General features: G+C 41.4%; 3 protein-coding genes and 1 long non-coding RNA gene across 8 annotated transcripts; 2 read left to right on the top strand and 2 right to left on the bottom strand.

Moving 5' to 3' along the window:
* Positions 1-33,938: 33,938 nt before the first annotated feature.
* On the bottom strand, positions 33,939-43,557 carry LOC141409643 (uncharacterized). Of its 2 annotated transcripts, XR_012430820.1 has the most exons (6): positions 38,781-39,932; positions 38,245-38,339; positions 37,968-38,103; positions 36,953-37,029; positions 35,323-35,438; positions 33,939-34,674 (listed from the first exon to the last, which is right to left on the bottom strand). It is a non-coding gene; the product is annotated as an uncharacterized lncRNA (long non-coding RNA). The 2 variants fall into 2 exon arrangements; XR_012430821.1 differs by lacking the exons at positions 37,968-38,103; positions 38,245-38,339; positions 38,781-39,932 and adding an exon at positions 43,420-43,557 and having other exon boundaries at positions 36,953-37,025.
* A 1,461-nt stretch (positions 43,558-45,018) lies between these two features.
* RARRES1 (retinoic acid receptor responder 1) lies at positions 45,019-81,749 on the top strand. 4 transcript variants are annotated; one of them, XM_074031319.1, is made up of 7 exons: positions 45,019-45,336; positions 63,936-63,998; positions 66,865-67,048; positions 72,908-73,044; positions 75,726-75,748; positions 80,680-80,742; positions 80,824-81,749. In XM_074031319.1, exons 1-7 carry the CDS (start codon positions 45,061-45,063, stop codon positions 80,828-80,830), a joined length of 753 nt encoding a protein of 250 aa, XP_073887420.1. In that variant the 5' UTR covers positions 45,019-45,060; the 3' UTR covers positions 80,831-81,749. The 4 variants fall into 4 exon arrangements, with proteins under 4 accessions (XP_073887420.1, XP_045242648.1, XP_005546287.2 ...); XM_045386713.3 differs by having other exon boundaries at positions 66,853-67,048; XM_005546230.5 differs by lacking the exon at positions 75,726-75,748.
* Positions 81,750-86,595: 4,846 nt separating this feature from the next.
* GFM1 (G elongation factor mitochondrial 1) lies at positions 86,596-130,695 on the bottom strand. The gene is made up of 18 exons (XM_005546227.4): positions 130,508-130,695; positions 129,454-129,606; positions 128,947-129,079; positions 128,296-128,500; positions 126,105-126,221; positions 123,356-123,506; positions 122,140-122,297; positions 120,988-121,072; positions 116,894-117,031; positions 114,996-115,097; positions 113,283-113,339; positions 110,516-110,653; positions 109,587-109,669; positions 96,720-96,882; positions 93,901-94,045; positions 88,820-88,980; positions 87,967-88,020; positions 86,596-87,831 (listed from the first exon to the last, which is right to left on the bottom strand). The coding sequence occupies exons 1-18, from the start codon at positions 130,586-130,588 to the stop codon at positions 87,700-87,702; spliced, it is 2,256 nt and encodes a 751-aa protein (XP_005546284.3). The 5' UTR covers positions 130,589-130,695; the 3' UTR covers positions 86,596-87,699.
* On the top strand, positions 103,334-109,559 carry LXN (latexin). The gene is made up of 6 exons (XM_005546226.5): positions 103,334-103,638; positions 104,967-105,029; positions 106,348-106,525; positions 106,829-106,965; positions 108,897-108,959; positions 109,227-109,559. Exons 1-6 carry the CDS (start codon positions 103,510-103,512, stop codon positions 109,323-109,325), a joined length of 669 nt encoding a protein of 222 aa, XP_005546283.1. The 5' UTR covers positions 103,334-103,509; the 3' UTR covers positions 109,326-109,559.
* Positions 130,696-131,333: the final 638 nt, after the last annotated feature.

Genomic DNA, 131,333 nt, shown 5'->3' with positions numbered 1-131,333 from the left:
ACCAGCCTGGCCAACATGGTGAAACCCCATCTCTACTAAAATTACAAAATATGAACTGGGCTTGGTGGTGCATGCCTATAATCCCAGCTTCTCAGGAGACTGAAGCAGGAGAATCACTTGAATCTGGGAGGCGGAGTTTGCAGTGAGCCAAGGTCATGCCACTGCACTCCAGCCTGGGCAACAAAGAGACACTCTGTCTCAAAAATAAATAAATAAATTCCACTGAGGGAAGTCATTGATAGAATTCAAGATAAGTCTGAAGAGTGAAACACTACTAATTCTGAACTCATTATCACAAAGCTCCAGACTTGTATGAGTCCTGATTGGCGTGAAGTTATCTCAGGGACTCAAACAGGGGCAGCAGTTTGATGGTTAGCTTTGTCTGGCCCGCTAGATCTCTTGCTCAGTAAGACCTCTAGAAAACATCTCCGGCACTTCATTTAAAGCATTATGGGTATATTATATCCTTAAGTAAGAAACAGTGCAGCCCATCTGCATTTTTCTAAATGAATTCCAATCAGGGTCCGCAGGACACCAGGGCCCTGTCCCAGATTTGGGATCCACCAGCTCCTGTTTTTGTCAAAAAATAAACATAATCTGGCAGCTGCATCTTAGAACCTGGCAGCTCAGGAGTCCTCATCAGACACTTAGAACAGCAAAGTGCTCCAGGATTACCGTCCAAAGGGTCATAAATATGTAGAGAATTTTAAAATGCTGGTTTCCTCCCCAGCAAGGAGCACATCACTCAGTTCTGCTGTGTCATCAGTAATATCTACCCCAAGAGCTACTATTTCAGGAGGACCATTTATCTCTCTCCATCCTGTCTGCATAGCAGGCCAGTGCCTGCCCCCACAATACTCACTGCCCACTCTCAAAATCTCAGGCCATAATCTCTGCATTAGAATCACTTTCTCTAGAAACAGATCACTCTGCTACATTTGCCCAGCTCTAACCTTCAATTTCAAGTTTGCTTCAGAACCCACAACCCAGCAATACACAGTGATTGTCTTTTCTTCTTCTATTGCAAGCTTTGTTGTCTAATTTGTACCACAGGAAGAAAATACACAGGACAAGTTTGGTTAGTCTGAGATTTCCCGATTATCTCTATGAGTGCTGTGGGTGGCTGAGGGACCCTGGAATGTCATGGGACTTTAGCTTACTGTAATTTACCAGTTGTGAAATGTATCAGTTCCTTATCAGGCCCCACTTCCAGTCTGTAACACAGCCCCAGCCTGTAATGCTCCAACTTAGTTGGCCAAAAGAACTTTACATATTTTATCAGATTCTTCCCCCTCACACCCACCCCGCCAAATATCTCAAGGGAACCCAGGCTGTTACACGATCCACACTCCCTCCTGACAGCCACAACTCCCTCTCCAGCCTCCAGTCCTGCCCTGCAGCCTTCCCACCCTTCCCCAGGCCCCTCTCCCCAGCCCTGGCCTCCTTCCACTTCCTGTGTTCCTCTTGTGCAACTTTTCTCAGACCCAAACACAAACCCACCAGAGTTGTGTGGGAAGATCCCACGGCCCTTCCTAATGCCACCCTGAAGGGTACTGGGATGCATGGGGGTGGTTGTGGCCTATGGCCCCAGGCATGCCCCTGCCTCTTGTCCCTCATGTCACTTCTTTCCCAGGTGAAAATGGTCCTTTTCTGCCTTCAGTCCCCAAATCTACCTGTACAAATTTGCCAGATACGGCAGGCTCTCCATGAAGGTTTTGGGATAACACAGAGGAGCAGAGCCTAGCCACCAAACAGAACAACCTTGAGATAGAATAGGGTCTGAAGGCAGGGAACCTAAGGCTGTTTCACATTGACTTCATAGAGCTAAATTAAAAGGAAAACCCTAACTTTCCATGCCTAAGTAACAAAAGGACCAGAGGCTACTCGCTTTGCAAACCCCCACCTTTTCTGCAGGGCAGATGGGAAACTGAAAGTGCCTCTGATTGGTGCCAAGCAACCAATCAGATGTTTGCATAGAAGTGTAACTTCATAACTTCACTTCAGCCTCTGACTGGTTGCTGTTCACAGCCAATCAGACTGATTGCGAGCCAAGTCTTCCTTTGCTTGAAAGTGCAACTTTGTAACTCCACTTTAGCCTGTGATGCTAAAGTGAATCTTAGGAGTTTGCATAGGAGTGTGACCTTTGTAACCACTTCAGCCTCTGAGTGGAAATCAACCAGACGGATTGGGGCCACCACTTCATTTAAATGGGGTAAACACCAGGTAGCCAGTGGGAAACCTCTAGGAGGTATTTGGACCCGAGAAGATTCTGTATCAGGGCCCTTGTGTCCCTATGCTCGGGCCCGCCCCCACACTGTGGAGCGTATTTTCATTTTCAATAAATCTCTGCTTTTGTTGCCTCATTCTTCCCTTGCTTTGTTTGTGTGTTTTGCCCAGTTCTTTGTTCAAGATGCCAAGAACCTGGACATCCTTCACCAATAGCAACCTGAAATTGAAAACAGCTAATCATTGTTCTTAAAAGGTCCTTGTCCATCCAAGCCCTGGGGGTTTTCTACTGGCAGTCCTGACCTCAGACTCATCCCACCACCAGTCCCTGGGTCCTCCCCTTCCTTCTGCTCTTATCTCCACTGCTTCTCCTTTCCCAGGCTCTTCATCCCTCTCCAGAGCTACCCTGACATTTCAGTTTCATCTTATTTTATAGTACTGTGTGTTTCAGCAATCTGAGTGTTACTGTCTCCCACTCATCCTCACCTTTTGGAGAAAGAACCAAAAACAAAAACAAAAAAGTCAATATAGGCCTTTCAAGATACTCCAAAAACTTAAGAAAAAAATGTTAAGGCTATATTACAAGACCCCAGAAAAACAATACTCAGAAGACAAAAGCAGTAATTTTTAGTTTAAACAGTACTTTTATCTTGCAGTAAGTACATCAGGGGAGAGTAAGACTTCCTCCTGGAAAAGTATACCATTTGGTTCTTGTCACACAGTTGTGCTCCTTAACTCATTTCACACAAAATTTCCAGCACCATGTTTGAGGAACCCTGATTACTCCTCACTCATGCAGTTTCAGAGCCATAGGAGAGATGCACATGGTTGGGCAGAAGTGGAAGTTGTTATGAGCACAGAGTATTTCTGAGAAATGAATGCATTGATGTTGGGATTTGAAATCTGATTTATCTCTTTGATGATTACAGGAGGAAATTTTATTATAAAGAATAATATTTGCTGGCATATGCATGGATGCCTGAACTCAGATGATAGAAACTAGAGGATTTTGAGCATCGTGGGAAAAAAAAACTGTACAATTAATTTAAAGATTTCTTACATGACCTAGAAAATGAAAAGGGGAAGCAAACACACTGGAAAAAGAGAAGGTGGAGGAGGATCACATTACTCCTTAGAAGAACTTTCAACCAAAACACATAACTGGGTAACAAACACCAGTTAATTTTCTTTGACTGAATTTTTTTTCACTTCATTTTCTTTGAAGTGAAAAAAAGTAATTTTTAAATACAGGAAATAACATTTTATGACTCAGTATTCTCTTCAAAGAATCTGGGTCAGCAGCTCATTTCAAATTTTCAGTGCCTAGAGGATGATAATACTTAGTGCTGCTTGCTGGTGATTTACAACACTTTCATGGCTTAAGACCAAGAATATACACATTAAAAATCATGCTCTGCCTGAATCCAACAAGCAGATGCCCCACCTTCTTTTAAGGAAGAACATGACAATAATGAACGGATAATAGAGTACAAACAAATAATGTTAATATTGAGTAACAAAGCATCGTTTCTATTAAAACTGGCCTTCAGCCACTCCCTTGTGAGGTGGAAAGAAATCTTTTTACTTTCCCGTAGTTCTACTACTTACGGGAAAGCAAGTTGACTTTGCCCAGAATTGATGCAAAGAGCATGACACGGAGTTCAAGCCATGGTACTGCTGCTCAGGAGAGTGGAAAAGAGAAAAGTTATTGGCACAATAGCAACCAAGTGTTCAATCGAAATGTTCTGCTTCTCGAGCTCCCAGGTAACTCAGCTTCACCTTCTCTCCTTGTACAGATCAACTCCATTTAGGTAGTATGTGAGTACATAGCATGAGAGGCCAAAAACCCACAGCTATATAAGCAAAATTATCTCCCCCCACTGCCAATTCATAAAAATAACACCTGCCAGATGGGAACAGAATGCCGAAAAGTTACCTTGAAAAGATCGGTGATTTTCAAGCCAAGAAAACTTGAATGTATGAAACCCCCTAGAAAGAATGTGTCCCAGGGAGTAATTGGCCCATCGCAGAAGCATGGAAAAGAGGAAAAGGAAGACAGCAGGGGACCGTGTTCATAAGAAAGAGACACAGGATGCTTTTCAAGAAACTTGGGTGTGAAAGCAAAACAGGCAATATTTAGAAAGAAACTTTTGGTCAATGGGTGGAAATGGGTTAAAATAGGAGTTGTTTGCACATAATTATATTCTAAGGGGAAGGAAGCAATAGAAAGAGAGAGCAGTTGAAAATGTAAGGAAGAGAGGGAAGAACCGATGTGGGTGAGGGTGCATGTTTAGAACACAAGCTGGGAAGAGTCGGCTGCGGCAGTCACACTGCTAATAAAAGACAGGGACCCGGTGCAAACTGTGGTCTTGCCACTTTCTATCTGAGGGACCTTGTCACCCTGATGGTGAAAAACAAGCATCTAACAGAAGAGAGGGAAGACAAGAACTGGGAGGCTGTGATAAGGGAGCTGCATATATCAGCAGTGCAGCAAGTATGGCTGTTGACATGGTTCTTGGTGAGCCCAAGGGAGCTGGCTGCTGGAAAAGCATAGAGGAGAACATTTTCAGCCTCAGAAATACCACTAGCCTCTGATGGGAGAGATAGGTGTTCTCAGGGCCTAATGAGTGCTGGATCATTCATTCATTCATTCATTCAGTGAACATGACTGAGGCCTCTCACTTTGTTAGACATTTTGGAAGACAGGGGTCAAAATTATAGTTCCTACTCGCAATGAGCTCACAGCCCTATACTAGAGATGGACAAAGAACCAGTATGTGACAGTTCAGACTAATAAGCACAACAAGAGAGGGACATATAGGACACTGGGGGACCCCTAAAGGGAGCACGTTGTGCAGAGGTAGAAGGATGGGAATGAATGAGGGGTGGCGGGTGACAGGAAGAGAGAGAAGCACTGCGTGATTCTCTGCAGAGTGTTCACAGGAGGTGCGAGGCTTGCTGTGCGGAAACCAATGGGGGCAGGTGAGAAATGCTGACCCCGAGGGATGAGCAGGCTCATGTCAGGGGGCTACAACCATCCCTGCTCTTCACTCTGGCCTGCACCCCAGACTCCAAGTCTTAAACAAAGTTGTCTCCCCAGTGGCCTGGCCTGCCCCCTGAATGCTCCCAAACCAGTATCTTCTTGCCCTAGTCAAAAATGACCCCTTCCCTTCAGCTAGCCATTAGAATTGAAATGAATTCCCTCCACTATGTGAAAGTCTGATTATCCTACTGTTCCCAAGGCACCAGGCTTTTAGTGGGATGCTTTCTGCTGTAGTAGACTGTATCTTCCAAAAATGGCCACAAAATGTTTGTTTCCACATGCTCATCCAGAAACTTTCTACTCCCTCATTAAGAGATAGAATCTATCTCCCTTACCCTTGAAATTGGGCTACCTTTGCGACTTCTTTAACAAAAAGAGTTGCTTGGAACCCCCACCCACAGCCCTTACCTCTCCCCATCCATGAGCACAACCCTCTGGGGCTATGCTGTCTCCCATTGCCTCCCTGACTTGGGACTTTGGCTCTGGAGTACACTCCCTCCCCCAAGGACATAAAAAATCCCCACTGCACTCTTTAGTTCCTGGGCTCCAGCCACTGCCCTCTCCCCAGATTTCTCTGTTTTCTGCCATCTCTGTGGGATCCGCATAATCTGCCTCCAGCGGTTTCTGGGAGTGAACCCAGCTATCTTGCTGAAGGTAGGGTAGGAGTGGATGCAACAATGGGCTGATTGTTATTAATAAGTGTGGCAAGATATTATCTTGAGATAATAATCTGTGGGTTTTTCTTTGCTCACTTCCTTGTACAGTGACCAAACAGCCTCCCACAAGAGTACAGTTGGTAAAGAGGGATTGAAAAGAGCCAAAAATGTCAACATTCATATTTGTGACTCTAAAACGGCATCTGAGAATCAAAAAAGCGAGGCTTGGGGCACAAAGCACAGAGACATGTGGACCAGGGATAGGGATGGACAGCCCCATCCCGTGCCTCCAGGGAGACCAGAGGAAGGTGTGCTGGGCTGAGGGAGGGGAGGAGCACATGGTGAGGAGCAAGTCCACACTGGAAGTCTGGGGAGCACCTGGAGCCTTCCCCCATCATCCCCAGGAGCCCCTCAGCTGGCTGCATATTCCCAGAGATGTTTGCCGAGCCCTGACTCTATATCCACACTCCCCTGAATGGACACACCCTCCCCACTCGTGTCAAAGAACTCTCATGAGCCCTGCAGATCTGTTAGGAACACTTTCAGCTCTAAGCAACAAAAGATATGATTAACAGTACCTTAAACACTACAGGTGTCTTTTCACATAACAAGAAGGCTACAAGTGGGTAGTTTGTTGGTAAAAATGCAGTTTATACAGGACCTAGTTCATGAGCTTAGGATTCAACTAGTTCTGGAATCATCCCAAGGAATCTATAAGTCTGAAAACTTCCTAGGTGATTCTAATTTGCAGTCAGATATGGAAGCCACTTCTCCCAAGTTTACTAAGGCTGCTATACTCTCCCCTCTTCTGAGTTTTCGGAGTCCATTAGCTTTCAGAGGAGTCAACAGTGCTACCAGTGAACACCTGACTAATTTATTCACTCAAATGGTCAGCACACCGTAATCGCTCACCTTTTACCCGGCAGCATCAGCTCAGTGAGGGTTGTGAACTGAATCTAGAGACATGAGAATTCAGCAACATTTCCAAACTGGGTAGAATTTCCACAGACTATTTCAAGTGCTTTTTTTCCCCCCTTTCAAGAAAGACGGGGTAACCAGCCAAGTAAACATGGTTGTTTTTGATCTGTTCTGTGTTGCTAAAACAGAATTCCTAAGACTGGGTAATTTATAAACAATGATTTATTTGGCTCTCATTCTGGAGGCTGGTGCTGGAATCTGGTGAGGGCCTTCTGGGTATGCCATTTTCTTGTGGAAGGGAAAGAGAGAGTAAACAGGGTCAAACTCATCCTTTTATCAGGAATCCAACCCCACAATAACTAACCCACTCCCGAAATAATGGCACTAAGACTGTCCTGATGACTTCATCACCTCTTAAAGGTGCCACCTCTCAACACTGCTGCATTGAGGATTAAGTTTCCAACACATGAAACTTGAGGGACACATTTAACCCATAACAATAGTGGGTTGAACATCGTCTTTTGCCTATATTCCCACCCCCAAAATTCACTACAGTATCGAGATTTTGTTAAAGGCAAAAAACAAACAAATAAACAAACCATCTCAAGGACAAAGCTAAAAGAGAAAGGAACAAGTGTGGAGAGAGAGAGGTAAACACGATGTCAGAAACTGGAAAGTAGGTGGTAAATGATGAGTAACTTAGAGACCAGGCACAGGTTGCAGTGAGGAGGCAGGAGGATAACAGACTGGCCCCAGAGCCCCTGGTAGGCATAGAATTGGAGGCCCAGGGACCTTAACCTTGTTGGTTAAAAGGATATACTAAATACAGCTTGATCCTTTGATCACTTCTCCACTCCATCAGACAAGCGCCTCTCTCATCCAACAGAAGATATACCAGAGAAGGGGATGAGGGGCCAGTCAGCATGCTGAATGGTGAAAACAGCCAGCAGCCTTTCGCCACTGCATCTGAGAATCTTGGTGACTCACCTTAGACACATGGGGCGGCACGCTAGAAATTTCTTCTCTAGAGAGAAACTGAGCTCCTCAAAGAAAAGACTTATAAACAATGACTACTGGGGATTATAATCAAATATACATATTCAGAGAAAGCCAAGACAGCACAAAAAGCAGAATAAACTTTCAGGAAAACCATAATTAATATCTTCAGAGAGAGAATGTAACTGCATCTATGAAAAAGAACAAACTATTCATACAACAAAAATGAGCTTTCAGTTCTAAAAAAATATAAAAACAGGAAAAAAAAATCCAATAGAATCCAAACATACTTTACTGGGAAGGTACTGAATATATTCCACAAAATGAAGGAGCAAATTAGGAAAAAGGCATACAAAGGATTCGAGAGAGAGGGATCCAACTAAGTAGAACTGAACGACGCATCAGAGCAGGATGCCAGTGGGCTCCAGAGGGGATGTGTTAAAAATAAAAAATCAGTTGATTACCTGATGTGTTTGAACTATTAAGAGGAGATTAACACTCCTGGCAATGAGTTGGAGGAGAATTAGGGACAGAAAAATATCAAAACAAGAAAATTTCGAACTCCAGGGAGAAAAAGAAGTTGTATAACCAAGGAAGTATTATCAGTGTACACTGTGTGCCTTACTGGGGAAAACATTTATAATAATCATAACAGTGTTAATTTTGGGTAGTTACTTAATTTTAAAAAATACAATATAATTACATTGGAAGAATAGGGGAACAAAAGTGCTCAATCTTCATCTTTCATAGGAGGAAGTCAAAGTTTCTGCCTAATCTGCAAAATCAATACAAAAGCATATTATTTAGATACCTGGGGAAACATGCAGAACTTTCAACTAGCCGTGCCAGTTGAAAATGGGACTGGTTTCTCTGATGAGAATGGTTGGGTGGGAAATGGTAATCTGTCAGACCACAGGGAATTTTTCTAGTCAACAAACTCCAGACGTTGTGATTCTTTTCCTCCTGGTTCACTGGGTTCAGCCAAAGTCCTCCCTAGAGGATTGCCAAGTGTAAGCTGTGAGGAAACACACAATGAATTTCATTTGAACTTTGTTTCATCTTTTCTTTTTCTAAGCCAAAAATGTCATAACAAATAGAAAGGAGACAGAGTAGATGCAGATATGTGGGGGTGTTAGTGCAGAGGGTCTATCCCTTGAGCCTTTCTAACCAACACGAAGAACTGCAAGTGGCTTCTCTACTGACCCAATGGACTGGGCATTTCCCACACGTTCGAATGAATGAAAGAGTGAACAAACGAACAATAGTAAAGCCCATTATTCTTCATGCGCTGTGAGTGCCTAACACACATTAGGAACTACTCTGCTTGGCTCCAGCACTTCTATCTGATTCACTCAGCATTTTAATGACCTCTGTGTTGTTATATACGAAGCAGGCACCACTGATGTGCAAGGTATACTCCCCATCTTCAAAGGTATTACAATCCATTTGGGGAGGCAAAATGTGAATAAAGGAAAATTTAAACCAGTGACCACAGACAGCCAAATTGTGGGTGCAGAGGAAGGAGCCATTGTGGGCCTGGAACCCACCCCCAGAATGTGGGCCTGGTGTGGAATGGACAAGGTTTCCCAAAAATCGCTGCAAATCCTAGAGTATTTCCCACATATGTGTTCATGCTGAGGATGGGAATATGGGAAGAGAGTGTGACACCAAGTGACACTTGTTAACAAAAGTCAACAAAGAGCAAATGTGGTTGGCTTCCCGCAAGCATTCTCACGTTTCTCTTGGTGCTTTAACTCTAAGGCAGAGAAATAGTCATTCTCTTTCCTTCTCTGCCAGGAGGGCAGTGGGAGGGGTACTGGCCAGCTGCCTGTCCCTCTCACTCAGAGTGACTACAGAAGTCAATTGATTCCCTACTTCCCCTACTCCCACCCCCACCACCAACCTTGGGTACTTCTTCCCATTGGAACAATGATTAAACCATTGTCCATCAGTAACTGAGAAACTGTTCCCTGATCTGGACCCCTTTTTTTTGGTGTTTTCTAGTGCTGGAATTCTGTGTCTCCTCTCCTGTATCCTCAGGAAACCACCAGGTTCAATGTGGGCCCCATTAGTCAATATCAGAGCAGCCCCTTCCTAGTTGCAGGAGGAGTATCCTAATGGAGGAGAACTCTTGGTCTCACTCTGCAATTGCTCAGACTTCCAAGTGTAGAGCCTTCACTAAAGGCATTTCTTTAGCTCTGGCTACTTTGCTTTTATTTACTCATAAAAATATCAGGAGGTGCAATACACTTTCAGTTTTATAAATATTCCTTTTTAGCAAAATGTATACTCTTTGCACTTCAACCTCTCTGACTTTGGGAAATAAGATGACTATAAGAGGAGCACAGTCTTTAAAAGGCTCCTGCACTCTGTGGGACGGTTACTTCCAGAGACATGGCTGCTTGTGTGCATTTTGGAGTGCTCAGCTCTAACTACATGCATCTAGAACAGATGCACACAGGAGACCCTCAAAAAATATTTTTAAAAGAATAAGAAATTAGGCCGGGTGCAGTGGCTTATGCCTGTAATCCCAACACTTCGAGAGGCTAAGGTGGGAAGATCACGAGGTCAGGAGTTCAAAACCAGCCTGGTCAACATGGTGAAACAGTTTGGCTCCAGCACTTCTATCTGATACTACTAAAAATACAAAAATTAGCTGGGCATGGTGGGCACGCACCTGTAGTCCCAGCTACTCGGGAGACTGAGGCAGAAGAATCACTTGAACCCAGGAGGTGGAGGTTGCAGTGAGCAGAGATCACACCACTGCACTCCAGCCTGGGTGACAGGGCAAGACTCCGTCTCTAAATAAATAAATAAATAAATAAATAAAACCTTGCACCTGAGAGCTGTAAGCTTATCCTACCACAATATGAGAGAGTGTTGGCAATTTCTATTTGGTAGTCTGTTCACATGGGCTTGTCCATCCTGTGAACTTACATAGACTCCACCAATTTGTTTGAGGCTGCCCTGGGAACGTATGCTGATTAACCAAGTGGCTCTATGTTCAGGTATAGGGAGAAAGGCCTCTCTTCTTGCTCTTTCCAAATGAACTACTTCTTGAGATCAGCACCAGGAGGACAGGGCTCCAGCTGTCATTTTCCATGAACCACGCAGGCCCTCTAGCATGGATTTGGCATGTAGGAAAATCTCCATGAGTGCAGAAAGTAGCTGAAGAAGTCACAGGAAGAAGATCCCCAGAAGCCCTGGCCCAAATATGCTCCATTTAAGGATTCTGTTATGGAGGCTTAACATCAACTATGTGTCAGTGGTAGACAAGACAGACAAAGCTCTGCTTTCAAGGAACCTACAGTCACGTGGAAGAGCTGGAAATTGCAGGGTCCTATGGAGGCACAGAGAGGAACATGTGGCCCAGACGGCCACAGAGAAAGTAACCACTAAATGCTGACACCTAAAAGATGGGTAGCAATCATTAAGCCAAAGCAGGTGGGCAAGGAGAGGGTTCTCAGCTGGGAAGCAGCAGGTGTCAAGGCCCGTAGATGAGAGATGCTGTGATGTATTTGGGGTAAACCTAGAACAGAGAATGCAAGGGGAGGAAGCAGCCAAAGATAAGGGGAGGTAAAAGATGCCAGGGGAAGATCACATAGGGATCATGTTAGAAGGTTTGCCTTTATCCTGGGAGAAATTGGGAGTCACTGAAGTAATTTAAGCAGGGAAGGGACATGATCAGATTTGCATTTTAGAAATATCCAATAGTGATTTGAACCAGGGGAGTGGCAGTGGAGATGATGAGAAGCAGCAGAATTTAAGAATCATTTAGGAGGCAGAATTTATAGATCATGGAAACTGAATGAGATGGATGAGAGAGAGGGGGAAGTCAAGACCAAGCTGCAGGTTTCTAGCACAAGCAAGTGGGAGAATGGAGGTGACATTCCTGAGCTAGAGCTCGTAGAAGAAAAGCAGGTTTGAAGAAAGCGGGAAGACAACGATTTTATTTGAATTGGTTGAATCTGAGTCACCTGTAAGACATCCAAGTGTAGATAGATGTCCATCACATGGTTGTACATTTGGGTCTGAATCTCAGCAGAGAATCTGGGATTTGGAAGGCATCAGCATAGAGATGGCTGTGAAAGCCATGAAAGTCAGTGAGTGGGCAGGGGGGTGTAAACTGGTTAGTTGATGGATTAATTGGTTGGTTTAAAGGCAATACAGATAGTTAATACTAGCTCTCCAGCTGAAGAATCAGAGTACATTTCAAGAAGATCAGTTTAACATTCCAAGGCTAGAGCTTAACCAAGACCACACTAACTCTGTTTAAGGGCCTAGAGCTGCACTACCCAATACGGCAGCCACTAGCTGCATGTGCTTTCTTAAATTTAAATGAATTTAAATTTAATTTAAAACTCACTTCCTCAGTCATACTTGCCACCTTTCCCGTGCTCGATAGCCACATGTGGCTACTGACTGCCATATTTGGCAGCATAGATATTACAGAACATTTCCATCATCACAGATAGGTCCATTGGACAGTGTTGCCCTAGAGTTATTTGTATTGTCAAAATTAAGGGCTGATGCAAACACCACAAGCACGGTGCAGCTTAAATTAGCAGAGGAGGGCAGCAAGATGATGCATGTCCTTCCCAAGCCACTCATCACCCCAAGAAAAATATGCTTAAACCAGGCATCCCTGCATGCAGCCCGTCTTGTGCTCCAGGAGAAGAAACCCCTGCAGCTCTACCTTTTGCTATAGACTTTGAGACTGAGAGGAGGCGGCAAAACCTAACCAAGGATGTGACTGGAGGCTTTTGTGGGAAGGAAGCCTCTTAGTGGAGATGAATCTCCGGCCAGCTGATCAAAGGTCCCCCTTCCAGGGTTCTAGAGGAAGCGAGCCATGGAAATTCCTTAGGCAGGGTAGAAGCCCTGTGCCCAGTGACTTGTTGCCAGGAACCCAGAGAGATTCATGTCATCCAGGGGACAGTGCTACCAGGGTCTCCTCAATGATAAAGCACATTCTATGCTTCTTTTCTAAATTAAGCTTTAAAACTTTATTGACAATGTTATATTAATGATATAAAAATTTAGACTCACAGGACATTGGAAGTCATCTGGTTTTCTCCTGACACAGCTGGGAGAGATGACCCTTCCTCTGCTGGTCCTCCAGTGACCTCCCCTGTGGAGGATTTATAATTTAGATAGATAGATGTGTGTGCGTGCATGCGCGTGTGCGTGCGTGTGTGTGAGAGAGAGAGAATCTCTATTGGTTGTTTCTCTGAATACCACTGAATAACGCACACAGGTAATATCCAGCTCAACCACGTTCTATTTCATAGCAACATGACAATCCAAACCCATGCTGATGGATATTTGCGCTGTTTGTTACAATGCCACAGTGAACGTTCTCAGCCATGTCTCAGTGTGTGCAAATGCACTTCTAAAATGCATTCATAGAAGTGGAGCTGCTGGATCAAAGGGCATGGACATTTAAATTTCATTAGATGTTGCTAATTTGCTTTCCAAAAAGTTGCACCAATTTACATGCTACTAACCAGGAATAAGAATGCCTGTTTTTCCATTTAAGAAGTGGTTGGTTGGTTGCTTAGTTTGCTGGTTGAAGATGGGCAACACTTAAGCATGATGAAACGAAAGAAAGGGGCAGGAGAACTAGAGAAAGAGAAGGTTATAGAAAGGGAGAAGCTAGAGGAGAAAGAGCACAGAGTGCAGGTGTAGGGATTCACCCTGGAGAGGAGGAGGGACACTCCTTCCATCACAACAAAAAGAGGAGAATGGGGTGGAGCTAGTAAGTTTGTAAGTTTGGTGGCAGGAAGAGGCTTTTATTTTTTCTGAAAGGTAAAAGGAATGAGTGGTTGCTTAAAGTGACGGTGAAGGAATTAGATTGGGAGGTTGGCGAAGAATAAATATTAAGGTAACCACCATGAAGAATAGGAGGGAAAGTTGACTGGTAAAACAAAGAATTATTTCCAAGGAGTATTTAAGTTCAATCGTTTATTTTTAGCCAAAACAAAAGTTTTCAACAACACTTCCACTCAGTTTCCATCAATCCATCCCTCCCTCCTAACAGAACACAATGGAGGAGCCACTTGCAGGCAGGCCTCCATCTGAGAATCCCTCAAGACCAGGAAGGTAGGTGGGGACCTTCCCAAGGATGGAAGTTAAGCCCCCACTGCAGAGTTCTTTGTGTACCAGAGGCATCCAGGTTCCCCCAACTCTATAACCAAGGGCCTCTCTCCACTTGGTTACAGAGGCACCTATGGTGTGGGTTCAGGATGTCCTCAAAACATCTCCCCCGTCACTCCTGAAAACTCACCTCAGAGAACTAAGAGTTGGTCCTTGCTTCTTGTTGAGCTGCACAACAGATGTCCACTGTGGCCTATATTCCTTAGTAAGGACTAAGATCTCTTAGTCCAGTCCTATTGTCCAGCCCCCTCCCCAACAGTTCATCCCATACTAACTCTGAACGTGCTGCTGCACTCCAACCTGGGCTACAGAGTGAGACCTTGTCTAAAAAAATAAAATAAAATAAAAAATAAGACACCCATCAATGACCCCCTGGGACAGTGGAGCAGGCAGCAAGTGGAAGGACCTTGTAGACAGGTTGCTTACGTGCTGCCAAGGGCAGGTCAGAAGGAGGGAGCCCAACATGCTGCCTTCGCCTTGAAGATCCTTGTTTCACTATTTGGCCCTGCCAACACATAGACATTAGATACCCACATGTTTTTTTCAAATGAACAAACCTAAAATTGTATTTATTTACTTTCCAATGAATTTGAATCCTCCAGTGGTACTGCATCACATGGATTCTGTGCCCAATGGCCTTAGCGGGAGGGTTACTTTGGAACTTGGCACAAACCACGCTGTTCTTTCCTTGGGCACAAGTTACCTTTCCCCAGATGACTCTGGTTTTGTTTGATTTGCGGCCAGGGCCACTGTGTTGTTCTTTGCACATATAAGTACATCTCTTTCCCAAATAAAATTCAATTTCATCTCGGGCATAAACACCTTCAATTTCAAGAACAGTTGTGTGCTCCCTCTGGTTCAGAGATGCCGCTTCTAGCAAAAGTGGCCTCAGGGCACAGCCTTGCAGACATGTTTGCTGTTTCAGAAGCCCTGTTCTCATGGGCCTCCCCAGGCTCCAAGAGGCAGAAATAATGAATTTGATATCTTTTGATAAAATAAGTATCTCTCTTTCATTAGAGAAGAACAAAGTACTCTCTTACACAATGTATCCCAAAATAAACTGTTTTAATTGCTGAATCTAAGATGTAGTGATACATGTAGTCCTAAGTCTTACTCCATTTCCTTAAAACTAGCTTGAATTTCCAGAAGGTTGGTGCCCTACTATTCGTGATGAAAAATTAACACTACATACACACAAAAAATAGCTCCACTAATAATTCCACCAGAGAAAAATTACTTCACTTCTCACTACTGAGGTTCTGAAAGACAGCATATCTGTTTACCTGGACATCTTCCTAAATTTCATAATTAATCCTCAAATGATGTATGTAAAAGTTCTGCAGGTCAGTAGGAGGAAACAGAATTGAATTTTATAAAGTATTAAGATTGCTCAAGATATGGCCTAAGGCCATACTCCCTTGGGCTCTGGAGGATCATGTTCTCAGGCAAAGTAGAGTTAGGGTTGGAGAGAACTCAAAAAGGATATGAGGGGTGTAGCAGGATGTGGTCATTGTGATTTCAGAGGCCTCATCCCCCTTGAGTCAGTAATAATTACAATACTAACCACTCATGGGGTACTTTTGAAACCTTAGAAGCCCCTCAAAGCCCCACCATGGGTCCAGTGCACTGGGTTGCTAAGAAAGGTCATTTTTATAAATATCATGTAACCTGATGTGCTCTAAAGTGGTAGACGGCATGGGGGAGAAGGAGCTCCATCCTGAGTGAGTGCTAAGTGTTGCAGTCATACCCTCCTCACTGAGGGTACTCTGCATCCACTCTGCCTGTCCACACTTGACAGCAGGGCAGTCAGTGAGCCTCTGAAGACACAGTCTGAACAAGTCACACCTCTACCTGAACATTTTAATGGCCCCACACCACGCTTAGAACAAAGGCCGAATGCCTAATACTGTCTTTGGAACTTGGTATCTGTCTTAGTCCATTTGAGCCACAGTAACAAAGTATATTAGACTGCATAACCATCAAAGAAAAAAAAAACTATTGGTCACAGTTCTCGAAGCTGAGAAGTCCAAGATCAAGGCACTGGCAGATTTGGTGTCTGGTGAGGGCCACTTCCCCATATGCAGGAGTCTTTTCACTGTAAGCTCACATGGCAGAAGAGAAAAATGAGCTCCCTGGGTGCCTTTTATAAGGCACGAATTCCATTCATGCAAGCTTCTCTTAATACTCATTGCATTTGGATTCGATTTCAACATATGACTCCGGCAGGGGAACATTCCCATCAGAGGGGTATCTGACTCCTGCCCACTTGCCCACTTCACCTTCCCCGTCCTGTTCCTGCCACTCTGGCCTTCTATGAGCTCCTCAAGCATTGCAGATGGGCACCTTCCCACCTCAGAGCTCTGCACACGCTGTTCCCTCAACCCAGGGCGCTCTCCCTTCCCGACCTCCTTACCTTGCCGAAATTTTAGGAAGCTCTTTTATCTTGACTGGATTGCTTAATGTTAGTCTAATGTTTAAATTGTCCAGTTGAGATAACAGGGTCCCCTTTAGTGCCATGAGTCTATGATTATTCTCTTTTTCTGGAGGCCAGAGATGCAAAAGCTAAAGTAATCAAATTACTGTTAAGTTATAGAGAATAAAATTCAAGGGTAAACCTTTATTGTGTTAGGGGTAGAAAATTTGCATGTTAATTATACCCTGTACTGGTGGGGAATCAAGCCAAATGTTACATTTACAAAGGATGGTACAGCACTATGCCATTTATTCATGTGTCAAGTGTATTTTGAGAACCTGTGATGTACCTGTGCCAGGTATTAGGAAATAGCATAGTGAGCAAAACAGACGTGGGCCTTGCCCTTATGGAGATCACAGCTCAGTGGGAGAGGAAGACGTTAATCAAATAATCATACACATAACTGCACAACTGCCTATTGTGATAAATTCTCAAGGGAAAGGTTCTGAGAGAAGTAAACTAATCTGGGTGGGAAGCTTACTGAGAAACAGGCCGTTAAGCTGAGACCTAAAGCAGGAGTGTGAAACAAGGCAAGGGGACCAGCCAGTGCCACCAATGACTTGCAGGAAGCCCAAAGCCTACCTTCCTACCAACACACAGAGCCCACCCAACACGGCCACAGCCAAACACAGCTGTGCTCTCCTTCTCTCCTCACATAGACAGAAACAAGTGTGCATCCACACCCGACGCTGGCAAGTAGACATAGCCCAAAAGAAGGAGAAACCCCACATGGATTACACTTCTCTTGTTACCACAATCAACACAAAATTAAACACAGCAGTACATCTACTCTCTTATTATGACTTCCTTTTTTATTGAACTTTATTTTAGTTGTTCTGTTATAAATATTATGAACTTTTTACAAGTTCAAGTCTTTCAATGAACTATAATTATCGTTTTCAGGGCCACGTTCACATTTCCAAAGGCAAGCGGAAGCTCTCTAGGTCAATGCCTATGTCCTTTCACCACAGCTCATAAACCACTTGAAATCATTATTTTGCTTCAGATCAATCCTGATATTTTCTCCAACTAAGACAGGAAATCAGCTTCCCTGCAAGAAGCCCTGGCTCCTTATAGAGACCAAATTCTGAGCAGAGGGGGGGCGCACAAGAGAGTGAGCAATGGCCAAGCACCCCCACTACTCTCCTGCATCAGTAGCGGTGCTAGAGTGAAGGTGTGTCTTTGAGGATTTGCATTCTCAATAACGCTCTGATTTAACAGACCAAGTTGTTGTAACCTACTTTTCTGATAGGACGAGATTTCATTGACCATAACGTTTTTACTTTTTTGCTCTTTCTTTCCTCAGGGAAACTGAGTCTGAGAGAGCCTGTATGACATGTCCAGGATGCCATCAGCAAGCAGTGGGATGCCATTTCAAACCTGGTCTAATCACAAAGCTCATGTTCTCTCTATTACAAAGCATTTTGTGAAACAGAAGCTACAGTTCTGGTCATTCATTCACTTATCCCATAAATCAATCTTCCTTTACAGCTTAGGACTCACCTTCTTCCCTTCTCCATCCTGTCTCATGGTCATAAGATGATCTAAGTGGGTCTTGCCCTTCCTGAACATGCTGCCAAATTTCTTTTAATTTTTAAATATTTGAATAGAGATAGGGTCTCACTATGTTGGCCAGGCTGGTCTCAAACTCCTGGACTCAAGCAATCCTCCTGTCTCTGCCTCCCAAAGCATTGGGATTATAAGCATGAGCCACCATGCCCAGCCCACACTGCCAATGATGAGAAGAAAATGTTCCTAGAATGGCATTCAAGGAAGGTTTTCAACAAAGAGCACTTTTATAAATTATTTTTATGCATTAAAGAATTATTCTCTCAGGCAATCACACTGGCTCACACTTCAAGGTCAAGATCAGGATGAGGAGTAGAGGATAATAATAACGGATATCACCTGGGCAGTGTACACCAGCAGAGCAACAGTAAATGAGGATCCAAACCCTGGCAAGCTCTGAATATCAGAATAAATGATCTGCTCCTTCCTCGCAGAACTGGCCTGTGGATCAAACAAGAGCCCTATAGCTCTTAGCCCAGCACCTGGCACAGATCAAATACTTGGAAAATGCCCACCATCATTGGAAGCATTACTTCTTTCTGAACCACCCAGCTTCTTGAGCACCATGTGTACAGTATTATGATTGGAGCTGGAGTTAGTACAAACAAACATTCCTGCCTGTCAAACAGCAAAAATAATGGTTTCAAAAACCACTTTTCTTGAGAGAAACTATTTGTTGTTTTGAGTTAGAGGAAGATGAGCTGGCCTAGTGAGGAGACAGCCAGCATGGAGGAATGGACCACCTTGGGCCTCCTTTGTGGAAAGCTCCTACCCCTCCTCTCTCAATGCCTAAGAAAAATAAACGAGTCAAAAAGCAACCGCCCTCAGAACTACAGTGGATGAAAGTACATTTAATGGATATCTTTACCAAGAATTAAGTGAAATGGTTTAAGCATTTAGGATAACTTGACTTTATCAAAAGTCAAAGGAGATCTTGTTTTTAGTACATTTTTAAAAAAGACTTTACCTCACCCCAATCCTAATTCCCCCCAATACCACACAGTTTACTTACTTTGGTTTCTTCATTCAGAGTGATTATACTCCCAAATTGGGGCCTACAAAAGCCTTTGGAGGCCTTCCATCTTTAAGATGGAAGATTAAATAAAATTCCAATCAGCTCAGTAGAGTGTGGTAATGTTGTAGTGGAGAAAATTAAAAGTCCCTGTCCCACATACTATAAAAATCTTCTTCTTTGAAAAAAAGCAGAAGGAAAACACTAGCCAAAGCTGATCTCAGTTTCTGTAGACAATGGCACAAATTGATGATAAACAAGTCCATTCAGTTCCCATTTTCTCAAATACAGAATAAGTTTGCTGAGACAGCTCTGAATAACCTAATTAATGATTGCAGATAATTTGATAGAATTTTTTAAATATAATTTAAAAATATATATAACCAATGTCTATCAAGTTCAAAAGCAGTGTTTGAAATAGGCACTAGTTCACACATTACAGTGAAAATCTAAGTTATAGTGTGCAAATATATCTGTTTGCATATATAAGAAACCTACACATATAGTTGTATGTATATGTAATTATAATTGGTACCTCTGTATCATCAATCCAAGTGTTCATATAGGGATTAGCCTCTCAAATTTCTAATAAATGCAACACAAGTTTTGGAACTCCCTGTGAAGCCCCCTCTATGAAAAGGAGGCTAGAAAAATTATACACATAAATATACATTTTCCCTCAACACCATGGATGTCAAGGGAGTTTGTAATCTGCCTGCTGCTAAGGATAAAAAAGAGTAAGTTTTTCACATAAAATCAAACCCCCAAACCTATTCCACTTAAGGAAATGGTATTCACATTTACATTTTCCGCAGATTACAGGAATCCTTACTCAGAAAATTAAACTGAGAGCTAGGCAGGGACCCAGAAAGCCCTGTGATCTAACGAAAGGCAACCAGCTTGTAAGAACACTGTAAACAAAGTGAGACCTCAAAAATGTAAAATAATGGAATCATGCACCTCACATTAGAGACATATTTTTGTCACATTTGAAGCATTTTTGAAAAAACTGAACATTCATAAAGCTTGAACACTGAATGAACATCAAAAGGAATCTCAGTAAATAAAAACTCAGTATCATTCAGATCAAGTTCCCAAGCCATAATAAAACACAATTAAAAATCCAAAACAAATAAAAAATGAACCAACAGATTTGGAAAATAAGAAATACTTTTCTAAATATTTCATGAGTTAAAGAATAAATCATTTTAAAAATAACAAAATACTATATTTAGAAATGGATACCAAAGAAAACTCTACATATCATATGGAATGCGGATAATGCAGAACCTAGAGGAAATAATTCAGATATATTTGAAAAAAAGAAAAATTTAAAAACTAATGATCTAACAGTTCAAGAAGTCATATAACTAATAAATAAAATGGAAAGAACAAATATAAGAACTGAAATGAATGAAATAAAAAACAAAGGTAACTAAATAGATTTAACAGACAGACACAGTAGCTCACGCCTGTAATCCCAGCACTTTAGGAGGCAAAGACCAGCCTGGGCAACACGGCAAAACCCCATCTTTACCAAAAATACAAAAGTTAGCTGGGCATGGTGGCAATGTGCCTGTAGTCCCAGCTACTCAGGAGGCTGAGAGGCTGGAGGATTGCTTGAGCCTGGGAGGTCAAGGCTGCAGTGAGCCATGATCATGCCACTGTACTCCAGCCTGAGTGAGAGTGACATCCAGTCTCAAAAAAAAAAAGGAAGCTATATAACTAATAAACAAAACAAAGTAGAAGTAAGGAGCTAATAAATGCAGGAACAGAAATGAATGAAATAAGAAAACAAAGATAATTAAATAGATTTAATAAAACCAAATGCTGACTCTTGAAAAGACTTATAAAATAAATAAAATCTTCACAAACCTGGCAAATAATAAATAAGAAAAGGCACATATCAACAATACTAAAAAATAAAAATTCAATATAAATACTGGCATAGAGAATTTTAGAACCTCATGAAAGAATACTATGAATAACAATATTATAATAAAAATGTATATGAAGTACATAATTTTCTAGAGAAATATTTTTAAAACTCAAGATGAATAAAATACCTGAAAAGATCTGTAAGCATTTAGAGACAATAATTTAAAAATTTAATCAATTTTTTAAAAAATCAACAACTGGGGGCAAAGGGGTGAGAGGAGTTTATAGAATAACACTTCAGCATCACAAATTTTGAAAAAGAAAATAATGCATACATTGGGATGAACGATGGGCTTGCACTACCAAATGTTAACCCACATTATAACTATATTAAATCCACATAATTATTATAAATGACTAAAATGCATGGTTCCATAATGAAAATAGACTATTCTATTCAGCTGAATAAAAGGTACAAGAAAAATCAACAACAAAAACAACAATCTTTCAAAATGATATACCCATGTTAGAAACAGTTTGGCAGCTTCTTACAAAACTAAAAATATTCTTATCATATGATTCAGCAATTGTGCTTCTTGGTGTTCACCCAAATGAGTTGAAAACTTACAGCCACACGAAAACCCATATATGAATGTTCATAGCAGCTTTATTTATCATAATTGCCAAAACTTGGAAGCAACCAAGATGACCTTCAGTAGGTCAACGAATAAAGAAATTGTGGCATATCCAGACGATGAAATGTTACTCAGTGCTAAAAAGACATGAGCTACCAAGCCATGAAAAGACATGGAGAAAACAAAATTCATATTACTCAATGAAAAGAAGTCAATCTTAAAAGAGACTACATACTATATGATTCCAACTATGCAACATTCTGGAAAAGGCATAACTATGGAGGCAGTAAAAGGATCAGTGGCTGCCAGGGATTGGTAGGAAGGGATGAAAGATGTTAAAGAATACATCATTTTCAACAGCACAAAGACTTTTTGGGACAGGGTAACTATTATGTATGATACTACAATGGTGAATATATGTCATTACACATTTGTCCAAACCCATAGAATATACAACACCAAGGGGGAACTCTAATGTAAACTATGTACTTTTGTTGATAATGATGTGCCAATGTGGGCTCATCAGTTGTAATAAGTGTACCACTCTGGGGCAGGATGTTGATAGTGGGAGAGGCTGAGGAAATATGAGAACTTTCTGTACCTTCTGCTTAGTTTTGCTATGAACCTAAAACTGATCTAAAAAATAAAGTCTATTTAAGAGGGAAAAAAAGAGCTACAATCTTTGAAGACGTTACAACTGTTTTACTAATCTTTTGAAGAAAGATAGCAAAGATCTTAAATAAAACATCAGCAATCTAAAACTGGCAGTGTACTACGTTTTTAAATTTATGATTTATTCCCAGAATGAAACAATGGCTTAACTTCAGAATATCTGTCAATGTAGAAGCTAGCCTAACATGTTAAAAAAGAAAAAATATATAATTATTTCAACAGATCTAGAAAACGCACTTAACAACTTTAAAGCCCATTCGTAATTGGAAAATAAACTCGTAGCAAAGTAGGAAGAGAAGCTAAAGCTCATGAGTTCATCAACGATGTTCTCTAAAAGATTACAAAAACATTTAATGATGACACATTAGAAGAATTACCTTACAATTGGCCAGGCACAGTGGCTCACGCCTGTAATCCTAGCACTTTGCGAGGCCAAGGCAGGTGGATCACCTGAGGTCAGGAGTTCGAGACCAGGCTGACCAACATGGAGAAACCCTGTCTCTACTAAAAATAGAAAATTAGCCGGGCATGGTGGCTCATGCCTGTAATCCCAGCTACTCGGGAGGCTGAGGCAGGAAAATCACTTGAACCTGGAAGGCGAAGGTTGTGGTGAGCCGAGATCGAGTCATTGCACTCCAGCCTGGGCAACAAGAGCGAAACTCTATCTCAAAAAAATAAATAAATAAATAAAAATAAAAGAATTACCTTATAATCAAGAAAAATTTAAGGATTTTCAATATCATCCCTTCTATTTAACTCAAGGTTTTAGCCAGGAAAATAAGGCCAAGAATAAATATAGAATGTAAAAGGTTTGGAAAGGAAGAAACAATCTTGCCATTAATTGCAAATGCCATTAATTTTTACAATGCTTTCTGTTGTTGGGTAACAACCACAAATTTAGCAGTTAAAAAAACCCACATTTATTATGGCACAGTTCTGTAGGTCAGAAGTCAGTACCACTACACAGGGTATCAGCAGGCTGAAATCAAGGTTGGGCTGAAATCAAGGCAGGGGGGCCTACTTCTGCTCTCAGCTGGAGCTCATGATCCTCTTCTAAACTCATGTGGTTGGCAGAATTCAGTTCCCTGGGATGATAGCACTGAAGCTTCCATTTTCTGATGGTTGTTGCTTGGGGCCTGCTCTCAGCCCCCAGAAGCCGCCTGCAGTCCCTTCCCACTTGGCCTACACTGTGACAGCTTACTTATTCAAAGCCATCGGAGAATCTCTCCCTTCAGTCACCTAGAACTATCTTAAATGGTACAGCATAATAATGGGAGTGACTATCCCATCATATTCACAGGTTCTACTGACACTCAAGGGAAAGGAATTATATGGGGTATGTACCTCAAGAGGTGAAAATCTTGGGGGCCTTAGAATTTTGACTACCTTAGTACAGAAAATCCAGGAGAGTGTTAAAAACTATTGTAAGATGATAGTTTGGCCAGGTGCAATGGCTCATGCCTGTAATCCCAGCACTTTGGAAAGCCGAGGTGGGAGGACTGCCTTACCTCAAGAGTTTGAGATCAGCCTGAGCAATATAGTGAGACCCTCATCTCTACAAAAAAATAAAAAATTAGCGGGGTGTGGTGGCTCGTGCCCATAGTCCCAGCTACTTGGGAGGCTGAGGTGGGAGGATTGCTTGAGCCTGGGAGGTCAAGGCTACAGTGAGCTGTGATCAGGCCACTGCACTCCAGCCTGTGTGACAGAATGAAGCCTTGTAGACTCCAAAGCTGGAGTACAGTGGTGCAATCACAGCTGCCTGCAGACTCAACCCCCGGGCTTAAGTGATCCTCCCACCTCAGCCTCCCGAGTAGCTGGGACTACAGGCATAAGCCACCATGCCCAGCTAATTTTCTTTTCCTTTTTTGTAGAAATAAGGTGGCACTTATGTTGCCTAAGCTGTTCTCAAAGTCCTGGCCTCAAATGCTCTGCCAGCCTCAGTCTTCCAAAGTGCTGGGATTACAGGTGTAAGCCAATGCACCCCACCCAGATATTTTTTTCATGAAACTTTTCAAGTACATCCTCAAATTAATGCAAGGAATAAACAGAAAAGAAGAGCTAAGAAAAAAAAATTGAAGAAGAAAGAGGACGAGGAGCAGCAGGGAGAGCCAGAGACTCACTCTTCCAGATAATATGACTTACTATGAAAGCTAGAGATATTAAAAGGACATCATAGCATGGAATGGTCCAGACAGACAGACCAAAGAACACATCTAGGTGCAGTTCCTCACACACATGAAAACTCCATTATTTATTTATCATACTTGCCTCTGATCGCTCAATTTAAATATACCAGCCATTTTCTCCTGGGACACTGACAGGTACACCTGGTACAAATTCTACTTTTAATGTTGTTTACCCCTTTAGAAAAGTTACTTCACCTGTTTTACTTCAATTAGTTGATCTATAAATGGTACAGCTGTGGGGATTAATTTTGATGATCTATACAAGCTCCTCAGCACAGCTGCCAGCATGGTGAGCAATAGTAAATGGTTGCTATTATTGTCATGGTGGTTTTTGTTATTGCTGTTACTACTACTATTTCTTCATTGCTATGCAGGGGTCTGAGTAGCACCTTACCATAGTTAGGCAAAATGCCGTATTAGTTAGGGTTCTCCAGAGAAACAGGCCAAGAGGATATATAGAGAAATTATTTGCAAGCCTGGGCTGCACTAATTACATTCCACAGACACTTGCAGATGTGTCCACAGAAGTCAGGGATGCTCTTACAAATGCAGGTCTCCACAAACAGCAGCCAACACAAACCACCAGGTAGAGGCCAGCCAGTATCCACTCCTCCACCTATGAGCACCCCTGCTGGCTGCAGGCCTCATGAGACAATTCTACCAGTCAGGAATGATGACATTGGTTGTTATACACCTAATGACTCTCATGTTCCAGCAGAATGTCCCCCCTTTTAAGTTCAATTTTACATATTTTTTTTAAGATACTACAAGTTGCAACACAGAATAAACATTTTAATTGGTATGACACTGAACTATTCAAAGAAAATTATGCAATAGAAAATGTAAGAAAACAATGTAGTAAACACTTAGTTACCTGTAACATAGACGGAGATGGAAAATGATAAACTGTATTTATTTTCAAACCATGTATATCAGTCTTATTTTATTTTCATAGGGTATTTGTTTCTAATCACCTTTGGTTATATTTGCCTGGTGTCTAAGACGTGTTAAGAATGGTACAGTCTTAGGCCATATGAAGGGCGAGGGGGAAACTGACTGGAAGGAGGCACTGAAGCATTTCTGGGGTGACGGGTGGGATGTGTATCTTGACTGGGGTGCTGATGGCATGGATTATACAATTGCTTAAACTCATGGAACTGCATGTTTAAGATCTGGGCATTTCTCTGTAGGTATTAATTCAATTTTTTAAAAAGGTCACAGGTACAGGGACAAAAGTTAAAACACAAATTCTAAGAGGTTATAGTTGAAGGTACATCCTACGACTCTATTTCTTTATGTGATGGAATAAAATCTTGAAATATTTAGCAAATTGATCCGAACTCCCCAGGAGTTTACTAAAAATGGTGAAAGGAAGTGACTTAGAGACCTCTGAGTGGCAAAGAGAAGCCAATTGAGAATTAGTCCTTTGCTGGGAGTAAACCACCCACATAATTATAGGGTCAATGCCTCAATTACCTGTGCTTATTCAGAGTGGTATTGACCTGGTGGCATCATAGTCTTTCTGGAATATGCTTCAGCCACCAAGAGATTTTGATTTTTCATCAGCATGTGTCCAAAGCCTCTGGGGTTACCCCTAAGGATCAAAAGTCAAAATCCAATTAGATCTATTCCCTGGTAGCTGAACAAGAAAATAGAGATTATCAACTGACAGCTTGATGTGAATCTCAATGGATGTCTCAGGTGATGTGCCCCAGGGATCTGTGCCAAACATTTGTACTGACAATTTGGAGGAGGGCACAGAAGGTGTGTTTATCAAATAAGCAGAGGCCACAACACCTGGGTGAGATGGCCCAATAAATGTGGGCCACGGGCTCACATTTCACATCACCTGAAAAGGGACATTGGCTAGGCCCAAGCCAATGAATTAAACTAAATTTAAAATAAATTGCCATTAGCTCAAAAGACCAACTGCCATGTACAGGGTGGAGGTGGGAAACCTGACCTGACAGAAGCTTACGGAGAACGCCCTGTGGTTTTAATTGGTCACACATGCATTATAAGCCAGTGTTGTGGACCAGTTGGTTAAAAGTTGAATGCTTTGATGGACAGATCCACAGTCTCAACACGGAGGATCTCCTTCAGCTCAAGATGCAGCATGTTCAGAGTGGCGGTGATGAACTGGAGCATGAGCCCAGAGGGGTACCAGGATGGTGGGATATAGATACCTTGTCTACCATAAACAATTTAGGAAATGGCATTATTCAGCCTGAAAGAGAGTAGACAGTGGTGACCAACCATTCCAGTTTTCCTGGGACTGAGGGAGTTTCCAGACCCAGAACTTTTAGTTTTAAATCCAGGATACTGTCTGGCAGACCAGGAGAAGCTGGCCACCGTAGGTCAAGATGAGAATGAGTAAGAGGTGCCAGGACACATTTGGACCAGGACACAGACTCTGATTTCCAAAGGTTGGAGGGGCTTATTTTCAGTCACACTACACAGGACCAGGGCAACTGTAGAAGTGACCCAGAGGCAGAGCTGGATGCAAGATAAGGCTGGCTTTGAGGCTCCCAAGGAGCTGTCGTGGATGAGTGAGCAGCACGCGCCAGGTCTGCCTGCGAAGGAGTTCATGACTCCCTGAGTACGAAGACCCCTTAAACACACACATACACCAGAAAATGCATCATGGTCATAACCTCTACGTTCAGGGATGCTTTTAAAGGAATCCATATTCTATCAATCACAACAGTGTCTTCGTACATTTGAAAGTGCTTGAACACATTATGTGGGAGACATGGAATTTATTCTTTCTGTACGGAATGCTCAGGCCTCAGTTCCCTTGCAAGCACTCTGAGCCCGCTACCCACCCAGTTCACCTTTTGAGTTTTCAGCCTCAGGGGAAATGGTGAGGCTGAACGGTGCCCCAAGATTCCTTTCAACTCTGTGATTCTATCATTTATCAATACTACACATATTTTTCTTTATAATGTATGTTGTTTTCCTCTGGTACTTGTTTCCAGTGCTGAAGTGTTCTAGAAACTGACATCAATCAAAATGATAAAGATACAATGTGAAGAGCACACGTATTTGCTACTCTGAAAAATCAAAACTCTAAGAAGAGGCGCCATGCCTGTTCTCATTCTGATAAGGAAAGCAAAGGAGGAGAACACAGGGAATAGTAGGCAGAGGAGCCTCATCCTGCAGGAGTCACCAGACAGAAGAGGGTGGGCACAGCAGGGGAAGAGGGGCTTCAACCCCAGCCCAGCCCTGGAGGAGCAGCTGTGTTTGCAGGGAAGGGATCAGGGAGGTTGGTGGAGATACAAGCCATGAGAGCCAGGGCCTTGAAAGTGGACAGGTGCCTAAGGCCTGACTCTAGACACCAAAGACAGGCCTGGGAATCAGAGCTAGAGAGGTTAAGAGTCCTGATGAGGGCCAGGGAGGTTGGACAGGCCTGGGTGTGAATCCAAGCTCTACCCTCCCTGGCTGCGTGACTTGGGCATGTTACTAAAACCCTCTGAACCTTAGATTCCTCATCTGTAAAATGTCACGCCGAAGGCTTGGCATTGTGCCTGATCTGGAGTCAGTACTCAGGAAATGTTTGTTCGCGTGGCTGCTAGTCTGCTGATTCTCATCACCGTCATCAGTGGTGGGACACTCACATGTCACTTCCCAGTCACTTCTCTTCTTTCTCAGACTCCATGCTGATGGAGGCAGAGCCCTTGCAAGTAACAGAAAAATCTAACAAACAGGCAGAGTCTAGTAGGGGTTTGTTTTTCTCACATCAGAGGAAGTCTGGAGTTCAGCAGCTGCTGGGGTTGCCACTGGAGAGGCAGGCTCCTGCTCTCCTCCTGCTCCAACTTGCTCAGCATGGAGCCTGCCTTGTAGCACCATGGCTGCTGCACCTCCAAGCCTAGCATCTGCATTCCAGGAAGGAAGAAGGGGAAGGGTGAAGGGCAGAGGACAATAAGAGCACCCCAGCTGAGCCACACCTCCTTTTAAAGGTTTTCTCAGAAGCCCCACACAGAACTCTTGCATGCATGAACCAGTAGCAGGTCACACAGCTGCCCCTGGATACTGTGTCACTGGCACAGTATTTAGCTGGGCACATCACCACCCTACATGACCCTTGGATCTGGTCAGTAAGTATCTTAGTCCATCTGGGCTGCTATAACAGAATACCATAGACTTGAGTGGCTTATACAACAGAAATTTATCACTCATGGTTCTGGTGGCTGGAAGTCCAAGATCAAGGTGCCCACAGATTCAGGTTCTGGTGAGGACCCACTTCATGGTTCACAATGCCTTTTTGCTGTGTCCTCACATGATGCAAAAGATGACGTGTCACTCTCGGGCCTCTTTCATACAGCCACTGGTCACCTCTCAAAGGCCCTACCTTGAGTGTCAGGAGTTTGAGACCAGCCTGACCAACATGGTGAAACCCCGTCTCTACTAAAAATACAAAAGTTAGCCAGGCGCGGTGGCATACGCCTGTAATCCCAGCTACTTGGGAGGTTGAAGCAAGAGAATCACTTGAACCCAGGAGCGGAGTTTGCAGTGAGCTGAGATCGCGCTGGTGCACTCCAGCCTGGGTGACAGAGTGAGACTCCCTCTCAAAGAAAAAAAAAAAAATATGATCTAGGCTGGTGGTTCTGAGACTTGAGCATGAATCAGCATCCCCAGGAGGGTTTGTTGAGACAGACGACTGAGCCTCTCCCCCAGAGATTCTCATTCCGTAGTTCTGGGATAGATCTAAGATTCTGCATTTCTGACATGTACCCAGGTTGTGCTGATGCTGCCAGTCAGACCAGACTGCAAGAAGCGCTGGTTTAGGAAGTTGCAGGTGAGGTGATGGAAAAACTGTCTTTCTGTGTTTCCTCATCTCTGGGGCTTGAGGTCCTGGAAGGCAACCAGGCTAATGTGGGTACATCACCTTGAGTGTTAGGACTGAAACATGTTAATTGGGGAGGAACACAAAACTCAGACCATCACAGTAAGGAAGAAATGGAGAACAGATACTGCAGAAGCAGAGAGCAGAGTCTGCCTCGGCCTCCTTCTCTGGACACATCCACTTGTCACTTCTCCAGTTTTCACTGTTACTTGGGGGACTAAAAATCCATCAGTCCTAACAGCATGGTCTGAGTGTGCAGTCTCAAATAGGAGGCTAAGGCCATCAGGAAGAGAGGTGAGTGTGGGCCACGAGGCTGAGCCTTGGCAAGGAGCTCTGGGACTCCCAAAGCAAAAGTGGTTACAGTTAGCACTGGGCCCCAGAAATTTGTGTGTATGAAAAGCAGCACAGTTGGAAACAGAAAATGACTGGGTGTTTTTTCTCAAGATTTTGGTGCAATTGGCATAACTGTTAAAAAGAATGTTGTACCAGCCCCTCTGTTCTAAAAACAGAAACAAAATGACTGAAGAATGGTTCAAGAGGAAGCAGGCCTTACACAGAGTGGGTAATACTACATGGTTTGTGTAAGGATTAAGAAATACAAAAGAGCTGGTCCTGGTTACACAGTGCCTCATTCACCATTCTGACAATTCCGACTCCCTGTCTCCCAGTGACTGGAAGGTATCAGTGATGTACCCACATTAGCCTGGTTGCCTTCCAGGACCTCAAGCCCCAGAGATGAGGAAACACAGAAAGACGGTTTTTCCATCACCTCACCTGCAACTTCCTAAACCAGCGCTTCTTGCAGTCTGGTCTGACTGGCAGCATCAGCACAACCTGGGTACATGTCAGAAATGCGGAATCTTAGATCTATCCCAGAACTACGGAATGAGAATCTCTGGGGGAGAGGCTCAGTCGTCTGTCTCAACAAACCCTCCTGGGGATGCTGATTCATGCTCAAGTCTCAGAACCACCAGGCTAGATCATATCTTTTTTTTTTTTTTTCTTTGAGAGGGAGTCTCACTCTGTCACCCAGGCTGGAGTGCACCAGCGCGATCTCAGCTCACTGCAACCTCCGCTCCTGGTTCAAGTGATTCTCTTGCCTCAACCTCCCAAGTAGCTGGGATTACAGGCGTATGCCACCACGCCTGGCTAACTTTTGTATTTTTAGTAGAGACGGGGTTTCACCATGTTGGTCAGGCTGGTCTCAAACTCCTGACCTTAGGTGATCTGCCTACCTCAGCCTCCCAAAGCACTGGGATTATAGGCGTGAACCACCGTGCCCAGCCAATCATGTCTAATAGCAGGAAAATACTCAGTAAAAGTAACAGGTCAATGGTTTTCTAACACATATCACAGGAGAAATATTAAAACCACTAGGCCGGGTGCGGTGGCTCAAGCCTGTAATCCCAGCACTTTGGGAGGCCGAGACGGGCGGATCACGAGGTCAGGAGTTCGAGACCATCCTGGCTAACACGGTGAAACCCCGTCTCTACTAAAAAATACAAAAAACTAGCCGGGCGAGGTGGTGGGCGCCTGTAGTCCCGGCTACTCGGGAAGCTGAGGCAGGAGAATGGCGTAAAAACCCAGGAGGCGGAGCTTGCAGTGAGCTGAGATCCGGCCACAGCACTCCACCCTGGGCGACATAGCGAGACTCCGTCTCAAAAAAATAAATAAATAAAAAATAAAACCACTAAAAAGTTCAGTCAGTCTTCTGGATTCTGTAGTATCTTAATGTGTTTAAAGAGAGTTTAGGGTATGAGGTATATTAGGAAAACCTTCTATAGGTCTGCAATTAAATCTACAATTTTTAAACTCTAATCACAGCATCTTAGAGCTGTCATGAATGTTATAGCAAGAAATAATTTATTTGCACAAATAAATTTTGTGGCCTGGCGTGCTGGCTCATGCGTGGAATCCCAGCACTTTGGGAGGCTAAGGCAGGTGGACTGCTTGAGCCAGGAGTTCAAGATCAGCCTGGGCAACATGGCAAAACCCCATCTTTACTAAAAACACAAAAATTAGCCAGGCATGGTGGCACATGCCTGTAGTCCCAGCTACTCAGAAGGCTGATGGGGGGATCACCCGAGCCCAGGAGGTGGAGGTTGCAGTGAGCCAAGATCACGCCACTGCACTCCAGTCTGGGTGACACAGCAAGACCCTACAAAAAAAAAAAAATCTTAAGAGTTTTTGGTACCAAGTATACGGATAGGGAAAATATGTATCAAAAAGTTTTGCTAATTACTAATTGCTATTAACAATTACCATTTTTATAGCCCCGGTTCTAATGCTAATATGATATCTGTTATGGGCTCCATTGTGTCCCCCCAAAGTTCATACATATGTTGAAGCCCTAACCCCCAGCACCTCAGAATATTACAGCATTTGGAAACAGACTCTTTAATGAGGTAATTTGTTAAAGTAAGGTCATTGGAGTGGGCTGTAGTCCAACATGACTGGTGCCCTTATAAGGAGACAAGGACACAGGAGGCACACACAGAGGGAAGATGATGTGAAGACACACAGAGAAAGGGAAGCCAAGGGGAGAGGTCTCAGAAGAAACCAACCCTGCCTACACCATGACACTGGACTTCTAGCCTCCAGAATTGGGAGAAAATAAATGCTGTCTGATTTGCCCAGTCTGTGGTATTCAGTTATGGCAGCTCAGCAAACTAATACAATATACGAAAGACTCTGCTCGTGATGAGTTTGGGTGTCGCCCAGCAGTCACTGCTGTGGTAAGCATTTGTGCTGTTCCACATACCTCCAGCTCTCCACCTCCTGGAGAAGATGATGATATTGTACTTTCCCACCCCCTGAAGAAGTTAAGCACCACCTATGACATGCTTTTGTCAATAAAAGGTGAGCAGAAGTAACATATATCACTCCTGAACAGAAACTCTAAGGGCCTAAGCATAATTCACCCTGTTCTCTTTTTCCTCAGTTGTAGCAACAAGAAATGCTCCAGAAGCAGCTGCTCCACCAGCCTGCCCTGTGGAATAAGAACACTGACAATGCTATGGTAAAACCCCCAGCCAAGCCATAATGGACTTGTGATGAGAGCAACAAATAAACCTTTTTCATCTTAGGCCCTGAGATGTAGGCATCGTTTGTTATTGCAGCATATCCTAGACTACCCTGACTACCACATTAGTTTACTTACAATTCAAAATAGGAGTCATCTCATTTACCAAATTCCAGACATTCATTTGTTTCATTTAGCTCAGAACAATAAGCATATCAATTAAACTCTGATCTTTGGTGGTTTGGATTTTTTTTAACTTAAAATATCTGGTAATAAGGCCATGCATGATACATGCATGATGGTAAGAAGGCATAAGCCTTCTTTCAGAAGGTGGGAAGATGCTACTGAGATTAGCCCAAAGAAAGGACAGCTTAGCAAGGTTCTCTGCACCAGGTAGGCACAGGAAAAAGAGAATAAAACTACAGTGTTTCAAACTGGCAGTTCCCTCTGATTACCATGTAATTCTTCCTACACCCAGCACTTTACACAGAAGAGACTGAGCCAGTTTGAGCGGTTGAGCTGGGACTAGACCCCATGCCTTCTGACTCCCAGACAAGAGCTCTTTGCCCTGTACTATCCTTCTTAGTTCTTTAAGAATCAAAAAACGGAATTTCATTTTAGCCAACAATAGTATCTCCTTATCCTAAAGCCTCATCATAATTCTGATATTTACCACCGAAGAGAAAAACATGTTTACACTAGTATTTGTTTCAAAAAAAAAAATCCAACCAACTCACCCTGCGCACAGTAGGCTCTTTTCAAGGCTAGGTGTGCTGGGACTTTAGAGAAGCCTCTAAGAGCAAATGCCCATTGCTGGGCTTCAAGGTTTTCCTCCATTTTCCTTTACTGCCAAGTAGCCACTGGCATGATTCCAGCCAGCTTCGCTGCTGTTCTGTTTGGTCTTCCCTACAATTCATTCACTCAGCCCACACCATCTGCCTAGACTAGTCTGCCCCTTGCTGTTCTCGCAACTTGCTGACTCTTCTGAATGCCCACAGATCCAGCTTTTCTGCTTCTGGACTTGAAGATCCACCTACCGCACATTACATTCCAAGGAACTAGGGGCAGGATGGCTGAATAGAAGCCTGCACCAATCATCCTCCCTGCAGGAGCACCAAATTTTAACAACTAACCACACACACAAATCAGCACTGTCATAAGAACATTCCAAGGAATCAACCAACCTCTGTCTGTATGTATTCATGTATTCTAAGTCGTCTGGGTGATTGTGCTGTCTATTTATTAGTCAGGTGATTTATTTCTCAGTACTTCTGTTTGCTCTCACTAGTATACATATGCCCTGCTGTGCACCCTGTAGAAATAATGGTGAAGAGGGGAAAATAGAATGAGGGCTTTCTAACACACTGTCCTGTTATCTAGGCTGCCACATGTGGGCAGATGCCTTCCTCTGTGGTATGAAGAGTTGGTTGTGGTTTGCCTTGATAACATACTCTCTGCAAATTTGACTGACGAACGCCAGTGTCATAAACAGAATTGCATAAATCAATCACTCCAGAAAGTTCATGGCATACAAATATTAACAAGTATTATGAATTTTCTTTGAAGAACATAAGATTCTATTATTGCTGGAAAAAAAAGTTAAAATCATTTATGTCACTCTGTAATGAATATAGCATCTTCTCAAACAGGAAATAAGGTTTATGATTTCAAGCTTTATTTAAATACCCTTTGCTTGGAAAACTAAAACAGTCCCAATTTGTAATTTATTTTACATCTCAGTTTATAGATCACTTAGAAGAGTGTTAATTCATTCTTGGAATGGCAAATGTCCTGTCTTAAGTGACTGATGGAAAAACAAAATACCATGCCAAATTCATCAGAAAATGTATAATTGAGCTATAAATACATTGTGTTCTTAACTAGCATGACATGCCAAAACTGAGGGCTTACTTTGGAAAATTGCAAAATCCAACACATGGGGTACTGACCATTTTTACTTCATTACATTTGAAAACCCATCTGTTGGCAATTATGTGTCAACATGCGCTTCTCAAATCCATGTAATCTAAATTACTTTTAATTTTAAATGTGAACACATGGCAGGTTTTAAAAGAATTGTTTCATGCTACCGGTAAGGGGAGCACAGAAATGTGTAACAGTTCTATTAATCAGCTCAAGCTTAGTAATATTTCTACATCAAAAGTAGTAGAGCAAATAGGCTGTCTCCATTGTGTACTTTGGCTAACAACCAGTATTGAGATCACCAAATAATTTAAATATAGGAAACTTGATGCTTTCCATCTTCTTTAGAAGCCACCAATCTGGTTAGCCCAAATGCCACACACAAATGGTCCTAAGTTCCTGGCTGTTGAGTTTCTCCAGGACTACAGAGTCAGCCTCACAGGGGCCTGAAGTCCAACCAGGCTCCCTGAGATGTGAAGAGAAATGCCCATGTCAGAAACAAGACTTTATCACATTCTTCCATAGCCCCTACGTAAACCAGAATAAAGTGAAGCTTTCATTAATGGTGACAGAGACAGCCAGCTGTTCTTCTCTAAGAAATGATCTTTGAGGCCAGGCATGATGGCTCACGCCTGTAATCCCAACACTTTGGGAGGCCGAGGCAGGCAGGTGGATTACCTGAGGTCAGGAGTTTGAGACCAGCCCGGCCAACATAGTGAAACCCCATCTCTACTGAAAATACAAAAAATTAGCTGGGTGTAGTGGTGGGCACCTAGAATCCCAGCTACTCAGGAGGCTGAAGCAGGAGAATTGCTTGAACCCGGGAGGTGAGCCAAGATCACACCACTGCACTCTAGCCCGGGCAACTTTAGATGGAGTGCGAGACTCCATCTAAAGAAAAAAAAAAAGAAAAGGAAATGATCTTTGAATATAGTTCTAAATATCGAGTGACTTCTTCAGTATTCTTCTCTTGAAGTGAAATATCTCAACTTACCTAATCACAAAGCCACATTTCCTGGCCCTTAATTCACTTTGCCGCCGTAATCTAAACCCTTAAGTAAATTAGAGTCTCCCCAGTTGTGGAATGCACAAGCAGTACTTGGGTGGGCCATACCTGAGCTTGAATCTCTTCCCTGCTCCCTTGTTACTGACACAACCTCAGCAAGTTACTTAACTTCTCTCTGGCACCCAGTTTAGTCCTCAAACTCGTGGAGATTAAACAAGATTATTCTGTAAGAGAAAGCACATAGCATCATGTCTGAAACACAGCTCCCCAAAATATTCTCTTCCCAAACGAAGTGCCATAGGGAAAAGTCGGTTGTCTACAACTGTGCTGTATGATATAGTTATCATCAGACACCATGTAAATATATGTGGCTATGTATATTTAAATCAACTTAAATTAAATACAATTAAAAATTCTGTTCTTACACTGCACTGGCCATAATTCAAGCACTTGGTAGCCACACGTAGCCAGTGCAGATACGGATCATTGTCATCAGAAAGCTCTCTTGGACAGGGCTGATTACCTTATCCCCTTGGGTATAAGGGGATGTCAGTCCATGTCAGTCTCTACCTAAACTATGTCATGTGAAATCTTTCCTTGGTGACAGGAATAAATGCAACCACTGTTTTCTGTGGCATCTCTTTTAGAAAGAACCTCATCTCCAGTTCCGCATCCCCAAAGAATTCAGTCTCACTAGATTCAAGCTGGAAAGGCTTCTTCTTTAACCTCATGGATTCAGAAAACTCTAGTTAGCTGTTCCATTGCAGCCCAGATGCAGATTCTAGGGTTCTCTGCACTGCGGCCTTTGCCTTCCTGCTGAGAGTCTGATGGGATGTGGGCATAATGCTGAAGGCTCCAAGTCCTGGGTCTTGCTCCTAAAGCAAAATACCATCGCTGGGGACTCAACACAGCCACATAAACCTCAGGTAGCTTACAGGCACAATATTTAGGACATTGTGAATTCCCCATATGAGTCCCAAGCACCTTCACAGGAGAGACCAGTAAGCCAAATGCCCTAGGAACGCAGCTCGCTCCATTGATCAGGGGCTCTGTTCTTTCTGTGGATAGCTAAGTGCCTTCCTACAAGGGCTTCAGGACAGGCATTATGGGCCCAGGAACACAGCACGGTAAATGTGTAGGTTTACAGGGCTTCACCTAAACAAAAGCTGAGTTCCCCTCAGAGCATGCAAGATGCAGGCCCAAGGAACCAGGAGAGCTCCCTTTTCTCCACCAGCATTCTGGTTCCAAAGCTCTAAGAATCATCTTGGCCACACTCTAGCTTTGGTTAATCAGATTTCAATAGTTAAGGCTGGATTTCCATATTCTTCTTGCCAACCTCACCCACCCTTACCTCTGCAAGGGGAAGACCAAAAATGATTACAGATTCTTATTTTCTTAACTGCAAATAGTTCTAATGAAAGATTAGGTTACAGGGGCTACAAGTAATAGCTGAGATTTTATTTAGTGGCCTAGTAGGTTTCAGTCCCTGCCATCCCTTCTCATCCTTTGTGAAATGAAATCCACAGGTGACTGCATATTTTTCGAGATTGTATCTAATTTTTAAGTTAATGGCAATAATAATAATAATAATAATAGCAGTCACTTACATAGCCATTACTTTGTGCCAGGCATTGTCCTAAATGCTTTATGTATACACAGATAGTGAGTTGTTTGCACCTCACAAACAACTCAATGAGGTAGGAAGTACCACAAAACATAGAGAGATGAAATAACTCACCTCGGATCACACAGGTCAAGCTGGGCTACAAACTGGGCAGCCTGGCTCCAAGTCCACTCTCTGAGCCACTGTGCTACCTACAAATGATAACAGAAAATAACCCAAAGACTTAACAGTTAGAGAAAGCCCCTCTGACCCCAAGCATCCTCTCTCTTCCCCTAACCATTGTTAGTCATTTCTGATTTGTCCTTCCAGAGACGGTCTGTGTGCACACCTTTCTAAATGCATATCTAGAAGGAAGAAGCTTCTGGTATCACCTTGGGCAGTCACACTCATGCACAAACAGGAGATGTTTTTATCTTTTCTAATAACTGATATCAACTTTGCTTTCCAAGCGCCTGTGTGAGTGCTTACACTGGTGAGTGCAGGGGCAAGGAGAGAGGAGAAAACAGTCTCAACTAAGGGTACCTTTGCAAAATACTCCATCCACCCCACTGACTCTGCTGTCTTCTCTGATGTGACTCTTAGCCACGATGTAGGTTAAAGCCTCTATCTCAGGGATTCCTTCTCCTTCCCCAGGGTCTTTTTTCCTCTCTCCCCCCGACCCTGCTCTGCCTCACAGCCTTAGAGAGGGCAGCAGGGCTTGTGGAGCTGAGAGATGATGCTCAAATGGGAACAGACAGTTGTCTAGCCTGGGAGCAGTCACTTCTGACCCGGGGCCAAGGCTTGGTCTGGCCCCTGTGGCTGACAAGGCACTACTGCCATGGCTGGGAGTTGCTGGTGAAGGGAAATGTCCCTTCTCCAGCTAGGTCATCCCAAAATTGGTGGACTCTGAAGATATGGTAGTCCCAATGCAGGTAGCAGCTGTGGTGTTCCCAGATTGTGTCTGGCTTCCACCACACCCGGCACAGTCTCCCCACTGCCTCCCACCTCCCACCCCAACTGCGAGGCAGCCTTAGATCTCTGTGTTTCCTGCCAATACTAGCTGCCTCAGCAATCCATTAGGAATTTTCAACCAGTTACAAAACCACACTCGTGCTGGCTTTAACCATGAAACAGACTTACTGGTTCTTACAATAAAAAGTCTAGAGACAGGGCAGGCTTCAAATGGGTCACAGTCCAGTGGGTCAGTAACACCCCCAAGGGCCTGGTTTCTTTCCGAGCTTCATCTCTGCCTTCCACTGAGTCGACACCATCCTGAGCCCTCTTTCCTGAGGAGGCAAGATGGCACCACCAGCTTCTGGGGCACAGGCTTCCTCTCACACGCACGGCAGAGAACGGGAGTGCACACGCTCTCAGAAGAGCAAGACAACTTCCCTCCGAGACTCCACCAACCGCTTCTCCTGACTTACTTGCCCAAATAGGGTCCTGAGTCTATCCCTGAGCCCACCACAGTGACACTGTCTCTCTCCAGTCAGATCGCCAGAACGGGGTGTGTTCAGCAGCACTGGAGAGAGGTGAGCAAAGGCGAAAATCAGAGCAGCATTAGCAGGAAGCGGGGACAGCTGCTGGGAGGCCCCCCGCACACCTGTGTCCACATGCCCTCACCTGTTCTTGATGTATTCTCAGGGCTTGGCTAAGAAAACCTGGGGCCTGAGGTGCATGGGAACTGGTTCCTGGGCCTTCTTACATTCCACAAGCTGGGGTGGCCAAAGGTAGCCAGGATGGCAGTGCCACCATACCCTTCTTCCTCCACAGCCAACCACCCAGTCTCCTCATGCCCAGTCCTCTCATTTGCCAGAAAGACACATCCCAGGCCCTCTGGGAGGGCTTTGCTATAGACTGAATTGCATCCCCCCCAGTTCATTTGTTGAAGCCCTAACCTCCAATGTGATGATATTTGGAGGTGGGGCCTTTGGGAGGCGATCAGGGTTAGATGAAGTCTAACCATAATTCCTAATCCCATGATGGGATTAGCATCCTTGTAAGAAGACACATGGAGGCTTGCTGCTTCCCTCTCTGCTGTGTGAGTACACCGTTCCAGGCCACGTCAGGAAGAGGGGCCTCAGCAGGAAGTGAATCAGCCGGCATCTTGATCTTGGACGTCCCAGCTTCCGATTCATAAGAAAACACATTTCTGTTGTTTAAGCCACCTAGTCTGAGGTATTTTGTTATGGCAGCCCGAGTTGGTTAAGACAAGGAAAATAAACAGCCAATGCCTCTCAGAGCCGTTTCTCTCTGCTCTCTGGCCTCTTTATGTAGTCAAGAGGATAGGAGGGGTGCAAGTACAGCTGTTCAGGGGCTGCTGGATACCTCTACCTAGCATAGGGCACAGGAGCCAGTGCTGCAATATGCTCAGTCAGAACTTAGGTATCTTGGCTCAAGACCTGATCCCTATTTAAATAACAATACTTCCGAGATGAGCCATGCAGTGAGCCATGATAGCCACTGACACTACAGTATGCATCTGCTCAGCAGCTCCTTCCCTGGAAGTTTCAATGTGAGGAAACATGACTAGGTCCAAGGCAAGAAAGAGTGTGGCAAGGCAAGACTCAGAGAAAGGGAGACAAGCTGGAACTACACAACAAGCAAAGCAGGCTTGCTCTGGCTACGCGGAACCACAGAACTGGAAAGCTCCTGTGGTGGTCTTCCCTACCAGAGGAGAAACTGATTGAAGTGCACTCGGAAACTGCACCTCATTTATTTACTTATTTAGAACAGGTAACATACATTATACACACATGAAAAAAGCAACCACCACAAAAGACAGCCTATGGTGAAGAGTTTCTCTCTCAACCCCTATTGGCAATTCTTGTAAACCTCCACAGAGACTGTTTTTGCATATTTCCACATCTATGTATGTTATTTTTTTCTTTTTAAACAAATAGCAGCATACTACTTGCCCTACTCTACACCTTGCTGTTAACATTATACCTTAGAGATGGTTCAGTATCACACACACCTCAATATACCTCTTCTTCATGACTGTACAATATTCCATTCTATGGAGGTACCATAATTATTCAACCATGAAACACAGGTGTTTTTCCAGCCCTTAGCTCTTCATTACTTAAAAAAAAAAAAAAAAAAAAAAAATCTGTATTGGCGCCTATTGTGTGCCAGTCACTGTTCTAGGGAAGATAGAGAAGAAAATGAGACATTCAGTGTCACTGCCATGGAGGAGTTTACAATCCATATGTGGAAATGAACATCCTTGCACATACTTCTTCATTTACATGTGTGAATGTGTTGTTAGTATAAACTCTCAAGGTGGAATTGCTGGGTCAAAGCCATGTGCATTTCTAATTTCAATAGATATTGCAAATAGTCCACCAAACAGGTCATGTCAATTTCCCCTCTCACAGTCTGTACTATCTTTTCATATGATTAAAAGTCATTATAGCTTTATATACCACTAGGTTTCTTAAACACAAAGTAAGTTCTCTAAAATGCTCATGATAAACTGAGCAATGACTAAGGAACTAGGGAACATGATATATCAGGACACCCTTGTGGGGACACATCTGCTTCTGTGCAGAGGCTACCGCAGACCCGCTGGCTGATACTTTCCTCCCCTCCCATGTGGCACAGTCTCCCAGCGGCCCCAGGCTGGGGGTGGGATATGATGACAGGTCTTTTGGAGAACGTGGTGAACAGTTAGCAACATCACTCCCGACACAGTACGTGGCAAGGAAGAACAATCTGTGAACACACAAAATCTGTCTATGAATTGTGAAAAAACAGGGATACCCATGACAGACCAAGGCCTGATTTCCCTCGTATTGAAAGAGCTTCTACAAATCAACCAGTAATCCAACAACCCCACAGGTAAGTGGGCAAAGAACATGGACAGTTCTTGCAAAGGAAATACTCTGTGTTCCAGAAAATCCCTGTTTATAAAATAAATACTATAATTAAATGTCTACATGTGTTCCTGATCAGCATCAATTTGCCCCCATTGTAACTGTTGTCACTATTTAAAATACCTAACCTCGGAAGAGCACCCAGAGCTCACACAGCAGCACTTGGTCTCCTTGTCTTTTCTGTCTTCCCTCTTGCTTATGACTTTCCATGATTCTCACTATCTCATAGGCAGGAACTGCACACATGCTGCACAGGCTGCCTGTTGGACACTATCAGCCATTCCCACCCTTCTCCTCCTCGCCTCAGTGACAGAGGTGGCTACTTCCTTCCCACTAGGCATTATCCCTGCAGGGACCCCACTGGGGCTCTGCAGAGATTCCTGGATCCCTTTCTCTGAGTCTGCCCCTTCCACTTGGCATACTTTTGCTTCTGACCTGAGGCTCCTGCAGCTCTTCTGGGAGGGCTGTTCTTGTACTACTGCCCTTTTATGTCCACCTACAGAAAGACTGAAGTACCTGAGTTATCAACAAGGATGGCTCTTAGCCAGTGGCTGACAGGCATAGAAGAATGGAAGCCCAGATACCCTGCCTGGGGCAGGGACATCTCAGAGGCATCGTTTACAGTTGAGAGCTCCCCTTCAGGTCAGGCTGAACCTACCTGTCATATAAGTCATATAACTATCTGACATCCTTGCATGGCTATCCTTCTTCTAGCTCCTTACTGAATTCTTCTAGGAGCATTTCTTCTGCGAACAATCTTTGTTTCCGGGCCTGCTTCTAGGATACCCAACGTAAGACACAATCTTCTTCCTTAGTAACAAAATCCTGAGTTTTATTTTGGCATAGGGCCACCGTGAATAAAAACTACATTTCCCAGCTTCCTTTGCAACCAGGTTCTTGCCAATAAGATACAGGGCACAAGTGCCCTGTGAGACTTCTAGGAAATCCATAAAGGGAGCCCTGCTGATGGCTAGTGACCATCTTGGACCCTGAGGGCAAGGAGTACACCCTTAGGATGTGGGAGCAGAGATCTGGAAAAGGTCTGGACCTCTAACAACCTCATGGATCTGCCAATACCAACCACAGATTGTCTACTACCCCACTTTTACCCTACAACTTCCTTTATGTGAGAGATAAGTTCCTCTCCTGTTTAAGCCAATGTCATTCGGGTGTTTGTTCCATACAGTTAAATTTAATCCTAGTTTACAGACCAGACCATTGACTCTGAAAAATGACAGATACTGTTTGCCAGCCTCCCTTGCAGCTAGGCTTTGCCAGTGTAACCCAGATCTGGCAGATTTGGTATAAAGGAAGGTCTCAGGGGAAGAAAGGTGTAGGCAGGAGGTTCTGGAAAAGATATTTCTTACTGATGCAAAAAACAAACAGGTGCATAATGTCCAGCTCTCTTTCCACTCTTTCTACTCTGGCAATCTATTCCCTGCTACCTGCTTTTGGCTGCAGCATGTGAAGATGTGCTGTCTGGAGCTGTGGCAGCCATTCTATAACCATGAAACTACAAGTCCATGGACAAAAAGCCAGCCAGCTGAGGATGGCTGTGCAGAAGGATGGAGAGAGCCTGGGTCTTTCAGAAACTCACTGAGATCTCCCACTCCAGACCAATAAATAGTCCACATTGTTTATCGGGTTTTCCATTACATACAGTTAAAAGCAACCTAACATACTCATGGGGGACAAAGCACTGAAGTAAAATGAGGAAAATTTAATCTTTATAAAACCTGGAGGTGATCATTCTCAAGTCTGCTACTATAACCTCTTGGAGGGTGTTATAGTTTGGGTGTTTTTGTACCCTCCAAAATTCATGATGAAACTCAATTCCCAATGCAAGAGTGTTGGGAGGTGGGGCCTAGAGTGAGGTGTTTAGGTCATAAGAGTGGGTTCTCTCCTGCTCTTCCAGCATGTGAGGATACAGTGTTCCTCCCCTTCAGAGGATGAAGCATGCAAAGCCCCACTTTGGAAGGGGAGACAGAGCTGAGCCCTCACCAGACCCCAAATCTGGTGGTGCCTGGATCTTGGACTTCCAACCTCCAGAAATGTGAGAAATAGATATCTGTTCCTTATAAATTACCCAGTCTCAGGTATTCTATTATCATAGCACAAAACAAACTATGGGGAGATGACTGGGTTCTGGGAGGTGATTACCTGTGCCAGGCTGCCTCTGAGGGCAAGAAACAGCAACTCCAGCTTCAAAGAAGTGAAATAATAAGAAATAGGCTCCAGGATCAGCTGATTCCTGTGTCCAACAATGCCATCAGGAACCCAGGGCCCTCCCCTCTCTCTGCTCTGCCACTCTTGAAATGGGCTTCATTCTCAGGCAGCCAGCAAGACGGGGGCATGCTTCTGGGCAGCACAGCCAGACCTAACTGGAGCCTATCAAGGGCCTGCACTCTCCCTCTTGGCTTCTCCCTCCAGCTGGACTTTCTTGCTTTTCTTCAAACATGCCAGGTAGACTCCTGCCCCAGCCTCTGCATTTGTGTTCCCTCTGCCTACAGTGCTTTTGCATACATGTCCACCTGGCTCCCTCACCTCCTTCACGTCCTCACCCAAGTATCACCTCCCCAGAGAGGCCTGCCCTGACCACACCTTTTATGATTAACCACCTCCCAACTCCCCACTTCTTTTTCTGGCTTAATTTTTCTCCCTGGCATGTAACTGCGTCCAACATAGGGCACATTCCCTCGGCCTCATTGACTGTCTGGGCCCCACTTGCCTAGAAGGTGTGCTCCAGGAAGGCAGAGATGTTTAAGATTGTTCACCCTCATTTCCCCAGGGTCTGGCAGAGTAGGTGTTTTACAATTATCTGCAGAAGGAAGGAAAGACAGACAAGGGACAGACAACAGCCAGAGGAAGAAGTGCAGTGAGACAGGATCTTGCCAGAGATGGCACCACGTCCATCAAGTCACAGGCTTTGCTCACCATGCAGAACTGGCACATGCCCAGTCTCAACCACCCACTGGCAAGAAGGGATTTCCTTTAGTCCCACAACAGCACTGGGGTCCAGGTTTGGAGCAGGGGTAGACCGCTGAACAAAATGCAGGATGGAGAAATGGATGTTGGGAGTGCCTAGCAGTACCAGTTCTCCTCTCTGAGCCCTACTTCTCCAGGGCTTTTTCTCTTGTCTGTGGTTTAAAAACAATGGCTATCTCAGCCCTTCACTGCCAACTGTCTAAAAAGAGTTGCCGCCAGGCATGGTGGCTCACGCCTGTAATCCCAGCACTTTGGGAGGCCCAGGCGTGGGGATCACGAGGTCAGGAGTTTGAGACCAGCCTGACCAACATGGTGAAACCCCGTCTTTACTAAATATACAAAAATTAGCCGGGCATGGTGGCGGGCGCCCGTAATCCCAGCTACTCGGGAGGCTGAGGTAGGAGAATTGCTTGAACCTGGGAGGCGGAGGTTGCAGTGAGCCAAGATCGCGCCACTGCACTCCAGCCTGGGCGACAGAGCAAGACTCGGTCTCAAAAAAAAAAAAAAAAGAGTTGCCAACACTTGCTGCCTCCATTCCCGGAAGCCCCATGCATGCCTCACCCCGCTGGAATCCGACCTCCACCCCCGGCCTTTAAATCTGTCTCGCACCGGGGTTATCAATGTATCAATGACCTACTTGCTTCTGAGACCAATGGGACTCTCAGGCCTTATCTTACCCTGCCTTGCTGCCCACTCCTCCCTCCTCAGCGCCTCTCCTCCTGGGCAGGACCTGCAGGTGCTCAGGCCCGTCCCCAGCCACTGGCTCCGTAGTCCCGGGCTCCCTGCTGGTGTCCACCTTCAGCCTCCTCTCCAGCCCCAGCCCTCTGGCGACTTCTCCCACTTCCACAGTGGCTATGCCATGAGGAGCCCCATCAATGCCCGCTGCGACCTGCCCCTTTCTGCGCTGGTCCCCTTTCACCTGCTGGGAAATCACAGCCCTAAGGCTTGGAGAACCCAAGCAGTTTCCCTTAAAACCCCAGGGTTGCGAAACCGCAGGGGAAACGCCGAATCCCTGAGCTGGGCTAGGGGCGCGGCGCGAGGTAGCATGGGCAGGCCGCGATCCCTCGAGGGAGGCGTCCCCACTGTCCCTGCAACCCCGTCCCTCTCCCCTCGTGGCCTGGGCCAGAAACACCCGGCCCCGCGCCGCGGAGGCGACGTCGCATCCTGGCACCAAGCCGCGGCAATTGCGGAGGGGCAGAGAGAGCCCAAAGGCTGCAGGAACCGTGGAAAGGGAGTGGCCCCACCGGGACCCGAGCTCGCTCCAGATATTCGCCCCGGGGGCGGAGGGGAGGGGCCCACCACGGCCTTATTTCCGCGAGCGCCGGCACCGCCCGCTCCGAGCCCGGGTCTGTCGGGTGCCGCGCCAACTTTCCCGCGTCCATGCAGCCCCGCCGGCAACCGCCGCCCGCTCCCCGGTCTGGGCCCGGGAACCCGCGCCCCACCGCCCCGCTGCTCGCGCTGCTACTGTTGCTAGCCCCAGTGGTGGCGCCCGCGGGGTCCAGTGGCGCCGAGAACCCTGCACAGCCTCAGGATGCGGGAGTCCCGCGCAGGCTCTTGCAGCAGGCGGCGCGCGCGGCGCTTCACTTCTTCAACTTCCGGGCCGGCTCGCCCAGCGCGCTGCGAGTGCTGGCCGAGGTGCAGGAGGGCCGCGCGTGGGTGAGTGCGGAGCGACGCGCCGGGGCACGCGCCTGACTGTCCGCGCACGGCGCTGGACGGTGACACCTGGGTGCGCGCGCCTGCCCGTCCAACGGCTGATCTGCCGGGGAAGGTGCGGTGCGCACGACGCCAGGGGAGATCCCAGCTGGGCGGCGCCCCGGAAGTGTCCCAGGGCGTGGAAGGGGCCCTTCGGTGCACAGCGTCCGCAGAAATCTGGCTCGCTTCTCCCAGCATTTATGAGGCCATAGGTTTTTCATAGGGCAGCGCTCTTGATTGCTTCTATACCTGGGAGAGTGATGCTTTAGGAAATTGAGGAACAGGCTGAAAGGGCAAAATTTAATTTTGTATGGAGGTACCCAGAGTTGGTTGCTATGGGGGCGCTTATTGTGCACGCGCCCTGCTAGTGACTGCTGCCAAAGTTTTGGGCGGGATTTCCAAAATCTAAGCCAGTAGCCATACCATACCGCGGATGGCTGTCTCTTGTTAATTGCAGGCCACCACGCTAGGGCTTCAGGGTAATGTGGTTGGAATGTACACGTAGGCCTGGGCAGAAACCTGCTAATGCTAGCCTCTGCTTTGATCTAATAGAAGTGAGTTAATCAGGGGTCAGTGTTCTATATGAACCGAATGAATGAGAACTTTGCAACCCTTTGGTTGGTTGCTGATTTCAAGGCATTGACTGTAGGTATTGTCTTGTGTGTGTGCAGCTACTTTGCGTTCTTCATCATATAGATTACAAAAGTTACAGAACTACGTTAAGTCTGTCCCAAAAGCAAAGTTGCTCCTTCTACAACCCCCAGATATTCCACAAGGCCTGCAGACACACGGCCTCAAAGAATCTGGAACTGAGTATCGCGTGTACTTAATAAATAGGTGGAGTTTTAAAGCATAGCAGCAGGATTTTCATTTAACAGTGCCAAACACCATTGGAAAGTTCTTCAAGAAGCTCAGCCTCGGTTCTTCAAAACTTATTCCTGCACCCAGCACGCCTATATTTATTGAATGATTAAATCAAATTGTTCCTAGAAAAAGGCAAGCTGGCCAGGCGCGGTGGCTCACGCCTGTAATCCCAGCACTTTGGGAGGCCGAGGCGGATGGATCACCTGAGGTCGGGAGTTCGAGACCAGCCTGACCAACATGGAGAAACCCTGTCTCTACTAAAAATACAAAATTAGCTGGGTGTGGTGGTGCATGCCTGTAATCCCAGCTACTTGGGAGGCTGAGGCAGGGGAATCGCTTCAACCTGGGAGGTGGAGGTTGTGGTGAGCCGAGATTGTGCCATTGCACTCCAGCCTGGGTAACAAGAACAAAACTCCTTCTCAAAATAAAATAAATAAAATAAAATAATAAAGAAAAAGGCAACCTGGCGGGGCATGGTAGCTCATGCCTGTACTCCCAGCACTTTGGGAGGCCAAGGTGGGCAAATCGCTTGAACTCAGGAGTTGTAGACCAGTCTGGGTAACATGGCAAAACACTGTCTCTGCCAAAAATAAAAAAATTTCAAAATTTTTAAAAAATTAGCCGATGTGGTGGCGTGGGCCTGTGGTCCCAGCTACTCAGGAGACTGGGATGGGAGGATCGCTTGAGCCCAGGACCTCAGGACCTGGAGGTTGCAGTGAGCAGAGAATGCACCACTGCCCTCCAGCCTAGGCAACAGAGTGAGACCCTATGGGGAAAAAAAGAGAGAGAGAGAGAAAGAAAAAGAGAGAGGAAGGAAGGAGGGAGGGAGGGAAGGAAGAAAGGAAGGAAGGAAGGAAGGGAGGGAGGGAGGGAGGGAGGGAGGGAGGGAGGGAGGGACGGGCGGGCAACTTATTCTTGTCACTTTTTAAATTTTTTTATTTTTATTTTTATTTTTTTTGAGACAGAGTCTCGCTCTGTTGCCCCGAGCTGGAGCGCAGTGGCACGATCTCGGCTCACTGGTTCAACCGATTCTCCTGCCTCAGCCTCCTGAGTAGCTGAGACTACAGGCACTTGCCACCATGCCCGGCTAATTTTTCTATTTTTACTAGAAACGGGGTTTCACCATGTTGGTCAGGCTGTTCTCGAACTCCTGACCTCGTGATCTGCCCGCCTGGGCCTCCCAAAGTGCTGGGATTACAGGCATGAACCACTGCGCCCGGCCATCTTGTCATCTGTCTTAACAATCCTTGCTGAGATACAAAAAAGTTCAGTTTTCTTTGTCCAACAGAGCAGTGAGATAATGGAGCTTGAGAACTTTCTATCAAGGTAGGAGAGTAGCCAATGCCCAGAGCAGAGCAGTGAGATAATGGAGCTTGAGAACTTTCTATGAAGGTAGGAGAGTAGCCAATGCCCAGAGCCTAAAAAAGGGGCCTCTGAGGATTTGCTCCCTGGTTACCAGGGCAGGATTCCCTATAGAAAACCAAGCTCACTCCGATTTCTAATGTACACCAGTTTTCAATCCCAGATATTTCTTTTTCCCCTTCCAAACCCATTTTAAAAAGGAATAATAGGCCGAGCGCGGTGGCTCACGCCTGTAATCTCAGACTTTGGGAGGCTGAGGTGAGCAGATTACAAGGTCAGGAGTTCAGAAACAGCCTGGCCAAGATGGTGAAACCCCTTCTCTACTAAAAATACAAAAAAAAAAAAAAAAAATTAGCCGGGCATGGTGGCAGGCGCCTGTAATCCCAGCTACTCAGGAGGTTGAGATAGAGAATGCTTGAACCCCGGAGGCAGAGGTTGCAGTGAGCCAAGATGGCGCCACTGCACTCCAGCCTGGGCGACAGAGCGAGACTCCAACTCAAAAAAATAAATAAATAAATAAAAATAACTTGCATTATCATGCACTTAGTCACCCCTTGAAAATAAAATAAGATACTTGACATCCTTCATAAAATAATCAAACTAGCTCTCAAAACCTGAGTGAATAAAGTAAAAATTCTCAGCCCCTGCATTGCTCCAATGAGGACGCAAGGGCTGGGAATTTTATATAAATTATATAAATCTTAAAGAGGTCTTAAACATCATTTAGTCCAGTGGCTTTGGGGAAGGTTATTTAAGTCTTTTCTGCCTATTTCCCTGTTTGGAATGGAAATGATTCATGTTCTGCCAACGATGTCAGGTGGTCTGAAGAGTCATATAAGATGATATGAGTGCCAATTAGAAAGTATAAAAACATGAGTTCGGGGTAGTCTGTTCATCCATTAGCTATGTATTGAATGCTTACTCTGTGCCAGGAACTGGGCTAGTTAGTGAGGCCTGATTCACATTTAACATAGGGTCATTAGGAAGGCCTCTTTGAGATTCCTTCAGTTTTGAAGCACTCGGCTGCCTGAGTGAAGAGTGCAGACACACCTACATGGAACTTTCAGTGTAGTCATAAGAAATTCCTGCCTCCATTATAAGAGCAGTCATAGCATTGGGGAGAAATAAAACATGGGCCAGGTGCGGTGGCTCACGCCTGTAATTCAGCACTTTGGGAGATTGAGGCAAGCAGATCACTTGAGGTCAGGAGTTTGAGACCAGCCTGGCCAACATGGTGAAACCCCATCTCTACTAAAAATACAAAAATTAGCCATGCATGGTGGTGCGTGTCTATAATCCCAGCTACGCAGGAGGCTGAGGCATGAGAATCGCTTGAACCTGGGAGGCAGAGGTTGCAGTGAGCAAAGATCATGCCACTGCACTCCAGCCTGGGTGACAGAGCGAGAATCTGTCTCAAAAAGAAAAAAAGTGAACCACGACTGATCTCCAAACTCAGGTTTGCACTCTACCCAACCAGAGCATTGTTGGACTGAGTATTCAGCTGCTGCACAATGTCTATCATCCATCCAGAACTGACCCTGAGGGGCGAGCAGGTAGCCAGGTAGGGGAGAGAAGTGTAGCTCATGGGTATCCCTCCCCATTCTAGGGGTCACTGCATTCCTTTGTAAGATGAGAGGCTGAGATGAAGTCAGGGTTTTTCAAACTAAGAGCTCACTAGGGTTATAAAGTCAATTTAGTGTGGGATCCGTTTTTTGTTTTTTAAACGAAATGGTATAGACTACAAACGATTAGAATGCATTGCAAAAGCAAGGGTAAGTAGTGTCTCCAAATGTGTTTCAGATATATATGTATGACCTAGGTCATAATGAAAAACGCAGTTCTTGCTGTGGGTTGCAGCTTTAAAAAGTTTTGAAAGCCTTTAGACTAAATGATGTTTAAGACCTCTTCTCGCTCTGAAATTCTTTGATTCCGTGAGCTGTTGGCACGTCATCTTTCATTTTAAAAACACTGTTGCCCTCTGGTGGTGAAATGCAGCAATAGCTACGGTAGTAAATTCAAGGAAGAACTAAATGCTAGCTGGAGTCGGGTGGAGTGGAGTGGAGTAAGTGTTTCGTTTTGTTGCTAATTGTAGGCGAAATCACAGACCACGATTTGTGTTCCCTCACTGACCCCACCTGATGCCTCTCTTACCTGGCCTTACACTACCTTTCCATAACCAGAGGCTTTTACTTTTCTAATATTACATGGCATAGGCTCAGGACCCACAGTTGGAGTGGTGGGAGATTTTGGATTGTGCTGAGCGATCTTATGCTTCCCAGGGATGCCTGGATCATCCCCACAATGTTTGCCCTGCTCCTGACTATTCGAGGCTGTCCCTTACTTGGAGACAAGTCTCCTCTTGCCACTCAGCAAGTTCTGGGACCACTGGCTCTGCATGCAGCATTTGGTGAGAGGTCGGCCTTTTACTAACATTTTGAGAGACTAGCCGAAATCTTCAAGTGCACACACTCCATAAGAAAGTCAACCCATTCTGGAATCCACTGCTGTTTAGGAGTTGGCCACTTAAACAAAATACCCTCTGACCAGGTCAAGACCAGTTGTTGGAAACATACTTTAAACAGTTGATCGAAGCGTATGGGGAGAGGGGAGTTATGCCCATACCTTAATTGCTTCGATTTAAAATAAAATCTGAAAGTGTACATTTATCATCTATCTTTTGATATAGGGCCAAGGCCATTTAATTGGAGCTCCTTGCAGTCTGCATTAGTCATTTCTTCCATTCTTATAAAGGAATATCTGAGGTTGGGTAATTTATAAAGAAAAGAGCTTTGATTGGCTCATGGTTTTGCAGGCTCCACAGGAAGTGTGGTGCTGGCATCTGCTTCTGGTGAGGCCTCAAGGAGCTTACAATCATGGCGGAGGGCAACAGGGAGCCAGCATGTCACATAGCAAGAACGGGAGCAAGAGAGCAAGCGGGGAGCTGCCACATACTTGAACAACCAGATCTCAGAGCAAGCATTCACGTATCACCAGGGGATGGTGTTAAACCCTTCATAAGGGACCCACCTCCATAATCCAGTCACCTCCCACCAGGGCCCCCTCATCTACAAATTGGGAAGCACATTTCAACATGAGATTTGAAGAGGACAGACATCCAAACCATATCACAGTCTTTCTAGCAAGAAAACACACCCATGAGGAATCGTTTGTGGTTTGCATTTTTGTTATAGTGGAATGAGCGTGCAAAGAATACGCTGAACAATCCTCTGCTTTTGCTTTTTCTTGCCTAATCTCAGCTTATTGACACCAATTCAACAGCTAAATTTCTAAAGCATTTAACTTGACTTCATGGACATGACGTCTTTGTTTGTACCCGCTCTTCACCAGTTTACATAATATTTACTTATGTAATTAGGTACTAAGTACATCTAATATATGCAAGTTTGGGAGCAAAGCAGCTGGCTTTGGGTAAGCGTCAGGCTGGGCCCATACAGGCCACTAGGCAGGAGCCCATGCTCTGGGGTTCAGGCCACCGTGGGTCTGACAGCAAGCATGGAGCCCTGTCCTCTAGGCCACAAGGCAGTTAGGAGAGCACTTACTCTACTAAGAAAAACTTTATTCCTTTGTGACTTCTCAATCTATAAAGCACGTTACTACAACATAATTTATCTAAGTACTGCTCTTGAGGTCTCTCTCTCTCCATTAATGTCAATAATTCAGAGGTGATCATTCAGAAGACTAGGAAAGCAAGACATTAAATAGTCCATAGAAACAAAAACTGGAGAACTAAAAAGGCTGCAATGAACATAGAGGGAGAAGATAAGTAATAAAATACTCAAGTGAACTAGTCTTAATTTTCCTGTAAGGAAAGCTCCCAAGGGCTTTTATAGGCATTAGGAAAGAATGGCAGGGAGGGGGATATTTGCAAGATTATGCTCGGATCTCTTCAGTGCCCTCACACTGCCCTAAGGATGAAACAGAACAATTCTGAAAGCACAGGACAGGCAGGAATCTCTCCTTCCAGGCAATGTTCATGCTGAAATGGCACAGATGTGCCTACAGTCTCCACCCCACCACCCACCACAGCACTCACCCGGTCCGCAGACTCTGATTGCAGAGTCTGGGTCTAGCATGGGGTGGGAAAGGCCACTTGGGCCTGGGGTTAAAGCTTTGACTTTGACCTCCTTGGCACTTTGCCCCAATCTCCTAAGCTAACTGCACCCGGATGAGCTAGCCAGTAGGAATGTTGTTTTACCCTTTTTTATAATAAATTGTTTTTAAACCACAATTTTTTTTAACAGCCCACAACATTTTCCACTTGGCTTTCCACATGTGGAGTCATAGCCAAGGATGCATGTAATCACAGAGCATTAGTAATGTCCCACATCAGGACTGGCGGTGGTGGGTCATGATTGTTAACTGCCGGAAGTCTGGCTTGGCTGCAGACTCATCCTTTAAGGACCTAGGTTGTTCTGCTGGAGACTGCATGTAAATAATCCGCGCACAACGACTGACATTATGAGGTGTGGAAGGTTACACATAGACACACACACTTGCCCAAATCCAGCCTGACCCTTGATCTCACTTGCTGTTAAGCAGTATATCACCCCAGAGATGTATGACATTTATGCGACCTCAGCATTTATTTGCCTTTTTGGATGGTGCCTCAGTTGAAGAATGTTTCACAGAGACGGTCCCACAGTGGTTGGAGACAGTAGCCATAACAAGTCCACTCTGGCTGACTTGCCATGGTTGTTCAGGATGTCTCTAGCCAGAAAAGTCAAATTACGAAAGGAAATCTTGGCCGGGCATGTTGGCTCACGCCTATATTCCCAGCACTTTGGGAAGCCGAGGTTGGAGGACTGCTTGAGCCCAAGAGTTCAAGACCAGCCTGCCGTGATGAGACCCCATCTCTACAAAGAATAAATTAACTGCGTGTGGTGGCACATACTTGTAGTCTCAGCTACTTGGAAGGTTGAGATGGGAGGATCACCTGACCTCAGGAAAGTTGAGGCTGCAGTGAGCCCTGATTGCACCACTGCCTTCCAGGCTGGGCTAACAGAGTGAGACCCTGTCTGAAAAAAAAGAAAGGGAGTCTTGTACCATGGCCGTGTATGGGATGTATGCGATCCATGGTCATCCCAAGGGCACATGCCCACACAGAACGTGACATTAAGGATCACAGTAATTCTGTATCATTATTGTGTCCTACTGCTGCTATAACAAATGACCTCAGATTTAGTGAGTTAAAACAACACAAACTTACTCACTTATGGTTCTGGAGGGTAGAAGCGTGAAATGGGTCTCCCTGGGCTCAAATTAAGGTGTCTGCAGGGCTTTGTGCCTGCTGGAGGCTCTAGGGGAGAATCCATTTCCGGCTTCTAGAGACCACCTGTGCTCCTTGGCTCATGACTGCATCCTCCATCAAAGCAAGCAGCATAGAATCTTCTGATTATGGCACTACTGTCTGCTTCTCACAGGACCTTGTGATTACGTTATGCCCACAGGAATAATCCAGGATAATCCCCCCATCTCAAGATCCTTAATCACATTGGCAAAATCCTTTTTGCCATGTAAAATAACATATTCACAGATGCCAGGGATTAGGAAGTGGACATCTTTGGGCATGGGGTGTGTGTGGGGGACATTACTCAGCCTACCACAGCCAGTGTCCAGGCTGGCTGTGAGCTCCTGCAAGTATTTACCACTCTGCCCGACATATGCCGGTACCCAGAAAATGCAGCTCTTGCTCCCACCTGCTGTCTTGCTGGCCTCTGCAGCCTTGCTAATCTCACATGTGAACCCACCTGCCCTCTCCTGTCGATCTCAGTACTCGACCATAGGCAGCTTTGTCAAAGCTTTTGAACAGCCAATTTTCTTTCCACTGTGCCCATGTGCTTGCCTATCCCAAATGAGATGGTCGGCTTCTACAGGGCGCAAGGTCTCTATCTCTTCATGGTACTAGCACACAGCCTGCTAGAGACAAATATTAGATATTTGTTAAATTAAATGAAGGTAGCTGGAAGGATGCTGAAATCATTGAGGCACCTGGAACAGGGAGACAGGCCAGGACCTAGCCCATTCCCATTGCTTCAGGCAGGAGAAAAGGAGACCTGAAGCCTCATGTCCCGCTCTCAACCAGCCTTTTCTGATTATCCCCCGCTGAGGCCAGAGGGGATCTGGAGGGGGCAGCTGCCTCTGGCCACTTCCTCTCACTTCCTACCCCAAATCAAGAATGTGGGACCCAGGGTTGGCTGAGAGAGAGGACACACAGTATTCTGGCTGTCCTCTCCACTGCTACTTAGCCTGAGAAAGCAAAGCATTCGCACGCAAAGGGCTCCTTGGGCCCCAATGCCTGGGCCTGATCGGAAGGTAACTGACTTCTGTTCCATAAACTGTATTTGCTTTATCTGGCCTTGCTCGAGAGAAGGAAAATGCAATAAGATGATTCCAGGGTATAATACAATATATTGATGCCGTCTCCGTCTGGAACATAAGATAGCACAGCAATTTCTATTCACAAATGAGTTGTTTACTTGTCTCCAAGCAAGCCTGACTCATAAAAGTAACCTTATAAAATGAAGAAGTTTGCTTTTACTGGAATAGTCTGACATTTATGTTTTCTTACCAAATGTGAATGCTGGAGGCAACATTTAGGAGCTGTTAGACCAGTGAGTCCCAAGATGCATGGAGGGAGACTGGAATTACCTGTGAGCTCGTCCCCACCTACCTGCACTGCCAGCCTGAGAACAGGAAATTTAACCTTGTCACAGTCGGCACTAACGCAACAGGAAGGACCAGCACTTAGCAACCAATGACAGACACCACAGAGAGGAAGATAAATGGGAAGTGTTTTCTGTAGAGGAGCTTTGGGCAGAATCATGTCTGTGGAGACTCCTCCATGTGGTGGTGCACAGCAAGGTTTCTCCACGATACCATCCCTGCTCTTTTATTTGCTCCACGTTTTTGTGGTGTTTTGAGAGAGTTTAAAGGGGATGTTAGATCTTTTTTTTTTTTTTTTTTTTTTTTTTTTTGAGACGCAGTCTCCCTCTGTCACCCAGGCTGGAGCCCAGTGGCGCGATCTCTGCTCACTGCAAGCTCCGCCTCCTGGGTTCACGCCATTCTCCTGCCTCAGCCTCCCAAGTAGCTAGGACTACAGGCGTCCGCCACCACACCCAGCTAATTTTTTGTATTTTTAGTAGAGACAGGGTTTCACCATATTGGCCAGGACAGTCTCGATCTCCCGACCTCGTGATCCACCCGCCTCAGCCTCCCAAAGTGCTGGGATTACAGGCATGAACCACTGTGCCCGGCCAGGATGTTTGATGTTTTACATGTGCTCTTAGAACACATAAATACCTATTCTCTATCCCTCATCAAGTTCCTCGGGTTCATTTCTAACACACCTAATATTTCAATGACTTTACCCAATCTTTCAAATACTGGAAAATATTTAAATATTTTAATATTTCAAATTGACTTTATGCAATTTTGGTGATTTTATGCAATCTTCAAAAAAAGTGGGTAGTGCCTAATGTAAAGATAGTACAGACACCTACTGGAAGAAAAATCTTTGATCCATTAACATGAAAACAAAGCTTTGTTGTTTACTATAAACAGCTTTCACGAAAACAGGACGTGACATTGTAGAGTTGTATTAGAATGAGCAGTTTTAACTTCTTGGTGCATATATAAATGTCATTATAAAATAAAGTAGTTATCCATGTAACAGGAAGTAAGGAAGGAATTTTCTTTAAAAATTATTTTAGTCCAAAGTGCCTTCTTCAAGTGTTCCTTCTGGATACTCTTTTTTTTTTTTTTTTTTTTTTTTTGAGTTTCGTTCTTGTTGCCCAGGCTGGAGTGCAATGACACGATCTCAGCTCACTGCAACCTCCACCTCCTGGATTCAAGCGATTCTCCTGCCTTAGCCTCCCGAGTAGCTGGAATTACAGGTGTGCGCCACCACGCCCAGCTAATTTTGTATTTTTAGTAGAGACGAGGTTTCTCCTTGTTGGTCAGGCTGGTCTTGAACTCCCGACCTCAGGTGATCCGCCCACCTTGGCCTCCCAGAGTGCTGGGATTACAGGCATGAGCCACCACGCCCAGCCCAAGTGTTCCTTCTTGAAGAACAGCACATACTGTGTCACCATGGAGTTTATCAGTTGCACCTGCTGAAGCAGAGGGTAGACCTGCCGCCTGCACTCTCTGAGGTATCATAACCTGATTCACCAGAAACTCCAGGCTCCTGAAGTCAGCACACTTCAAAAGAACACTCCTCCATTTCATCTGGTCCTGATGAGACTCTCAGGCATTCAGAGAGAATTGATGGTCCCGCCATCAATCTCCTATTTAGTGGTCAGCTGTATCCTAGTGATTGTCATCTGATCTACATGTCACTTCCTACCTGCACCCCTCAGACCTTCAGTGGTTCCGCTCAGCAGCTAAAGAGTTCTCGAAGTGTGGTCCCTGGACCAACAGGATCAGCATCATGTGGAACTTGTTAAAATGCAACTTCTCAGGCCCCACCCCACACCTCCTGAATCAAAACTCTGGGTGTGGACCCAGCATGCTGGGTCTTAGCAAGTCCTGTAGGGGATTAGCGTGGCACACTCAGGTTTGAGACTCACCGCTTTAGAATGAAGTCCCTATAAGAGACCATCTCTAATCTGGCCTGCACCCACCATTGTAACCTCAGCCCCAAGTCTACCCTGACTTAATGTGCTGACTGCCCTAGGCTGGGCTGCTCGCTTCCATGCCCTGGCACACAAGCTACCTTTCCAGAGCACCCTCTCCCTCTCTCTTGGCTTTTCTAATCCTAGTCTTTCCTGGAGATGTCCCCACCTGCACTGGGTCATGCTTTCATTTATACCTTGTCTGAAAGGGTCTGCATCCAGGGGCTCCTTCTAAAGTCTCAGATCACCTTTACTTCCATCTGTTATGGGTTGAGGTGTGTCTTCTAAAAAGAAATGTTATATCCAAAAAGTTCTAACCCTCAGTGACTAGGAATGTGACCTTAGTTGTAAACAGAGTCTTTGAAGATGTAATCAAGTTAAGATGAAGTCATACTGGATTAGAATGGGCCCTAAATCCAATGGCTGGTGTCCTTATATAATATTAAGGCCATGTGGATATGCAAACAGACTCAGGGGAAGACCATCATTTAAAGATAAAGGCAGCCTGGAGGATCCCTTGAGCCCAGGAGTTTGAGGCTGCAGTGAGCTATGATTGCACCACTGCACTCCAGCCTGGGTGAACAGAGCAAGACCCACCTCAAAAACAAACAAACAAACAATAATAGAGACAGAGATTGGAGTGACTCAGTTGCAAAACAAAGAACCAAGATTGAAAGCCACCATCTGAAACTAGAAAGAGGCAAGGAGGGATTCTATCCAGAGTCTCAGAGGAAGCATCGCCCTGCTGACACCTTGAGATTGGCCTTCTTGCCTCCAGAACTGTATGAGAATAAATATCCATAGTTTTAAGCCACCTAGTTTGTGGTACTTTGTTATAGCAGCCCTAGCACACTAATACACACACCATGCCTGGCAGTCTCCCTTCCAGAGGAAGGTTTGGAGTGGTTCCTGTCCACAGGGACCTTGGTTACAAGCACAGTCCAAGAGCATCCCAGTGTGCTTGCACTCTCTCTCTTTCTTACACACACATTCCAGCAGCCAGCTTTTATTCTTCCTTTTCTTAGAGAGGTTGCTGGGCTCTGTTTTTCTGGGCAGTTCTGTGTAGTATTCAGGAAGAACAGGGGCTCTGCAGGCCAGTTTTCCTGCTTCCTGTGTTGTGACTTTGGCCAATTCCTTAACTTTGGTCAAGTGGCTCCATTTCTTCATCTTTAAAATGGTGATGACAATCATACCTACTAAAGGGCTTTAGTGAATAATAAGTTAGTACACGGGTACCATGTTGGGTCAGGTGAGGCACATAGTAAGAGTATAACAATCACTTTTATCATGATTCCCTCTGATGGTGGCAGGATGCTTCATATGTAAGCACTGAATGAATGCTTAATATTGATTTGCTAAGGATTTGAGGAACATTTACCAAAAAATAAATAAAATCTAGGGTGATGAGTTCAGGTCTTTGAAGGCATTCCATTGTACTCTCTCTCAAATACGTCTTTGAAAGTGGCCTTTTTCCCTCCAAACTGATTGTAAATCAAACCAAACTCAAAGTGTTGATCAGTCCCTGAAGAGTACATGGTGGAGGCCGGGCACAGTGGCTCACACCTGTAATCCCAGCACTTTGGGAGGCAGAGGCGGGTGGATCATGAGGTCAGGAGATCGAGACCATCCTTGCTAACACGGTGAAACCCCGTCTCTACTAAAAATACAAAAAATTAGCCAGGCGTGGTGGCGGGCGCCTGTAGTCCCAGCTACTTGGGAGGCAGAGGCAGGAGAACGGTGTGAACCCAGGAGGCGGAGCTTGCAGTGAGCTGAGATCGCGCCACTGCACTCCAGCCTGGGTGACAGAGACTCCGTCTCAAAAAAAACAAACAAACAAACAAAAAAGAGTACATGGTGGTATGGCATACCAGGAACAGGAGGTGGAAGGTATATGGGGAGGGGGATGGGACTGCCACTTCTCACTGACCAGTGGGGCCAAAAATCACCTGTTAAATAAACATACAAAAAGTAATGGCCAGGTGCAGTGGCTCACACCTGTAATCCCAGCACTTTGGGAGGCCGAGGCAGATGGATCACCTGAGGTTAGGAGTTTGAGACCAGCCTGGCCAACATGGTAAAACCCTGTATCTGCTAAAAATAGAAAGATTAGCCGGGTATGGTGGTATGGTGGCAAACGCCTGTAATCCCAGCTTCTTGGGAGGCTGAGGCAAGACAACTGCTTGAACCTGGGAGGTGGAGGTTGCAGTGAGCCAAGACTGCACCATTGCACTCCAGCCTGGGTGAGAGAGTGAGACTCTGTCTCAAAATTAATTAATTAATAAATTAATTAAAATAAAATAAAAATAAAAAAGATTAGAGCATAAACCATGTTATTATTGGCCCATGATTATGAAGAATTTAGTTCCAGGCTGTAGTATACAAGACCCCTTTTATACATATTTTTTAAAAAACCTTCAGTGAAGAGCTACTAATTGAGTCCTTCAGGTTATACAGTCATATGGTCATTTGCTTGCTTTTTCTTATTAAATAGCCCTTTTCTGAAAAATATTGGAACAATATGCTCTGCCTTTGGCTGTGTTTAAAGAGAGGGATTCAAGTTTCCTGATCTGTTTCACAGATGGACAGTTCTGGCAGTATGTGGGGGAAAGGAATGAAATCACCGTAATCTACATTACAGGAATCCTCCTTTCCTCAGGAAAGCTAGAATTGTTGGTCACCTTTGCCTCATGTCAGATTTGGCTGTTTCAAAAATGTCTACTTACTTTTCTCATGGCTTTGAATTGAATGGATTAGCTTTACACCATCTGGCTGTAACAACCTGTTGTGTAAGTCCCAGAGGGAGCATCCCTGGGCAAGACCAGAGGTCTTTATGAGGTGGGTGCCTCCAAAGCCTCACCTCCCCACATGATGCCTCAGTGAACATCCTTGTATGAGTCAGTTTCTTCACAGACCTCCATCACAATTTCTCTGGGATACTTGCCCAGAGTGGTATGTCTAGGTCATAGGGCATTCACACATAAACTTGATTTGACCACATATGCCAGATTGCATAGGCCAGACTGCAGTCGTAAAGCCCAGACCCCACCCAGCAATGGGCCCTGTCCACTTTCTGAGTGCCAGTCTACTAATGGTACTGAACTAACTCATTGCTTATTTAATTTACATTTCTGTGTTCCTGTAATTACTAATGAGTTTGAGTAGGCCTTCAGAGCTTTGTTAGCGTACTTAATACATGTAGGGTGCTTAGAACAGTAGCAGGCAACTGGCCCAATTATTGGGCTACTTGCATTATTCTGTACACACAAGCATCTTTTAAATGACACAATGTTAAAAATGTTTTAAGGCCGCGCGCAGTGGCTCACGCCTGTAATCCCAGCACTTTGGGAGGCTGAGGCAGGCAGATCACGAGGTTAGGAGATCAAGACCATCCTGGCTAACACAGTGAAACTCCGTCTCTACTGAAAATACAAAAAGTCAGCCAGGCATGGTGGCATGTGCCTGTAGTCCCAGCTACTTGGGAGACTGAGGCAGCAGAATCTCTTGAACCCAGGAGGCAGAGGTTGCAGTGAGCTGAGATGACACAACTGTGCTCCAACCTGGGTGACAGAGCGAGACTCTGTCTCAAAAAAAAAAAAAAAAAAAAATTGTCTTAATGTAAAATGTTGTATTCTAGTGATGATTTCTGATCTTGAATTACCTGCTTATTTTTTACTTTCTGATAGGACTTGGGGTTTGATGGTTGATGACTACTCTCACACGGCTGGTGTGAGGGTGGCCTGCTGCAGCCTGGCTGGGGGGCAACCTCGTATACTTGGTCCACCATATGCTTCTCTCCATTTCCACTGTCCTCACCTCTCCCCCGCCCCCTCAGCCAGCCTCCTGCTCTCTCTGCATTCATTCTGCACAACTCCTCACTCCAGCATCATTCTCCACACTCCAGCTAGAGGGATCTTTTCAAAATCCCTCCTTCTCGTCCCTAGCTTTCCATTTCTCTCAGGACAAAATCCTCTCTGTGGCCTGCAGGTGTGGCTCTTGCCACCCAGTCAGCCGCTTACGTCCCAGCTCCAGCTCCAGTCTTTCTGCCCTGAAGCCCCATGGCTGCTTCTCAGACCCTTGCCAGCTCTCCTCCCCCAACCAAGACCAATTCCTTCTTCATCTTTGGAGTTCAGCTCAAATGTCGCTTCCCTGATCTCTAGACTAGATTAATTCTCCAGCTATCCTTTCATAGCTCTTAAGTCAGCCACAATCAAATAATCACTCCTACAATGCTCTACTTAAGGCCCTCTCCGATAGGCTGCCCTGAGAGCAGCTGCTGCTGTTTTGCTCTTGTTCCTGCACCCAGCACAGTACTTGGAATAAGGTAGAAGCTGAAATCATGGAGTGATGTTGAACAAGGACCCGTTTATCACAGAACATTTTAAATCAAGGAGAGCCAAAGTCCAACACAATCCTAAAACCACTGGAGAGCAAGTGCGAGACACCGCATCCAGAGGAAGGTGGCCCTGGCTCCCACCCACCTCACACACAGGCCTGTGGCTGTGCGTGGCTCATCTCACCAGAGCAAAGCAGCACGGGGCGCTTGTGACTCAGAGGAAAGGAGAAGAGAGAGGCCTCTGTGAGAGATAAAAGCACTGTGTCTTGATACATGATAAGTACAACCAAAAATATAAAAATTTTATTTTGGATGAAATGTGGACACTTTTAAGAGGCCTTGTTCACTGGGTGCAGTGAGTCACGCCTATAATCCTAGCACTTTGGGAGGCCGAGGCAGGCGGATTGCCTGAGGTGAGGAGTTCGAGACCAGCCTGGGCAACACGGTGAAAACCCGTCTCTACTAAAATACCAAAAATTAGCCGGGTGTGGCAGTGTGCACCTGTAGTCCCAGCTACTCAGCAGGCTGAGGCAGGAGAATTGCTTGAACCCAGGAGGCGGAGGTTGCAGCGAGCCGAGATCATGCCACTTGTACTCCAGCCTGAGTGACAGAGCGAGACTCTGCCTCCACAAAAAAAAATAATAATAAAATAAAATAAATAAAAAAGTGCCTCCTTAAAACAAAATAAAGAAATCAAATCAGCAAAGAAAATAACTCTTTAAAAGCACAGACTCCACACAAGCTCAAAGCCCTTCTCACTTTGCCTCCATGTGTTTCCAGAACACTGTTGCGTCAAATCATACCTTAAGTCCTGTATTTAAAATATGCTCAATTATATCAAGAATAAGGAAGACCTGAGTGAATCTTTTTGCATAGCATATAACCATTCCCCAATGTATCACTGATGTGGAAGCTGATGTTCCTCAGGATTCTTATTCTACACATCTTCCCTGGGGGGTTGCATCAAATTCCATGGCTTTCACCACCACCTCTGCTGATCCTACTTCTATAACCCTCAGCATTTTCCGAGACATCTCAAATGTCCCCCTGTGCCAGAGATTGAACCCACCCAACTCAGCTTCCTCCTCATCTCGTGAATGGCCTCCGTGCCCACCCCTGCCCACCTCACAGCTAGAAACCTGAGGGCGTCGCTGACTCCTCTGCAGGAAGCTGTACCCCTACTCAACAGGACAGGCAGACTCCCAGGTGCTGCGGTGCACGTAGCAGGGGCAGGGCTGGTGCACTGACCCATTCAAGGCTTAGAACCCACTGGCAAGCAGAAGTGTTGCCTTCTGAGTGTTAGTTGTTTGCAGGTGCCCATGTGGCTGGGAGCGTGAGAGGCAGCAAGCCTCAGCCTTGTGTTCCTCCCACATTGGCAGGTACTAAAGATGCTGAACTTGAGGAATCTTTGAGATGGAGGGCATGGGAGCCTTGTCTACAGTCTTTCACTACTCATTGGGTGTTTCCGGAGCAACCTTGATGGGAGAACATGTTATATAACGTCCCCTATCCTTCAACTTGGGTCAGTCTCTTGTGTTTAGCCCAGTTCTTCTGCTCTCTCATGCCTGTTTATTTTAGTAATAATAAAAATAGTGAACAGACATTGAATTTTACCCTGACCCAGGCACTGTCCTAAGCTCTGTTTATGCCGTATCCTACTGTTCACAACACCCTGTGTACTGTGGATATGTTTAATGTTGCTCTTCCAGACTTTGGGATCAAGTTCCAAGTCATCTTCAACAAAGTGTGGCTTTCCATGCCCTTGCACCCACCTCCCCAGACACCTTTTCTCCAGCTTCACTGTCCCCCTGGAATTCCAGCTCCTACATCCCACTCCCACACCTTTGTCTGGCTAACACTGGCTCCTCAAAGAGTTAGCTTAGGCCTCACCCACTCTAGAAAGCCTCCTAAACTTAGCACCCTCACACAGGCTGTGCTCAGCCGCACTGATCAGCTACACTACAAACCTGTTTCCAAGATAGAAGTAGGTTTCTGGGAAGGCGGGGCTGGATGTCATATTTCCTTATATCTCCCCAAGGCCTGGCATAGTAGTTGGTGAACAGTGAAATGAGTGAATAGACAGACTCGTGTGTGTGCATTGTGTAAACCAAAATCAGTGCTTCAGCTTACAACCGAACTCATTTGAAGACTGACAAGAAGCCCTCAGCAAACTGCTCTGTGTGCAGTGCTCTCAGGAATTCCCTCCCTTCCCCAGCAACATCTATACATGTACAAGTTTAAATATTCCCTACATAAATAATTGCCAAGGAATCCTTTCCTTCCCTTCTCCAGTTTCCCAGCATTTTTTAAGAATCTATAATAGGAATGGATGCTATCCGGTCTATTTAAAATAAAATAATGTTGTTTGGTTATTGCATTGCTACGCTAAGATTCAAAGGAAACTAGTGTTTCCAGAGTCTAACCTTAATCAATGCTATTGAAGTAACTTCAGCTCTATACAACAGCAAGTTCCCTTTCCTCTCTAGGAAATATTTCTTTTACTGATTTATCATTTTGCTCTCTTAAAAAAAAGATGGCAAATAATATAAACTTCTTCTAAACAGTTTAAATTGCCATAATGACATAGATATGCATATTCCAAAATATGCATTGGAATCAATTCAACAGTTTTAAAAGGCTACACATTAACATTTCAGAAGTTTAAAACTATGCTTGCCTGTAAAAACTGCAAAGGGAAGAAAGAGTATAGCATTGAAAGACTTCTTCAGTGTTGGTGATTCATCCTGTCGCAGACTGAAGTTCCACCTCACGCCTGCGCTTGTGGGTCCCCTCTGCCTGTACCGGGCATCCGCCACCTAGATCTGGCATGGCTGCTTCCTTCCTGTCCTGCCGGTCTCCTCTTTGAGATCACCTCATGCCAAGCACCTTCCTACACCACTGCTCTCTTTCTTCACTCATCAGCCCCTGAAAGCATCTAAATTATTTGTTATGTGTTTGTTGCCAGCATCCCCCATTGGGCTGTGGGTGGCAGAAGAGCAAGTCCTCGTCCGTCCTGCTCGCTCATGTGGCACCAGGACGGGGCATGGAGCAGGCACTGAGGAGTTGGGGATGAAGGAATTCCCTCCAGCTCCCTGCACACACCTGTTCATTTCTCACAAAGCCACTCCAGTCGGAACGCAACCGTTTCCCTTTCTCAACCTCCCTCTTTGTGAATAGGCGTCAAACAAGCAAGCAGAGTGGCACAATCAGAATAAAATTTGAGATCTTTCTTCCAAGCAATCACCAATTTTATTCAGGTATAAATGCTACAGCTACCATTTGCGTGCCATGTTATCCTAAGAGTGTGATTCCTGGATATGAAGATGTTTAAGGAGCTTCTACTAGACTAAGATTCAGCTTCTGTGTTCCAGATTAATCCAAAAGAGGGATGTAAAGTTGACGTGGTCTTCAGCACAGAGCGCTACAAACCAGAGGTAAGCTGCCACAATTGGCAAAGTATCCTATTAGCAACTGCTATAAATATGGCTTTGTAAAACAGTGAGAATCTTAATATATAGTGATCAGGAGGTTTGGTTTTGTTTCTTCCTGATTTGGTTCTGTTTCTTCCTGATTTGGTTGCTATTTGTCATCAAGAACTAAAGAACAGAACTAGGCAAGAGCTCAATGTTTAACTACTTCAACTTCATGGTCTTACGCAGAGTTGCATTTAAAACAATCCATATAAGCCATCACCTTCCTCTTCCTTGGGACCCCTGGAAGAGAATTTCATGCTCCCTCTGGTATCCCTCCTAGCTCCTCAGAGTCCTGAGAATGACTCACTCTCAAATGCCAACTTATTCTCTTCCTGTCAGATGGTGACATTTCTTGCCAGCATAGCGTGAGACCAACCCCCTGAGCTAACATACACAGAGGCACTCTGTAAAACACCAGCACGTGCTCCAGCCGTTATTAGCCTCACTACAGCTTTGGCCAAGCAGACCATGCTTTGCCAAGTTTCCTTTTCCCTGTTTTCAGAAGACAGTAAAGAGAAAACTCATAAATTAGAGCCAGATGAGTTTCCTTGTGCTGGGTCAAGCTGAAAGGCGGCAATCAGAGCATGGGCGGAGAGGAGACCAGCCCAAATGGCTCTTTGTCTTGTGCTGAGAAGCAGCCTGGAGCAGGCAGCATCCAGGATTAAAGTGTTCCAGGGTGGCAGAGTTTCGGGAGTGAAGGCATGACTCCCCAACCCCATGCTTCTGGAAGAATGCTCACCAGTACCCAAGTTCCAACATGACAGCAGTATGTTCTGACTTTATTAACCTACGAATTAAAATTTCCTTAAAGCATACGAAAGATGTCTTTGATTGTTAGTGTTGCAAACTGAAAGTGTTAACGCTAGAGAGAATACAATTACTAGATTATTTTCACCAACAATATGCTTCCCTGGATTTGATCCTATAGATGCATTAAGAGCACAGCCAGCTAATTGAAACGTTTCATTTCAGGGGGTGAAGGGCAGCTCTTTTATCCTCCGGCAACGGCTTTGATTCCATGGAGATGTTTTGAGAGGGAAATGGAAAGGAAAATGAAAGGGGGCAGTACCTGGTTCCTTTTCTCTTCTCTGGAAATGGCTTCGACAACAGAGGAGGCCATGTACTAGCCTCCTTCTGCCCCTTCCTGAATGCTTCCTTCACTGTTTTCCTATGTTGCACCAATAATTAACATCTTAAAGCAGTGCTGAAATTCCCTCTCACTCAAAACCAGCACTCGCAGGAGGAAAAGTTGCCCACTGGAAAGTGTTTCTCAGTTTTTTGAAGTAGTTTTAGAAATACGCTTATTAAGCAGATCCAATTTTTTAATTTTTAATTTTTATTTATTCTTTTTGAGACAGGGTCTTGCTCGGTCTCCCCGGCTGGAGTGAAGTGGCACGATCATGGCTCACGGCAACCTTGACTTCTGGGCTCAAGTGCAGATAGAATTTTCATTACAATTTGTTTCCTCATGGACTTTTTTCTTTTTCTTTTTGGTGGTTGTTTTCACTGGGACTTCACCCAGTTTAAACAATCACAAAAGTAAAAAGAAGATTATTGCCTCAACTACACAACCAGCCAACGAGAGTTGGATTTGAGGAGGGCCAAGACTAGTGGCCCATGAACTTCCTCAAATTCTAGGCACAGTGTTGATATGTGCTTTTTTCAGGGAATAGGTTCCCTGGCTTTTATTATCTGATTGAGGAAACTGGGGAATTCCTTAAAAGGGGGAAGAACCACTATGCGAGAAATGAGTCATACATCTGATGTCTAGTTGAAGCTCCAGATGTTTCTGGATTGTAAAATAAGTGAGGGAGAGCCCAGAATATCCAGAACATCTACATTTAAACATGAATGCAAGGCTGGGGGCAGTGGCTCATGCCTGTAATCCCAGCACTTTGGGAGGCCAAGCGGGGAGGATCACAAGGACAGGAGTTCGAGACCAGTCTGGCCAACATAGTGAAACCCCGTCTCTATTAAAAATACAAACGATTAGCCGGGCATGGTGGTGGGCACCTGTAATCCCAGCTACTCAGGAGGCTGAGGCAGAATCACGTGAACCCAGGAGGCAGAGGTTGCAGTAAGCCGAGATCGCGCCATTGCACTCCCATCCAGGTGGGACTCCATCTCAAAAAAAAAAAAAAAAAAAAAACATGAGTGCAAATAAACATTACTCAGGTAGTTGAATGAATCCCATGTGGATGATCGGTGCCCCCATTTCTTCTGGATTAGATCTTGGCATTGAGAGATGAAGTTAGTACAGAGAGCCTGGGTTTCAGTGTTAGACAGAGGTGAGGTAAAGCCCTGGCTTATTAGCTGTGAGACATGGAGTAGGTTCCTTCTGAAACTTCAGTATCTTAATCTTCCAAAGTGGAATAAGAGGACCTAATTCATAAGGCAGCACGAAGACGTTGTTGTTATTTTTGTAAATAGGAGCCAGCTTCATCTAGATCGTTAGTAACTTTGAGGTCCACCTAAGCATTATGTTGGTCCACATTAGACAGTAAAGTGGCCACTACCCTAGAGGTTTCAGCCAAGCAGCACTCAATGGATGTCGATGATATTTCTTTGGAAATATGCCCCGCATCATTTGATAAAGTCACAATCAGAAGACAAGAGTTTAAATGATAGCAAAGAGAAGGACTGTTGTATTCAGCTGTGAGTACAAAAACCACTTTCTATAAAGTAAAACTCACTACCATCTATTGATGCCAGAGCCTGCCCGCTTTGTACAATGAACTCTTCTCAATCTTGTGTGTGCTTGTGTGTATTGGGGTGAGTGGGAGGTGATAAGAAACTATCCTGTTTAATTCCAAAGTCTTTACTTCAGGAAGGTGAGGGACGTTTGGGGAAATGTTCTGCTCGAGTGGTTTTCAAGAATCAGAAACCCAGACCAGCCATCAATGTAACTTGTACACGGCTCATCGAGAAAAAGAAAAGACAACAGGAGGATTACCTGCTTTACAAGCAAATGAAGCAACTGAAAAACCCCTTGGAGATAGTCAGCATACCTGGTATGAATCGGCATTTGGAATTTCTATATTCAGGAATGTATGTAATAACTAAATCTTTAATAGATCATTTAAGTTTTTATCCCTAAAGTGGCACTTTCATTCAACTGAAGATTGTGGTATCCCTCATAATTTAAACAAAACTCAGAGGTATCATCTTTCTGTTCTTCATCTCTAGTCCAATGCAGTAACTCCACCAACAGTATGTATCCCTTTAATCTCCTCATTTTTGAGTCAGGCATGGTGGCTCACACCTGTAATCCCAGCACTCTGGGAGGCCAAGGCAGGCAGATCACGAGGTCAGGAGTTCGAGGCCAGCTTGACCAACATGGTGAAACCCCGACTCTACTAAAAATACAAAAATTAGCCAGGCGTGGTGGCCCACAGCTGTAATCCCAGCAACTCAGGAGGCTGAGGCAGGAGAATCCCTTGAACCCAGGAGGTGGAGGTTGCAGGGAGCTGAGACTGTGCCACTGCACTCCAGCCTGGGCAACAAGAGCAAAACTCCACCTCCAAAAAAAAAAAAAAACCTCCTCATTTTCCATCCCAGAATGAGGGGTACAGTAAGAACTGAACCCCCAGGTAAGAGGTACAGGATTTTGAAATAGGATATGCATATAGGGGTGCTGTTCTCTGGGTTGAGTCCAGGAGCTGAGATGACATCTCTGTTCTTGGCAGTGGCTTTGGAAACTTTAGACGACAGCCTCCAGAGCCTCCACTCTGCTCATCACAGCCTTGTGCCCTAGGGCCGGGTGAGCGCTCTCTGGGATGCTGCAGGGGAGTCACGTTTATCTCATTTCAGGTCAGTAGTTAACGGGCAGTGGTGCTGTCTCTAACAAAGGAGCCCTGCCCTCTGAAGTGACTCAGCTGAACTGAAGCAGAGCTCATTTGTTCCTGCCCTCACCAGAATGTGTGGGCAGCAGTTGAGACTCAGCACATTTACTGGCAAATCCAATTTTCAAAACCACGGAAGTCATCTCTGGCCTTGCTCTTGGGTATTAAGCTTGATGTCTGACCGCAGCAGCATTCATCACCCCACCCTCTCCCACAGTTCACTCATTTGCCCAGATTCTGTGGCAAACCCATGTCAACACTGGAGGCTCTGCAGTCTCCATTCCTGAATGTCTCTGCTCCCCATCGATTTACTGAGATGAAATGTCCTTAAAAACTTCCAAGTGGAATACTGCTTCTTGCATTTCTAAAATTCTGAACTCTGAATGATTCTCACATGATAGTTATCTGACAACTCGGATCAAATCCTGTGCTTAGGAATCAAGGGGAGCAATTAAAATCTCACGTTGTAGCAGAATTTGTTTATATTTAGTATTGCTTGAAATAAATGAGCTGATGACTGATACTTATAAATCTATACTTATTTAGGGATTGTTTTCCTTTAGTTGGGAAAATAGGGCTTATCTATACTCCTTCATACACAAATTTTAGAAATTGTATTGGATCTTTTCTTTGAATATTTGCCACAGGATCATGAGATTTTAGACACTCTTTAACAGCGCAGGTTAACTGAATTATGTTTAGTTAATAAGTCCTGTATATCCATAGGGGCCATTCTATAATAATCTAACTTAATGTAGCTACTGTGAAACTTCAAAAAACTTTTTAATAGAGGGCAACTTTTCATCAAAAAACTTGTAAGTTTTGCTGTCATAGTAAATTTGGCAGAGACATTTAATGGTGCTATCTATAGCTTGTCTGTGTATGTAAAATTACTTAAAACCAAAAAGGTTTGGTTTTAGATAAGGTAAATTTTCCCAAGTTCAAATCTCAGGGGGGCCGGGCGTGGTGGCTCACGCCTGTAATCCCAGCACTTTGGGAGGCTGAGGCGGGTGGATCACGAGGTCAGGAGATTGAGACTATCCTGGCTAACACGGTGAAACCCTGTCTCTACTAAGAACACAAAAAATTAGCCAGGCATGGTGGCGGGCACCTGTAGTCCCAGCTACTTGGGAGGCTGAGGCAGAAGACTCGCTTGAACCCAGGAGGCGGAGGTTGCAGTGAGCTGAGATTGCACCACTGCACTCCAGCCTGGGCAACAGAGTGAGACTCTGTCTCAAATTTAAAAAAAAAAAAAATCTCAGCAGATTCCTATTCAGTATTTAATCAATCCAAGGCATTGGACTGTTGTAGTACAATGGATAAGTGAGAAGATCTAATCCATTTTGGAATATCCTTGCTCCACATTTTTCCCCCCTTGAGTTGTCTGCTTTTTATGAGTAAAAGTTTCACTTCTAATGAATTTGCAAACTTCCTAGTGATGAATCCAAGTATACTACATACAGAGTGCAAGACTGAAGACCTAGGAATAACCAGCTGAAGTTGTGTCTGTCGAAGTGATTCTACAGCAGTGTTGCCAGCACTTATCCTTTCAGATGTTCTCACTATTAACAGTATTTAGTATAATTTATTTATCTTCTAGGGTCATGGGTTTTGATTTCACAAATCTGAACTCACAGCAGCACCATAAGATAGAACATGTGATGATGAGTTGGATCAAGGAAGTTTTCAGTCAATGAAGACAGGAATGATGGGAAACCTCTTAACAGCAAAATAAGCAAAAGAGTTTATATCCAAGATGTTGAATTCAGAGTCTTGTATTACATAATGTTCTGAAGTTCTAATGGTTCAGCTCCTCATAGCAGTGAGGAAAAACAAATTCATTCGTGAAATGCTGATATTCTTGTCAGGAAGTAGAAGTCCGAAACACACTTTCTACAATAACATCTGTAAAAATAGTCACAGCTCCCTACTGATTACTTATCATATGGTGACAGGCAAAAATGACATTACCAGGTTAAATAAATTACACAGAAAAGCCAGTGAAGAGTACTGAAAAGTCTTTAGTTCCAAGTTTGAAGGCACTTCGATATTAACAGGAAAGCATTATGGAACCAAAAAACTTACATGTCACGTAAGGGTGATATGATGACAATGAAGGGCAACAAATACCTTTTGCTTTATTCTCAACAGGTATTTTCTCCTAAAAGATTTCTCCAAGTGCTGAGCCCTCAATGCTGCTATTTATTTGTAACATCTTACTGCACTCCACAAGACAGCTGTGTTGAAGCTTTTCCATTTTGTCAAGGCCCATACCCCAGCCTCATGCACTTTCAAGAGACAGTCTTGCCTCCTGCTTTACTGAGATTGAGACATTTGATTCTGTCATTTCTTCCCGCCTCACAAAGTTGCTACATCTTCCCCAACCCTCTCTTTAATTCTAAGACTCCTTTTATTTATACCCTTGGTTCTAGTTTATCTGGTTCTTTCATAATTTTGCCCCATCAGTATCCTTCCCACCTTTAGAACCTTCATCAACCAGTTCCTTCTCTTGTCCTATAAAGATCGTCAAGATCAGAGTTCTGTTGACCAGTTTCTTCATTGACCCATCACCCCCTCTTTTTCTTTATTCTGTCCACTTGTCAAAAGTAGATTCTATACACATTGCCACATCCTCAAACTCTTCCTATTTGGCTTCTACCCTATGTACATAAAGGGACCACCCAGATCACCAAAAAGCCTAACCACCAGATCTTGCTTCTTATCCTTCTTGATTTATCTGTAGAACTTTTTTTTTTTTTTTTTTTTTTTTTTTTTTTTTTTTTTTTTTGAGACAGAGTCTCCCTCTGTCCAGTGTGTGGTGGCGCAATCTTGGTTCACTGCAACCCCTGTCTCCTGGGTTCAAGCAATTCTCCTGCTTCAGCCTCCCAAGTATCTGAGATTACAGGTGTGTGCCACCATGCCCAGCTAATTTTTATATTTTTAATAGAGTTGGGGCTTCACCATGTTGTTGTTCACGAGGCTGGTCTCCAACTCCTGACCTCAGGTGATCCACCCACCTCAGCCTCCCAAAGTGCTGGGATTACAGGCGTGAGCCACCATGCCCGGCCTATCTGTAGCACTTTACATCATCCACCTTCATGACTTTCTTGACACTGTATTTAATACACCTAATAACAAACTCAACTTGTTTTCACCCAAAATGTTCCCACTTTCTGTCCTACATTTATTTAATGGTATTACTATTCTCCTAGAGTTATCCAGAAATTTTGGTCATTATCAACTAATCTCCTAACATTTAATAACTTGCCATTTCCTATCAAGCCTGCATTCACAAAGTATTTTGGACTAATCTTGTCATCTCCAAATCCACTGTCACCATCCTTCATGCCTGGGCTTCTCCCTGAAACCACCGCACCCGGCAGTCAAAGTCATCTTCCACACTTACTACTCAACTGCAGTTCATACCCACTCTGGCATCTCTGCAAACAAGGCCTTTCAAAATCTCCTGCCAGTATACTGTATATTCTATCAAGACCAGCCACTGAGGCTGCCCCTGCCTGGTGCCTTCCTACCTTCACATGCTTGCTTTCTCACTCAGACCCCACACACATGACAGCAATTCAAGGCCCAGCCAAAATCTCATCTCTGTGAAGTTTCCCCCAACCCTCTCCAGCCCAAAGAAACCTGTCCCTTCCCTGCTGTCCCTCAGCTTTCTGATCCTCCCTCTCTTAAGGAATGTATCAACTATAACCCCACCATGTCAACACGTGGAGGGTGGGGACCCATCTTGGTATCCTTCACAGATCCCAAGAAATCAATGAATGCTGTTTGAATTACCTCTGAGTACAAACCAGCCAAGTTCTACCAATACAGAAGATAATTTATGCTAAGGATTACTTTACCCAGAAGGATTAGTTTCCTAATAAGCTTGTTAGTATTCCTCATGTATTGTGCTATTATTAGGCCTTAATATAGTATCCCTGCAAAACTGCGTAAAACGATGGTTCATGAATAGTCATCTCATAAAATTTGAGCTCCTAAAAGTCACAAACAGTAATTTATTAGTCACTGTATCCCTAACCTCTCACGGTGTCTAATATTGTGTAAGTTTTAATAAAGATGTTTGCCAAATTTGAAAGATTTTAGGTCCGAAAACAATGCCACAGAAAAAATCCACCTGATTTCTTCACGTGTTAAACAAGAGTGACAGAGTTGCTGCCAACACATTGATTAGCTTTAAAGCGAATGACCAGAGAAGCACAAAGATATTTTGGTAGACTAGGAAGCAAAGACCACCATCACATTCACTGTAGACCTAAATCAGAAGGTAAGGTTTGTATCAGTGAATATCAGTGATAGATTTTTCAACCTAACTAAAAATGCTTCTTGGCCAGCACAGTGGCCCTCACCTGTAATCTCAACACTTTGGGAGGCCATGGCAGGAGGATCGCTTGAGCCCAGGAATTCAAGGCTACTGTGAAGTGTAATTGTGGCACTGCATTCTAGCCTGCGTAACAGAGCAAGACCCTATCTCTTAAAAAAAAAAAGCTTCTTAACTAACAAGACTTAAGTTAAATTGAATGTCATCTTTGAGTATTCAGTAATGAGTATGCAAAAGTCACTTTAGCTGCTAGGTGCGAGACAGTTGGAAGGAGAAGACTGAAATCTGAGAGATTTGGTAGCAGACTGTGGCCGTGGTCTCAGGGAGAAGCAGCCCAGGCCTGAAGGGTGGTAGCAGTGGGTTTGGAGAAGACATGATGGGTCCAAGATACTTTGTGGACATAGGCTTGATAGAATGTAGGCTTCGTAGCTCTTATTTTTGCATGTATACAGTACAGCAAATGGCCATTGATTTATAATAGATTTACTCAGTTTGGCAAGTTGAAGAATATAAATCTACATACTAACATAGAAACAGATACAAACAAATCACATATCTGGCTCAAGGTCTTGCTGTGAGAGAGATGACTGCTATGACTAAGTTTAAACCCTATTTCATTTCTGTAATTTCTGAGATTTTGTCTTAAAAATGCATTAATACAAATGTGCTTTTTTTGTCTCTTTCAGATAATCATGGACATATTGACCCCTATCTGAGACCCATCTGGGATTTGGCTTTCCTTGGAAGCTCTTACGTGATGTGGGAGATGACAACACAGGTTTCACACTACTACTTGGCACAGCTCACTAGTGTGAGGCAGTGGGTAAGAAAAACCTGAAAATTAACTTATGCCGCAAGAGTTACAATCAATGCAGTCTCCTTAGACTGAATTCATGTGAACTTCTAATTTCATATCAGGAGTTTTAATCACATTTATTTCAATAAATATTTGAGTTCATGCAATGGGCCAAGTATTGTTTCAGGGGCTGGGGATACAGTTGCAAACAAAGACACAACGTTGCTGCCCTCATTGAGATTAATTCTAGTGAGAGAAGAGCCAGTGAACTAATAAATAAATATGTATCATAGGATGGTAAATGCTATGAAAAAAAAATTAAGTAGCCAAGGTGGAAGGATCATTTGAGGTCAGGAGTTTGAGACCAGCCTGGGCAGCACAGCAAGGCCTCATCTCTGCAAAGAAAATAAAAATTAGCCAGATGTAGTGGCACATGCCTGTAGTCCCAGCTACTCGGGACACAGAGTTGGGAGAATTGCTTGATCCAGGAGTTGGAGGTTGCAATAAGCTATGATTGCGCTACTGTACTCCATCCTGGGCAACAGAGTGAGATGCTGTCTCTAAGAAAACCCAAAAAATGAGGTAGGAAACAGGGAATGCAGGGTATTGACAGAATTACTACTTAGTCTGAAGTAAGGCTAATTTGAGCAGAGGTGACTTTGGAGTAGAGGCCAAAGGGAAGTGAGGGTGAGCTGAGCCCTGCTCCCGTAAGGAAAGAGAATGTCAGACGGAAGGAGCTGAGGCTGCAAGATTCACGTCTTTGAGTAAGCAGGAAAGGATATGATCAATCCAGATGATCTCAGGAACACAGAGGGTTCACCTGGAGGGAAACAGCGGTGCAGATACTGGTAAAAGGACAGACGGATATCAGGGTGGGAGTTTGTGGAAGTTGTATTCTAACTGCTTTGTCTTCTCAGTGAAACAGGAGGCAAAGTCATTAGCTGAGAGCAGGAGAAATAGCAGTGAGGCTGGTGTGGCTGGAACTGAGTGATGAGGGGAGCATGCCAAGAGACAGATCAAATGGAGGGGGGCAAGTGGACAGCATCAGTTCATGGAAGACTTTGCAGACCATTCAAAGAGTCTTGTCTTTCACTCTTTTACCCATTAGAGGGTTTTTACCAGAGGAGTGACATGATCTGACTTACAATAGGATCATTATGGCTGCTATGTTAAGAACAGACAACAGGGAGATAAAGGAACAGAAAAACCAGTGAAGTATTGCAATATTCGGACAGGTGCAGTGGCTCACACCTGGAATCCCAACACTTTGGGAGGCCAAGGCGGGCGGATTATTTGAGGTCAGGAGTTCAAGACCAGCCTGGCCAACACGGTGAAACCCCATCTCTACTCAAAATAGAAGAATGAGCCGGGCTTGGTGGCGGGTGCCTGTAATCCCAGCTACTCAGGAGGCTGAGGCAGGATAATCACTTAAACCAGGGAGGCGGAGGTTGCAGTGAGCCGAGATCGCACCATTGCACTCCAGCCTGGGCTATAGAGCAAGACTCTGTCTCAAAAAAAAAAGAAAAAAGTATTGCAATATTCTAGGCAAGGCCTGGCGCTGGCTTGGACCAGGGTGGTAGCAATGGGGCTAGAGAGATGTTTGGATTCTGGCAGATTGACAGTATTTGCTCATGGGTTGGATATGGATATCAGAAATGAGAGGAATTAAGGATGATTTTTAGGATTTTGGCATAATTGACTGGGAGGACAGAGTTTTCATTTACCGATTGAGGAAGCTTATAGCAGGAACAGAATTGAGGGAGAATTATCTTGATTTGGGGCATTCTAAATTCTATAACCAGAGAATCTGTATAATCATCTGGACAGAAGAGTCTAAAGGTCACAGGAGAGGTCTCAGCTGTAGTTGTCACCATATAGTATTTAAAGCCACAAGACTGGATGAGATCACAGGTAATGAGTGTAGACAAAGAAGGTAAGTTATGTAAAGGATTGGATCATGGAACACTTCTGACTTAAGCAGTTGGAGATATGGGGAAAAAAAGTATTTCAAGGATGAAGACTGGCTGGTAGTATTAAATGCTGCTGGAGACTCAAGTAAGATGAGGCCTGAGAACTGCCCATTTCACTGAGCAACTGGAAGTCAACAAATGGAGAGCTTATCAAAAGCCCTCTCACTGGCACAGTGGGGACAAAAGCCTGATTGGGGTAGGTTCAGGAAAGGATGGGAGGAGAGGAGAGGAAGTGGACATTCCATCCTTTCAAGAAATTTAGCTATAATAAAGGAGAGTAAAAGGAAGGAAGAGGACTATAGCTGGACAATGGGTGGGCATAGGGCTGAAAGGGTTTTTTCTTTGTATTTTTTTTGGTTGGGAGACGTAACAGCATGTTTATATGTTGATGAGGAAAAGTCCGGCAGAGAGAGGCAAAGTAGGAATTGCATGAAAGAGAGGGAAAAGTTAGAGTTACTATCTTTGAGTAGGCAAGAGAGGATGTGATTAATCCAGATGATATTAGAAACACGGAGAGTTCACCTAGAGGGAAAGCAGGAAACAGTGGCCCAGTCTAGGAGGGCAGATATCAAAGTGGGATCTTGTGGAAGCTCTATTCTAACTGCTTCTGTCTTCTCAGTGAAAAAGGAGGCAAAGTAATCAGCTGAGAGCAGGACAAGAGCGAAGGTGTTGGGAGTATCAGAGAGGCAAGCTGAACTAATCATAAGCACCAATTTAAAAAATTTGTTTTGTTCATAGGTTCACCCATGGATGGATCATCAGTGAGTATCTTCTGAGTACAGGATTTACTCAGCATTAAGTCATCATTTTTAATGCCAATAATAAAGTTTGGTTTGCTTTCCAAAGACCACATGTACAACACACATCAACTAGAAACCTAGATTTTGTCTTTACTTATCAAAATGAACATGTCTTTTCCCATATAGAACGCTTTTAAATAGAAATTACCATCTAATTGATTGTTGCCACATAACAAGTCAAGATATGGTACCAGTTCTTTTGCTAGATAAGTTTCTATCTTTTGCTACATAAGTTTCTATCTATTTCTGACACACTCTTATCTACCAAGATAACCACACCCTCAACAAGAGGCTTTTACTGTACCTGATTTTAAAGTTAGGGGGAAGAGGTTGTTTTAAGCATAGAAAATAGTGTCAAGATAATACAGAACTAATTGTAGTAAATGTGAGAGGAAAACAATAGGAATAGAGCAACACATTGAGATAACGAACATGTTTCCCTTTCTTTTGCAGTTGCATATGACACATTTTTACCACTAGGACATACTAGGGTACAAAAAATAGCAGGTGTATTTCTCTCCCATTCTAACCAGTCTTTCATGTCCATCATCTGTCCACTAATATGCCTTAACCAAATTGCAAGTAGGAAAGGGAGGACACATGTGTAACTAGACAGTTAAAAAGCAGAAATGCAGGCTGGGTGCAGTGGCTCACGCCTGTAATCCCAGCACTGTGGGAGGCCGAGGCAGGCAGATCATGAGGTCAGGAGATGGAGACCACCCTGGCTAACACGGTGAAACCCTGTCTCTACTAAAAATACAAAAAATTAGCCGGGTGTGGTGGTGGGCGCCTGTAGTCCCAGCTACTTGGGAGGCTGAGGCAAGAGAATTGCTTGAACCCGGGAGGCAGGGATTGCAGTGAGCTGAGATTGTGCCAGTACACTCCAGCCTGGGTGACAGAGCAAGATTCTGTCTCAAAAACAAAACAAAACAAACAAAAACAGAAATGCAGAGGGAGAATGCTCATTGAGTTAGAGTTTGAGATTTTCTTTTTTCCCCCCTGTGATGTCTGGGTGTTAGATAAATAATAGTTGAACATGCAGCTGACTTGCTGGGTCACCCAAGGCAAATCATTTCTCTCTTAGGGCCTATTAAATGAGGACTCACAAAGGATTGAAGTGAAACTAACACAAATTTAAATCCCTGGAGCAATTAGGATATTTGGTTTCAAGGTTGATATGCATTTCAGCTTAGAGTTCTCTTAAAGAAAAGTATGTACATATGCACAAAGATTTTCAAATTCTGCCAATGAGTGGCCACTAAAGTCTCCTGTGACCCTTCACCAAAAGAAGCAACACAAGCAACAAGCAATGATTTTTTAAAAGACACTATGAGCAGAAGGTCTAAATACCATTCTGAGAGACTAGTAACAGGACACTAGGGCTGAGAAAGCCAGTATGGCACGGAGGCAGGAAGTGACTGGAGGTGCTCTTGGCCCAAGGTAGCTCAAAACAAGTATAAAGATGATAATTTTTCCAAAAACTTTCTGGGTGGGAATTACTATCTCGATACTCAGGGCTAATTTCACCTTTTAATCAATGTGTAAAGAAGTACAAGCTTATAAACTCACAGCCCCACATGAATAAGGCCTGAGGGAAGAGTGTGCAAAAAAAAAAAAGAAGGACTGAAATACAAATATAAAGTAAGACCCATCTTACTGGCACGACACTTTCCTTAGAACTGAAGAATAGATGTCATTCCCAATACTATGAGGACTGTGCCAAGAACAAGGGATATTTGCTGGCTAGGGAAAAAATGGATAAGCCCATACCTTTAGCCTTTAACATGAATTGAGAAAAGTCAAGCTGAGTATTGCTCTAACTCTTATCAATCAGTACCAGATTTGTAAGCATCCCAAACTGTCTAACCTGCAGCACATCACTATCAGTCAGCTCATCTTCACGTTACATAGAAGTCTCCATTAGCCAAAGCTACATATAGAAACCATCCTATCTACCTATCTATTATGCTGAAATCTACTTTTGATAACTTCTATTACTAACTTAAGCCTAATTTTTCCTACTAAAACCACCCTGGTTCTGTTAGAGATCCTTTGCTCCCTTTTGGGGGAAGCAGGGTGGAGGGGCAGGGGGTGGGCTGGGTCATGACCAAGTAAAAGGGAACAAACAAAACACTTCCAGTCTGTCTGCAACAAGATTAAGTGCTGAGTTACCAGGAAATGTAACAACAAATCATCATCCATTTGGGCCACAAGATTTGGCACTTGTGATGATCTGAATTGAAGCCAAAAAGATAATTTCTGAATAATATTAAAAATAACGACTTCTTGGCAGAGCTTGACATGGGGAGGGCAGTCTGATCTTGGCATCCTTTGCCAGGCTGGGATGTACAATGTCCTCTTATGCAGTTTTTTAAGAAGCTGTGCTTTTGGTTTGGTTTAAAGGTGGTTCCTCCTAAAGGAGAAGGAATCTATAAAAACAAAAATGTAAGGGGATGTTTCAATAACTTTATTGAGGAAGTTCTCAGTCAAATGATATAGGGTTTTACCAGCATTATCACGACTCACATTTTTGTATTTAAAAATGGGTAACACTCTTCTTGTGCTTTTACCAAAATAGTCTGTCAAATGGGGCTGGAATCCTAACATTTGTTTTAAGCTCTGCCTCTCTTTTGCCTCACTGGAGACTGCCATGATTTCCTTCCGAAATGCCATTTTCAAAAGCAGAATAAGGCATTGTTCTCAATAAAACATTTTAAGTGTATAAGTAAAACCAATTTTTATATTTATTATTATTATTATTATGTTAATAGAGATGAGGTCTCACTATATTGCCCAGGCTGGTCTCAAACTCCTGGGCTCAAGTGATCCTCCCATTTTGGCCTCCCAAAGTGCTGGGACTACAGGCATGAGCCCCCATGTCCAGCCTAAAACCAATTTTTAAATCATAAAAATACATGGTAAACAGTCAAGACTTAAAAAATAGTGCAGACAGCACAAAAGTCTGAGATAAATATTCAGCTGGTGTGGGACATCTTGGGATAGATAACCATTTCCTTCCAAGGTCAAGACAGCCACCAAATGAAGGTCTAACAAGGCTAAACACACCTTCAAAGCGACAATGCCAGACTGATCACTGGAACCTCCAGTAACTGTTCCCTTATGAAAGAAACACTGAATTTTCTCTCATGAATTCTCTGACTTTGCAGCTTGTGCCTCAGATGTTTGCTTTGAACATTTGTGGGTACACTGTGAGACAGGAGGGAAACCTACTGAGTACTGCCAAGAAAACCATAGAAAATGCAGTTGATTTCTGATGTATCCAGGCCCTCTCCTGTATCTTCCCTCCAGACTTCCTCACCTACTGGAAATTTCATGGCTTGTAAAAATCTCCATCAATGTAGGCAAATGGGAGACAAAACTTTACTTTTGGGGGGGTGGGGATTTGCTTTTTTGTATTCTTTAGTAGTCTTAATACAAACCTGGTAATGTAACCAAAATGCAAGTGTAGTCACTTGCTGCTTGCAGAATCCAATTCACAAGAGTGAGGTCTGGTATAAAGACGGTGACTTTATTCCAAAGCTAGCTTAGGGGAAGAAGTATAGGCTCCTGCCTTTAAGGTATTGTTTCCCTTTTGGGACAAAAAACAAGGGCTTTTAGAGGGGGAGCTGACATAAATGGCATGCAGGGGAGGGAGTGTGCAGTTGCAGGGTCTGTGTGACTCTCTTGGGTGCCGTATCTACCAGGTGGTAGAGCTGGTGCCATTGTGGGCAGAGCTAGATTGTAAAATGGCCATTATCTCAAGATACTTGGACAGAGTTCCCTCGTGGGCCTAACTGAGATTGTAAATTGACTGTTGTCTCATGAGGCCTTCTCCTGGTGGGAGAGAGTTCCAGCTCTCGAGCTTTGAAGTGAGCACATACATAAGCTTGCCATGCAGGGAGTGTCTGGTAAAAGGGAAGGTAAAGGTTATGATTCCATTTCTAAAGAGCTAAGCAGGAAGTAGAGAACAGGGGGAATAGGTGGAAAGAGAAAAGAAAAAAATTGTTTTTTAAGTAACTCATTCTTTCTCTTAGAAAAATGGAGTACTCAGTTATAGTAGGAAAAGACTAAAATTATAATCCAAATTAAGGTATTTTTAAAAAATATTCTTTCTTCCATTTTTACTAGTGAACAGATAAGCACTCTTGCAAAAAAAAAAAAAAAAAAAAAAAAGAGGCGGGGAGGAAATGTCAAAAAAAAAATACAGAGTTGGTTTAGTCACTAGTAAAATGTATAAAAACGATGTGAATAAAAGAGGTGAAGACAACTGCCTGCCTACTGAAAAATATCCAATGCGCTGGTTTTAGAAATACTGTGGTATAGCTTCATGTTGGTATATATGAAGAATGTGGATGTTGGAGTCAGTAGATCTGGTTGGAATTCCCATTTGTCACTTCCTAGCTGTAACCTCATATTACCTCTCCTGTAAAACCAGGCTTATAATACATAGATCGTAAAGGAGAATTAGATGAGAACATGTGGAAGGTGCCTAGCACAGAACCCGGCCCATGGTAGGCCTTCTAGAATTACTGGTTGCCCCTCCCCTTGTCTTATTGCCTGTCATATCAGGGCTAATATATCATCTTGAGGTGCATATACAGTATCAAGATCATTAAGGTTGTTAAAAAAAAATCTCCCTATTCCCACAGACTTCAGTCTCCATCAAAAAAGTGATAGACATTCAACCAGACTCTCATATAACTCAGTGACAAGACAAAAATGAGGATCCATGACTTCCATATCTTGAAGCAAAATACTACCAAAAACCCTGAGGCTGAAATCTAAAAGGCAGTAGGAGACACAAGGCACCCATTCAAAACAAGAATGTATTGTATAGTTATTACACTAAATACCATCATATTTATTACACTAACTCTTTTTTCTCCCTCTAGAAAACTAATGATGATACAATTGATTTTGATTATACTGTTCTACTTCATGAATTATCAACACAGGTAAAACATAAAATTGTATGTAGAATTGTTTTTACCATAAGTTTTTGCAGATTATGGTATTTTATAACTCTTATTTCCTAGGAAATAATTCCCTGTCATATTCACTTGGTCTGGTACCCTGGCAAACCACTTAAAGTGAAGTACCACTGTCAAGAGCTACAGACACCAGAAGAAGCCTCTGGAACTGAAGAAGGATCAGCTGTACCAACAGAGCTTAGTAATTTCTAAAAAGAAAAAATGATATTTTCCAACTTCTTAAAAAGTGACAATACTAGCATAAATCATTTTTCTGGTAAAATAGCTAAGGTATAGATCTTCGAACAATTTGGGAAAGCCTATGATTACAAGTAAAAACTCAAAAATTCAAAGATGTTGGTTTTTTGTTTGTTTCTCAGTCTGCTTTAGCTTTTAACTCTGGAAGCGCACACACACTGAACTCTGCTCTGTGCTAAACAGTCACCAGCAGGCTCCTCAGGGTTTCAGCCCAAAAATGTAAAACCTGGATAATTAGTGTATGTTGCAACGGGATCAGCATTTTTTTTAAACTGCAAAAAATGATGGTCTCATCTCTGAATTTACATTTCTCATTCTTTTGAACATACTATAGCTAATATATTTTATGTTGCTAAATTGCTTCTAGCATGTAAACAAAGATAATATACTTTCGATGAAAGTAAATTATAGAAAAAAAATTAACTGTTTAAAAGGAACTTGATTATATTTTATGATTTCAGGCAAGTATTCCTTTTTAACTTGCCACCTACTTTTACATAAATGTTTACATTTCTAAATAATGAAATGTGTTAAATGTTCTCATGGAGATTTGTATACAAAGGAAAAACCTGTGCTTAAACTGGAATTAAATGAAATGGTAACATTGCTTAACTTAAATTTTACAAATAATAGAACATCTGTCTCACCAGATAAAGCTGTCTGCAAACATGCATCAAAACGAACACTGATGTAACTGAAAGTATATTAAATATTTACATTTTCATTTACAAGGACAACCTGGACCGAGTGTTGGCCTAAGTAATTTATAAAAGCAAACACAGTATATACATAGTACACAGTACGTACTAATCAAATCCAGTAGAGTATCTCCTTAAGGCAGGAGGAATTGATCCAGGAAATGTTGTCATCATTTGCCTCTGAAAACTAGTATCACTTAGTGGAATGTTTATGTCGGTGTGTAAACCAGGTTCTGTAGCCAGTAATTGATTAGGAAATAGGAGCCTTAAAATATACCAAAATATTACTTTTAAGTGTGCACTTTTAGACATTCAGAAAAGTTTATACTAAAGAAGGCATGAACTCATACAAAATAAAATAAGCTGATCTAGTTTATATATTTTTCACTTAAAACCCTATGCTTTGCATTTATCTTCCCAAAATCCAGCTGATTTATAATTTAAAAAAAAATTTTTTTTTAATTAAAAAAAAACGGGCTGGGCGTGATGGCTCACATCTATAATCTCAGCACTTTGGGAGGCTGAGGTAGGAGGATCACTTGAGCCCAGGAGTTCATGACTAGCCTGGACAACACAGTGAGACCCCATCTCTTTAAAAAAGTTTAATGATTTAAAGATTTGTGGCTGGGTGTGGTGGCTCATTCCTGTAATCCCAGCATTTTGGGAGGCCAAAGGCAGGAGGATCACTTAAGCCTAGGAGTTCAAGATCAGCCTGGGCAGCATAGTGAAATACAGTCTTAATTTTAAAAAATACATATATATATATAAAAAATAAAGAGTTGTAATTATTTGGAAGCACTGCAAACAATCATTTAAAGGACACATCAGCTCTCCCACCTATGTGATAATGAAGAGATACTTTTTCTAAATTTATCAAAAATAATCCACAGTGATTAAATTATGCCAAAATCAAGTGATAAATTTCTGTAACTGAAGTTCCCCAAATGATCTTCAAAAAAAGTCCCAAGAGCATGATAATAGTACATTCAATGTCCTGTGATATTTAATCAATCTTTTAGTGTCACATTAAGGACTAGAAACTTGTTGTTTCAGCTTTCTAGAGAGTTGGAGCTTTCTCAAAGTCCTCATCCCCATAAATGCATTTTTCTTTTGTCTTTTTGTTTTTCTTTTTGTTTGTTTGATCTTCATTGGGTAGCTATCTTGACTTTGGAAAGAAATGGTTATCTATTCCCGGATGTTCCACACCAGTTGGTTATTTATCTCCCTATGTTGCCCAGGCTGGTCTCAAACTCCTAGGCTCAAGGGATCCTCCCACCTCAGCCTCCCAAAGTGTTGGGATTACAGGCATGAGCCACAAAAGGCATTTTTCATTAGTGAGATTAGGCTCACAAAGGTGTCCATAATCCAACCAGGTAATGATTCTAAGGTAACCCTTTAGCAGATTTATTACCATACAATAGATTATGAAGGGGAATTCTATACATACAAATATACAAACACAAATTACCTAATTTATTAATTTACAAAACCCCCAAAAGTTAAACCAACTAAAAAGTTACCACTATCATCATCAGAACATCTTTTCTTTTCTTTTTTTTTTTTTTTTTTTGAGACAGAGTCTCACTCTGTTGCCCAGGCTGGAGTAGTGCTGGAGTGCAGTGGTACCATCTCAGCTCACTACAGCCTCCGCCTTCCGGGTTCAAGCGACCCTCCTGCCTCAGCCTCCTGAGCAGCTGGGGCTACAGGCGCGTGCCACCCTGCCCGGATGGTTTTTGTATTTATAGTAGAGACGGGGTTTCACCGTATTGGCCAGGGTGGTCTCGAACTCCTGACCTCAAGTGATCCACCCACCTCGGCCTCCCAAAGTGCTGGGATTACAGGCGTGAGCCACCACGTCTGGCCTCAGAACATCTTTTTTAGCACAAACTCTAAAATTGTTAACTTAATTTTACCAATATTGGTTTCACTAGCTAATAAACAACAGAAAAATCACTTGGCATAAAATGAAAAACTAAATTCCCTACGTCCTCTTTTCATTAAGAGTCTAATTATTCTGAATCACTCTTAGCTAATTACAATTACATACAGCATCACATTCATTTTCCTATCCCTTTAGAACTTTCAGAATTTTAAGACACATAAAATAATACCAGGGATTTTTGTCTACATTCCATTTTATTTTATTCATAGTTTTATTTTCTTCTTACCTGAATTATGAATTTTTAGAAGTTAAACAAGTTCTTTTGAAAGTCAGTTGGAAGCTTATCTATTTGCACCTGAATGTTAGTCATTCATGACATCATAGTTTATTACATCAATTTCTCTCAAATTAGAAAATTTTGACCTGTTCTGTGATCTTTCCTAGTTTTCAAAGTACTATAGTCACCTAACATGCTGCCTAAGACCTACTGGAATGGATAAATGAATGAATGCTCACAATAAATTTTCCTTGAATACAATTAACTTATTTCAATTATGCACTACAATGTTATTTGAAGATACTTTCAGTGGCAATTAGAGCTCCAGTTCAATAATTTACAGTTTTAGCAATGCAAATAGCTGTCACGTACAAAGGAATATACATTCCAACATGTCACGACTTACTCCTACTGGGTTGACTGTCAATTTTGAGACTCACACAGATTTCAAAAACATTAAAATATGAAAAATCCTAAACTTTGGAGTTGATTAAATTTTAGTGATTTTATAACCACACAATCTAAGAGTGAACAGAGGAAAGAAATAACAAAAAACAGGAACGCTTTTTTTTTTTAGGTAAAGTTATCAAGCAAGGCATGGTGGTGTGTGCCTGTTGTCCCAGCTACTCCAGAGGCTGAGGCCAGATGATTGCTTGAGCCCATGAATTTGTGAGCAGCCTGGGCAACACAGCGAGACCCCATCTCTTTAAGTTCAGGGGTTCATGTGCAGGCCTGTTACCTAGGTAAACTTGTGTCGTGGGGGTTTGATGTACAGATTATTTCATCACCGAGGTATTAAGCCTAGTACCCATTAGTTGTTTTTCCTGATCCTCTCCCTCCATCCACCCTCCACCCTCCAATAGGCCCCAGTGTGTTGCTCCCCTCTGTGTGTCCATGTGTTCTCATTATTTAGCTCCCACTTATAAGTGAGAACACGCAGTATTTGGTTTTCTTTCCCTATGTTAGTTTGATGAGGATAATGGCTTCCAGCTCCATCTATGTCCCTGCAAAGGACTTGATCTCGTTCTTTTTTACGGCTGCATAGTATTCCACCATGTGTATGTACCACATTTTCTTTATCTAGTCTATCACTGATGGGCATTTAGGTTGATTCCATGTCTTGCTATTGTGAATAGTTCTGCAATGAATGTGTGCATGCATGTGTCTTTATAACAGAATGATTTTACATTCCTTTAGGTATATAGTAATGGTATTGCTGAGTCAGACGGTTTTTGTCTTAGAAGACCCCATCTCTTAAAAAAAAGAAACAATTATTAAACAAAAAAATCAAACTCTAATATCACACAAAAGAATGCAATATGACACTTCTGAATGTCACAAATTTTTCATTTCATGTCTTGGGCTTAAGTGCAGTGCAGGCAATATTTCAGTGGTCTTTAACTTTGTCTGCATATTAGAATCACCCAAAAAACGTTTTATCTTGATCCAGTCAAATACTTTAAATTACTGGGTGTAGGCCTAGGTATTTACTTTGAAGGCTCCCCCAGTGATTTTTCAAGTGCAGTGAGGGTTGGGAATCAGTACAATACTACCTAGTGCTGCTACTATTCTCCAACACAAGTATGTAATATTCGAATTAGCCAACAATTATCCTTCTTGATAGTAATATAAACAACCCTCACTTACAAATATTCTCATTAATTTTTTTCTATGCTACAGACTTTGGTTGGTATGTGATCTTTGCCAACTATAACTAATGAGTTAGAAAGAGATGTGGGTTCTGGTCCTGATCTGTCCGTTTATGAACCTATTCTAATTACTCCCACCAGCTAGGCCTGAGTCATTACCTATGAAATGCTGGTATTGGATTAAATATCTAAGACCTTTCCTAACACTGTAACATTATAACCAGGATGTTTTACAAATTAAAAATGAGTAAAATTTTTACTTATTATTCAAATTTATCCGGTTTAGTTCCAGTAGTTGTGACTATTCTCAATAGCCATAGGAATCACGCTAAATTCCATGAAGGTACACAGAATGTATTTCCTCATTAGGAACAATATTCAAAGTTACTGTGAATGGCACAAGATGCTGATGAAATGCCAAAGCAACCACATTTTTTCAGACCTGATGCTACTGTAGCAACAGACATTCATGGGGGAAATGCACTTAGTGAATAATTGTAATTAAAGTATCAATTTAAAAACTTAGGTTTTGTGGTCTCATTAAAGCTATTTACCTTATCTGTGCTTCCTCTATTACCAAATGGACATAATAATAGTACTTACTCCTAGGGTTGTGCGAATGAAATGGTACAATGCATTTAAAGTATTTAGCAGCCAGCCACGGTGGTTCACACCCATAATCCCAGCACTTTCCGAGGCTGGGGCAGGCAGAGAGCTTGAGCCCAGGAGTTTGAGACCAGCCTGGGCAATATGGCAAAATCCCATCTCTTCAAAAAATGCAAAAATTAGCAGGGAGTGGTGGCAAACACCTGTAGTTTCAGCTACTTGGGCATCTGAGATGGGATAATTGCTTGAACCCAGGAAGCAGAGGTTGCAGTGAGCAGAGATAGTCCCTCTGCATTCCAGCCTAGGGGACAGAGCGAGACCCCGCACAAAAAAATAAAAATCTAAAAAAAAAAAAAAAGTATTTAGTAAATGCCTTGAAAACATGTGCTCAATACTTTTTAAAAATCTTTTTTCCCTAGAAACCTGCAAGTATAAAGCCACGTCTGTAAGTCAAGAAAAGCAAAGGAATTTAAAATCAATTATTTTATTTCTATCATCAGGTAATGGAAAGGACTAGGATCCATCTACACCATCAGATGATTTTTGGATGAAGCAATTCTGAACCGGGTAATAGAACTGCTTGGGAAAGCCTAGCTTTTTCTGGAAACAAAAGATTAACATTCGTTCCTTCGCAATCTCAGTGAATACAATATATGATAAATTCCAAGGAATTCAAGTTTAACTAGTATTCATTACGTTGATGAAACCAACTTACATTTGATTTAAGTGTACAAAAACATTAAGATGAGCACAAACAAGAATAGTATATGCAAGGGTCTACTTTTCACTTCACAATAGACCACAAGGAAGTAATACTTACACTCCTAAAACAGAGGCAGTTACAAATTTGCAGAAACCACAAACTGAAATAATCAGACATATATAAAACAGAGAGAAATTTGGCTAATATTTTAATATCCCAATGAAGAATCTGAAAAACTCTCTCTATGAAGATCATATGGAACCCACTCGTCAACAGAAAAGCCTGCCCATTAATGACACTCCAAGAAGTGTCATGGTGTATGCGATTCACTTTCAAGTCTTCAGCAAACTAAAAATACAGAGGTATGAGACTTAAACAGATAATAGTGAAAGCAAATATGACAAAACAAATCATTATATGATAAACAACCTGTTAACAAAAGAGGGTAGATGGAAAGTATGTGGTGGTTCTTTGCATTTTTTCAGCTTTTCTCTGTGTTGTAAACTCCTATGATACAAAATTTGAAAAGGAAATGAACATACATTCTAAGCTTAAAAGTATAACCGAAATTAGTCTCTTCTCCCCTTAAATAAATATTAAACATATTTCAGTAATAATTATATTTTATTTGAGGATTTTCAATAAACTATAAAACCAATCAATAGAATTGAGATAGACATAGAATTACCTTTGAATATAACAGAAGCTCCTGAATATGAATAAGAAGGGCTTCTTTTGAAGAAAGAAGAGCCTGCTTCCTGGGCTCAGAATTTCTTGTTTCAGCAGCCTGAATTTATTCCACTGGAATCCATCAAAGTATCAAGACCACACAAATTCAGTTAAAGTCAGTCAACTCACAGTAAGCAAAGTTAGTTCTTGGCTTTTCCTTTTTTAACAGGAAGTTGACCTGTAGCTTCCAAATACTTATTAATGATGTCTTCTTGTGTGGATGGTAAACATGGCTGATACCTGCAGTACTCCATTGTGTATTCTCCCTTTCCCTAAGGATTTTTTAAAAAAGAGAATTTTTTTTTTAAACTATCAAGTAAAGTCATGCAAGGTCAAGATTCTATAATATGATCATTGTGTAGGGTGGTCTTCTGAAGGGTGCTACAGTAAAGTTTAAACTTGCCTACCTCTGTGCATGACCGAAGTTCAGTGGAATAACCAAACATATCATTTAGAGGGACCTGAAAACAAACACAGTAGATATTTTAGCATTGCTTATTGGAAAATATTTGAGAAAAATACAGATGCACTTTAGCCATTTAATTCCTTTAGATTAAGATTTCTGCTCACTACTCTTAGTTTAAAATAATTAAAAGCCAAAGAGAAACATTTTTGTTTTATTCCAAGTGGAAATCCTATTTGAAAATTATTTCATTTGACAGTCGCGACCAGAAACCAAATCTTTCCATTTCATGGAGTGAACACCATTGACAGCCTTCCCTCCTCATCCCCACTCCACTCTGTAGCCCCAGCTTAAGCACTCAGAACTGTTTCTTCTGAGAAAATGTGAATATAACTTTCCTTTGGACACCTTAATGATATGCTGAAAGTAGTGTTTTCCAGGAGGCCTTATGAAATGTAATAAACACTTTCTCCCTTGAGATTTAAGTCAAGAAAGGTATAGGCAAGGGAATTAAAAGGGATAAATTAAAGATAACTATGCAAATAAAGCTAAAATGAGAGAGATAATATACATCTTATTTTTCCTTTTCTTTTTAATTTGTCTGTCTGTGCTTATCCAAGAAAGAGAGATAATATACATCTAAGAAAATGACACATTTACAAAAGGTCAAGATAAAATAAATCTTATATTTAACTTCTGCACTTAAGAGTTGCTCTAATAGCAGATTACAGAAAATGCCACATGTATAAAGCCACAAATTCAGCAAGGAAATGTGTCCATTTGCAAAAACAAAAGTTAATCTGGATTTCCTTCTATGGTTAATAAAAGCAGGACTGTCAATGACCAAGAGTACTTACATCTGCATACAGTGTAAAATAGTCCTCAACTCCGTCTTGCCCAGTGATTACCCCATGGCGTCGGTTAATTCCTGCAATTACTTGTCCCTGAAATTCATTTGGACCTACAATTTCCACAGCCATAATAGGTTCAAGAATACATAATGTTGCATTTGCCAAGGCTGGGTTAAAAAAAAAAAAAAAAGTTCATTAGTCTTCATACAAACTACAACTGTCCAGATATAAAAAAGGGAGAAAGATGCTACTTTCCCAAAGGTACAAACACAAATGGCAAGCTTAAAATATTTGACCTAGACTCATTTTTCCTGTAGTAATAACAGTCACTCTTCTAAATGGAAATTCCAACATTTAATTTTAATATTGGTATTTCCATTATCATATTATTATCCTTAAAACTCATTAAATAGCAGAGAATAATACAAAAGGGTCTTAAAACAACATCTGATCAAGTCCTTTACCATCTAAATGATCCAGCTCAGCTCAGTTAGGTATTCTCTCTGAAAATCGTCAGGGGTAAAGATAATGACTGTTACAAATTTGACCAAGGTAAACCCTTTCTCTTTTTTTTTTTTTTTTTTTTTTTTTTTTGAGTCTTGCTTTGTCACCCAAGCTAGAGTGCAATGAGGCAATCTCGGCTCACTGCAACCTCTGTCTCCCAGGTTCAAGCAATTCTCCTGCCTCAGCCTCTGAGTAGCCGGGATTATAGGCGTCTGCTACCACTAATTTTTTGTATTTTTAGTAGAGACAGGCTTTTGCCATGGTCAGGCTAGATAAACCCATTCTTTCTTGTAGTCCCTGGCAGACAGTTATTTTTAATTATAAGAAAATAACTTTTGTCACAGGGCAGGAGGGGACGTGGAGGGTACCCTTCCTATACTCAGAAGCAAGAATCAAGCCACGTCTATGATGTCTTTCCTTTTCTAGTCTGAACAATTTCAACACCTGATTGAGAATGGGAAGACCAAGTTTCTAGTTTTTGCTCTACCTCAAAGAAGTTATATGCCTTTTGGAAAAACACAGTTTGTCCAGGTCTCAAATTTTTTCATCTACAAAATAAGGATTCTGGACTAGATTGGGCCATTTAAACACTAAAACTCAGTGCGTTTGTATTTATTTTTATCCCATTTAATACATAACCAAAACACTTCTTTCTGTTAAAGTGCTAATGTTTAAATGTAACAATATGGAGAGAATATAATAAAACTTCAAACATTTATACTTAATTTGGAAGTTGTGATAGTGACAAATACTTCAGTCTCAGGTTTGTTAAATTATCTCCAAATAAAGGCTTTCACAGAAATGATGACAAGGGTAGTATTTTGTTTAAATATAATCACAGGTTTTCCAGAAGCATCAATTTGATTATAATAAACCAAAACTAAAAATTTTTCTTATATATTCACTTAGTGCTTCTTCTAGAGACAGTTATAGCTTAACTGCAATACTTATGACAACAGGAATGTAATTAGAAATATTTTTAAATTTAAATCATATCCTAGCTCACACCTACCCTCGAATAATTAGTTCTAATGAGTGAATTTTGTTCTGAAAGAGAAATAACTGAACTCAAAGAGGTACTGCAGACTCCTATGCTTCACTGGCTAAGTCCTGCAGAAACCTACATGGACATCTAAATCAGACTAACAATTTTAGAGTGTAGAAACAGTTCTATTCCTTGCATAACTTCTTTACAACAGCAGGGCTTCCTTGGCTCTAAAGCAATGTAATTAATATGAAAAAAAGCACCCAGAAGGAGAGATGTGAGCAGACGTATCTAGATTTAGTTACACATTATCTAATGTTCTCAACAGGATAAGTAATGTAAAACATCTAGATTGTGAAAGGGTAAAGGAAAGGAAAGAGGCAAGTATATGGTGTCCATCACTCAATTATTGAGGACAGCCTTTCTGGTTCTATTTCACATCCCCTTACCCTGCTCCCTTCCTTTTAACTCTCTAAATCTACTCCCCGATTTAGTTCCAAATGAATCTTATCTTTACACATGTCTTCCTCTAATCCTATACCATGAGATAAGATTCCAAAGCCAATTCGCCTGCCATTTTTCAATAGCCACATTGCATCCAAGTCCTAAAAGAAATTTTTCCTCCAGCAGGTCTGTAGTCAAGTCAATTTCACCTTTCAGTTTTAGATTACATCACTGATCAGTCTCATGAACAATATTTAAAATTAGGTTCAAATGAATTCTAGTGTTCATTTTTTAAATCAAGAATACAGGAGAATGTGAACTACAGTTCTTCCAATTTTGATAAGATAAAACATATAATAATAGTATACTATTATAATAACTATAATATCTTATAGTTATAAGCTATTCATCACTGTAAAACTCTAATACGGCATTCAACAGAGGTGTATGTAAAAAAAAAAAAGTTGATTTTCTTGCTGAGTGTGGCAAGAACTTCCTTTCACCTGACTTTTATATTTTTGTCTTTTTTTATCAGGGCAGAAAAAGCTAATTTTTATTTTTACTTCAAATCTAATGTTTTTAAAAAAAGTTTTAATTTTTAATTGACAAATAATAATTGTATAGGCCAAGCGCAGTAGTGGCTTATAACTGACAGGTGGATCATTTGAGGTCAGGAGTTCAAGACCAGCCTGGCCAACAGGGTGAGACCCTGTCTACTAAAACTACAAAAATTAGCTGGGTGTGGTGGCACGCACCTGTAATCTCAGCTATTTGGGAGGCTGAGGCAGGAGAATCACTTGAACCCAGGAGGTGGAGGTTGCAGTGAGCTGAGATCACACAACTGCACTCCAGTCTGGGTGACAGATAATAATACAATAATAATAATATACAATAATAATAAGAATAATTGTACATATTTGGAGGATACAGTGTGATGTTTTCAAGATTTTTGTCTTTCAATCATGGAGAAATAAAAATCTGATGAAGAAACAGTAAGGTAACTTATTTCTCATGCTAGCATCCTGCTTGTTTGCACAGTATATCTTGTAAAAAATAAAACTACTCAGCCAGCCATGGTGGCTCACACTATAATCCCAACACTTTGGGAAGCTGAGGCAGGAGGATCACTTGAGCCCAGGAGTTTATGAGACCAGCCTGGGAAACAAAGTAATACCCCATCTCTACATAAAATAATAATTAAAAAAAATTAGCCAGGCATGGTGGCATGCCCTTGTACTCCCAGCTACTCAGGAGGCTGAGATGGAGAATCACTTGAGGCCAGGAGTTCGAGGTTGCAGCAAGTCAAGATTGTGATACTGCACTCCAGCCTGGGTGACAGAGCAAGACCCTGTCTCAAAAATAGAAAAGTAATCCCAGAAATTTGGAAGGCCAAGGTGGGCAGATTACTTGAGGTCAGGAGTTCAAGACCACCCTGGCCAACATGGCGAAACCCTGTCTCTACTAAAAATACAAAAATTAGCTGGGCGTGGTGGTGCATGCCTATAATCTCAGCTACTTGGGAGGCTGAGGCATAAGAATTGCTTGAAACTGTGAGGTGGAGGTTGCAGTGAGCCAAGATCATACCACTGCACTCCAGCTCCAGCCTGGGTAACAGAGTGAGACTCTGTCTCAAAAAAAAAAAAAAAAAAAAAAAAAAAAAAAACCTCAATTCAATTATAATCTAATGTTTTCCCCCTGTACATCTAATAGGCAATTAATCATACTTAATAATATATATACTATACCTAAATAACAAAAAACTAAATGGTACATATTCAACTGTTTAGTTAATATTCATATACATTTTTTCCACAGGAAATATATATACATATATTAATATATTAGCTCCAAATGAATCTTACCCTTACACATGCCTTCCTCTAACCCTAGACCATGAGACAAACAAAGCTCCAAACTTAACTCACCCTGCCATTTTTGGATGGTGCATTGCATCCAAGTCCTAAAAGTAATATTATATATATACATATTTTATATTTTTTAAAGTGGCCATATACATTTTTTTCCACAGGATATATTTATATATGTTATTTGTATTTTTTATATATCTTTTTCCCACAGTATATTATACATATTATATATTTATATATACTTTATATAGTTTACATATATTTTATACTTTGTTACATATTATACACTTTATATATAGTATATATGCATATATAATTTATACATGTATTGTATATAAACACATCTACAAATATATATACATATATAATATATAACATATATATCCTGTAGGAAAACGTATATGGCCACTTTATTTATATATGTATATATATGGCCACATGCATCTGTATTTACTTATATTTAAATGTAGGAGCAGTTAAAAAGGATGAGGCTCCTTGTTGATTGATAACCATATCAATTATCTGGCTTTATGTAACCTCTATTTCCAGGAAAGCTACCAATTTCCAGTAAAGAACCACCATAGAACAATCAGTACTTTCTAATTTGTTTTAACTGTACTTTTAAAAAGTATATAAAGTGATTATAACTAATTTGTCAGTTTAAGGCATACTAAAGTGGTAAACACACAGAGGTAAAAACACAAGTATTTTAATGTGAGTCATACCTAATAAAGTCTCATTTTCTTTGTCATTTTATTTACCTGTTTCCTATTTACACAACCTTCAGACTGAAGGTTTTGCAAGAAATCTGCATTGTGAATGAGGTTTACCAAATTCTTTCAAAATACTTTGCCATTCTCAAAATGCCTAAAAGCATACAATGTCATAATGAAGAAATTACTTACAAATTTATGGATTTCTTGACATTTGAATAAGTCACTAGAAATAACAAGACTGTAGTTAAGACATCTTTTAAAAATTTCTTAGAATTCTGAACATTTCAGTCTTCTCTATTAAAAACAGAACTTATAAATTATCTATGAATTCAAATACCTGAAAGAAAACCCCAGAGAATGTAGGAGAATACGGTAGTCTTTTAGTTTTGCGAGAAAGAGAATGTAATAATCTACCTTGATCTCAATTCCATAAAGATTTGCCCACTACCTACAATATTCCCTGTGGTGCCTAGGGCTCTGGGTGAAGAAGACTAAAAATAGTGTTGCCTTCTGAGGCTATGATGATCTATCAGGAAAACAGATACACTAAGGTACCCGGGCACAGCATACCTTGTTTAAGAGCACCTTCTCCTGCTCGGATGAAAGAGATTTCATTAGAATCAACCATGTGGTGTGCTCCATCTTGCAGGACAAACCGGAGCCCAGAGAGCTTGTGACCAGAAAGAGGGCCCTTCTCGCAGGCATCTAAAAACCCCTGTTAATGAATGAACACAACTTCTGGAGAGAATGGATTTTACTTGCAGATACATTATCAAGAACCCCAAAATATTTGTGTTCAGAAGTGTACGTTTTTATGTGTGCTGTATTTCACCCCTCAAAGGAGAATTTTTTAAAAATGTTTAACAACTTTACTATTGTTTTTTAACTTTTAAGTTCAGGGGTACATGTATAGGTTTGTTACATAAGTAAACTTGAGCAATGAGGTTTGTTGTATAGATTTTTTCATCTTTCAGGTATTAAGCCTGGTACCCATTAGTTATTTTTTCCTGATCCTCTCCTTCTCACCCTTCACCCTCTAATAGGCCCCAGTGTGTGTTGTTCCCCTCTATGTATCCATGTGTTCTCATCATTTAGCTCTTTTATAAGCAAGAACATGTGGTATTTGGTTTTTTACTCCTGAGTTAGTTTGCTAAAGATAATGGCCTCTAGCTCCATCCATGCCCCTCCCTGCAAAGGACATGATATTGTTCTTTTTTATGGCTGCATAGTATTGGTGTGTATGTACCACATTTTCTTTATCCAGTCTATCATTGATGAGCATTTAGGCTGATTCCATGTCTTTGCTATTGTAAACAGTACAACTTTACTATTTAAGTTTTATTACTGTGGCATTTAGATGAACAATTCCTTGGAAAAGCATATTAGTTAAGGGCATAAGCTGGTTTGAAAGCAAGGCTTAGAGTGCTAACAGTCACTTTCTCATAACCTCATCTGCAGGAATTACTCAACTCAATTATTCATAACACATCATAGAGACAGCATGATCTTAATTTAACAATGAGGAAACAGTGGAAAGGCAAAACTAAGAAACTCCCTAAAAGAAAACCCCCACCAAAATTGGTGTTTATTCACTAGCTGTGTCTTGAGCCCCATACTGCATACCTCTAACTGCTTTGCCTCATTGGTAGATCACTACATTACAGCTCTGGTGTTACAAAATGTCAGTAAGAACTAGAATTAAAGAGTAATTCACCATTTTTTCAAATCTAATTATTTTTTAAAAAATAGCTTCGTTGAAGTATAACTGATATACAATAAACTACACATATTTAAAGAGTACCATTTGATGAGCTTGCAATTTTTATTAATTCAGTCACTTAACAAATACTTGTAGAGCTCCTACCACTTAAGTTAGTTTTTCTCGGCAACACAATAACATGGCTGCACAGATAGCACAAAATATTTCTTGACATTTCAAAACTGTAAGTTATATTTGCTGTAAAATATCTAAGTTCTCCTTCATCTACATTCATCTTAGTGGATGTAAGAATTTAAAGTGTGTGAATGACAAAATATTGTCTTGAAATAGAATACATTAATCACAAAAAAAAATGCTCCACCACTGAAATCAAAACTATAACCTGTTAATAAGATCTTCTAAGTCAAAAGGTTAAAAACAAAAACTGGCCAGGCACACCGGCTCACGCCTATAATCCCAGCACTTTGGGAGGCCAATGCGGGCGGATCATGAGGTCAGGAGATCGAGACCATCTTGGCTAACACGGTGAAACCCCGTCTCTACTAAAAAAATACAAAAGATTAGCCGGGTGTAGTGGCACGTGCCTGTAGTCCCAGCTACTAGGGAGGCTGAGGCAGGAGAATGGCATGAACCCGGGAGGTGGAGCTTGCAGTGAGCCGACATTGCGTCACTGTACTCCAGCCTCGGTGACAGAGCGAGACTCGGTCTCAAAAAAAAAAACAAAACACAGTCTATGTGAATTAATTAAGGGTTTACAACATTTTTTTTTTTTCTTTTTTCTTTTTTCCGTTTTGGAGACAGGGTCTTACTGTCACCCAGGCTGGAGTACAGTGGTGCACAGTTCACCACAGTCTCTATCTTCTGGGCTCAAGCAATCCTCCCCTCCCACCTCAGCCTCCAGAGCAGCTGGGACTACAGGTGTGTGCCACTACACCAGGCTAATTTTTTTTTCTATTTTCATTTTTCTGTAGAGATGGAGTTTCAGCATGTTGCCCAGGCTGGTCTCAAACTCCTGGGCTCAAGTGTTCTGCCCACCTCAGCATCCCAAAATGTTAGGATTACAGGCGTGAACCATCGTGCCCAGCCTACAACAGTCATAAAGCAAATGACCTGGAAAGTGAACAAAACACCCCTCACATGTGCAAAGCATTTCTCCAAGGAAATGTCACATAGTCTTATCTGATCCTCAATTTTGTGAGGGGTGCAGGTTTAAGTATTTTCTCTCAGTTTACAAATGAAGAAACTGTTCTCAATACTGATTTACCAAAGCATATTAATCAGTAGCAGAAATGAGACAGTAGCACCCAGGTGTTGGGAATCTAAAGAATGATCATTCAGCTACAATAGTACACATAAAACTCTTACAAATCACTAAGAACTACTACAAATTTTAATTGCTGATTACAATAGAGTAGTTTCAATTTATTAAGAAAAATACAACTATGATTCAGAAACATAATAATTTCCCATCATTGTCACAGCATGGATTTATAGCTCTTCTCCTTAATGAACTAGACATTCTAAATCAGATGGAAAGCCTAACAATCAGAGAAACAGGAATGTAACTAAAACCGTGATAGACAACATGATGGAAGATAAAGTATGATTTAATACCTGATAAACTGTTTCTAGTAAGTAAAAATGCAAAAACGCTTTTTAAAAAATTTACCTTTTCTACAGCAGGCACAAACTGCTTTGGAATATTTGATCCGAATGTTTCATCTGAAAACTCCAATTTAGTGTAGTCCTCTGGGTCCAGAGGCTCCAGGACACCTATTACTTTTCCATACTGGCCTGCACCACCTGATTGTTTTTTATGTGTAAACTCAAACCTGAAAGTGATTTAGGAGAAAAAAAAAAAAAAGGAGCATTATGTAATTACAAAATAAGTAACCCCTATTAATTTAAAAGAACACATTTGATTATTTATTTATTATCATGGTCTTTTTATAAAAGTTTACTGTAGATTTTAAAAAGAACCCTCTCTTTTCTGTTTTTACTTAAAGTGAGGGTGGGATATACTACCCAAGGTAATACACAGATGAATTTCACAAATAAAAAAGTAAAAGTCGAGTAATTAAAAGAAAAAGGTCTACGGTTCTTGTTCTAATAACCTACATTCCGAAGACCTTGCCCATTTCCCTGGAACACAGTGTTCTTTCTTTAAAGCTCTGTAACCAAAGACTTGAAAATAGGACCTTTGATGGCTAAGTTAATTTATTCAGATAGTTCCTATTTGATGTTATTCCTTGGGCATCATAGACTCAGGCAATACAAGAAAAGGGATTTCCAAGTGAAATAATTAATACCTGAAAATGATCGGTGGCAAAATGATAGAGACTAACATAAGTCAGTCATTCAAAAGACACAAAAAGATACTTAAACACAGGTCAGTGTTTACTTCAAACCACTAATGGCAACATTAATATGACAGAATAAGCACTTTACATACATACTAAAGATATGTAAACACAGGCTACTGTTTCACTGGAAAAATCATTTCATGAGTATCTACTGTTTGCAAGGCATTTCTTCCTTTAAATTGAAATCTTCCTCAAGACTACAAGATGGAAGAGGCCAGCTGCTTTCAAAATTATTAGCAGGTAAGAAAATGGACATTAATGAGTGTGCATTCCTGCATACAAATCTGAGAGTGGTTTGGAAAAAGGAAATATCAATATTTGCCTGTTCTAAGCTGTTAGGAGATGCCAGCTTACAACAGGCAAATTTCCAAAACTGTGGAACGCTCTCATATTCTCAAGTATACACAACGGTTTCTATGAGACATTTTAAATCATGTTTTCAATTTGTCAACAATATAACATCTATACAAGCGTACTCTAGATCTGTGATGTCTATATGGTAATAACTAACCATGGCTGTTTACATTTAAATTAAAAGATTTCCATCACTGCCCCAAGTTCTACTGGGCAGCACTGCTCTAAAGGACCAAATCACAAACAAGTAACTCCACACAGTTTCAGGAACCATATCTGAATTTATAATCAAGAGAGTGTCAAACAACAGAATACTTCTGTGCCAGGCTTATGTTAAGTACCTTATATGGATTGTCTTACTTGTTCTTTACCACAAACCCATGAAGTAGGTATTATTTTTATCACCATTTTACAGATGAGAAACCTGAGGGACAGAGAGACTAAGTAACTTGCCCAATGTGACAGAGCATTAAGTGGCAGAGTCAGGATTTGCTCTAAAACCAAGGATCTTAAACATTCTTCTAGAAGGCTAATACAAAAAAGATATAAACTAACTTACAAACGCTGGGGTTAGTTTATTTACTTCAAAAGCTAACAGACGGTGCTACAAGAAGACAGATTTTGCAGTAGTTTAGAAAAAGTAAAGGTAGAAGAACTAAGACTGCGTGACAGGCAGCTAAACAGAAATGCTGAAGGTGAAAGAAATGTCACATTATGAAAGACAATTTCATTTTGGCAAAACATCATCTGTCACATTAAAATGAATGTTGATTAGAATTGTTGGGTGGGGGGGGATTGAGGGAAGAGAAATTACCGATTGGGTACAATGAATATTATCTGGCAGATGGTTACACCAAAAGCCCCAGACTTCACCACTACCCAATATATCCATGTAACAAAACTACACCTGTACCCACTCAATCTATTTTTTTAATCAAAAAAAAAAAAAAAAAAAAAAAATTACGTCAGGGCCACATTGTTTTCAACAACAAAAAAAATATATATATGTAAGAATTGTGTTGGCTTTGTTGTTTACCTCAAATTTGCAGATTTGTTTTGACTTCAGAGTCATAACAAAGTTGCAAGCAATGGGCATTTCTAGTAATTATGTTTTTAAGAGAGCCTAAATTGGTATGTATACTTTTAAATGCCTATTATCTCACAACCAGTGTTGCTAGCTTTGATATACAGAGATGGTGACTGCATTCATAAGGTTTCAAAATGGTGACTTGAGGAAGCTCACATATTGTATTTCTCACTACTGGTGGCAACACACGAGATATTAACTAGCGTGAAATCTAAAATTTCATTATCAGCAAAAAGCTCTGAGTTATCAGAATGTACTCAGCCACTTTCCTGGACACTATCAGCAGAGGACCTATTCAAAAACCTCACACACACAACGACAACCTAAGAGGCTGGCTTACAGATACATGACTCATCAAAAGGAAAAAAAAATAGGAGAAAAAAATTCCTCCAACTTCTTAGAAAAGGCCTTAAGAGAAGAACTAACCATTTCATCCTTTAGTTACTTTATAGTTGCTGGCTAATATAACTAGAAAAGATGAGAAATGCTATATTGCTATTAATTTTTTTAAAAGCTACATAGTCCAAAGAAACACTGTATTTATAAATTAAAACAGTTTATGAGGAAGACAGTACATTACAAATACATTTTTGTTCACTTTCTTTTTCAAAGCATCACAACATACAGGCATATCTTGCAGGCATTGTGGGTTCAGTAACAGACCACTGCAATGAAGCTAATATCACAATAAAGCAAGTCACACAAATTGTGTTCCTAGTGATTACAAAAGCTGTATGTTTACACGATACTGTAGTCTATTAAGTATGCAATAGCATTATGTCTAAACAAAAATCCCACCACACATATCTTAATTAAAAAATACTTTATTGCTAAAAAATGTTAACAATCATCTGAAACTTCAGCATCAGAATTAGGAGTAGACACTGAAGGTCTAGGAGCCTAGAGGGTCTTAGCTTGATGCTGATGGCTACTAACTGATCAAGGTGGTGGCTGCTGAAGGTTGAGGTGGCTGTGGCAATTTCTTTTAAAATGTTTTTTAGAGATGAGTCTCTCTATTGCCCTAGTTGCCCAGGGCTGGTCTCAAAGTCCTGGCCTCAAGTGATCTTCCTGCCTCAGCTTCCCAAGTAGCTGGAATTAAAGGTGTGAACCACTTCACCCAGTCACATGACAATTTCTTAAGACAAGACAACAATGAAGTTGGCCCCACTGATTGACTTTCCCTTTCACAAGACTTCTCTGTAGCATGTGATGCTGTTTGAAAGGATTATATCCATAGCAGAGTTTCTTTCAAAACTGGAGTCAATCATCTCAAACCTTGCCACTGCTTTATCAACCAGGTTTACCTCTTGTTATAATTTTAACAATGTTCGCAGTGTCTTCAAGAGGAGTAGATCCCATCTCAAGAAACTACTTTCTTTGCTCATCCATAGAAGAAGGAACTCCTCATCTGCTCAAGTTTGAACATGAAATTGTAGGACTTCAGTCACATCTTCAGGCTCCACTTCTAATTCTAGTTCTCCTGCTATTTCCAATACATTCACTGTTACTTCACCCACTGAAGTCTTAAACCTCTCAAAGTCATCCATGAAGGTTGGAATCAACTTATTCCAAACTCCTGGTAATGTTATTTTGACCTCCTCCCAGGACTCACAAATGTTCTTAATGTCACCTAGAATGGTGAACCCTTTCCAGGTTTTCAATTTACTTTGTCCAGATCCATCAGAGGAATCAACCTATGGCAGCGATCACCTTACAAAATGTATTTCTTAAACAGTAAGACTTGAAAGTCAAAATTACTCTTTGATCCAGGGGTTGCAGAATGAATGTTGTATTAGCGGGCACGGAAACAATATTAATCTCTTTGTACATCTCCATCAGAGCTCTTGTGTGACAGGTGAATTGTCAATGAGCAGTAATCTTTTGAAAGAATTGTTTTTTTTCTAAGCAATGGATTTTAAACATTCAGTAAGCCATGCTGTAAACAGATGTGCTGTCACCCAGGCTTTGTTATTCCATTTGTAGAATATAGGCAGAGTAGATTTAGCATAATTATTATGGGCCCTAGGATTTTGAGAATTGGAAAGGGGCACTATCTTCAAACTTAGTCACCAGCTGCATTAGCCCCTAAGAAGAGAGTCACAGCCTGTCCTTTGAAGATTTGAAGCCAGGCACCAACCTCCCTACAGCTATGAAAGTCAAAGATGGTATCTTCTTCCAAAAGAAGGATGTTTCATCTACATTGAAAATTACTGTTGTTTGACTGGGCGTGTGGCTCATGCCTGTAATTCCAGCACTTTGGGAGGCTGAGGTAGGTGGATCACGAGGTCAGGAATTTGAGACCAGCCTGACCAATATGTGAAATTCTGTCTCTACTAAAAATACAAAACTTAGTCAGGCATGGTGGCGGATGCCTGTAATCCCAGCTACTTGGGAGGCTAAGGCAGGAGAACGGCTTGAACCCAGGAGGCAGAGGCTCACTACAGTGAGCTGAGATCATGCCACTGCAATCCATCCTGGGCAACAGTGAAACTCCATCTAAAAAAAAAAAAAAAGAAAAGAAAAAAAGAAAATCTGTTGTTTCGTGTAGCCAACATCATCAACGATCCTAGGAGATCACTGATCACTACTGCAGCTTCCACATCAGCACTTGCTGCTTCACCTTTCACTTTTACATTACAGAGATGGCTTCTTTCCTTAAACCTCATGAACCAGCATCCGCTAGCTTCACACTTTTCTTCTGCAACTTTCTCACCTCTCTCAGCCTTCATAAAATTGAACAGAGTTAGAGCCTTGCTCTGGAATAAGCTTTGACAGAGAGAGAGACATTTGATATAAGATGATGGGCAAGCAGACAGATGGTATTTAAAGGCAAAGTCAATCAGAACCCCCAAATCCCAGGAGACAATAATAAACATGAAACTGGGGCCCAAGTCCAGAATCCAGATTTACTGCGGAATCTACATAATTGGAAAAAAAGAGACCTCAAGAGTCTCGGGTGTGTGTGTTACTACCAAGTTAAAGGTCCTGGCCAGGCGCGGAGGCTCATGCCTATAATCCCAGCCCTTTGGGAGGCCAAGGCAGGTGGATCACCTGAGGTCAGCAGTTCGAGACCAGCCTAGCCAACATGGTGAAACCCTGTCTCTGCTAAAAATACAAAAAACTAGCCAGGCATTGTGGTGGGCACCTGTAATCCCAGCTACTCTGGAGGCTGAGACAGGAGAATCGCTTGAACTCAGGAGGCGGAGGTTGCAGGGAGCTGAGATTGCACCATTGCATTCCAGCCTAGGCAACAAGAGTAAAACTCCGTCTCACAAAAAAAAAAAAAAAAAAAAAAAAAAAAAAAAAACAGCTGTTAAAACAGCTAATACACAAGGGAAAAAAAAGGCCGGGTGTGGTGGCTCACGCCTGTAATCTCAGCACTTTGGGAGACTGAGGCGGGTGGATCACCTGAGGTCGGGAGTTCGAGACCAGCCTGACCAACATGGAGAAACCCTGTCTCTACTAAAAATACAAAATGAGCTGGGCATGGTGCCACATGACTGTAATCTTCAGCTACTTGGGAGGCTGAGGCAGAAGAACTGCTTGAACCCAGGAGCAAAGGTTGCAGTGAGCTGAGATCGCACCATTGCACTCCAGCCTGGGCAACCAGAGCGAAACTCTGACTCAAAAAGAAAAGGTCCCAATCCAGGCAGCGAAGACCTTGGCCAAACCTTGGTAGAATCTCCAAGTTATCCTAGCCCAATTAGCCTAAGACCACCAAGGATAAACCTGTACTTCTACAAAGTCAGGTTTATAGACCCATTTCAATGAGGGAGACCACATACCAGAGAGAGTAATTTGTATAAGTTTAGTTTTTAAGTTTATTTTAATCCTTGAAGTAAAATATTCAAAATGACTCAAATTGGAAGCATGGTATTACATTAAAACTTCATCATTTTAAGATTAGTAAAGGAGAGGGGTACAGGCGCATTTTTTTTCTCCTGATCCAAATTACATAATCCCCCAATTTAATATTATAGTTTGCAGATTCTCATACTTTGATTTGGGCAGAACTGGTCCAAAACCCACAAAGAGCTAAGGACAAGAAAGCCTCTTCCTGGACTCTCACAAGGGGAAGGGAAATGAAGGAATCGAATCACTACCTGGAGTGCCTGTGCACCTTGCCCTGTCAGGGACACTGCGTGCGATGTATACGGAAGTTGCATTCCAGTATACAAGCGAAGCAACCAGACTTTTTTTCCATGGACAGGAAACTGGAGGCTTCAGAGACGTCCTACATAAGCGAAGGCCAGAAAGCCCCACCCTGCACTTCTATAAAGGTTAATGAAAGGAAAGACGCAATCCCAGAGAACCTAGCCCACTGACTCCCTCCCCACACCTCCAACTGCTGGTGCCTGACAGCATGCTGGCCTCTCTTCCAGTAGGAACCGGCAGGCGGAGTAAGGAAGGCCGCTGCTGGCAGTAGCGGGGCGGGGCCTCAGAAGCAGCCAGCCCAGGGAGCTGGGACGGAGAGAGCCTGAGCCCAAGCAGCAGCTTCCGGAGTCGGAAGTTGCTGAGAAAGAAGACAGACTGAAGGAGCTTGCGACTTTTTCGCCTCGGCAACCGGACCCAGCAGCAAGCAGGACGGGTGGCGCTCTTCTACTGGTCCCGTTAAGCCTCAGCAGCCCAAGCCCTGAAGTCACTGCTCTAACAGAATGGAAATCCCGCCGACCAACTACCCAGCCTCCAGGGCAGCCTTGGTGGCACAGAACTACATCAACTACCAGCAGGGGACCCCCCACAGGGTGTTTGAGGTGCAGAAGGTCAAACAAGCCAGCATGGAGGTGAGTTTAGCAGGGGGTGGCGCGCAGCGGGGGCTTCAGGATTGCGCTCCCTCCACTGACCCGAGGTCTCAGCCTTTGTGTGCAGATACTCCACGCCACCCCCTACCCACCTTCTGTTTTAGGACACACTGCTGGTATCTGGTCTTGAGATATTAAGGTTTCTGGGGGAATGTCTATACTACAGTCTCTGCAGACAGCCCGGGACTGTTTACATCTTAAGGCAGAGACAAAGTTTTTACACGCACAGTTACAGGAAAATGGGAAAACGCTCTAAGTAATGGGGCAGCACTTTCCTTAAGTGTAACCTGTAGGAACCATTCGAAAGACTCTTAAGGCTGCCACGTTTCTCATCTGCTACTCTGATCTGGACCAACAAAAGCTCCCATCTTCCAAATGACTCTCTATTGCCTACATTTTAAGACAAATCCTTATTAGACCCTTTGACCAAAATGAAGGAGGAAACAAACAGCAAGAGAAACCGACAAAGTCAAAGAATAAAAGCACTGTGGGCTGACGCTGGCCTTTAGCCACCCAAACACCACTACCACATGACTGCCTTAAAAGATGTGCGCCCTCTGCTAAAGGCTTGAGTTAAATGTTTAAGGCCTCAGCAATCACTAACGACGTTTGTTTTCATTTTACTAAAATCCACTGGATTTCAGATTATCCCTTATTTATCTGACAGAATTTTAACTGCTAACAGTCTTTAAGAGCTGACAGACCGTAGATCTTATTTTGAAACTGGACCAGATAACATAATTAGGTATAAATTTTCAACCAGTATTTTGATTTAAAAGTGAAACTCATTTCTTAGTCTTATAAAATTTGTTAATCATTTTGCAGTTCCACTAATATACAAGTAAAAACAATACTTAATTGTATTAAGTCTCCAATTGCTTTGCAGTAATCTGCCTCAAAATGAAATTCACGTTCATTGAACATTATTTGGAGGGTACACTGAGCTTTATGAAAAATCTTTTCAAAGATGACACTATTTGTCATCTTTAGAATTAAACACTGTTTCAAAATTTATGTAGAGACTTTAAGATCACAAATCCAGAGGTTAAAGTCTTTTGATGATTGAAAGTGAGCTGTGCCCAATTTGTATGCTTTTATCCTACCCTTTTGTTTTCATCCAAAATAAACCTGACAGGGGACTTGCTAGATTAGATGTTACATTCATGGTGACATGCCTTTTTCAAGATCTAAGGCTTTCACCATTCCCCTTCAGCCAGCCCCTCCAACCAAATGAGATGGATGCTTCTAACAATGCAAGTATAATGTTGTTATAATATTTTCTTGTCTCCATTACATTTGTTTAATTTTAGGATATTCCAGGAAGAGGACATAAGTATCGCCTTAAATTTGCTGTTGAAGAAATTATACAAAAAGTACGTCAATTTTTTTTTCTTTTTTCTTTGAGACAGGGTCTCTATCACCCAGGCTGAAGTGCAGTGGCGGAACATGGCTCACTGCAGCCTCAACTTCGTGGGCTCAGGCCATCCTCCTACCTCAGCCACCCCCAGTAGCTGGGACCACAGGTGCATGCCACCACACTTGGCTAATTTTTGTGATCCTCCTGCCTCTGCTTCCCAAAGTGCCAGGATTACAGGCATGAGCTACCATGCCCAGCCAAAATGTTCTTATTAAATCAAATTTAATTCTAAATATTCCAGATCATTTTTGCTGATCAAATCCATAACACTGATTAGTTTTACCTCTTTTTAAAAAGTTGTTGTGAAATCCCTGCCTCTAAAAATTACCATATGGGCAAAGTTTACAAGGATCAGTTCTTTACTATCGTTGGGTATTCCTAGGTATGTGAATTATTTCTACCAACCTACACAGAAAAAGACTATATACTTCAGTTCAAATGAATTTCCTTACTCTTAGGGCAATCAGCACTTATGCCTAATATAAATGAGTGAAGTAATTTACTCCCCAATCAATCACTTTCTTACGTCTGCTTTTCTCATTCTGTTTTTCATTGGGTTTTTAGAGAAATAATGTGTTCTTAGATATTCACAAGCAATAGAATGCCAGCTGATACCACCATTCATATAAAGATCCTCCAGTAATAAGGAAGGGAAATTTTAAAGATTATACACAACTGTCAAATTAGTAATGAGACAAACTTCAAAGAAAGCAATGGCAATCTGTACCACAGCCATCTTGAAATTTTAAAAAGCTTGCCTTTCTGTTGAGCATAATTCATAAGGAGATTCATTAAAAGGCATCTGCGCTGCTAGACAGCCATCTTTACAAAGCATAACCCAATGCTATAATCTTCTAATTTTATATCCAGACACAGACTGCTGCATCTGCATTTGAAAAAAATTATGTTATTTCAGGAGCAAGGAGTAAGAGTAATGGAAAAACTTTAAAAGTAACCAGAGTCTTGAGTTGGTAAAGTCAGACTAAAATCTGGCCTTGCAAGTGGACACCCCATTAATACTGAGATATATTCAGTTTTAAGACTAGACTTTACAAGATCATTTATAAGGTAAGTTACCTATTTTAGGGTACTCACATGATAAGTATAGAATATTAATAGGCCAGGCCCAGTTAGATACCTCTGAAAACATGCACTCTGAAGTCTAGTCTAAAACAACACCATTAGGGGCCTATGCTTTAAATCATATCTCAAAGATGATAATTAATAATGAATAGCCTCCTGTATATAAGGATCTTTTGCTAAATTTCAAACAGCAAGTTAAGGTGAACTGCACAGCTGAAGTACTTTACCCTTTAATGGGACAAGAAACTGCACCAGAAGTCAACTTCACATTTGAAGGAGAAACTGGAAAGAATCCAGATGAAGAAGACAACACATTTTATCAAAGACTCAAGTCGATGAAGGAACCACTAGAAGCACAAAATATTCCAGGTATATACATAAATATGGCATGAAAATCATTTGTTTGTTTCAACTTTAAAATCAATCTCAATTATCTATGCTTAAAATTGTTAGTTGCTAAGTATGTTAGAAACATGCAGGCTTTTGCAAAAATACTCATCTCCAATCTAATCCAACAAAAAAGAGGCCTCAGAAATTTCATAGATCCATAGCTTAATTAAATTATTTTCTGCACACATTTGAAGGAAACTAAGACATGATTTAGAATTTACATTTTGTTTTAAAAGGTTAATACTACATATATAATTATCATATAAATGTTTCTCCTACCAGACAATTTTGGAAATGTATCTCCAGAAATGACGCTCCTTCTACATTTAGCCTGGGTTGCCTGTGGTTATATAATATGGCAAAATTCTACCGAAGACACATGGTATAAAATGGTAAAAATTCAAACTGTCAAGCAAGTGGTAAGTAGTTTCTATAAAATACACTATTAATGGGGTTAATATTTATCAAAAGTATTGTAATTCATAATTCGATAAACAGTATCCCTATAGTCATTTTGTATTTAATAGCAAACCTGGGATTTCAAAGGGGAGGTCAGTTACAATCAAGATTAGAGAAGGTGAAGAATTGTAGCAAGAGTCCAAAGCAACAGTAACTGGTCTAAAAAGTTGTTTGATTTGGCTGAGAGATGCAAACCACAGGCCTCCTGTGCCTCAAACTTGCCTAATAACTGTGCTTGGTTAGTTGCATTCTCTGGGAACATACTGACTAGGAAGCATAACAATAGCAAGGCAAAGCCAAGGATTTCAATGAAACACTTTCTATTAACACACAGTATCTAGACTGCACTTTGCAAAAGCATCATGGTAATTGTAGCTCTTAATCTTTCAGGTTAGTCAAGTCAGATTTAACTATGATACTTTACTCAAACCCTCTTCTAGAACAAAAAGGTTTAGAGAGTTTTATTAGTAGCAGCAAGATAGAATCCCAGGTATACAATATACAGTCAGGTCTCTCTGTCCATGGGTTCTGCATCCATGGATACAAACAACTGAGAATCAAAAATATTTGGGGTAAAAAATGGATGGTAGCATCTGTACTGAACATGCACAGGTTTTTTGCTTGTCATGATTCCCTAATATAACAACTATTTACATAACATTTAGATTGTATTCGGTATTATAAGTAATCTAGAGATGATTTAAAGTATATGAAAGGGTATGCATAGGTTATATGGAAATACTACACTGTTTTATGTCAGAGACTTAAGCATCTGTGGATTTTGGTATCTGAGGGGAATCCTGGAACCAGTGCTCCATGGATACTAAGGGACAATTGTAATGACTCTCCTCACCTTTAATCTGCTCTATAAAGATCCTCAGGGCCACTTTTTATGGCAGTCACAAGCAAAGCTGTGCTTTCAGAAGAGGAAAGTCTTGAGTTATAATCCGACATTTAGCTTTTATGCTCAGCTTAATACAGACTATTTCCCTTAGCAATCTAAGTTTTGTGTTCAACTTACTATAGTCATGCCATACTGAAACTTTTTTTTCCCTCTACTGTACAGTACAGAAAAAAGCTTAATTACACAATCACATAACTATACTCACTACATTTTATTATTCTCAGGTGTTCTGGTTTCATTTGTTTGTTTGTTTGTTTGCCTGTTTTTGAGACAGGGTTTCACTCTGTTGCCCAGGCTGGAGTGTACTAGTGTGATCATGGCTCGCTGCAGTCTCAACTTCCCAGGTTCAGGCGGTCCTTCCGCCTCAGCCTCCCAAGTGGCTGGGAGTACAGGCGCACACAGCCATGCCTGGCTAATTTTTTGTTTCTTCTCATAGAGACGTGGTTTCACTGTGTTTCCCAGACTGTTCTTAAACTCCTAGGCTCAGGCAAGTTGCCTACCTCGGCGCCCCCGAAGTGCGGGATTACAGGTGTGAGTCACTGTGCCTGGCCTTATTTTTCAGTTTTCAAAAAGAAAATTTCTATTGTAAAATTGTATTATTTCAATGTAAACACCCATTGCTACAGTTTATCCCATAAATTATGCTTTTCTGTACAATGGAAACACGAAGGGTTCTTAAATAACAAGCTACACTTGGTAATTCTCTTAAGTAGCTACCACAACTTGGAAACTAAAAACAGGTAAACATTTTTTGGGGAACAAATATAAAATCATGATTTTAAAATGAATCTTGAAAGAACACTTTATTTAGTGTAAGAGAATAGATTTTCTGTCACATTAAACTGAAATTCTGACATTCAATTTTTATTTTTACCTAAATATAAATATTATATTCATCTACTAATCAAAGATGATTTTCAAAATTAAATGTAATTTTTTGCCAATGATATTAAGTTTTAAACAACAGGTTTTTATTTTTTGTCACAGCAAAGAAATGATGACTTTATTGAATTAGACTACACCATTCTACTTCATGATATAGGATCTCAGGTAAAGTATAATTTACCTTTATTTGATGCCATTCTGAAAACTGAGACTCCCTGTATTGCCAAAGTATGCTTTATTAATTTTGACTCTAAATCAGAATTCATGTAAATCCAGATAGGCACCATATTTCAGTATATTATAGCTGTAGCAATTTAACAAAAGTACTATTCTTTGCGAAGACTGTTTTATCTCTAACAAAATATAAACCCAACTACATTTTCCTAAATGTTTTCTGAATTTTATCATGGCATTAATTTTCTTCACTTGCAGGAGATTATTCCCTGGCAAATGCAAGTTCTCTGGCATCCACAATATGGCACTAAAGTAAAACATAACAGCCGTCTGCCAAAGGAAGTACAACTGGAATAAACAAAAACCCTAACACTGGAAGTGTAAACATGTCTATTAATGATGTATATGCCAATTTCACTGGCATCTAGCTTATGAGGTCAAATAATCCCAAAGTGTCACTTTATATAAATGTCTTGATTATGGTATAGAACTTTATAGATTCATAATACAAAGTATCCCTATATAAAAATGTCTTTATGACAGTAATAGTGGTATGTATATCCAAAATAAAAAGCTTCAATTTCAGCCTCATAATGTTTAATTACGTTGCATACTTACGGGACAGGGGCAGTAATGGTCTCTCGAAAGGCAACTTTTGGCTTTCCTGTGATACAAGGACAGCCATATTCTCTTTCCATCCTCTAAAAAGAGTGGGGAAAATATTATTCAAATTTAAAAAAATAAACTGAAAGAAAAACTCCTGAGCATCTTATATATCTTAGTAGCATTCATTTAAATATAATAGATAAACAAACCTTAAATCATTTTAGTATTTTATAAGGATTAGGTATGTGATACTTAATACAAACTGCTTTTACAGATTTTATATAAATGAATTCTAAGTTACATTGGTTAATTTATATTTACCTCCAATTAATCTACCCACTAAAACGTCACCATTGTTCCATATTATTATATATTCATTTGAATAATATATAAATCTGTTGTCAGGATTTTCTATCTCAACTTCAAAGATATGATCTCATCAAAATTTCTAATCACATACCTTGTTTTTTACTTATATATCCATATATACAAGACCTTTCCTGGGAAGGTATAGGCCCCACCTTCCTTTTATCTATATTATAATGATCTTCAATTATTGACTTGAGAAGAAATGGCCTGAAGAGTTGGTACAACTGCAGGTTGTCTCCCTAAGGCTTGAACCAGGATTTACCTGACCCAGTTAACCATGACCTGGAGATGGACAGATATTCTTGTTGCAAATCCCCTGAGCCTTGATTCTAGGGGTCTAGAACATTTTACAAATAAAAAGGTTTAGAGATCAAAAATAATTATTTTGTAACACATAGTAGCGGAAGCAGTAGACCACATCTGCATACAAACCAGAGTGAAGTTAGAGACATTAGATTGAGACATTAGATGAAAAACCAGTTAGTTAGAGACATCAGATTGAGAATTATTGACTTTTAACAAAACAGATAGTAATAAATTGATTTTAACTTAACTTCCTTATTATTCATTACCTGAGCATAGATTTCCAGGTGTAATTCTCCCATTCCAGATACAATTGTCTCTTTGTTCTCAGTGTCAAAGTGTACTTTAAATGTGGGATCTTCTCTTGTAAACCTGCCAATACCTTTTGAAAACTTTTCCAGATCGTTCTTCAAAAGAAGAAGAAAATCACTATATGTTTTACTGCGCATGATAAGCAATGGGATTTTAGAGAAAACTTTACTGAATGAAATAAAATACATCAGCAGTTAAGAAATAAAAATGATACACATCTAGTTCTACTCCATTTTTAAAAACAATGTGAGCTTGGATACCGCACAGCCAAGAGAGCAGGGAATAGCTCACTGAAAAGAATTTTCTTTCCATACCAAGATAGAAAACAAGAGTCCAAGACTTCACTCTATGCCCTTTCCTCTTACACTGACAAACTGTCGTTTTGTGAAAATTGCCCATAAAGCAGAAATTGGAATCTGTGTTACATTTTAGAAATCCTATACATAATCAAAGGAATCAGCATGTTTACCAAGACACTATTGTAGATCCAAGCAGGATAGTTAAGACCAACAAATAGGCAAATACCACAATGAGACTTGTCCCTTTCAAAACAGTCTGCTTGGATGTGGTATGATGCACCTTTTTTCTCGTTAGATGACATGTAATCCCATGTGGTAAGCAAAGTGATGGCCCTCCAAAGATACCCTAATCCTCCCAAATCTGTCAATATGCTGCCTTACATAGTAAAGGGGACTTTGCAAATGTAATTAAGGTTACAGACCTGGAGATGGGGAGATTGTTATCAATTATCTAGGTGGGTACAACAAAATCATGTGTGCCTTTAAAACATGGAGGAAGCCAGAAGGGTGGATCAGAGGGATTCCATGAAGGAAGAAGTGGCAGGAGATATCTGAAGCATGAAAGGGACTTAACCAGCTGTTGCCGGCACTAAAGATGGAGGAAGCGGGCCACAAGCCAAGGAAGGTGGGTAGCCTCTAGAAGCTAGGAACAGCCCTCAGGTAACAATCATCAAAGAAATGGGGACCTCCATCCTACAACCACAAGGAATTGAATACTGCCAATAACCTGAGTAAGGAGAGAAATGATCCCATAGAGCCTTCAGAAAGGAAAACAGCATTGCCAATATCTTGATTAATTTAGCCCTTTGAGAACAGTTATCAGTCTATGATCCACAGAACTATAAAATAATATATTTGTGTTGTTTTAAGCCACATGTGGTAACTTCCTATGTCAGCAATAGAAAACTTATATGCCCAGTACCACCAATATTAACAGCTATCATTTACCACACACCCGGAGCTGTGGTATGTGTTTTGCATACGTTTTCTCAAATCCCAACCACAATGCTGCAAGGCAGAATTATCCACATTTTATAGGTGAGGAAATGAGGTACAGAGAGTTTAAGTGACTTGTTCAAGGCCACACAGCTATTGCATGGCAAAGCTGGGACTGAATCCCAGTTTAGTCTTTCTAGGTCTTTTGCCTTTTTCCTGCACAAGCCAGATACTCTCAACTTAGAAACATCATGCCTGCCCCTACTATTGAGACTCATGGAGACTTCATTATTTGATTTAAATTAACTTATTCCAGCAAGCAAACATCTTCAAACTTTTTAATGCATACACAACCCCAAAACACCAAAAAACCTTCTGGATATTGAAGCATTGATTTCCCTCCATTATTGTAAATTATCAACAGTTAAGTGTCTTAAATAAACTCTGAATTTAGGAATGAAAAAGCATAATACATAAGTTCTAACCTTGCATACTTCCAAAGAGAAAAGCAAGCAATTTTAACAACGTACTTGGAATAAACTACGGTATCCTACTGAGGTTAAGATGTAAGGTTCACCTTTCCTCAAGTTCCTGAGAAAATGCAGTAATTTAATATGTCTTGCCACCTCAATTTTCTCTTTTCTATATTGAGGAAAGGTCTGGTAAACCTCAAGATTCCTCAAAATAGATGTAGTAGTAGCTGTTAGTGATATATCACACATGACAATTCATCAGAGTATGTTTTGTAATAAGTTCTGTATAACAAATCACAAAATGTTCACTCAATGTATGAATAAGTGAATTTCAATATACCACATTAACATGATTGTTATGAATGCCAAGGCAACTTAAGAACTAAAAAATCATGGTTTAAGATCAGACTAATTCCTATGGCAAAGAATGAAAATGCAAAACCTAACCAGGCAATTTTGGATTTATTAAAAGTTAAATTACATCAACCCAATTATAAAACTATAAAGCATAAAATTATCTTAAAAATTATATTTCAAAGTGAAAAAAAGTCTTATTTTCAGGCTTTCCATGCAATACTCAGACACTTACCTCAGAAATACCACAAAACCTAGAGCTATATTATAACCTACGAGTCGATTAATCAGTTCAACATTCTAAAGTACTTTATAGTGGGGTTTTACTACAACTTACGAGAAATGCCCCTGACTCCCCATTTTCAGTTATTTATGATTTGAATCCGGGAAGTTACACTTACCACTCTGAAGCCAACAATATACTAAAGAGTTATAAAGTACAGTAATGTGAATATTTTAACACCATCCATTTCTTCAAATATACTGAGAAGTTATCATTAGGAACAGACTGGTAAATTTAAAAAGAAGATCTCAATACCAACAGAGGAAACAGAGACCATAAGACTGCTGGTTATTACAAGATATCGAGTGCATGGTAGAGAGAGATGAAAAAGAGCTCAAGTTTTAATTGTGATATACTGAGCTTTAAATCAAACTCCTACCTTGTTAGAAGGCTTCATTGCTATTGAAATGACAGGATCAGGAACATGAATTGACTCCTAAAATATTTTTAAAAGAAAACAGAAGAATTCAAAAACAGACCCACATGGGTCAGGGATAGATTAATGTGCCACTTCACAACAGAACAAAGGATAAATACTAGCCATTGTCTTTAGGCTAGACAATATATATCTTGATGTGTTTTGCATTAAATACATATATTAATACAACATATTAATAAATAAATAAAGCTATCTACTTATATAAGTTCCCCCTTCCCAAAATAAAATTAATGAATGTATTTATTTACCTGTTTAACATAATCACTACAACTAATCCAAATACTGAGATGTGAAATTCTTATTGCTTGGTGGCTGTTGCAATCTTCTAAGTTACTTTATTTAATCAAAATATACTACAATTACTGATAAGGCAAACAGAGAAAGGGCACCACATTCTTCATACCCATGATACCTCATTTAATCAATTACAACTCTGAGAAGCAGGCATTATCCCAATTTTACAAATAAAGTCACTAAAGCCTTGGAAATAAGGTAAAACAAATTGGCTAAGGGCCAGGAGGTAGTATAGGGCAAAGGTGAGACTCTAACCAAGGCCTATTTGTTTCAAAGCCTTGGTAAGCACTTCCCACAACCACCAATCACTTCATGTTGCTAATGAGAAGTACTTAGAGAAGGTCTTATCAATAATACTTAGAAAACATTCCTTTTATCTGGATCTCAAACAAAAATTGTATAGATTTATGCTTTTTTGTAGTGTCCTAAATCAACAGGTAATACTACACACATTAGAGAATATTATAGACAAAAAAACTAAACTATAAAATCATGAATTCATCATTAGATAGCAGGAAGTATTACAGTGCTAATCTGTTAGAGTTGGGTCAGTACTTATGTAAATGACCCACTGCAAATTACCTATGTACTCATCATACTCTTTCTTTACTGAATTCATGAAAGAGATCACTCTCATGAACAAATGGCCATAATGTAACAGAATTTGCTCTACTACAGAAGCAAAAAAGGTGAGTGAGTGAAGGGAATTCAAAGGCAGGAACTACCTGTGCATGCTCCTCCCTCAGAATCCCTCAATGATAAAAAGGGACTTCTGAGTTCCAAACGGCAGGCTGTTTCTATAAATCAGACTGTGTAGTTGCATACTGCCTTCTGAGCCTGGTTATGTTCTGTTATCCCAAGTCTAGTCTAAATGTTACAGTCTGGTCTCACAAGGGATTGAGGGAACAGTACACTTTCCTGCTACTGAGTTAGTAAGGAAGTAGCACTCCACTGAAACTAGCTTGACGCTAGTGGTAACAATTAGAAATGCACCCCGAGTGTGGATGCAGGTCTCAGGGTGGAGGAATCAGAGCCACACTGTCCAGGTACCATCTGGTAGAGATTTTTCCTTCTTGCTAAACTTGGGAGGATTGTGGATCCTCCAAGTTTTCCTTTTTACTATAGTCAAAACTTCCTACTTTTTACTATGAAAAAACCAAGTGAATTAGCTTACACAGCAGTTGTCTAATTGACATTCAAAGAGCTATAACCAACATTCAAAGAGCCACCACTAACTTGATGACTGTGGTACTCAATGAAAACTTCTGTGGTTGTTTTTCTGAAGTATTAAATGCACTACATGAAAAAACAGACTTTTAAAATTCTAGTGATAAGTAGCTTTGAAATTAAATGGCTTACCATGGAAAGGTCACTGTTGGCTTTGTTTGTGAACGTGTCTCCACTAGCACAGTCAATGCCAAACAATGCACAGATGTCTCCAGCATATACTTCCTCAACATCCTAAAAAAACAAATAAAACAAAATGATATTTGATATAAGTAATACAAATAAAGACGTGGTAACTAAAAAGTAACTGTACAGTACACACATTGTATATAAATAAGCATGGCAGAATCTCTCAGCTTGAATTCTATAGTGAATTAGCTAGAACCAATACAACAACAATCAACCATGCTAAGATGTATTTTTAAAAGGCCTTCATTTAAACCATATGTCAACAGACAAGATTTTAAACAGAAAACTCATTACTTGAAGGATCTGCAGTACCAACAACACAGTGCCTCAAAGTTCTAAAGTTATTTCTATGGAATAAAAAGGCATGTACTGGCGGGGCATGGTGGCTCATGTCTGTAATACCAGCACTTTGGGAGGTCGAGGCGAGTGAATCACCTGAGATGAGGAGTTTGAGACCAGCCTGCCCAACATGGTGAAACCTTGTCTCTACTAAAAATACAAAAAATTAGCCAGGCATGGTGGCGGGTGCCTGTAATCCCAGCTACTCGGGAGGCTGAGGTAGGAGAAACACTTAAAACTGGGAGGCTGAGGTTGCAGTGAGCCAAGATCGCGCCACTGCACTCCAGCGTGGGAGACAAGAGCAAAACTCCATCTCAAAAAAAAAAAAAAAAAGGCATGTACTATATATGTTGCCGCAGTTAGACAATGAGATTGTGTATGACAGAGATATACCAGGAAACCTGTAAAGGAAGTTTTGAAAACAAAGGAGAATGGAGCCCACTGTACTAAAAATAATTTTAATTTCTCACAGATGCAAGCAGTCAAGAAAACACAGGAAATCTAAGAACAAAGCATTAGTGCCTCCAAGCTTCCTAGTTTTTGTCCTTTTACATTTACAGTTCATTCACAACAACTGTGGCTGTGAGTAAACATGTCTTTCTTTAATGGTGCCACAGCTACACAAATCTTCCAGCTCCTGGTCCATGAAACAGCTATGACAATCATTTAGCCTGCCCCCTGCTGCCTATCTCACAAAACAGCAATGCTGTTGGGTTTTGAGACTGACAATTCCTCCTCTAGAAGAAACAAAAGTTATAGCTACCAAAAAATTCATAAGATTTTGCTTAGACTGATACATTTCTCCAGGAATATATAGCTGGATTGGGAGAGGGTGGGAGTAGGGGACAAACTCATGCACTCAGTATTCCTTCCAAGAACTAACCATAAGGACTACAGAAGGCTATAGCAGACTCCAAGCCAACTCAAGAATTCAAGGCGTAAGTCAAAGTTTATCTCCCAGATCAGCCCCTGAAGCTTTAAATCTTCAGGTGGATTCTGGCCCCAATATGGTCCTGTAGTGGGTTCTACAATAGGAATAAAAGCTCCGGGGTTAAACAGGGCTTTTGTGCCTGCTGTATTTCAGAAAGTAAATAAAACAATGTGGAAAAGTGTGTAAATTTATGATTCTCTTATCTTTAAGAATCACAGTTCCACAGTCTTAAATGCCTATTACATTCTTTGTAATGATAGTTCTTGAGAAAAGTACTGAATCTTTTATTCTGAGTGTTAGGAAACTATCTCTTTTCCTTAACCCAGGCTCTTGAGAAAATATAACTAATTCACAACTAGTGGTATTTAAAAAAAACTGAGTTGTTAACATCTGCTAATTTAGCCTATAGCAAAGTGCTAGATCAGAGCTGCAACACATTTAAGTAAAAAGGAAGAAACTAGGAACATACATTTAACCAGAATTAATTTCCTAGTGGGGCTCAGGATACCAAGAAAGGTCTATTTCACCCATATTAGAGGAATTTCTAATCTCACGATGACCCTGTACTTGCCTCCATCATGTCGGCATGCATGCGAGTCAGCCGTTGCAATCGTACTTTCTTTCTTGTCCTTGTGTTATAGATGGTGTCACCCTTCTTTAGCTCTCCCTGGTAAATGCGAACGTAAGTTAATTGTCCAAATCGACCTACCTAGAAGTCAAGATCGGGTAGGGGCAAGAAGAATAAAAAGAAACATAATAATCAAAGTACTGAGGAAAGCTTCATAAGTCCCTCCGAGTATTCTCTACCAATTTTAGTAAACTATCTTACATACTTCAGTTTATTGTCATAAACTAATACTAGCTTTGAACACAGATAAATGGCTGTTATTCATCAATCTTTTTGGTATCACAATCTAAGTTATTTCTGTTTCCTTTGAAATAAGCTATTAGTATTAGAACAAAATTTTTAAATTTTTTACATAATACAGAAGTATCTTTTGCCTTCTAACATTATTTCGTAAGTTTAATACAATAAGATATCAGACAAAACAAGGTATAATTGGAAAAACAACAAAGATACCATTAGAAACAGTAGGTGTGTGCTATACATCTAAAATACAATCTCTGATAATCATGTGGAAAATTATGCAAGTAAGAGTTCTGTGGCTGGGCTGGTCGCTCAGGCCTGTAATCCCAGCACTTTGGGAGGCAGAAGCAGGTAGATCACCTGAGGTCAGGAGTTCAAGACCAACCGGGCCAACATGGCAAAACCCCATCTCTACTAAAAACACAAAAATCAGCCGGGGGTGGTGTCGCACCTATAATCCCAGCTACTCGGGAAGCTGAGGCAGGAAAATTGCTTAAACCCGGGAGGCGGAGGTTGCAGTGAGCCAAGAACGCACCATTGCACTCCAACCTGGGTGACAGAGTAGGTGAGACTCTGTCTCCAAAAAAAAAAGAGTTCTGTGAAGTGATTGAATATACTAGCAGTGACCAATTAACATATATTTAAAAGTTCCCAGTTCTTACCATGTTAATTGTACGCTTAACAAAATAGCAATAGAAATCCCAACAGGAAATTTTAAATATGTGATTAGTGATTTTAAATTCATTCAGAGGAATAAATAGGTAAAAACAGAAATTTTTCAAAATCTATGGTAATGATATAAAACTAACCCTGACATATATAAAAACATATTAAAATGCTTGAAACTCACAAAGTTCAGAAACAGCATAAATTAAACTAACCACCCCATACAGTATAGTATAAAAATCTAAAGTATAAAATATATTTTTCAATAGATGGTAAGGAAACATGACAAATCAATGGAAAAGGAAAAAAGGATTGTGCATAAAGTACTAACTGGACAAATGATACTCTATTTGGAGGCAGAGGAAATACATTTAGATCCTACCCACCAAACCAAATACCAGTTGAATTAATAATGGGGAAAGAAAAAAAAACGTAAAAAAGTAGAAGGAACGAAACTAAATATTAACAAAATATATACAAATAAAAGGTTTCTAAGGTTAAAAATTAAAGAATGACTAAATGAAAAAGACTGACATATTTGAGTATATGAACTTTAAAGCACTGATTGCTTTTAAAAATCAAAATGTATTTCATCAAGATGAAAGATTACAATAAAATTTTTCATTTGTTAAATCAGTAATGATTTTTAAATAATACTCAATGATGATATTCGTTGAAATAATCCAATACATTAATTTGGAGAGTACGAACGCAATCTGGCAATATAAACCATTAAATATGAAAACATTCTATGCCTTTAACTCAATAATCACTATTCTGGGAATCCTAAGAAAATATTCTTATAGATGTATTTTTAAAAGCTTTACGTGTAAAAAATTTTACTGTAATGTTTCTACTTTTTAATTAAAAAAATTTTCCCCTAATTTTGGAGGTAATAAATATACTGTAAAGTATTTTTAAAGTAGGAAAAAGCCCCCAAAATATAATCCCATCCCAGAAATAACCACTCTTAACACTTCCAACTTATCTACCACTTTTCCCCACTTAAAATATTACTAACAGAAGCAACAGCATTTCCACAAAAAGCCCATCCAGTCCCCAAATCTTGGTTTCTAATGCCATTTTACTTAAAAAGGAACCAGTGCTCCTTGGAGAATGGCTGACTCTAGGGCTAGGACACGGAATATACAAGATAAGCCTGGAGCGTCTTGTAGTGCTGGCAAGTAAGGAAGTATTCTCAAAAAGGCAAAAGATGTTAAAGGAACACAGGAGTCAACTGAGAGTTCCCAATCGCCAAACCCACTCACTCTGACCGACAAATGACATACTCAAAGTCATAGTCATGATTATAACTCAAAGTTCAAAATACGTATACATGAGTCCATACTGATATTAAATAATCGATTGTCCAAATAAACAAATGAGCACGGAAGAAAGACCAATCTCCCATTCAGAAGAATTCCAAATAACTTATGTAGATACTGCCCCCTCAAGGGGGTGGAACATAATTCCCCACCCCTTAAGTGTTGGCTGAGTCAAGTGACTTCCTTTTAAAAAGTACACTATGAAAAGGGGAATAAAAAAAGTACAGTAACTTTATAGCGGAGAAACCTGTCAAACACTATCTCAGCCAGGTGTGGTGATTGAGGTTAGCATTAACAATGATAAATCATGCCGCAAGTCTGTACCTTGGATATGATGCAACAAGAATAACACTTTACCTCGATGGTAGTCCTCCTAAAAACATGACTCCAATCTAATCATGTGAAAAACATCAAATAATAAACCCAAATTGAGCGACACTCTACAAAAGAGCTGACCAATAATTCTCAAAAATGTCAATCTCGTGAGAAACAAGAAAGTCTAAGAAACTGTTACAGCCTAGGAGAGCATGAGGAGACACGACAATCAAATATAACATGGTCCTCTGGATGGACCTTCTGTAGTCCTTCTGTCTAGTGAGACGGAAAAAGGACCTAGACAAAAACTAAAGAAATTCAAGTGAAGTATGGATTTTAGTTAATAATAATATACCAATATTGGTCCATTAGTTGGGACAGTGTATATTAACAATAGAGGAAACTGGGTGCAGGATATACAGGAATTCTGTGGACTATCTTCATAACTTTTCTTTAAAATATTCTAAAATAAGTAAGTTTGTTTCTTTTTAAATCACAAACATCTTTTCATGTCAAAAAATAAGCATTTCAACATAACTTTTAAAGTCTGAATAATGTTGCACTATAAGAATGTACCTCAGTTTATTTATCAAATTGTAATTACTGGGCATTTTATTTTTATTTATTTATTTTTTTTCGAGATGGAGTCTTGCTCTGCCGCCCAGGCTGGAGTGCAGTGGTGCGATCTCGGCTCACTGCAACCTATGCCTCCCGGGTTCAAGCAATTCTCCTGCCTCAGCCTCCTGAGTAGCTGGGATTACAGGTGCCCGCCACCATACCTGGCTAATTTTTGTATTTTTAGTAGAGACGGGGTTTCACCATGTTGACCAGACTGGTCTCAAACTCCTGACCTTGTGATCCGCCCGCCTCAGCCTCCCACTCCTGACCTTGTGATCTGCCCGCCTCGGCCTCCCAAAGTGCTGGGATTACAGGTGTGAACCACCGCGACCGGCTGGGCATTTTCAATTGTTTGTGAGATTTTGGTTTTATAAGGTGAGCTGAAGCTAACATTAATTTGCTACCCTTCATTAGTTCCTTAGGACATATTTCTAGAAATGGATCCAATGTTATTTATAATAGCAGAAACCTGGAAACAATATGAACGTCTAACAATTAGGAAATTTTAAGCAAATTTTGGTGCATCTACTTGATGCACTGTTACGCTACTACTTAAAATGTTTAAACTATTTATAGAAACATGGACCATTATCTATTGTGACATTAAATAAAAAGAGCAAGACAAAACTATACAGGTAGTATGAGTTCAGTAAAAATGTACGCTCTTCAGGCAAAGAGAAGAGACTAGAAAGAAATGCACCTAATAACAAAAGAACTATCATGTCAGAGCTTTGGAAATTCTCTATCTGCTCCTTCTACTTTTCCTACTTTACGCATCTTTCATAAAGGTCAGAGTCATTCTGTAATAGGAATAAAGCCTAGAAGTAAAAACATTCTACAGATAACAGTTAAATACATTAAAAAGCAACTTACCTCCAGTTTAAAAGCCAGGCCTACAAACGGGTGGGAATTGTCTCTACTGGAGTTCATTAGGATTTTGGTTTTCTCTTTTGAGTCACTTAAAATAAAAGAAATATAAATCTATGAGATGTAATATTGATATTTCTATCACTTTATTTCATCAGGAAGTATTATCTGAGAAAAAGCACGTGTGTGGGATATTACTGGTGTCATACATAAGTAAAATTTCACTGAAAGAGATCAATAGAAATAAGTTCTCAGCTGGGCATAGTGGCTTATGCCTGTAATCCCCACACTTTGGGAGACCAAAGTGAGAGGATCACTTGAGCTCAGGAGTTTGAGGTTGTGGTGAGGTATTACTACACCACTGCACTCCAGCCTAGACAACTGAGTAAGACTTTGTCTCAAAAAAAAAAAAAAAAAAGGTCTTCAGAGCTTAGCTTAGTTACTACACAGTGATAGGATAAGAGTAGACTAAAAAACACAGAAATGGTCTCATAGGGAAAGAAAAGAAAATAATCAATGAGTTTTTTTTTTGAGGTTTTTTTTTTTTTTTTTTTCTGAGACACAGTCTTGCTCTGTCACCTAGGCAGGCTGGAGTGCAGTGGCGCAATCTCGGCTCCCTGCAGCCTCCGCCCTCCGGGTTCCAGCGGTTCTCCTGCCTCAGCCTCAGCTGGGATTACAGGCGCACACCACCATGCCCAGCTAATTTTTGTCTTTTTAGTAGAGATGGGATTTCTACATGTTGGTCAGGCTGGTCTCGAACTCCTGACCTCAGGTGATCCGCCCGCCTCGGCCTCCCAAAGTGCTGGGATTACAGGCGTGAGCCACTGCGCCCGGCAGAAGTTTGTTTCTTAAAGTTTTTTTTTTTTAACAGTTATGTCTGAAAACATCTAGTCCCAAATGAAAAAATTTTCTAATGATGTAAACCTTGAGAGAGAGTAAAACAAATCATACTTTTAACTCAAAACAGAATATGATATGGGAACTGATATAATATTTTTCTATGTCAAAACTGTTACCCAAATAAAAACCATGATTAATGTTTGTAAATTATGAAAAAAAATCACAGACATAACTAGAAGAACCATCCTTAAATTCCTTCACAGTGCACAAATATGAAAGTATTTCTGCATAAACTAAGATTCAGTTTTCAAGACTTACTCCTCCTGATTGAGAATAGCATAGTTCTGGACTTCAGATGGATTTGGGAGGTATTCTAAAACAGCATCTAAAAGAGGCTGAACTCCTTTGTTCTTCAGGGCGCTTCCCAAAAATACAGGAGTAAATGATCTTTTCAGAGTAGCTCTTCGAATTGCTATCTACAAAAGAAAACAATTTAATGGTAGTTAATGTTAAAATTATATGTTGTGCTTCAAGTCAATTACAAAATAATAAAATGAACTGATACTCCACTCTTTGGAGTGCTGACTCTAATAGAGACTAAAATCAGGTCCCCAATGAACTTAAGGTCAAAATACAAAGAAAAAAATCACTTTCTCCTTCAGGGTGGGGAAGTGATTTACTATACAACTGCTTTCGACACTCTTGGAATCACTAATTGTCACTAATTTTCAATTTGCTAAAAAAAAATACATATACACATAGAAAATAAACACACTAATAGAACACTGCAAAGAGTATGCTACAATTGTGTAAAATGGAGGAAAAAGTAATATATATGCAAAACCAAAAGCCTATGGAAAGATATACCAGAAACTATTAACTGGTAACCTGTTTCAGGGACGGGGAAGAGAACTGGGAAGACGGAAAAAAAATAAAATAAAAGGGTGTTTACTGTTTACCTTTGTATACCTTTTAAATATTTAAACCATATGAACATATGCTCGATTAAGGAACATTTATCTTTTTCTCTTTGTAAAGAGCATACATACAGGAAACCAAACAGTACAAATCTCTCATAAATTACAGGTCATGACAGTAGCAGGCTCCAGGTCCTGCCCCAACCCTTAGTGAAACACCATCAATGTGTCTGCTGGCTGAGCAGGCCTTAGAGAATACGTAGTGGAGCTTTAGCTCTAGCAGCTGGAAGAAGCCAACAATAGTGCTGTGGCCTCAACCAACAAATGAATAAAATGACCTGACACTCTTTGGAGTGCTGGCTCTAACAGAAACTAAAATCAAGTCTCTAATAATTTAAGGGTCCTCAATAACTTTTCTCATTTGAAGATATTACATAACTCACTTAAAAAAAGTAATATACCATGTCAAGTATTTTTTGAGGAAGCCAATTATGTTAAATAAATGTACTGAGATTTCATTAATAAAGCCCATACATAAAAGCATCATGTCCCCTCCCTACAAAAATCAAACAACTTCTTTTTGTTGTTAATATAAGACTTATTTTGAAAGCACTTGCCTTTAAATCAGAAATCGAGGGGATTTTTTCTTCCAGAAACATCTCACCAAGCTGTTCATCTGAATTGGCAACACATTCAATTAGCTCCTGCCGGTGGTCAGTGGCCACCGCCCTTAATTCAGCTGGAATCTCACCATATCGAACAATCTGACTAAGAAAACAAGTATTTTGGTGCTTTAAGGATATTCAACTTGATATATGAAGGACTAATGAAAAAGATATGATTAAAACATTTTTTTAGGTAAGACAGAGCTTTGATACATTTGCATTCAAATGGCAAACAAGACTAATGCATACCTTTAAAATGCACACAGAATAATAGATAAATATACTGTAACAGGCAAGTTTAAAGACAAGGTTGCACTACCAGTAACTGAAGAGCTAAAACAGTCCACTATCATAAGAAAAAAAATCTCTGGTTTTATAATAGACATCACATTCTACTTTTCTGCATATCAAGTTTTACAGAAGATAATGATAAAATATATAACACAAAATCTTCCCAATGTAATGCAACCTGGTTTTATCCTTACTCAATATACAGTAAAACACAAGTTCAAAACAATGACTTGACAAAGTATCAACTAAATCAAAGTTTAAACTCTTCAGTGTAGTTTTTACTGTATTCTAATTATTTTAAAACTGGCAAGCATGCAAAGTAATAACAGTATCCATTTACTGAATACTTATAACGCAGTAAGCACTAAACTAAATATCTGACAAGCTATTTATTTGATCTTCACATATGAAGTAGCTTTTATTATCTGCATTTTCAGATCAACTAACTTACATAGGCAAAGTAATTTGCCCAACGCTGTCCTACTAGTAAACAGAAGAGGTAAGATTCAAAGCCAACCTGTCTGGGGCCCATCTGAGTTCTTGAAAATTCTATTAATCATATTCTTATTAATCACATTCTTATTAATCACAACATAACAATCTCTAGCGAGCAGCACTAGGAAGACTTTACTCTATTCCTTTCCATTAATAACAGACCTGATCATACACTTTTTAACAAAGAATATCCCAATTTGTAGTTTTAAAAAAAGGGTGACTAAATATGGCAGACTCTTCAATCTGTGACATCAGTTCTCCATTCCTCCAGAGGCTGAACAGGTAAAATTACAAATCAAATGTTCAAAGCTAAAATGGATACACTTGATATGATATTTAAAAGCAGTCTGAAAACTTTTCAAGGTATTTCTTTTAAAATGGAAATTAATATAAAAAATTAAGCGTTTCAGAAAATACATTCCTAACTTTAATAAAGACAAAAGAAGCCATTTCCAAGGAAACAAAAAGTAACTCTTAATATTCTAAGACTCCCCACAGCCTCAGATCTTAGTTTCAACCTTCCTGGCAAGCTCCCTGCTTCTTAGCCGTTCACGTGTCAGAATCATCTGTGGATTCCTTTCCAAATAAACATACAGTAAACTAGGGCTGGAGAAGGGTACATGTACATTAAGAAGCTGCATCTGTGGTTCTGATGTACAACAAAGGTTAAGAGTCTCTACTTCTGACAACAGAAATATGTGCCTTGGTAATTCTGGGAAAGTGGATTTATTCATTCATTTACAAATATTTTTGAGTCCCTATTATGTACCAGGCAGTTGCAGGGGCTGGGACATAGCAGTGAATAAAGTAGGAAAAAATAAAATGAAAAATTCTGCCTTTCTGGGCCTTATATCATAAGGAGTAGAAGGTAAACTTTGCTGTCATTACTCAGTTGTCACATAAAAAGTGAGAGAAACACCTTATCCCCTGGACAGACTCCATCCTTTTCCTGCTTACAAGATGGCTGATGAAGATAAATTCTACAGTTCACTGATCACAATGCCATTCACCCACCTGCCAGACCTGCAATCCCAATTCCATAGCAGAGGAAGGAAATCCCTCAGGAAGTGCCTGTGGAGAAACTACCAGGCTGCAGAGGTCACTCCTCAGAACAAAGGATCATTTATGACTCCTCACATTGTCTAGATCAATGTCACTCAAAGTATGGTCTGCAGACCTGTAAGAGCAGCATCAACTGGAAACCTTCCAGAAATGCAAACTACGGGCCCTACCCCAATGGACTGATCAGCATCTCTGGAGGCAGAGCCAGGACTATGTCTTTTAACAAAGTCTCCAGGAGACTGTTATGAATGCTGAGGTTTGGTAACCACCAGGCAATTGCAGTACTTTGTAGGTAAAGGTCGCTCAAAAGCTGATGAACCAAATACCACATCAAAAAGTTACCAATTTATTTCTTGCATTTCCCAAACTACATTTGTACAATTTTAACTGTTTTAACTTATCAATCTTTTTTGTCCATGTAATTATAAAGCAGGAGGAGCAAATACTTATGATCCCTATTTTCTTCCTAATTTTTATCCCAATACCCCAGACCTGGCAGCTGCTCTATAAAAGTCCACAGAATGAATGAATAAATGAACAAGTGCAAAAAGATATAATACATTTACTAACCCAAATTTACTAACCCAAACTGAAGGCCTCCTTCCACCACACCACGCGTGCCATAATGTGATATGAGTTTATTACTCAAAAAGTAACACAGTCTCTCTCAGAATAAATACTAAATAAAATGGGGAGCAACAAGGATTAAAGGCATTAAAACAAAACCATCTCAGAGTATTCTTCCAGCCACATTTCAAAAAGATAGTTACTCTGGGTTTGATGAACTTATCCTTTCCTTCTTTTTAATGCTTTTTAAAATTTAAAATTTTAATAATGTATTTTTAGCACTTACCCAAAGTCTCCATCAAAATAGATGGCTCGTTCCTCAATAAGATCTATAATACCTTTAAAATTACCCTCCAAACCAATGGGTATCTGCATAAACGCTGCATTATGATTTAGTTTAGACCTGAAAAACAAAAGTACACTTGTTTACCTTTTTTCTTTTCCCCTAGTCCCTTTGAAATGAGTATTTTAAAAAATCAATGGCAGACACTGGAGAACTGAGAAGGGTGTTACCATCAGGTCAGAACAGAAAATATAAATCTGTTGGGAACAGACTGACAATGTAACTCAAGGAGCTCAGGAAGCCACAACCCCATTCAGGCAACAAAAAGAACTCCAGAATAACTGTTTTACCATCAGATCCCCAGATACACTGGATCAAAAGCAAAAGGGGGAAGAATAGATAATGGGGGGCTAGCTGGGAAATTAAACAGTAGGATAGCTGAGCCCACCTTTTATTTATTTATTTATTTTAATTTTTTTTTCGAGAGTCTCCCTCTGTTGCCAAGGCTGAAGTGTAATAGCACAATTTTCGTTCACTGCAACCTCTGCCTGCCGGGTTCAAGCGATTCTCCTGCCTCAGCCTCCCGAGTAGCTGGGATTACAGGCACCTGCCACCATGCCCGGCTAATTTTTTGTATTTTTAGTAGAGACAGGGTTTCACTATGTTGGCCAGGCTGGTCTTGAACTCCTGACCTTGTGATCCACCCGCCTCGGCCTCCCAAAGTGCTGGGATTACAGGCGTGAGCCACCGCGCCCGGCCCAGGCTCAAAACTGAATAGAAACTGCATTCACTGGCAAAAATTCTCATTGGAAAAGAATATGCTCTAGCTACCACTGTTTAGTCTAGACTCTAAACTCCCATCTATAACTATGGTTAAAGATCTAAGAATCACCAAATATTTGAAGGAAACCAAAAGCTTGAAAGAGAATGTGAACTTAATAAAACTTATCTCCAAGAAGAGAGTTACTAGAGCAAAGAAAATAAAATGTAAAGATTTGAGAAACGATTACCTCTACTGATAAAAATGTTGCAATAAAAGAGAAAGTTTACGAAAATTAAGTACATAATTGCCGGAAAAAAAGTTTTAAGGCAAGCTAAATAACTGAAGAGACACAAATGAATATCAAATTAGTGAGCTGGAAGATCAACCTCAAGAATTCTCTCATAAGCGCAATGCAAAATGAGAAGGAGACAGAAAGAATAAGTATGATATAAAAGGTAAGACATGAAGGTCAGATCTAGAAGTTCCAGATTTTTATCTGCTTTATAGAAGTTACAAAATGGAAAACAAATAAATGGGAGTGGAGAAAAGAATAAACCGAAGCAATCAAATAAATGCTAAAACAGTGTTTCCTTGAAATTCAGAAGATTCGGTGAAAAAAGTCCATCTATTGCCAAGGACAAGTAAAATAAGGACAAAAAGTAAAAACATTTTACCAAAAGTTATAAATACCCAACAAAGAAAATGTTCACTTTCATATCAAATATATCACTTTCATCAGATTTTTTGTCATCAGACACACCATTCTCAGCCTGTCCACTACCATAAACTTTACACCTATATATCCATCAACTGTGCCATGTGAAACATAAGTATGAACTCTACAGCTACACTTGCACATCTACAAAAGGTGAAAAGTGAAATTCTGACCTTTTTAAAGGCTTTGTGAAATATACAGTATTGTGTAAAATTTAAAATGCTATAAATACTACTGGTTCTATCTGGTACAGAAAGGAAGTGTTACTGTTGTCCTAGAAAATATGTTTCCATCTGAAAACAAGAAAATCTCATCTCTATGGCAAGCTATTTAAGGGCATTAATTAAAACGCTTCAAGGAAAAAGTAAAACCAAAGATGATCTTTCGTCTAAATAAAACACAAGGCATTTTTACAATCTAGATTATAACTTCTCTAATAATAGCAAAACAGTATAAACAGACTGTTTTCTGAATCCATCTTCAAATTCTCTAGAATTTAAGTAATATTGTCCCCATTTTACAGAGAAGGTAGCTGATGAGAACATACCACAAGTCAATTTACTAAAATCAGTGTTCCACTTACTAACTCACATAAATACATTTAAAAAGCTAAATTTAAGAATAAAGTTTAATGACAGTGAATTAATCATCCTTCTGGATATAAGGTTTGCTGTCTAGAGCATCACATCCTCTTTGTCCATTCTAAGGCTCATTACCTCATTTGCTGCAGGGCCCTGGCTGGGTTGGAGCCCAGTCGGTCCAATTTGTTAATAAAAGTTAGAAATGGAACGTTGTAGCGTTTCATCTGACGATTGACAGTCATGGTCTGGCACTGTACCCCTCCAACAGCACAGAGAACAAGGACTGCACCATCCAACACTCTCAGGGCCCTTTCAACTTCTATTGTGAAGTCCACATGCCCTGAATAAGATGAAGTATGAGAGGGTCTTAAAGAGCAATCTGAATTTTTAACATATGCACTATTAAAAGTTTTTGTATCTCTGCTCGTCACAAAAGTCTTCTAATTAGAATGTAGATTCCTGAGCTCACCAATACCATTCACCAACCCTTAAGTGGAGAGCCCGGCAAGACCACTTCAAGAAGATACTAGGGCACAGGCACCTTTAGAATCAGCTAGAATATGTAGAAGGCAAGAATCTGCCTACTCACAATTACTTGCACAAAATATTCAAGAAAACTACGTAAGGATGAAGTGCTCTAGGTCCTAAGTTAGGCTTCTTTAATAGGAATTCAGTGTTATACTTTTGAGTATTTGACACTCAAAAATTAATTGGGTCATAGTAACAGAAAGAACCAAATGTGCTTTTGCCAAAAGAAGCTGCAATAAAACCAAGAATCCAACTTACCAGGAGTATCTATAATGTTAATATTGACATCTTTCCACATGGTGTAAGTGGCCGCTGACTGAATAGTGATTCCTCTTTGTCTCTCTAGTTCCATGGAATCCATGACGGCACCAACTCCATCTTTACCTTTCACCTAAACACAAGCACAGCAATTCAGACTTTCTCTGTTCCTGCATTCCAAGAAGGAAAGAAAACTTAACTGAAATGGAAACAGTTGCCAGGTGCAGGGGCTCATGCCTATAATCCCAGTACTGTGGGAGACTGAGGCAGGAGGATAATTTGAGCCCAGGAGTTTGAGACCAGCCTGAGCAACAAAGTGAGACCCCGTCTATAAAAACTTAAAAGAACACCAGAACACAGATACTTAAGCAACTTTCAGATAGGCCTGTCAAAGGTCCACTGTTACCACTGTTTTAATCTTTCAGGTTTATAAGCTTTATTAAATAATGGCAACAAAACAATTAAAATCAGGTTCTAATTCATCCGGAATCAACCATGAATATATACCTCATGCATCTGTGCAATTCTGCCAGTGTAGTAAAGGACTCGTTCTGTTAATGTTGTTTTCCCAGAATCAATGTGAGCTGAGATTCCAATATTTCGTATTTTTTCATTAGGAATCACCCCTGATGAAGACCATCGGCAGGCATTCCAATTCACCTGAAAAAAATACGAGAGCTCAATTCTACGCACCTTTTATAAGAGAGAACAACAGAGAATTAAAGGAGTATGATGGACATTATTCCTCCAAGAAATCTCACTGGATATGAGATAGCTTGAGAAAGGCACCAGGGGAAACGTTTAAGCCTGGAACTCTTGTAATCAGAGGAGAGACTACAAACGACAGAAAAGGCGTATTCTTTTAAATTAATTAACGAATAAATCAAATTTAATTAAAATGGGAGATAATTTTTACTACAGACTTGAAAATACACACTGGGGCAGAAAAAATCACAAAGACAGCTCCAAAAACCTTTAATAGAAAATACAAATTTTAGCTTAAATTTAACTTAATTCTTTTCCCTTTCTCCTTTATTGTAGTTCACAGATGACAAATATGTTTGAGAACTTATATGCTCTATGCAGTGGTGCTAATGGCTCCAAAAGATTTACAATTCCCTCGAAACAAAAACAATTCATGAAGTTTGTTTTAACTTTACTCTGGGGGCAGGGGATGGGGATCCCTATTAGATGGAATTAAGATACAATATAAACCTTTCCCTATAGGACTGCACTTCCACTATGTACAACTATTTATGGGAAAAGAGAGGCAAAAAAAAAAACAAACAAAAAACAACCTCAGAAAAGGTGGATACAATATGAAAGTATTTGAGTGACAGGTACTTTTAGCTGATTAAACCCCAGGGATACCAGAGAGCAAAACAAATAAGTTAACGAGCTAATGTGCAGGCACGGAGGGGCTTTTCAGCACTGACGCGCGACCGCCAGTATTCGGAGCTGCCAGTCAGGAGGACTCAGGGGTGTCACTGCCTTCCATGGCCCAGAAGAGACCACAAGGTCTCGGGAATCGTCCCGATTCAGTCTCTCTGTGCTCCAGTACCTGCTTCCTCTGCCATCCTAGGGAGGCGGGGGCCCTTCCGCGCCCCAGAGCCGTGACAGCTGCGGTTCCCAGCAGTCTCATCGCAAGCACAGAGCACGCGACAACTCCCGCGGCTCCGGGTCGGTTCAGCTGCCGGTAAGGCACCGGGAAGCGGTCAAAGTCACGCCGGCGGCCAATGTTGTAAGAGCACTTCCGGGGCAAAGGACGCAAGGAAAAAGAGAGTGAGGAAATGAAAGAGAAGCAACTGGACTGGAGGCGGAGCAGTGCCTACGCTGCTCGCGCGCCTTCTACCGACTTGGAAGAGAAAGTGCAATCGCTTTGCGTTTGCTCCCAGTAAGACGACACAGGTGTATGGGTGGGGGAAGGGAGTCCTTCTTTGGTCTTCATCTTCTTTTTCAAATATTACCTCTGTATTAAAATACAGCCTTTAAACATGGTTGTTAGGCCTGTAAAGCAATGTGGAGAAGTGTATATAACAGAATTTAAGTAGGTAAAAGGCAAATTTATCTATTACAAATATATATATATGTGTATATATATGACATGGCCTGAAAAAGAAAGTGGAAAAAATATAGTGAATGAACTATCAATTACAACTACAAACATTTCAAAATGTTATTGTTATTGTTCGATGTCAGATATTAATATCTAGTCCATATGGAAGACTGCATCCTTGACTATTCTGCTTGGGTGTGTTAGAGGCATGTTGAACTTAACAGGTCCAAAATTGAGCTTCGGATCTTCTTCCCCAAACCTTCTACAGTCTTCTCCAACTCATAAATGTAAGCTTTAGTGACTCTAGCCAAAAATGTTAGTTACTTTGACA

The sequence above is a fragment of the Macaca fascicularis genome, chromosome 2, assembly GCF_037993035.2.
Source record: "Macaca fascicularis isolate 582-1 chromosome 2, T2T-MFA8v1.1".
Classification (NCBI taxonomy): domain Eukaryota; kingdom Metazoa; phylum Chordata; class Mammalia; order Primates; family Cercopithecidae; genus Macaca; species Macaca fascicularis.
The sequence above is the reverse complement of the archived record's forward strand: the minus strand, read 5'-3'. Positions and strand labels throughout refer to the sequence as shown.

What these genes read in the sequence shown, in the direction of transcription:
- LXN (XM_005546226.5), top strand. Translation starts at nt 103,510, where the DNA reads ATGGAAATCCCGCCGACCAACTACCCAGCCTCCAGGGCAGCCTTGGTG. An exon ending in AGAAGCACAAAATATTCCAG is followed by an intron (nt 106,526 to 106,828) that starts GTATATACATAA and finishes TTCTCCTACCAG; the next exon opens with ACAATTTTGGAAATGTATCT. An exon ending in TTCAAACTGTCAAGCAAGTG is followed by an intron (nt 106,966 to 108,896) that starts GTAAGTAGTTTC and finishes TTTTTGTCACAG; the next exon opens with CAAAGAAATGATGACTTTAT.
- GFM1 (XM_005546227.4), bottom strand. Translation starts at nt 130,588, where the DNA reads ATGAGACTGCTGGGAACCGCAGCTGTCACGGCTCTGGGGCGCGGAAGG. An exon ending in ACCTGGAAATCTATGCTCAG is followed by an intron (nt 109,670 to 110,515) that starts GTAATGAATAAT and finishes CACTCTTTTTAG; the next exon opens with AGGATGGAAAGAGAATATGG. An exon ending in TTGTGCCTGCTGTAGAAAAG is followed by an intron (nt 94,046 to 96,719) that starts GTAAATTTTTTA and finishes ATTCATTAACAG; the next exon opens with GGGTTTTTAGATGCCTGCGA.
- RARRES1 (XM_045386712.3), top strand. Translation starts at nt 45,061, where the DNA reads ATGCAGCCCCGCCGGCAACCGCCGCCCGCTCCCCGGTCTGGGCCCGGG. An exon ending in TGCAGGAGGGCCGCGCGTGG is followed by an intron (nt 45,337 to 63,935) that starts GTGAGTGCGGAG and finishes TCTGTGTTCCAG; the next exon opens with ATTAATCCAAAAGAGGGATG. An exon ending in GGAGATAGTCAGCATACCTG is followed by an intron (nt 67,049 to 72,907) that starts GTATGAATCGGC and finishes TGTCTCTTTCAG; the next exon opens with ATAATCATGGACATATTGAC.